Source organism: Cydia fagiglandana, chromosome 2 (assembly GCF_963556715.1).
Source record: "Cydia fagiglandana chromosome 2, ilCydFagi1.1, whole genome shotgun sequence".
NCBI classification, from domain to species: domain Eukaryota; kingdom Metazoa; phylum Arthropoda; class Insecta; order Lepidoptera; family Tortricidae; genus Cydia; species Cydia fagiglandana.
In genome coordinates this window covers 21277057-21414833 of record NC_085933.1, presented here as the reverse complement: position 1 = coordinate 21414833, position 137777 = coordinate 21277057, and the positions used below count along the sequence as shown (strand labels likewise).

Genomic DNA, 137777 nt, shown 5'->3' with positions numbered 1-137777 from the left:
AAGGTGTTTCCGTATTATTTTTGGTTCTGGTCTGATGATGGAATCCATGAGGAATTGAGGGAACTCCTCAGTTTTTAAAGGCACGTGTAAAGTGATTTCGGTGTTGTCTATAGTAAGTAACTCGAGCATTTGCTTCCGAAAACCGCCAATTTGATGTAGTGCAAGTGTAGCCTTACCACGAGTTTGACATTAACATATTCGCTAAGTTAGCGACGCTAACGTCTTCGTAACTTACTTTTTATGCATCTCGCTCGCACTAATATGCCAGTACGAGCGAGATGCAAAGAAAGTAAGTTACACACACGCTAGCGAATAAATCAATGTCAAACTCTTGGTAAGCTGGTAAGGCTACTGATCGGGGGTTAGGGTTAGGGGTTAAGGGGTCGGGTAATGGTGGTTGAAGGGGTGCTGGTTCAGGGCCGAGGGGTACATGGATCAGGGGTTGATACGCTATGAGGTTGAGTGATCGGGGGGGTTGAGGGACTGGGTCAGTGGCGGGGCGGAGGATGGATTTAGTGTAGTGACAGGAATTATAATTTCCCAGACGGACTCGAGAAAATTCCAGATTACATATTTATTAAAGTAGATACACGAATTTAGTGTTAATCATGATGTTGTTTTTCATTCACGCGTCGCGTTATTAACAATGCTTAAAACTAAAAATGGAAAAATAAAAACTTTTTACAAAAAAACGAAAACCGACTTCAAAAAGGATGAAATAAAATATTATCCTTTTTAAGTCTATGCGTTACCAACTGATATGTTTGAAGTCGGTGCCAAGCCAAGTAGTAAAGAATACCCGTCAAAAATAATCAACTTTATGACTATAAATCCCATTAGAACTGTACCATTAGAACTATTATAAATGTGTAAGTAATTCTGTCTGCCTCTCTGTCGCCTTTTCATGGCTAAACAACTGAACCGCTTTAGGTGAAATTTGGCAAGAACGTAAATTCCTTGAATTATTTATATTTTGAAATGTAGTCCTCTGAATAAGGGACGGGAAATAACTTCAGTCCCAATCCCACGCTTGCGTGCCGACAAACATGGTACGGACTGTGCCAAGAAGGTTTGATCGTGTGTTCTGAGGTGTGTTCTTAGGTACAGTCGACGTCAAAGATATGTATTATACACTTTTGCACCTTACTCCTTTGTAATAAGACGAAAAGTGTAAACATATTTTTAACGTCGACTGTACCTACAGAAAGTACGTTCCGTTCATTGTAAGGCAATCCAACGTACATCCTTATCGAATCGCACCAAAATTATGGTATGCTTCAAAAGTTGGCTTGGCACCGACTTCAAACATATCAGTTGGTAACGCATAGACTTAAAAAGGATAATATTTTATTTCATCCTTTTTGAAGTCGGTTTTCGTTTTTTTGTAAAAAGTTTTTATATTGTAAGTAATCGATTTTAAATTTTAACTCGTTTCTTATATTATATTCTTTGAAATTTATGTAGGTACTTATAAAACACAGTCAATATCTTCTGATATTTAAGAATTAGGCAGCAGAGCGAGAGAGAGACTGAGATTTTCAAGATAAAAGATAAGATAAAATTATTGTTTGTCTCTACTTTTTCCCGTTAGATCCTTTTTCGGCGTAACACTGGGGACAGTCACAGGACTCAGAAAGTGCGGACCTAATAATTTCTACATTTTGTTCGCACCGCACTGTCTTACATATTAGATTACTGCCATCTACACCTTAGTTTATTGGCGAACCGGCCTAAACCTAACTCTGATAAGGGTTTTCTCAGGGGTGTTGGGGAAAATAGTGCAAATAGCAAAAAAATGCACAAATAAAGTTTGTATGAACGATTTTATAAGTACATACACATGCAATATGCATGAAGCGATCACACAAAAAAATATTTCGCATTTTTATTTTTTATTGATATCACTATGGAAAAAGGATTTAAAAAGTCAAGTAGTCACGATTCAATAGGTACATAAATGGAATTCACACAAATTCCGCTCCAGTCGGACGTCAGTTAAAAATGTTGCGTATAATTAGATCGTATGTACAGCCAACTGCAAATTTTGATTAAATAAATACATTCATAAAGTGGCTATGCAATTTTGAAGCTAGACTAAGATACCTCTAGTATGTAACAATATTATGAGGTCGTTGTGACAAGTAACGACGCTCTCGTATTTTGCTAATCGAAACGCTTTATAAATCCGGACGCATAAATATAAAACAATAAAATCAATAATGGCGCAAAGTATTTAAAGTACACAGGTGCTTATCTTGAAACTTATGTGCGAAACAAGCATGAGAGCAAAAATCTCAAACAACGAAACAATTTTGAAACAAAAGCTGTAAAAGTTAAAAAAAGGAGTATACTAAATAGCGAACAACGAAAATGCTTGACCGAACAAACGGGATCTGTGAAAGCAGGGTGGGTTACTACTGTGGGCGAATGTGCTGTCTTATGATAAAATATGTCCTTCAAAGAAAAAATCAATGTAGGTACAGTTCAAGTGTTTATTCTCCAAAATTGAGTCTATCAATGTAATTGCTAGGTTTTTTTTAGTGTGGCATGCTTCTTATCTTTTATGCTCCCTACGGAAACAATTTCTGTTATAATCTAAATATTTAGTCAAGCAAAAACTATCACGTTAAAGCTGAAAGATGTCCTCAGCTGGACACAGGACTAAAAACATCAAGGGTGCAGAAATTATAACCATTCTAACAGCATTTGCGCTTATACTCAGTGCCCATACACAGAAGGGTGGGCGTACAAAAAGGCCGAGTACACACGAGCACTGTTTTTGTCTCGGCCGTCAGCCGCGTGACAAGGGTAGGATAAGCTGTGTGCGCACGCCTTAAATTATTCCCTGTTTTTGTGAAACGTGCAATTTCAAACGTGAATGAAGATTGTTGGGTACTTTGAGTTTAGGGCGATGAACTTTTGTCATATTTTGATTTTTGTCACTAGCATTACGATTTGTATTTAATAAAAATATTGCAATAGGTACGTTTATTTTTTAATAATTCATTCTTTGAGAGAGCGGCGATAACGGTTTCATTTTGTTAAACCATTAGAGTTACACTGAGAGAAAAGTACAACAAAAATACACTTAGAATTACAAAAATAAACTTAATCCGGGGACAAGGAGAGTTAACTAATAGGAACAAATTGACTTTTGCAATTTCTATTAGTTCTTGCAATTTCTATTAAGTATCTGTTTGTTGAAATTATATTTGGGATTACTGAGCTGTTTGTAGAAATAAATAAACTTTACAGAAATAGTGAAACATCCATAATTATTACTAAAACTTCGTTTTTTCCCCCAGTACAGAACTGTTTTTTAATTCCTGGTGATGATTTTTCTCTCAGTGTAGACCAAGATAAGTCTGCAAAGTTTTTGATAGCACACGCAGTGCAAGTGTTATTATAGCAGCAGCGTCTGGAAGATTTAGATGCTAACCGTCATATCCGCAAGACGCGACCTAAGCTCTCCTACACATACATCCGCAACTCGACTGGACAACTCCATTGCGCATCGTGTGACCGCATCTTCAAGACAAAGTTTAGTTTTGCGAGCCACATTAGGGCATTTCATAATCCGGATAAGAATTGTTGATGGAGTCGCCATTGCCGGATACGGCAAGGAAGAAAGATGAGATGGCATGATGATTTATTCGTTATATTTCATAGAAGTTTGACGTTTAAAATCGGCGGTCGGCTTGTGGTACGAGTATTTTGGCGGTTCTGGCCAAATCTTAAACCTACGCATCCAGGCAACGCAATTTTATTGTGGAATATCTACTGTGTAGCCTACGGGATGTATTTTTCAGGTTTTACGAATACCTATCAATGATAACATAATTTTTTACGGTTTGACGGCTCTCGATATCAACAAACGGACGTTCTCTTGTCTTGTCCTTAGGTACAACATACCAATTAAGTATCTAATATTTAAGTTATCTTTATTCTTGATATATATTTTGATCACATCGTGAAACTCAGCCTGTAGGTATGTATTTGAAGGCCAAGGAGCGGCGGTTGCCACAATCTCACGGTCAATCTCGGCGTTGCCGGTCTATCCCACGTGCCGCATTTACTGCTGGATATAATCATTGGGCAAGCCACTTATGTGAAGTATTTAATTACTTACATGCTAAGTAGACGGTAAGTTGCGAAATGTAATGGTAAGTAACTAAACCACCTTGTACGATTACGAAGCAGCAGGAGCGGCCGTTGCTTCAAACTTATGGTAAATCTCGGTCTCGCCCGCGTGCCGCATTTACTGCTGGAAAATCACTGGGGACGCCACTCACGTGGAGTATTTAATTACCTACTGTAATAGGCGGAGCGCCGGGGTGGAAAGGGGCGATTCAGTAAACACAGTATATCGGTTGACAGATGTAATACCTTCCAGCTTCTACACTCTAAAATCCCCCCAATACTTACTATTCTATCATTATATATAATTATTCTACGTGACCGAAGAGGAAATCCCTTATCGAGTGGAGGCGCAAGATCTACATTTAATGTGCTGATCACTCAATATGCACAGACGTGCCAATATGAGTGTCTGCCTATCACACCTCCCCTGAAAAGGTAGGGGGTTCCCTCCCCTGAAAAGAACACTCTTGGTGATACAACTTTACTCTACCTACTTACTAAATAATCTATATTATTTTTAAATTTGAACCTATAATGTCCTTATTTTATATGGTCCTAAATATACGTCATTTAATTTATAGTAACATTCATTCTTAATTAATACTAAATCACCTATCTTAAAATTAACAATGTTTGACTTATAATGTAGTATTTTGTATGTTACCTACATACTTTGATTTAAAAAACTATTTCCAACACAAACATTGCATTTCACAATTAATATTTCACATTTCAAAGTTATAATATACTTGTCTTACATCCTGCAGAATACAGATTTTTATTGGTAAAAATACAAGTACATTTTACAAGTCAGAATAAAATACAAATTATACAAGTGATAAAACAATTATAGTTCAATATAAAATAACAATAACAAACAATCATAATTTTCGTTTCACAGTGTTGGGCTGCTTTATCCAAGTCCAAGTAATCTAAAAAACTGGTCAAGTGCGAGTCGGACTCGCGTTTCAAGGGTTCCGTACATCACACAATTTTCAAAAAAAATTTTTGTACGTGTAACGTGACGTGAGTGAAACCCGAATGAGTCAATCAAGTTTTCAACACATGTAACATGAAGTTTTCTGGCGTGGTGGCTTATATCTCTGCAAATATGCAAAGTAGCTTCTAGATAGGAAATTAAATGCCGAACAATAGTACAAGTGTCTAAATGCGAAGACTGAAGACCGAGCTCCGCGTAGGGCTGAAACTCGGAGCGTCCAATGGGTCGCGCTTAGCAATGTACAAATTGCAGAACATTCCCAAAAAGCGGAAACCTTCTCGAGAATGTTCTCAGAACATTCCTGCAACATGGAAATTATTGTTTAAACAAGAGAATATACTTGAAATAAAGTTGAAATAGGTATAACTTAAAACTAAATGTTATTATGCATATATTATTGTCTATTACAGTTAGCTATTTTGTTGATGTGATAAATTTACCAATAAGTTGCTTAAATTCTCACTGTATAACAGAGAACATTTCGACTTTCGACAATTTTTTCCAAAATTATTTTTTTGTTTCATTAAAATCTAGAGGCCTCTATCTCCCGCCATGCCAAATCTCAGCGCGCTCGGACCAAATTGAAAAAATTAAAAAAAAGTCGGCCATTTTGTTTTTGTTTTTTTTTTTTTTATTATGAATGGGCTTACTCATGGCCACAGACTAGCCGAGGCGTAGACGTGGCCTACGATGGAGCGAGCTTGCCCAGAAGGTGCCTGTTCACTCTTGATTTGAAGGTTGCCGGGTTATAAGAACACGGAAATATAGACGCCGGCAGGGAATTCCATTCCTTGGCAGTTCGCATAAGGAAAGTAGAAGCAAAGCGCTTCGTGCGAATTGGTGAAATATCTACCATGTAAGGATGGAAACCGGCCGTGCGTCTAAAAGTCCGATGGTAGAATGGGGACGGTGGTATAAGCTCGTGTAGCTCTTGGGCACACTCCCCGAAGTGCAGCCTGTAGAATACCGACAGGCTGGCGACTTTCCGCCGATGGGCCAAAGACTGAAGCTTAGCCGTTAGCTTCTTGTCGCCAATCATCCTCCTGGCTCTGCGCTCCACTGAGTCCAAAGCGGCGAGTTGGTATTTAGCTGAGCCATCCCACAGGTGGCTGCAATACTTCATACACGACCGGACTTGAGCTTTGTAAAGTGTTAGAAGCTGTCCAGGTGTGAAGTATCGCTTCACCTTATTTAGGACGCCCAGCTTTCTGGCCGCAGTTTGAGCTTTAGACTCAATGAAGCTGCCGAAGCTGAGGACTGAACTCAGCTCCATGCCGAGGAGTTCCAGACTGTCGGCAATAGGTACAGATGCACCCCGGAAAGAAGGAGTCAGGTCGAATGGACTCCGTTTTGCGGAAAATAGACACGTCTGCGTTTTGGAGGCATTGAACGCGACCAGATTGTCATCACCCCACTGGGAAACGAGACTAAGGGTCAAGTTCATTCGCTCAACCATGGCCTCTCTCTGTGAACGTATATCCTCCCTGCTGTCCCCTGCACTAGCCAAATATCTTTCAACAACCGTACTGTCATCTGCATAACCTACAATGCTGGGTTGCAGCATGTCGTTAATGTGGAGCAGGAAAAGGGTTGCGGAGAGAACAGACCCCTGAGGAACACCAGCGTCAATGGCCATGAGGTCCGAAGAGCAGCCATCAATAACTACTCTGATCGACCGTTCACTCAAGAAATCAGATAGCCAGCTACAAAAGTCAGCAGGGATGCCGTATGCAGGAAGCTTGCTAAGGAGACTTGCGTGCCAAACCCTGTCAAAGGCCTTCGAGATGTCCAGTGAAACAGCAAGCGCTTCACCGTTCCTCTCGATGGCCTCGCCGCAGCAGTGCGTGACATACGCTAAAAGATCCCCAGTAGACCGACCTCGGCGAAAGCCATACTGACGGTCACTGAGCAGATCATTTGCTTCGAGGTATGCCAGCAGCTTGCCGTTAAGTACCCTTTCCATGACTTTACAGAGCATGGAGGTAATGGCGATTGGTCGGTAATTGCAGGGATCAGCACGACTACCCTTCTTGGGTACTGGCTGCACGTTTGCAAGCTTCCAGGATATCGGCACCGTTCTTGTTTGGAGAGAGAGGCGGTACAGGCGTGTCAGTACAGGAGACAACTCAGGCGCACACTGCTTTAGTACACGTGCAGGTATACCGTCTGGTCCATTGAACTTATTCACGTCAAGATTCTGCAGAGCTCGGCGTACCTCTTTTTGATGTATAGCAATTCTCTGCATAGAGGAACTGCATTGAGGTAGCGTAGGTGGAAGTTTTGAGCCTGCATCTAGACGTGAATTGCTCGCAAACAGAGAAGCAAACAAGTTAGCTTTCTCTGTCGCGGAGTGGGCCAGTGTCCCATCAGGTTTCTGCAGAGGTGGCAATGTGGGTCGGCAGAAGTTGGATTCGACCGCTTTCGACAGGGACCAGAACCGCTTGCTACCAGGAGGGTAGGAGGCGAGTTTGGCCCCTATTCGACTGACGTGGTCGAATCGAGCCTTTTGAAGCACCCGTTTGCAGGACTTGGCAGCTGAGTTAAAGGCTTTTTTCCTCGCGCGAACCCTCTGTGCTCCAGTTTTGGTATCGCGGGCTAATACCCAAGCCTGGTATGCAGACTGCTTAAGGGCCTCGGCTCTAGCACAGTCCGAATTGTACCATGCTCGGGTCTTGTGATCGAGCGATAGGTCGGAGAACGGAATGAAATATTCCATTCCCTGCCGAATCACATCAGCAACAGCCTCAGCAGAACAAGAGGGGTCACCCGAAGAAAAACAGACCTGCTGCCAGGGGAAAGACGCAAAGAAATGCCGCATCTCATCCCAGTCCGCTGACTCGTATCGCCATACTCTCCTCGTGCCCCTAGGGCAGAGATCAGGAGGAGAGTGGATCGACACGGATTTCACTAGACAGTGATCGGACGATCCTAGCGGAGCTGAGACCGAAACCGAGTGCCTGTCTGGATCAGTTGTCAGCAGAAGGTCAAGGCAATTGGGTGTATGGTCAGTAACATCCGGTATCCGCGTCGCAACATTTACCAGCTGGGTAAGGTTTAGGGATACAGCAAATTTGCGCGCTTCCCTCCCAGCGTGGCATGTATTCTTGAACGGGAACAGCCACTCCTCGTGGTGGGCGTTAAAGTCCCCAAGAAATACGAGTTGAGCCGCAGGGTACCGCTGTTGGGCTTTATCTGCCATCTCAGTAAGGTGGTCAAAGAGCCTAGTTGTCTCCTGGTTTCCGCTGTGCGATCGGTAGACACAGGCATACAGAGTTTTCTCTGAGCCCGAGTCAACCATAATCCACAAAATGGAAAACCCGGCAGCCTCAAAGCAACGGAGACGCTTGCAGCAAATGTCATCGCGGACGTACACACAGACCCCAGCACGTGCTCTGAACTTATGTTCCAGTGAGTAGCCTGGGTAGTTGAGGTACGACGCGTCCGCTGGGGTTTTGATTTGCGTCTCCGTCAAAAAGAATAGGTGCGGTTTTTCGGTTTCAAGATGGTGGTGGACCGGATCGATATTTGAGTGCAACCCTCTGATGTTGGTGAGGTGCACTTTCAATGGGAGGAAGTGCAGCCGGTGTTTAACCCTATTCTTTTTCCTTTTCGACTTCATGTTTGTGGAGTGTGGGATGGGTGAAAAAAATGCCTGTCGAGGTGTTGTGTTTACCAATTGGATCACTTGAGCTAATCCGGACAATGAGGAGCTCACTTGGAGACTGCGGGGACGCCCGAGCCCCCCTGAAATAACCCACCGGGTCCTCCCGTCCAGTCGCCATCTGGCACGGTGGAGCTATTCCAGGATTTTTCGCTAGGTGGCGGGGCAGCCTCTCGTACGTGGCTGTCGTACAATTGGGCCCCCAACTTCCTGCGGTCGGCCACCGGCAAGACCGTGCCTCGGATCCCGCTACCCTCCAGCGTGAGCCGCTCGGCCCGACGTCACTCAAGAATCCAAAAACCGGCATTATGCAACACAACTGACAGCCAATCATCCCCCAAAGGCACTGTTTTTTTAATGCAGTTTATTTTGTCTTGGGGCCCTCTATGACATTTGGTCGAGCACCCCCCACCTATCACGCACTGTTTAAAAGTTGCCATACAAAATAAAAGTGGCCAGTTTTCCCGCAATTGTAGCATATTTCCAAAAAAGAATTTTTATAGGTATCTAGGGGACCCCGAGATTCCGTGACCAAAATTTCAGCGCGCTAGGACAAAATTAAAAAAGTTTAAAAAAAAGTCGGCCATATTGAAAAAAAATGGCGGCGTCAAAATCTGCCAGGGTCCCTCTATGACATTTGGTCGAGCACCCCCCACCTAAGCCTGACCGTTTGGCCGGGCCGTCATACATTTTTTTGACCGGAAGCGGATGACCAAAAGTCGGAATTTTCTGGGGGTAAGGACTACACCTAAACTATCGTGAATATTCATGGTATAAACTACGATAAATAAATAAATTCTCGTTCTCGAGAACATTCTCAGAAGTTACCGAGAATTTCTCATGTGGAAAGTTTCGCAACTTTGGAAAGTTCTCCTGCGTGCATTGCGCTTCCTACAACTTCCGCAAGTGTTTTAAAAGCGAAGGCCCAAGAGAGATAATGCCTACAGGCTGGCCAAAAAATAAGTACATTCCCGTAACCAGGGAGGTATTGGGATTATACCTACCTACTGAGCAACATTTACTATGGGACCCGAAATCGCGAAAAGAAATGTATTCCCCCATATAAAACGGACCAGTCAAAACGTATGAAACAGCTAAATTTTTCTTTGCGAGTTCGGGGTTGCACGTCGGCAACGGAAATACACTTAGTTTATTTTTTAGCCACCATGTATAGTGCTTTTTAAAACACGTGACAATACCTAGTAACCTAATCAATCAGTACTACAAGTAACATTGCGGCTGTGTGCCAGATACAGCTTAGTCGCATTTTTTATCTTAAGTCCGACTCACGCTTGAAACTAAAGGCACGTCTCTTCGGGACGCTTCGGGTCTTCGGCCTTATGCGGATTTCGGCCTAGGGCCTTCTCAATAGCTGTCTAGAACTCTAATACATCACGTTTCACTTAAGTCTTAAACCATTGGGGCTGTGTCCCTAAAAAGCCTAAACCGCATTTTTGTTCTTAAATCCGACTCACGCTTGACTCTAGATTTCTAATAGGTTTTCCTGTCATCTTTAGGAAAAGGACTATTTTGTGTATTTTTTTCAGAGTTTTAGACTTAGTAGTTTCGGAGATAGAGGGGGGGGGAATGGTCATTTTTTGTCTATTTTCTTGAATAACTTCTAGAAATTTTATCGTAAATTTATAAAAAAAATATATTTGAAATTCTCACAATGAGCTCTTTCGTTTGATATGTAACAAGACATAGTTTGCAAAACTTTGATTTTTAATTTTATGGTTTACCCCCCAAAAGTAGCCCCTATGTTTAAAATTCATTTGTTGACGTTACATATCCGTCTTTGGGTCACGGACTTACATATGTGTACCAAATTTCAACTAAATTGGTCCAGTAGTTTCGGAGCAAATTGGCTGTGACAGACGGACGGACAGACAGACGCACGAGTGATCCTATAAGGGTTCCGTTTTTTCCTTTTGAGGTACGGAACCCTAAAAATGCTTCGCAAAAGATGTTGTAGCTGTGATAGGTAGCTATAATTATAGAAATATTATCTCGCATTTGTCTACTGCTAACTTCTGTTTATGAGAATCTATACATCGTTTTGTATAATGTAGTTTTTCCCATAATACTCGTACTTCTAGATACCGTCAATCCGTTTAGTACTACCAGCATGTCCACTAGTTAGTAACAATAATAATCCTTTAGTGTAACTTCAATCATTTCCCGATCGGTAATTGTCGTTAACAACGAAATAATTCATACATAACCTAGGTAATTAATTCATCTTGTCCCGGGCGAAGGACCTTACTTAGTTCACCTCGTAACATACTTTTCATTTGAGCTCATTTTTAATACATAACAACTCTACTATATTCAACCTTTTCCACAATGAGCCATAACCCTAATGTCTGCATTGGGATCTTCCCATACATAATCAAGTCTCGTAACGATACGTCTAAACGTGCCTTCGTTCATGGAGAATCATGATTCAAATAACTTGTAGAGTTCACACCAACAACAGTATCAGTATCATTTTTACCGGTTCGCTATTACGCATCTTCCATCAATCTCGTCATTATTTACTCGCGCAAATTATTAATTCTGTATCTTCCTGTGTCCTATTTATGATATCTACTACTCTAGGCTGGCCAAGCTTTAAAGACGTAGTACCAGAGTGTCGTGTCCAGTTTATTTGTTTAAGTATAATCCGTCAGAATCCTAAACTAGCAACTCTTAACTCATATCTGATAAATTCCTTATTTGAACAAGTTACCACTACGTGATTACTAGTATTATAAGACCACATATTTACATAATCTTCGTTAGACACGAAAAAAAACAAATTAATTACGTTTGTCATCTAAGTCACGTGCTGAATAACATTGACATTACACTATCCATCTTACCTACAGCAACTGTTTGATTTCTGCCTACTCGCGAAAATACACCCGTCCTCGACCTTGCTGACTCGCACTAATCGTACCGCGATTATAGTTTGAGTGTGCAAAAATAAATTCGTTACAATCATTTTTAGAATGCATAGAAAGAGACGTCTTTAATAAAAATCGGTAATTATCCGACCATACTATTACCTACCCTGAATCTCCAAGAGTAAATACTCAAATCTTTCTACCGTTTTAAATGCGACTTTTTAAAATCCACAGCTGCAACTTCTTTACAACAATCTTAAACTAATAAATTCACTTATCTCCTGTCATTAACTTATTCCAACTTTTAAAACACGTATTATTTCTAATAAATCCATAAAGTTAACTAAGTAGAAAAAATAATTCACACAGATAAAAAAAATACAAAACACGCAAAATACCCTTAAAAATGTCCACCTTGCTCGACGCGACGCTCCCAGCACCCGGCAGCAATGCGTAACCAGACGCGCAGCCGACGATATACATCTCGGACCTCCGTCAAATCCAAACCCGCCGAAGCCAATGGAGCGATGTTGATACCAGCCACGGTCACTATTACGACCACGTTCTTCGGTTTCTGACCACCCATTTTGGGGTCTCTATTGTTTCCCAAATAGTTTTAAGTCATAATGTATTGTTTGTCCGAATTTTCGTTAGTCATAATAGATTTTTCTCAAAAACGCGTAACTTTTCAGGATTGCCATAAAACAAACCTAACGTAACCTAACCCATCTATAAAATAACCTTACAAAAATCCTGAAAAGTTAACGGTTTCAGTTTTATGACTAACGATAATATGACAAACAATACATTATGACTTAAAACTTTATGGGAAACAAAGGGACCCCCCCATTTTGGTACTGTTGATTACCAATTAACAAGACAAATCACTGGGTAAGTTCGACGCCGCCGCCTCGTCCTCAAAGTCCTCTTCACTGTCGTCGTCCATGATGATCTTATACTCGCAGTATCCTCACGCAGAGTCCTCACGTGTCACGGTCGCCATGTAATAGGCGGAGCGCCGGGGTGGAAAGGGGCGATTCAGTAAACACAGTATATCGGTTGACAGATGTACGAGTAATACCTTCCAGCTTCTACACTCTAAAATCCCCCCAATACTTACTATTCTATCATTATATATAATTATTCTACGTGACCGAAGAGGAAATCCCTTATCGAGTGGAGGCGCAAGATCTACATTTAATGTGCTGATCACTCAATATGCACAGACGTGCCAATATGAGTGTCTGCCTATCACACTACTTATTACATGCTGCGTGGCGAACCTTTTTTTACGTAAGATACCTAGATTGTAAGTCGCGTTCCTGACAATATTTTTAGGGTTCCGTACCTCAAAAGGAAAGAAACGGAACCCTTATATTTAGGATCACTCGTGCGTCTATCTGTCTGTCTGTCCAACTATTCCCCCCTTTATCTCTGAAACTACTGGGTCTAAAGTTTTGAAAAAAAAACACAATATAGTAGTTTACCTATAGATGACAGGAAAACCTATTAGAAATGTGCAGTCAAGCGTGAGTTGGACTTAATGTACGGAACCCTTGGAACACGAGTCCGAGTCGCACTTGACCGGTTTTTTTACGTAAGATAGATTGTAATTCGCGTTCCTGACTTGAAAGGGTGTGGACTGCTGCAGCATTGACCCCTGCATTGAAGCCTCCACTCACCCTACTGTCTCTAGTCGAAGTTCAAGGTCGCCCTAACAAACCCTAAAGCAATTACGTAACTGCGCTGAGCCAAAGGCAATTAAATCATGTACGTGGTTTTTAATTATAATGTCAAGCCTTAAGACTGCATCGAGCAAAATCAGCGAAAAAGGCAGTCACCGTTTAGTGGCTAGCGTCCACATCTCTTGATAATTTTTTTTATAATAAATATCATTATTATCCCAAAGAGTGTGTTTACAACGAATCACCCTTGAAAATTTGAAATCTTTTACAATATAATAAATACACTCATGCAAAGTTGTACCTAAAACGAGATGAACGAGTGTCAGCGTTTAGTAAAATTTGTATAAAAATTTCGATGCTCAAGCTATAAAATCGAGTGATTTCGAAAGCCAGATAACTGGACTACAACGAATCAGGCTTTTCCTATTTTTCCTCTTAAAGACAACAGAGAAACTCAATCGTAAACGTAAACTTTCGTAAAATTTCCATACATCCGCCATATCTGTCAAATTCTCCTTTGAATCAGATGCCCGCTGTGGGCCGTCCGGAGCGGACGCGTACTTAAAATCTCCCATTTTGACAGTTCATTTATGACATAAATTCATGTCCGTATACGAATGATGATACCAGTGAAAAACTGTGTTCAAAATAAATAGGGTAAATGAATAATGTCACACGGAGATCAAGAGTCATTAAAATTTTGATTTGTTTTTATTCATAAGTCATAATACTTTAAAAATATAACAAATTATATAAAAAATATACGAACACAACCAAATCAGTGTAATTAGTTTCTTCCTAATTCACTAAAAATGAAAAAAGTTTGAAGATTTGTTTTATCTTATTGGAATAAATTTTCATTGTGCTGGCATTCATATTACGTCATTTTAAAAACATATATGACATAATGTCAATATACTAGATAGACAATTTATCAACAAATTTCTTCACATTTTAACGTAAACAATATAAATTATTAAAATTTTATTTATGAAGACGAAGCAATGTTGTTCACATAATATCAGCAATAAAATTCTTAGTTTCAACCAGTTTTGTTGCTATTCTGAGAGCTATCACGTGCTTTGAAAGTTAATTCAATGATATATCATAAAGAAATTGAAATCAAGACTCGACCTGGAGTCTCAGCGAGTTTTTGTGGCTATATTATCAGTTGAAAGAACGATATTTAAAGCCAATACCGCAGTGGTCTGGTTTACGAGTACCTATATTGGTTCCATGTGACGATTTTTATATAAATGTATCTATCAAATTAACGTGCTTTTATTTCATTGATATTCGGTGCAAAACGATAACTCAGTAACGAAAAATAATTACTTATCAGAAATGCCTTAGGGTTTTTTTCAGTGAACGTTTATTTATAGGTATTTATGAGGTCTTATGTCTTATCAGTGTGGCTTTGGCCTTTGGACATTTTTGTAATGCTTTGTAATAAGGTTGGTGAGGTATCTATATCCCTAATTGTAGTAACCTTTTTTTGAATGAATTACAATTTAATTATTTAAATAAAAAAGTGGTCTACAAACATACATATCCGCTCGGTCCGCTAAAATAATTTAAGTGCCCTACATAATAGGTATATTTAAGATTAACAATCAGTAAACATCATTAATTACGCTCAAATGCTTGTTTCAAAGGTATAAAAGTACAATTTGCTAAGTAAACTGTCAATCTACATTAATTATAATAGATAGACTCCTAGAAGTCAGCTTACTGAAGATTATGAACAACATATATTATAAGTACTTTCTAAATAAAATACAATTTGTTTTTCCATGACTCATGTAGGCCGTATTTTACTATAGACCATTTTAAATTGAAGATGAAATTAATTCATGATAAAAGCTAATAAGGCCCGGTAATATTTTCTATTATTCTTGAACTTATGTTCAAGTCAGTGTTCAACTGTCAGTGCAAGTAACAAGGCCCGGTTCCGAACCAACATGGTATGGTTTTTTTATAAAACGTGTATTTTTCAAAAGCGCCGGAATATTTTTATAACTATTTTGGTATATATGAAGAAACATTGATTTGGTAATAATATCCTGATTATTAATATAACTATTTCAGTTAAAATAAAGGTGGGCCTTATATGCTTCACTTAAATTTTTACTTTACTTTACTTTACTTTACTTCATACAAATAAACTGATTTTTGCACAATAAATGATAATGATATGTAATTTTAGGACAATTTTGGCCTTTACAATCACAGTGTGGTGATTTGTACTAAATAAAAAATTGCAAAATCTAGGCCTAGCAACAAGCTCTTATGAATCGTAATTAATCTTAATCTAACTATCAGAACAATTTATTGATGTTAATATTATTCCATAATAAAATTGGATTATTATACATATCAAATTTAACACTAAGAATTTCACAGAAGGATCGTCAAACATTAAAAAGATTGTATAAAAAATACTAGTCTATAATTTCTAGAATAAAATCTAAATGTCAAAAAAATAAAAATAGGCACTCATATATTTTTTCTGAATATTAATTAGTAGCGCGTGGCGGTGATGATTTCTATTCAAATTGAATTATGGCCAAAGTCAAACATTTAAAAAAAAAAACTGAATCTGGCATTTGAAAAGTGTGAATACAATGTTTTAATATTTTACAGATAAATTACAGGTGATAATTTTGTAGATGTGGAAGGTAGAGTTGTGCTAGGCGTGGTAAGCGGGTGCAGATGCAGGAGCAAATAATAGGCACCAAGCGTTCGTTTTCGCACACCGATTTATTGTCCGTTACGACACACAATACACACATCTATCTATCTTTATACAAACAGAAGGAGAAAGAGCGAAAGCCAAATAATAATTACAAAACACAAATTTAACGGGAAAAAGCAACTTAGTATGACAGCCTCGATAACAACGTTCGTATCTAGCTCTCTGCGCCTGCGGGAAGCGGGCACAATACATCGCTGTCAGCGCTGCAGCCGAGGGCGGATCGTTAGACCGTCAAACACGGCGCGCAGCGCTTACAGCTGCTCTAGGATTACTTACACAGAACAGAGCTCATACATGTGAAAATTATCTAATAATAAAATCGGTCGCTCTGTCCGCGGGTAATTTAATATATTTGGGATTTACAATAAACTATACATTCATCCCTACAATTTTACAAATGAAATGGGTTTCTGCCACCATTGCCACCCTATTATAAAGCAGTAGGCTTTTTTACTAATAAGGGATGCCCACCAAATACGCTCATAAGAACGATTTATTCTATAGATATAGGCTATGAATTATCTAATGATATACAGGGTGTAATCGTTAAGTGTAGCCGGGCTATAAATCCGTAAATATAACAGATATCAGAAAATTTCAAATTGATATCGAAAGTGCGTTATCCAATGAGTAAAATTACATTAATATATTTTTTTAATAAAAGCAGAAATATCCCAAACATTAACTTCAAACCCACCCATACATTTAGTACGACGACTCACCCCTCAAAGAACGTTGGTGTTGTAAGAGATAAATCTGCTTGAGATTCATTATTTGCGATAATAAACTGTAATAAAATAATAAAACTACCGTTTATGAAATAATAAATCTAACATTTATTTTTTAATCACGCCGCAAAGTTAATTTAGAAATATTTAAGGGGGCCCGTCAATGTATCGCACAAGAAGGGCGTCATTTCGAGAAACTACTGTAAACAAAAAATGTACTTCCTTAAAAAATAAGTGTTAGATATATTATTCCATAAACGGTAGTTTTATTATTTTATTACAGTTTATTATCGCAAATAACGAATCTCAAGCAGTTTTGTCTCTTACAACACCGACGTTCTTTGAGGGTTGAGTCGTCGTACTAAATGTATGGGAGGGTTTGATTGGAAGTTAATGTTTGGGATATTTCTGCATTTATTTAAAAAAAGTTATTAATGTAATTTTACTCATTAGGTAACGCACTTTCGATATCAATTTGAAGTTTTCTGATATCTGTTATATTTACGGAATTGTAGCCTGGCCACACTTAACAATTACACCCTGTATAAGTTAATTCAGGACGCGTCATGGACCAGAACCCATACTATCCGGGACACAGTTCTTTAATATTATGTAGGACTAAAAAGGCCCTCTGTCGGTGCGGGTGACAAGGCCCAGTCCCGGGCCTTATTGAACGTATGAGATGAATTAGTAAATTTAAATATTTTAATATAGGTAGTTATGAGTTATTTGATTTCCCGATAAGTTTTAAGTAAGCATCACTTACTGACTTACAAAAGTATAAGTGTAGTACCTGAATTTTATTAGATGTTTTTAAAGCCTTATTATCAACAGAGCTTTAAAAATTAAGTTATAAGTGAAATATAATAAGCGTCTATAGTTGTAAAAAATGTTACAAGACCTATAACTAATGGAGGGATAATTTTAGATAGAGTCCACTTTTTTCGAGTAGGTAAAGTAGACGATTTCTTATATCTTTAATAATAAAACTCCTAGGTTTAATTTGGTCTATGTCTACAAACCGCATACCTACCATCGCACACCACCACACTGTTAACTGACAGTCCATAAACCTTATTACAAAAGGCATAAGGTCTACCGATGGACAGTTAAGAGCGTCGCCGTTTTGTACCTATCTTAATACAAAAGTCAACAACGAAAATAATTAATTACCTAATACGTCACATACCTATGACATGACATGAACAAACAAGGAAAGCTATATATAAAAAGTGTTTTTTCTCTGTCTTCTCACAAAGGAAAGCTTTGACAGTTTAAATTCCTCAAAGAAGGTCAGTAGTTAACACTAAACTCGAAACAGCACCTTTAAAAAAACATTAGGGGTCACTGACCTGTCCCAGTAAATTGAGGTAGTGTGCGTGAGCTGCGTTTGTGTGTGAAATGGGGTAATTTGACAGAATCTGAAAATTTACCCTCCTCGACGCCCTTTCTGCGAAAATGCACTAAAGATTATAATTGATCCATTTCGAAGAATTCTCATTTATTTTATATTTTATATACCTACAAAAAGAGGCATCCAGCCCGTAGCGTGCTAGGCACATTTGCCAGGGTACCTATCGACCCTAGTTTGTAAATTTATATAATATTACTTTTTATATTTGTTATATAAATAAATAAGCCAACATAAAGGTACAGAGAAATATGTTGTAATTGTGGAAGGATTGAAAGGTATGGTAAAACTAGTGCCTACGCCAATTCTAGAGATTAGTTGTAGAAGCGGACCCCAGGCTCCCATGAGCCGCCAATTGCCGGGACAACGCGAGAAAGAATGAGTAGGGATGTTGATGGTTAACAAATACGTACGTTAACAAACGACATGTTCGTTTAGCAAGCGACAGCAAGTTTAGCAAAATGTTTTAAATAAATTTACTAGTCATAATACCTACTATAATGTAATATATTGTTAACGAAATGATATTATTTTTCCAAAAAAAAGACACAAAATTGTTTGTGACAGTATAAAACACACCAAAACAGATTTAAGCTTTTTAGTAGCAAAGCTCCATCGCCGCTCTGAAAATACCTATCTACATACATATATGTACATGTATTATGTACAACCAACGGGATTAAATGCTCGGTAAAATAGTAAAATGTCCCAAGGGCAGCAAATGTTTGGTTTGATTTGTTGTTTCACCGCATTCATGCATGTGTTTTTGCAAGCAAAATCAGCAATTAGGCTCCCTTTTTGTTGACTAGCTTTTGCCCACAACTTCGCGTGTAATTATTAATTTGGGTTCCAGTTCCACTCCTACTCCCAATCCCATTATTTTTCCTACACATTTCCACCCCCTGGAGGGGGTTTAGGCATAAAAAGTATCTCATGTCCTTCCCCAGGACTCAAGCTGATGAACCGATTTAGCTGAAATGTGGTAGGTATAGAGATGAAAGGAAGACGAATGAAGAAGGTCCTGATTATGATAGGAGAAAAGCGATGCTTAATAATAAATGCTATAAGAAATAGGAGAGGTATGATGGTATGGTAGGACACATTATACGACATGACATATTTTTCGTAAACATGCTGGAAGGCAATATTGAGAAGAAGGGAAACCTAGAATTACTTAAAAAATATTGCGTCGTATGAGGAAATTAAAAGACTAGCACAAAAAAGAAATGATTGGTGATTACTCCACCGACAAGAGCAAAGCTCTTAAGTTATGATGATGATGATGATGAGAGACATGCCCACCAAATTTCAGCTAAATCGGTTAAGCAGTTGAAGAGGTAACAGATAGACAGACACACTTTCACAGTTATAATATTTTTCCAGGGATTTTGGCGAACAGAAAAGACAAAATTTTGTTATTCGGCGTCTCTCATTTTTGCCACAGGCCATGTCGAGCTCGAACATCGCTTTCAGTTTATAACGTTCTTTGGACATAACCAATAAGTGTGATCTGCGATTTCGCGTAGTTGTTATAAATCTGGAGGTCAGTTATTTTGGTTTGGTCAAGAACGCGACGCTCTTGGCATGAAAATATTGGAACTGGGCAAAGGCCATCAGCTATCATAGATAGCAGAGATATTTCTTAGAAAATACGGCTTCGGGGACCAGATCTCGCTTGATTTATACTGGGCCTAGTGTATCCGGTGGAAAAAGCTATATTACTTATATACTTTCAATAAAGTTCTATACAGGAGGTAGAGTATGAATTAAATTTTTCATTTATATTTTTGGTGGCCTTTTTTAAGATGGTAACGCAATGGAAGATAAACCGTCTTTTCGTGAAGATGTCAGGTGCCCCTATGCCGAAGTGTCGAAAACTCGTCAAAATAGATAGGTACCTACAAAAATAACATAGCAAATTCCAAATAAAAATAATGCCGTGTACCTACAATAAAAAAAAATGTATACGCATCCTTACCAACACGCGAATACCTAATAGCTGCCGTCCTCACTTTATAAGGCATAAAATTCTAACGTTGGCATACATATACAGGGTGATTTCGGGGTCGTGTGGCAAGAGAACAAGACATCATACAGAATTCAAAGATGACCACAATGATGTTGTTAATTATTGTTTATCATCAATAATCATGATTATTTTTCAAACGACAAGTAGAAGAAAACATTTTTGCATACAATTTGGTCACCCTATTCAATGTGACGTCTTGTCGTTTTCCAAACAGCGTATGTCAAAAGTCATAGGGTGACCATGATTACTTAATATAAGATAAATTTTACTTGAAAAATAAGAAAAATAAAACTAGATCTATTTTAATCAAGTACTACCATATGATAATATGGATCACTTACAGAGTCAGAAAAAGTGAATTTGGATCACGACCCAGAAATCGCCCTGTATATCATGGAAGCGGCGATGTTTGTCAGAAATAACGCAAACTTATTCCCCTTACAAAAATCCCCTTAAATAGACGGAACATAATTCAGTACCATTTACCAATTTCAAAATTAGAGAAAATTAGAGAGAAACGGCCCTTATTGTAGATGCGTTATCATAGCAAACAAGCTACCCCAACAACTTTTACTGGAAACAAACGACAAAGTATTTAAAAGTAATCTAAATAAACTACTTCAAGATAAATGTTATTATACCATTGAAGAATATTTAAATGATGACACTTTGCCAAATTGGTATCAATAGGACATCCAAAGACACCCATTTAATTTATTTTTATTATATTTCTTTAATTTTATTATTGACTATTATTGAGCTTTTAAATGATGAATTCTACAATTATAAAATAAGTAATGCCGCATAAATCCTATTTAATTAAGATTTTCTATTATTTATTATAATGAATTTTGCAATGTATTCTCAAATTATGTTATGACAATTTTAGTATTATTTGTAAATAGTCACCATTTGTATTTAGTATTAAGATTATTGCCATGCTCTAACAGGGTACCATGTACCGACTTTATAATGTTTTAATACCATCCTATGTACAAATGAACATGAACGCAATAAAGATATGAATTATGTACTCGCATGGCATTTTTTTCTCACTTAAAGAACTCACAGTTAGGTAGTTAGCTAGTTAGGTACATTAAAATGTAATATCATATTATGTATCTTTCTTCTATCAAAGTCTAGAGAGAGTGTTTAATGGAATACCTCTCAAAACCCTCAAAAAGACAGAACATCTGATTATGGCTAAAACAGCCGATTGCAGATACTTACAAAAAAATAAAAATATTATGTATAAATTGCAAATTTATTAAATGTACCTACTCGCATTTAAGTCGAGTCTGAATCATTGCGAGATGGAAGGATTTCCGTGAACTGCGGACGGATTACAGCCACCAAGTCTGAATAGACCACGCTTGTTTTGTCATTCGTATGAAAATCAAGCGATTCACTAAGAAAGTACCAAAGTAGCGAAATAGAAAACCGTAATCATAAATAAATGCTATAGGACAAATTACAAATTAAATACATAAATAATACATACATAACTCGAGAGCAAATATCTGTAGTAAACACACAAACAAATGTCTTAAAAAATACACAGTCAAGTAGGCTAATAGGAGGCCATTAATTTTGTTAGGCACAAACTTAACTTTGTTATTAAACATATTTAGGTATCGTACATTAATATTAACTATGTATCTAACGTATATTTACATACAATATATCACAACCCTTAACATAATATAACGCTCGTCTATACCATTGAAGGTACGATCCTGAAACTTCAAACACATTCTTAAAATGTTACTGTGGCATTCCACCTGTCCAATTTTTTGGTCCCATGTGTATTTGCATCTCACATTTTGCATAATGAGAGAGTGAGGAATACCACCCTAAGACAGAATCTTTTGGATCTTTTGGATATGAAGTTTTATCGACTACTATGCGAGCCTAGTAATTATATATCCGTGGTAGATGCATGTGAAGTGGTTAAGCTGACGTACTCAACGTATGAAGCAATTTCCTATGGGAGCACAGATTCACTTGTTTCGCGAATTGGCTTACCGTATGTACTGTACCTACTGTATTGTATACCGTATGTACTGTCTGGTATACCGGGTGGAACGCAACGTGAGAATTATTTAAAACAAGTCGGTAATATGGCGCGGTATAGGAGTGCTCTTTTGATTTGCATTTATATTAGGGTAGGTAGACCGAGGTAATCGGATGAAACTAAAAAAAAATCTGTTTATGGTTTTAAAAATGCATGCATGGGACTGGGATTATTACCCTGCAACATACGGTTAGAGAGACAAACGGTGCATGATCTGCAAGCCAAATTGTATATCTCTCGGTTGGCGTGTTTTTACTGATATAAGTAAATCCCGCCATTCACGCCACGACACGCCATTTTTCCGTGGCGTCGAAATCACTATCTACTAAATAATCAATTGTAATAGTTTTACGATTACGTAGGAATGTACCTAGATTTCCACGATAGAAAACCGAAGGTACCAATAACGCCTCATCATGAAGACGTGATTAAATTTCAACCTATGCCACATTTGCCCGTCTGCCACCTACCACGTTTCTGCGGCTACATGTGGGATAAGATTTAATTACGTCGAGCTGGCACGACACACCCTGGAATAACATATTGCTACTATTTCCAAATTAAACCTTATTTAAGAGGGATGAAGGTCAAATTTTGAACACATAAAATTTCTAGCTAGTCATATGATTTTGCGAAAGTTAGACACAGATGTACCACCAAGCCCTGTGAGGATTCTATCATATTTTCCTTCGACTGACGAATATTCGAGAAAATGTAACTTGTTTTCATGAAGGAAAAAATTATGATTGGAATCTGACACTAAAATACTTGAGAATCAAGCCAAGGGGGATTTCTTGGACATTGTTCTGAATTTCTCTAGAGATACTTCGTGATATTTTAAGAGTGGCCCTTGTTAGACGGTGGCTCTTATTTGACGCAGGTACCTCATACAATCTCTATAAGTACTTAGTAACCAAAGGTTGTCTGGAAGAGATCGCATTTTCGTCTTCCTTCAATTCAGTTTTTAGGCTTCCGTATTTTTTCTTTATGCTGCACAATAAATAATAAGAAATATAGAAATAGAAATATTCATTTGCTTATTAGTGCATACAAACTTAATACCTAGAAACAAAATAATACCATACCTAAAACATAATTATAGTAGTGGACCCTATGATGGACGTGGAACCAGTAATGGGACAAAAAAACATAATTCCTCTAAAATAAGTATCTAAAAGTAGTTTATAAACACTGGCTGTATATTATCATAAATAAGAGTCCTAGAGCTGTTTCAATTTGAAGTTTTATTAAATTTGGTTGTTTTTTAAGAAATTGGCGTCAACCTAAAAGTTGTCGTGTCACTGAAAAAAAATACCACTACGAATTCTTAACAACTTCGCTAAGAAAGGTGAGTTAATTTATCAAATTTTAATTAATTAATACTTGATGAAAACTAGAATGTGTTTTGTTAATTGCATTTACCATGAGATAAGGTATACAACACACTATGTTGTGACTCCACAGATGTAAAAAAATTGTGGTATTTGGCCCAATCCCATTATAGGAGCTGTAAAACTGCGTACCTCCTATGATGGGACAAATGACAGAATGATGCTTGCTATGCTATAATTTCATGTTTAAACAATACAGAAATAAAATGTAATTAAGAAATATGTCAATCAGGAGGTATTCTCGGACTTCGGATAAATTAATATCGTTTTTCCAAACTTTTATTTAACTTGCCCTGTTAGTTAGTGTGGGTCCAATCTTGGTAGCTGAAATTGAGCCACTTTTCGATTTCCGATTCAGTTGAAATTTTGTGTAAGTACGTAATTAAGTATGCAAATCGGATGATAATGCAATATTATGATAACATGGACCTGATCTGATGATGGAGACAGGAGGTGGCCATGGGAACTTTATCGCATTAAACCCTAACTAATTGTGTTAGGGTATATTAGAATTGTCTCGATGGATCTAATACAATAATAATTGGCTGTGGAAAGAAAAATACATTCAGCGATAAAAGCTTATACCAAAAAATGTTTTATTTTGCCGTAATTTATTCCCCATTTCAATATTTTATACTGATAGAGCAATGTCCATTATAGGGGGCCCATTACTGGATCCATGTCCATTACCGGGGGCCCATTACTGGAACTTTGGTGTCCATGACTGGAGAAAAAAAGCATAGTTTTAATTTGTTAAATATGTGGAAACTAATTGCAGTATCTTTGATACAACACGCCTAAAACATGAAAGACGGATAGGACTTTCATCTTTTAACACGCTAAGCGGTAGACCATTTACATGTAAAAGGGAAATATCATAAATACTCCAAATTTCCTCTTAAATGTCCCATGACTGGTGCTGTTACTATATATAACTTACCTACAAAACTTAAAAACGAAATCTAAAAATAAATAAAACTAATCAAAAAATAAATTTATTTATTTATTTGCTTATATACTTAGTTGTAGTTAGTATAATATTTACTTAGCCACCACTGGTTTTGACGACCAGTGTGGCCTAGTGGGTAGTGACCCTGCCTGTGAAGCCGATGGTCCTGGGTTCGAATCCCAGTAAGTGCATTTATTTGTGTGATTACACAGATATTTGTTCCTGAGTCATGGTTGTTTTCTATGTATTTAAGTACATATTTATATATTATATATATCGTTGTCTGAGTACCCACAATACCAGTCTTCTTGAGACTTAGTCAATCTGTGTAACAATGTCCTATAATATTTATTTATTTAATACAGCGCTTATAATCGCTCTCGCTTACGAATTAGGTAGTAGGTAGGTATTACGAGCCGTGTTCAGGATGTTATTGCAAATACAATGAAGGTACCTTACATATCAGTTACGTATTTAGTTTCCATTGTATTATACTCGTAAGCTAAGAATATTTCACATTATGTTATAGATATGTTGGCCTCAGAATACTGTAGAATGCTCGGTCTTTCGAAGCTTGAAATATTCGATCTCCGGACACCGACACCAGTCCCAAGCTATTCACAAACCTTACCGATTCAATCGCTTTAGTCACACCAGTGTAAATTTAATTTTCAGTTACGCACTTTCTACTTTCCTTATGCGCACTGCCAAGGAATGGAATTCCTTGCCGGCGTCTGTATTTCCGTGTTCTTATAACCCGGCAACCTTCAAATCAAGAGTGAACAGGCACCTTCTGGGCGAGCGAGCTCCATCGTAGGCCACGTCTACGCCTCGGCTAGTCTGTGGCCATGAGTAAGCCCATTCATAATTAAAAAAAAAAACACATAGTTGTTATACCTAGTACCAGTATCATAGAAATTAGAACAAGTTGCATAGAAAGCATCGAGTAATATAATTTAAGAAAGAGTGGTAACTCCATACATCAGTTTTCTTATCAAAACACGAGTTATTTCGTAGTCGACATCTAGCGTCAAATAGCGGAATTTATCAATAGGTACTGCTGGTTGACAATAGATGTCGCGGCGAACGAAAACTCTAATGCTCAACAATTTTCAGCTAATATTATAATCGGTTTAATTGGAAGTCTATTTTAAACTCCTTCTGCTTATAATATTAGTTATAAATTGTTTTAGTAGTACAATTTTCGTCAGTAGCGACACTTATGTCATCTGGTGTCATTTCCACTACTTGACGTTAGATGTCGACTACGGAATAACTCCCGTTTTGGTAAAAAAACTAAACTAAACTAAGTAAGGTAAGTTACGTTCACGCTATAGACCTCGCCTGCGCGGTACGGGGGCGACGGGGTAGTCGGGGTAGGACGACTAAGGGCGGCGGGGAACGTGCGGGCGGCAAGGGTACGGCGCCCGCACGTTCCCCGTGACGTGACAAACAAGTGACAACGCAACAAGCAACGTGACAAGTGTTTATGTCAGTGATAAACTGGTGGTAGTTAGATAGGTTTCGAGATTTCATTTAAGTACCGATACGTGATGCGATCGGTGTTGAAGCGATAGGAATATGGCCCAAGGTAAGAATAAGAATTTATTGAAGCTGCATTATACTCGTATTACGTACGATCTCAAATTTTCGACAACAATGCATTGTGTTAATTTAATAGTTAATACTCGTATAAGACAGGTACCTTTTTAAATGCTCTTTGTTCAACAGTTGTTACATAAATATAATACTTAGGTACATCATTTTATTGTGAACCATTTCCCTGCAAACTTCTCCTCTCTCACAGATAACCTTCTTGTAAACAGAGCAAAAATAGAAAATCGAAATTATCTGCATCTCTATCGCTCGAATAAGCAAGAGCAATAGAGAGAGCTTATAACGTCGATTTGAATTTTTCGCGGTAGACCGTCAGTACTGTCAAGGTGTGAAGGCTTCTAACTCTTTTTCTCACGATTGTTGCTAGAGTAGGCGCATTTGCCCCGGACCTTACGTAAAATTGAACTTGCCTCATAGGCACATGGGTATAGGTAATTAAATATGTACTATAATAGCTAAACAGGACCTATTTTTTTATTTTAAAGATTTTTTTATGTTTAAGAATATGCAGCTTATTTTTTTGCACGTAAGTTAGTTATTAATTCTTAATTTTATAAATTCTTTGCAAAATTAAGTATAATGTCTGTGATTGTCAATCAATAAAATTATTGAACGCGAGTGTGATGATCTTTCCTTCTGAGAATATGAATGTATTATATTTGATTTAATAATCAAATGCTACGATAAAAATTAAGCGTAAACTGCCCTCCGCAGTGGCCGGAAATCTCGTTCGATAGGCGTTACTTTATTTCTCCGAAACGGCTTTATCCAATCAGACAGTAAAACACTGGAATGGCTTCATCTGTCTTCTCGTATAGTTCTTTCCAGTGCTGATTCCACAAGTCCACCCTAGTAGCCTCGATAGCAACACCTCTTATTGATACATCGACGCTTGGGAACCAAGGCAACTGTTCCAGTATGTTTACAAGCGAGCGATGTATCACATTTTGTATCAATTCCCAAGACTTATAGAGCAAGCCTCGTTTCTCCTACTAAATTATTCGTAATATTGCCTATCTAGTGACCGCAATTCTCCGGGCTACTTTTTATTTGGCCATCGGTGAATTGTGGAACAATTATGGTGACTTAGTAACGACATCTGTGTTTAAGTTCCGTCAATTTGTTCAATATGACCTATACTCTGACTATAAATTGACAAAAAGCATTTTGGATTAAAAAACCCGTTAAATTAGTATAATATAATTATGGCTTTTGTTTTTAAACATGGGTGGCATCAATACAAGAAAAGTAAAATGCTTATTAATTTTTTTATTTCTAATTTCTAGGGTTCCTTATCCAAAGGGTAAAACGGTACCCTATTACTAAGACCCGCTGTCCGACGTTCGTCTACTCTGTTCTTTCGTTCTCCGTTCTATTCACAGACGATGTATTTCTGTTGCCGCTTTAATAACAAATACTAAAAACAGAATATAATAAATATTTAAGTGGGGTGTTCCCATACAAAAATAGTGATTTCTTGCCGTTTTTAGGGTTCCGTACCTCAAAAGGAAAAAACGGAACCCTTATAGGATCACTCGTGCGTCTGTCTGTCCGTCCGTCTGTCACAGCCAATTTGCTCCGAAACTACTGGACCAATTAAGTTGAAATTTGGTACATATATGTAAGTCTGTGACCCAAAGACGAATATGTAACGTCAACAAATGAATTTTAAACATAAGGGCTACTTTTGGGGGGTAAAAGATAAAATTTAAAAACAAAGTTTTGCAAACTATGTCGTGTTACATATCAAACGAAAGAGCTCATTGTAAGAATCTCAAATATATTTTTTTTATAAATTTACGATAAAAAAATTAGAAGTTATTCAAGAAATAAGATAAAAAATGACCATTCCCCCCCTCTATCTCCGAAACTACAGGGTCTAAAATTCTGAAAAAATTACTCATAATAGTCCTTTATCTAACGATGACAGGAAAACCTGTTAGAAATCTACAGTCAAGCGTGAGTCGGATTTAAGAACAAAAATGCGGTTTAGGTTTTTTAGGGACACAGCCGCAATGGTTTAAGTGAAACGTGATGTAGGCAGCTATTTGCGAAGGCCCTAGGCCGATATCCGCATAAGGCCGAAGGCCCGAAGCGTCCCGAAGAGGCGTGCCATTCCGACTCACGCTTGAAGCTAACTTCAAGCATGAGTCGGAATGACGACAAAAAATGCGACTATAGTTAGACCGTAAAAAGTCTGCAGCGATTTTGATAGCCCACGCAGTGCAAGTGTCATATTAAACGTCAAACGAAATTATGACGTATTAATAACACTTACACTGCGTGGGCTATCATATCCGCTGCAGACTTTTATTGGTGTGACTATAGGCTGTATCTGGCACAAAGCCGCATTGGTACAAGTGTAGTACTGATTGATTAGGTTACTATTGTTACGTCTTTTAAAAAGCACTAAACAGGGTGGCCAAAAATTAACTAAGTGTATTCCCGTTGCCAACGTGCAACCCCGAAATTGCGAGGAAAAATTTGGCTGTTTCATACATTTTGGCTGGTCCGTTTTCTACGGGAGGATACATTTTTTTTCGCGATTTCGGGGTTGGGGTCCCATAGTAAAAGTTGTAAAGCTCAGTATAATCCGAAAACCTCCCCGGCTACGGGAATGCACTTATTTTTTGGCCACCCTGTAGGTATTATCTCTCTTCGGCCTTTTAAAACACTTGCGGAAGTTGTAGGAAGCGTGACTCGTCGGACGCTCCGAGCTATCAGCCCTAGGCGGAGCTCGGTCTTCAGTCTTCGCATTTGGACACCTTGTACTACTTGTTCGGCATTTAATCTTCCTATCTAAGCTACTTTGCATAGTTGCAGAGATAATATAAGCCACCACGCCAGAAAACTTCATGTTACATCTGGTTTTTGATTGACCCATTCGGGTTTTTCAAGACGTTTCACTCACGTCACGTTTGATGTACAAAAAAAAATTGTTGAAAATTGTGTGATGTACGGAACCCTTGAAACGCGAGTCCGAACTCGCACTTGACCAGTTTTTTTGCGTAATTTTACAGTCAGCAGCAGAAGTTGCTAAGCGGGCGAGGTGTTCAAAATGATCTTGACGCGACATTATTGTTAAGCTTATAAGAGAGCGTGTCAAGGTAATTTTGAACACCTCGCCCGCTTAGCAACTTCTGCTGCTGACTGTACGGAACCCTTCGTGCGCGAGCACAGAATAAATAATAGTACTAGGTACAGAAGACTCACTCTCTAACAAAACGCGTCTGCCATGATCAGCACAGATATGGCCGCTAGGTGGCGCCAGCGCTACGCGCGGCTTATGGCAAACCCCAAAATTGGGGTCGAACGGATGGACTTTTTGCTACCTGTAGCAAAGCGACGAAATCGCGGAGTGAGCCACGCCTGGCGCGAGTCCGATTCGCACATGGCCGATTTTATTTATTATTTGGTGGCACATTCTTGTAATTGGATTATAAAAGGAAATTGTATAATAACTACATACTATGAGACGTAAACCAAGAAACGAGAATCTCTATTTCATCAATGGAGCCTGGAAAGTTAATCCTTGCGTTTGTGGCCACACGCCGTATCGAAGTTGGCTCGCTAAGTAATGAGAGCCCCAAACACCGAGATAGTTCCTATACATGTGCGTGCGGTCATGAGAATTTACCGAATAGGGATGTTGACTGTATTTAAAATCAATTATTTCACACCATGCACGAAATAAAGCTTTAGAAATATATAAGGAATGGACGCCTCGTGTCGGGCCCGGCCCGGTCTAGCACGAGTCATCCTTAATCTAGCATGATGTGCTCTGCGATGACTGCGATTCAACATAGTAAGCAGTGACTCGATCAGACGTAACATAAGACCAGAGATTAGTGGAACACTTCATTTCCTTCTCGAAAGAGTTAAATTAAACTTACCAAAGTGATACTGTAATAAAACGAATACACCTAACTTTTTAAGCAATATGTATCATTTATTTTAATCTAATTACATCTTGTTCTGACATATCCTTAGGGCCGACATTATCCTGGTTTCCGTAGGCATCATTACTGTTTCTAATACTAATTAACTTTTAATTTAACTAATGTAACACTGCCACAGAACAAAAACCAAATTAGAATAATTAACAAGAGAGTTTCAGGTCTCCTTGTAAACTTCTGCGGGCACGCGGCGCGGCGATGCCTTGTGGGACTCTAGTCTGATTGGTACACATGACATGTTGGGAATTCTGTACTTACTTATAATTTAAGTTTACTATACAGTTTGTTTCAGTTGCTTGTAGAAATAAAATGAAATGAATCGTACGTAATTAATTACAGTACATTCAAGTCTCAATTCATAAACTAACGGTCGAGTAATACTCTTTCTCGTTAATACGAGGTAAGATTATGAGTAGGTATTACTTGTGTGTAGGTATTGTGTGTTGTTTATCACTTGTGTGTATTGTGACAAGTAAATAGTTCACCATAAATTGTTACTCAGGCATTCACTGGACACGTACATAAATTACTAGCTTAATAAAATGTTAACTGAAAAAATACAATACCTATCGTATTGCGTGAATAATGGCTAAAAGATAGAATAAACTTAGGGAATACCGTAAATTTCAACAGATACGAGTATGATACGGCAGTTTGAATTTAATGTAGACCGCCATTACATCAAGATGCCGAAATTATTGACCCGGCATCGAGGGGCCAATCTTTTAAGTACTTTACCTACTCTATTAAAGTACCGTGAAACTTGTACTAATAGTAGTCATGTAAATATATTTTTTCATCGAGAATTTTTATAAGTTTGTATTACGCTTAAATGTTACCTTTACAAACGAACAAAACAAAAAAACAGCTTTTGGAGGCAAAAACTTTAGGTTTTATAAGCCAACCGATAGGTTGGTTTGTGTTTGCGTACGAAGAGTCATTAGTTTCCAATAATTTGTCTTTGATCCACTGTACCTGTCCGTGCCACTGTACAACACATGACCCTATTTATTTTTGTTTTGTCAAACGTGCTTCACTTCCCGAGGGCAAATTTCAGTATAATCGAAAAAACAACGTAACGAAACAACTTGACCACTTTAATAAACAAAACAGCCTATAAAAAGAACAAAAATAAAAGAAGGGAAAATTGAAATGTGGAATTGTTAAAGTGTATTTACCACAAATTCACAAAGCATTATAAATGAAATGGCCTACGTTTGTGAGCGTCTTTTTAATTAAAGCTTTGAAAAAAAAAAGATCTTTTTTTAGAAGTGTTCTGTGTATTAGCTTTGTTCTAATAATGAAATAGACATTGATAAAGACTTTGTAGGCATTATATTATAATGTCAGTAAACATTTGGGCTGAGGTTACCCGGGCTGCCTTCCTAAGCTAAAAAGCGCTATTTGCATTAAGTTTTCAATGAAAATACGGCCTTTTAGCTTAGGAGAGCAGCGGGGTAACCGTAATTAAGAATAGGCAGCGGCCTGGCCCACCCCATATAACCATTCCAGTCGCAGAATCATCAAAGTGGTAACTAAATGTCAGATGTGTCGTAACAGAGTCCACACAATGTGTCTAGAATTGTTTCGAAACAAAGTGTCGTCGCCGTGTGTACACTTTTCCGTAACAAGGTGTCGACACATTTGTGTGCACTTTGCGTGCGGTTTGCGACTAAATCTGACAGCAAATTTGTGACAGCAAATGTCAGTATAAAATACCTCTTGAAAACCAAGGTTTGTCAAACTACTATTATAGTGTCTCGTGTGCTCGTAAGTAATTCTAGTAAGTCATCATGGGCGATGCAAATGATAATAATCGACCAAAACCATATAAACACCCAACACGCGTCAACCTTTTACAGAAAAGTTTTTAAAGAAATGCAATAAGCTACTTAGGTCAGCCAACGAATGCTCCAAAACGTTGTAGAGGGAAATGCTCGGAACACAATTTTTGACTCTGTAACTTGGTTTGGACAAGTTAGGAGGTGAACATATCAAAAGTCCCCGGCCGTAGCCCTTGAGTGGGGGGAAGAGAGGGGGCTTTGAAGGTCCCATTTTCCGATTATATCTCGGAAACTATGCATCTTAGCGACATGGCCACTTATACAAAATGAAAGTTAATTTAATTTGTTACAAGTTTATTCAGTCAATTTTTTCGATATGTTGAATAGTTTTTGAGATATCCGCTCTTGAAAGTTTATTTAGGGCTCTCAATATTATCTTGATATATCTACATCAGTGAAGGTGCTAGGCCGTGTATGGTATCGTTTTCGTATAAATCTGGGTTGCTGAATCCATTTAAGGTATCACATTGACACCATTCCACAAAATTAAAAAAATCTTTTTAGGGTTCCGTACCTCAAAAGCAAAAAACGGAATCCTTATAGGATCACTCGTGCGTCTGTATGTCTGTCCGTCTGAATACACAAAATAGTTCTTTACCTATAGATGACAGGAAAACCTATTAGAAATGTGCAGTCAAGCGCGCGTCGGACTTAATGTACGGAACCCTTAATACGCGAGTCCGACTCGCACTTGGCCGGTTTTTTTTAAACTCCTCTTGACGCTTAACTGCTGAACCGATTTCGTTGAAATTTGGTATAGAAATAGTTTGCGTCCCGGAACAGGACATAGGATAGATCTTATAACCAAGCAACCTTTTGAAGGTGTGAAAAGTGGCGTGGAAATTTGTACGGGAAATCAATAACCGCTGAACCGATTTATATTAAATTTGGGATGGTCTACATCTTTGATTTAGTTAAAAATGATAAAAAAAACATGACTTCAAACCTAAACTTAAACAGTAAGTATTAACTTCAAGAAGTCAATTCTGAATTCCCCCCTACACCTCATTTCACACCTTTAAAGGATGATTTTTGAGATAACTTATTATGTCCTGTCTCGGGACTCAAAATATATGTGTACTAAATTTAAATTAAAACTGTTCAGCAGTTTAAGCGTGAAGAGGAGTTTAAAAGAAAGTAAGTTTATATGTTTTTACTTTGGAATGGTGTCAATGTGATACCATAACTAAATTTGGTACTGCGCATTTATACGAAAACGATACCAAACATGGCCTCGTAGCTTTACTGTTGTAGAAGTCAAAATAAAATTGAGAGCCCTAAATTCTTATTACTTGACCAAACTTGTGTAGAAGGAAAAGGAAAAATAAAAGTCTTCGGCAGGAATATAAACACAAATATAATATTTTTTTTTGCGTTACTATTTCAATCATCAAATATAAACATACCTTGATTATATTATTCTAGTGAGATCCTCATAGATAAACAAAAACATTTACTTAAAAAATTACAAGGTCGAAATGTCACGGAACTTGTGAGAGTAATATGTGAAAAACAAAAACTTTTATGACAAAAAAATCTGGACACAATTTAAGAAGCATCCAATTACGTCGAGGAATCATCTGTATTTTTGCTTGTTTCATTACCTCCTCGCTTCTTTTTTTGTCCTTTGTATTCTGTAGCAATTTGTTAGATCTGAAAATAAAGATAACTTGCGTCGTCACGGATGTCGATTTATAGGTTTTAGGGAGTGCAGAATTCGAAAACTATGATCATTTTATATTCCAAGATGGCGGCTACGTATTTTGTCATAAAAGTCGACATGGATATCGTTTTATAGGTTTTAGGGAGTGCAGAATTCGAAAATGATGACCATTTTGGATTCCAAGATGTCTGCCGTGCACTTTGTCATATAAGCCGTCATAGATGTTGATTTTAAACGACACCCATGACGACTTATATGACATAGTGCATGGCCACCATTTTGGATTCCAAAATGGTCATCATTTTCAAAATTGGAGCCCCCCAAAACCTATAAAACGACATCCATGACGACTTTTATGACATAGTGCATGGCCGCCATTCGGGATTCCAAAATGGTCATCATTTTCGAAAGCGGGGCCCCCTAAAACCTATAAAACGACATCCATGACGACTTTTATGACATAGTGCATGGCCGCCATCTTGGAATCCAAAATGGTCATCGTTTTCGAAATCTGCGCCCCCCAAAACCTATAAAACGACACCCATGACGACTTTTATGACATAGTGCATGGCCACCATTTCGGAATCCAAAATGGTCATCATTTTCTAAATCTGCGCCCCCCAAAACCTATAAAACGACACCCATGACGACTTTTATGACATAGTGCATGGCCGCCATTTTGGATTTCAAAATGGTCATCATTTTCTAAATCGGGGCCCCCTAAAACCTATAAAACGACATCCATGACGACTTTTATGACATAGTGCATGGCCGCCATCTTGGAATCCAAAATGGTCATCATTTTTGAAATCTGAGCCTCCTAAAACCTATAAAACGACACCCATGACGACTTTTATGGCATAGTGCATGGCCGCCATTTTGGACTCCAAAATGGTCATCATTTTCAAAATTGGGGCCCCCTAAAACGTATAAAACGACATCCATGACGACTTTTATGACACAGTGCATGGCGGCCATTTTGGATTCCTAAATGGTCATCATTTTCGAAATCGGCACTCCCTAAAAGCTATAAATCGACACCCATCTCGACTTTTATGACAAAGTGTTTGGCTACCATCTGCATGCAAGACATTTCTATTATTTTTACGTACATAAATGGCCCCCTGTCAACTTCCAACCGAGATTTAATCGATAATTTATTCGATTAATGTTCAGATTAATTCAATTTCAATCTATGTTAGGTCGACTAAACTAATCGTGATTAAAATTTGAGGATTAACTTTTTTATTCCATTAATTAGTCGAATAAACAGTTAATCTATTAAGTCCCATCTCTGACCACGGCATTTTTACACTTTGAGAATATCTGAAAACAAATGAACACAAGGAGCCATTTTGCAAATCCAATAACTTTGTTATTACTTTTGACAGCGCGTGTCATGTGTCTACACAGAGTCGACACAAAGTCGAAACATTTGCGACTACTTTGTGACTGCAATATTTCTCAGCCTTAAACCATATTTATACATCATAATTAACAAGTTTCGTAGTATGTAAAGCGTTATTTCTGTTATTTAAGTATAGTATACGCATCGAAGTACTAAAAATGCATCAAATAATATATTTATGAACACAGGCACTGAGAAGTAAACAATTTCATTTCCGGCTAAACTAAAACAATTTGGTGGCGCGTTGATTATATTACACTTAGTTTATCAAATCACTCGAGCAGTTTAATTCCCCATAATAATTTAAGTCCTACTGTAATATAAATGCAAACAATATATAATTACGTCTTGTAATCCGTTTTAGAGATGGCGTATTAATGTCACTTATTTTTATTTAACTATTTTTCCATCTGACAGTTTCCATTTGACAGGAACAAAATGAACGAATGAACGAATGATTTTGGCATAAAGTAGTCGCAAACTAGTAACAATGTGTGCACACGGCGACCACACTTTATGTCACTTTGTGTCATGTGTCGACCCTTCCCCATTTCTGGTAACTGTGTCGACACGGCGACGACTCTGCGACTGGAATTGTGACCGAAACAGACGGTGTCGACACAAGATGTGTCTACACCGCGTCGTAACGGCGACTGGAAATGGTTGTATGGGACGCTTCTAGAGCCTAAAAGGGGTTTTTCGTAGCTGTAATCGAACACCGGAAAACGGGTCAAAATTAACTTGTAACATTGATTTATTACACCCGGGCGGGTAAATCTAAACAACAGCTGCTATGGCCGGTATGAAGGCTCACTTTAAGTCCGGTGCCGTAAGTTAAAAAGACGTAAATATTCAATTCTTTGTTAGGGAAATAAAAACCTCAATATAATAAAAAAAATGACACTGGTCATATGGTCACAACCGACACAGGTACCTACTACAAGTCGTTGCTAAAACTAGGTATATATGCCATATCCTATACCATTCTGACCATATTGAAGTGTTTTTCTCTAGTAAAAAGTTAATGAATTTTTAAACAAGATATAAGTACTAAATACATATATTTTATAGATGTTAGGGACTATGACAAAACATACAGGAGGCCTTAGAACGACTTTAATATTCTGTTTCAAAGTTTTGTCTCAAATGTGTGTTCCGTGACGTGGGCGCTCTCTGTCCATTTCGTATAAAATTCTCTTTTGACTTGAGCTTAAAGTTGTTTCAATAAGTTTTATTTTTAAAGATCACTGTCGAAAAAATCCATTACGGTTTACTTTTAAATTGCACTAAATACTGCTAAAAGTGATAATGATAATAAATCAGAATCTCGGTTTTCGACTACTCTTTCTGTTAAAAAATTATCTGTCTAAAAAAAACTATTGTTTCTCGATTGACGATGGGTGTGTAGTGTTTGTCCAGCAATTAAGCTCGTTCTACACGGCTTTACAATCATAACATTTGCCATGTTGTTAGATTAGTCTCAGTCTTTGTCAATATCTCCCAAGCGATAAGTAATTTTGATTTATTACCTTAACTTCAATAGGCTAGATGACTTATTTTCATTTTTGGCATCTATCGATGACTGTGACTTATCTGCTATAGTAAGTAGGTAGGTAAATCTACGTGTGAATGCCCACGAAGGTCAGAGCCTATATATAATTCATCCAGTTTGCCACCGCTGGCGTAAAGGATTCCCTGACGTTCACCCGACGTAGCTGGAGAGACCCTTTTGATCTTTAGATATTATTTTAATTCTGTGATGAACGCCTTTCATTGCAGACGAAAAAGAGTCTTGGTTGCATCCTGGGAGGCAATTCGACTACCAAAGGTCAGAGATGGGCATTATTCGAATAATTTATTATCGGAATATTCATTCCAATAAACAATAAATGATTCATTCGCGAAATTTATTCAAATAAGAATAATCATTCGACATTTTTATTCGTCATTCGCGATAAATTTTGTTATTCTTATTCGCCATTCAAATAAATTTTGCCCATCTCTGCCAAAGGTGACAGATGACGAGGCTACTAATTATTCTGCTGCCTACAAAATCTAATGTGTAATAAAACTGATAAATAGCAAGTTTTTAGTCACACTTTTTAACATTTGACACTTGATATCGTCACTTATCACATGCATAGGTACTTTTACTTATATAATCGCAATTACGTATGAATAGGTAAATTACATAGTTAAGTACCGCAAAAATAATAGAGATATATCGTAGCAGTAGTAAAACATTTTATTAGTATTGCGCAAACATAAATACATGACAAATTATCGTATCGTATTTATACGGTTAGTGTTAAATGCAACTGCGAGCTATTTACACGCTTTAATAGCTTATGTGAATGCATTTTATACGTAACTGCTATTTAACGACGATGTACATACTTACAGCGAGAATTTTAATATAACCGCAAATGACACGAGCCGTAGGTTTCAATGCTATGAAACGATATTAAAATATTTTTTTAAATATCGTTATATCGCAAAATCAACAGAATGAAATATATTTCAGGCAAATTTGTGTTTATTTTTGCTTGAATATGTCCATTCGGTAAAAATATATACCAGAAGGGCTAAGATGGCCGGCTCTTTATCATATGTCACCATACCTGCTGTCACGTTCTAACAAGTATGTAAGGGCGAAAGTGACGCATGATATGACTAGTGATAAAAACGCGACCAGCATGATACCGCTGCCGATCATGCATGCATGGCCTTGTTATCGTGTACAGTCTTTTACAAACAATAGGTAATTATTATGCAATGAAAACTCCGGCCCAATAAAGACAATGTCACAACATGAAATTGCTTTCGCATATAAAATGTTTATTTTTACGCACGTCTTCTGTCTTCAATTTTATTCTCCAAAAGACATGTAAATGGAAATCATAATCGGCCAGCTTTATTTTACGGCACATAAGTTAAACACCCGCATTACGCTTCTCCACTTCATCTTTCCAAGTCACGCCATTTTATTATTTAACGCATGTACAGTAAAATATTCCTTATGTGTGTGATAATAAGGCGGTATATGCTGCAAGTAATGTTGGCGCAGAAGAACGTGGAATGTTGGTTGTGCTTTAAAAAACCGCTTTCATTTGTCACAGGCAGATGCAGTCGAATCTTTCTTGGGGCCAGGAAGTGTTTGCTGGATATTTTATTCTATTTATTTACTAGATTTTCTTTTGGTGTAACATACTTATACAGAAAATAAGTGTTTAAATCTAGCAATATACACTTCCGATTAGATGTTTCTATAACTATAAGAACGCGCATTATGTGAAATATGTTCTTTTTCACTTGTCCTTTGTTTATTTTTAATTGACTTAAACAAACCTAAGTGATCATTGTAACTGACGTAAAAGTAGGCCCTTTTTTGCCCATAGTATATCCCATAAGCAGAAGTAGGTATATGCAAAATAAACATACAAAAAGTTTATTCATTAATACGAACCGAAAATCTTAGCGCAAATGAAGGAAAACCTCACTCTAGCAAGTTAGCATATTAGGTACCGGTAAAATTTTCTATTAGGTATCATATATGTACGTACTTCTTATTATCTAGACTTATAGCTTAACATAACGCATCACTCTAAACGCTGATTGAATACAGCGATGCTGTTTATCACTGAAATTAAAAAAAATATTTTTTCACCACACCAGCTCGGAAAGGCTTACTTTGCACTTCAATAACTGATAGCAAAGTTGCATTTTATTCACATGTGAGGCAAAGTAATCAAATGTTGTTTTCTTATGTTGGCTGGTAGAATTGACTTTTATTTTGGACAATAAATTAATAACATTGATTTGGATTTGATTTTGTTTGATATTTTACATTTAATATTTGCTTCGGGTTGGTGTGGTGAGAAATTTTGTGTTTCACCCGGGGGCAAATTTTGTTTAACCCTCGTGCTTTGAAACCCTCGCAACGCTCAAGATTCCATTTTTAGATTCAATTTTGGGATCTTTCGCTTGCTCGGGTATCAATATTAGCACGAGCGGATAAACAACTACTTTGCCCCCTTGTAAAACAAATAACTATTACACCATCATCACGCACCATCATGATACCTAGTGACATCTTGATGTTATGATAAAACAGGTAGCCATTGCACAAACAAATAATCACGCCAATTTAAACCCCTGCTAACCCCCGACGGGTGGCAATGGGCAATAGAATATAGTTCCAAAAGGGGATTCCCGAGAGTCTACCGCGAAATACGTTCGACGTGTTGCCTCTCTGTTGCACTTGTAAATTCATACGTAAGTGTGACAGGGAGGCAACACGTCGAACGTGGTTCGCGGTAGGCCCTCTGTTGTACTCATCGGAAACCGCTTCTTGCGTGGCCTCCCCACAAAAGTCAGGTGATTGAGCGGTGTCCTTTGACATGGACGGAGGAAAAATTGCCGGGTTTTTTTGTGATGAATCAAGGTGAGCGTTAGCGGGAGCTAAATTATGATTTGTGTAACCTGTCTACTGGTCGGGTTATGGGGATGGACGAAGATAATGGGGATGTCACTGTGATATATTTTGCTTGTATTCTTATGGAGTAAAATCGTCCATAACCATAAAGGTTATGCTTGGTACAGGAAATGAATAATATATGTATAGTGAAAAGAAATATATTTTGACGATTGTATTACCTACAAGTGTGCTTTTTAAGGTCCATTTAAAGCTCTCTATAGGTAACAACGCTCCATTACTACCTTTTTCCTGATAACAATTTTATAGTGGTCTTAAAAAGGATCAAAATTGCTGTAATAGTTTTAATAACCTGACTAGTGGCTACGTAGCTGATGGTCCATTCAGTTTGAGGTAAAACAACAGATACGGCAGCGACCGCAGTGCTGCATTCGAATAACCCATCGTAAACTTTATACGAGTAGGTAGATACTTACTTACCCCCTTATTCATAAACGCGCCACAAACCTTGATTAGCTAATAATCGTTTCTCTTTAGGTATCTGTCATTTCGACTTATGTATTTGTAAGAAAGGGATAAAACATAATTTAACGAAATCAGGCTCTTAATGTTTTAGGAATAAGGGGGTTATTCTTTGCCGCTGCATCAGTTTAATAAATCAAAATATAAAACAATAAAATTGTCAGCACATAATTTGAATATACCTAATATTAGGAGCAGATGAGGTGCCAACAATTTTGGACAGTGCATATTGTAAAGATATACCTTTTCGTAATTGGATACTTTCAAAAGGGTTTTCCTGTTTCTACGTATATAAGTACGTATATAAGACGAAATACAATGTGCGATTGCTACATTGTTTGAGGACTTCGAGGACTTATACGAGTATGACGAAACACAGGATCTCAATTGATTTGTGTTTTATGTTTTATGTTTCTTTTTTTATTTAGCATGTAGGTAAATAGTTTATAGATTATTTCATACTGTTAGATACTTACCAAATTAATTTCCATTGATATTTTGTTGTTAACATATTCCAAGTAATGCTTACGGAACACATAATAATATGACAATGAAATAATATTGTTTTAGATTTGCGACATAAAATACCGGAAAATGTGACAGAAGGTGAGGTGACTAGGTACAATATAATATAACAGCCACATAACAGCCAAATAAAATGGCTATTATTAAAGTGACAAGTTATCTTCTGTTATTTTCTTGAGTCAAATTGAGCCCCTGGGTGTTCCTCATATAGGTCTTCATTAGGCCTTCGGTTCGCAAGAAGTATGACGCAACGTGCAACGGTTGTACAAATCTTTTTTTGCGGCGTAGTTCTGGCGGTATTTGGCATTCTTTTTCCAGTTTCCAGCAAACGGATAATGTGTTTATCCATCGATCCGTGAGTGAGCGGAATCCATCCGACAACTGAAATGACAAATGGATATAGAAATCACACAATAAGGAAATGGACCGATTGCGCCTCTTTTTATCTCCTTTCTGTGGTATTAAGTTGCTATGTAAATCCGTGGATATTAATGTTCACAGCGAAGCTTGTGGAAGGAGTATCGTTTACACATACACATGTTCGATGTTGTGTTGAGGGAAAAATATGGAAAAATAAGTAAGACAACTTACTTAACGGACGTAAATGAGAGGAAAAGGCACATACATTTTAAATGTTGTTTGAATCAGAATCGTCTCATTTATTCGTGATAAACTATGTATAAAATACACAAGTTTGGGTAGAATTAAAAATGACACACGCTAGTATGGTCCGATACTTCATGTTCCCAATAGAAAGTATCACGTGACCATCGATCATTCGTCATAGATAATGAGGTGTCGGACGCCTCGGGCCGGACCCGAGATACCCGTAAAACTTTCATGTTTTCAATAGAAAGTATCACGTGACCATCGATCACTCGTCATAGAAAATGAGGTGTCGGACGCCTCGGGCCGGACCCGAGATACCCGTAAAACTTAACTACACAGTAGTCAAAAGCTTAGGGAATTTTTGAGGACAACCTACGACGGGACGTTTTGGGTACCTACCTACACTTTGTTTTATTGCGTCCATCATTAGAAATCTGGCTTTCAAATGTGGGATTTGAGGAGTGTATTTTCAAAAGGGCTTGGTTTTGAATGATTTTCGTACTAAAAGTGACAGACAGTACCCTTTATCAAATGACTGGAAATGTCATTAAAATAAAATGCTACAGTAAATTCGTCAAATGTGTAAACAGCTTGTATTCTTCCTTTCTTAGGCCAATATAGGTACATGCTGGCTGATGAATGGTGAAACATGTAAAAAAAAATATTCGATTACCGAACCAAATTCAGAGCTATAAAAATTAGCGATGCTTTTACGTGAAACATGTTTATGACAGCTTTCATTCTGATGTTATTCTTTCATGCATAATGGAATACGAATTATTCGTGATTGATCGACTCAGACGCGGCGTGTGTCCCTAAATGTATTCATACTTCTTCTTATTTATTGTGACTAAAAGAGTGTTTTTGAGACTAAAATTAGCATTTTTGCGACTTTGACATATGATTTTACTTATAATAAACACTTTCTTGTAGCGCGTCGAATGTGTTTTTTCAAGGTAATGTAATAATAGCAAATATAGTGTATACCTACAAAAAAAGAAGCAGCAATGTTCAAGTCGTACAGGAAACTCAAGTAGGTGTCGTGGCGCCTATGTATTGTATTGAAAGTTTTCTTGTATAAAAATAGGTACAACGAATGTGTCTTTACGATTCACGTCTCTCAATAACCCGTCAAAAATGACGTTATTAACAATATCAATAAACGTTCGCCAAATTGCGTTTTGCCTCCTTTAAAGAGAGCTGTCTAGCTAGCTTCATCTCACCCTGTAACATCCTGTATAATGTGTATCATGGCTGCAATTACCATTATGAGGATTACCTCTAGGCTATTAAGCCTAGGTACCTAAATGCTAAACTTGCACTGGCCGGCGAAATTCCCGGTATTCTAAAAAAGTGCCCTTATTTTAGCCAATACATACACGAGATCTATCGTGATAAATTTTATGAGTTTAATTTTAACATCACTATGTATTTATTACATTAAAACACGAATCTCGCATCTTGCATACGTAATACGCATGATGTGTGTGAAATGTGATATGTATCGTCAAAAATAATATGTTTTCCTATCACTGCCAGTCGATCTTGATAACATTATTATCGGGAGAATGAATAGGAAATGAGAAATGCTCGTAGCCTTTTCATATTCAATAATATGCTTAGGACCAATGAGAACGGCTTTGAATTTGTTCGTTATCTCAAGCTGTTCTGTAATCGGCAAAGCAAAGCAATTATAACTTGATTAAACTTTTTGAATGTATGATCTTTGATTTGATGAATCTGTTAATTTAATTTTTGTTCTAACACGTCTGAAATTGTAGAAGAGTTGTAATAGGAAATTCAAGAATACACAGTTAGCACGGGGGGTGTTGTTAGTGCTGTGAGAAAGTGGTCCAGGTAAAATAATATATGTGTGGACTAAATCGGTTACATATGGTTTACACCACCGGTCGGTGGTTAACACTTACTAAGCGCTTCCATGGCTTGAAAAATAATCATCATTATTGCATTATAGTATGACAGTAGACTTCAGGTTACCGCGCGTCTGTTCATTGATGAACTCTAATTTAAATGATATTTTAATTTTTAAATTAAAATTTATTTATTTAGTCTTCCTTAAAGATCAGATTATGGTTAACATTTTCATAATAACTGGTAATGCTGGAAGTAGCAGGAGGACAATTTCGACTGCGGGGAAATTTCAACTAATCGAAATATCTTCCATGTTTTGCATTGTTTTTATTATTGCCACATAGTCGAAAATGTCGAAATTGCCCCCCTTGCACTATGCTCATAATAAATTATATATATATATTCTGGCGAATAATTGTATTTAATTTATTATTGTTATTTAATAATTTTGAATGAAATTTTGATTGTCAGTGTTATTTTTCGTAATTATTCATAATGTAAAAAAACTGACAATCACAATATAAATTCCTAAAAATTTACCATGTGTAATTTTAAGTGACATTGTATATTGTGAGATAAATAAATCATATCATATCATATCATATACATATAATTATACTAATTCCATTGGCAAAGGCGCTCTTATATACGTGCACACTTTTTAAAAATCTTGGTATTTTTTACAACAAAGCATTCTCGAAGTCATACCTGCCAACCGTTGTTATAAAAACGCTGCTTGTCAAAAACAGCAATTGTCATACCTTCTTCAAATGTCTTCGTTACGTTAAGTGGTCTTGTTAGCAGATAACAGCATTTTAGTAACTTGAGAAAGGGTAACATTTGGAATAGGTCAATTTTAAATGTATACTATGGTATATTTACTTAATAAATTAATAATTAGCTACATATATATGTATATAGGTATATATTTTCCTCGACCGTTATTCCCATCTACTTGGGGTCGGCCCTCCTTGTCCTTCTTCTCGACTGTACACGATTCTGTACAGTAATTAGCTACACCGGGTTAGCAAGCTGAAGTGGCAATGCGCAGGCCACATTGCGCGCAAAGAAGATGGCCGATGGGGACGAAAAGTGCTCGAGTGGAGACCACGGACTAGCAAGCGCAGCGTAGGACCACCCACAAGACGGACAGACGACCTTGTTAAGGCCGCCAGAAGACGCTGGATGCGGGTCGCTTCCAACCGGTACGAATGGAGGTCCAAGGGGAAGGCCTATGTTCAGCAGTGGACGTCTTATGGCTGAGATGATGATGATGATGATGAATTTATAAAATAGAAAGAAATAAATCGATTCTACTTCGCGTGAAGTTGAAACGTTTCTAATAAACCTGCTCTATTCTATCTATTGTACCCCAGAAACATCGAAAAACCAAAAATAAATATGGCGCGTGCAGCGCTGGTAAAAGCGGCCCAATACTCTTATAAAAATCGCGCCCTGTGATGTCAGAGGACATACAGGCTGCGCTATCAGTTTGTATGGAAGAAGAGAATTGAAGGGTTTCCAAAGGTCGCAGGTTTAAGCCCTGCCGGACGCGGTGATTTTTTTCATTATTATTTTAATGTAAAAATATAGAGATTCTTATAAAAGTGTTAAATATACTTATGAGCAGTAAAAGAATATGCTTAAATATAACGTTTTTAAAATATTTTAAATATTTAAACACAACGAAAGATGATTACGGAGTTCACATTTTTGAATCGATTAAATTTGGCATAGTTAAACGTGTTTAATTAACAAACATAACAAAATATTTTTCATGCATGTTTAATGTGTCATTAACATTATATGGAACTTGCTTACTATGTAAACAAACCGCCATATTGAAATTGTCTCTGAATGATGAATATAGGTACTAGTGAATTTTGTTTACATACGAGTACCTAGTCAGCAAGTTCCATTTAATGACACTTTACGATCTCTAATAATGCTGACACGAGTATACAAACATATTAAAATTACATTATATTACAATTATATTTTGTTAAAATGGAAATAGCCTCCAAGCCTTAGAAAACATTATTTACCTACGGCGTAGTACGGCGAAGTACTACGAGTACGGACGTATATTAACATAAAATGAATCCTATCACTAAAGTTAGAACATTTAAATTGAACGATTGACGGTATTAAAATGTAAATTATGCTTCATCGGTTATCAGCTACACGCGCATACATATTTTAACCGTTTCATTAATTCCCCTGATAGCCTAAGCAAATTAGAAAAATCCGCGGAAATAATTCGTGTAGTTTTGAAAATTGGTACAGGTATACCTTGTGGTGTCCAGATAAACATACTAAAAGTCCTCGAGGGTAGGGGGTGTGCTGGGGGTGTAGAAGGGGGTTGAAGTTACTTTTTTTCATATTTTTGCTCATATCTCGAATATCTGTACGAATAGCATTATAATTACTTAAGACAAAAGTTTAAACATAAAATTTACTACAAATTTGGTTATGTTTATTTTTACTCTGCGATCAATACTTTAGGAGCTACAGGCTGTTAAAGTTAAATAAGAGATAAAAAATAGACGGTTTAAAAAAACGTCGTATTTTCATACAGTACCGGTCAAAAGTTTAAGTTCACTCTGTAAATTCGGTTAAATGAAGCTATAACACAATGTACTAATAAAAGTATTTAATAATCTTTTATTACATAATAAATTAAAGGTAATTCTCTAATTTAAAACCACAATTAAATAAAAAAGATCAGTTTTTGCCAACTTTAGACTCTTCAAAATATCCGCCTTTTGCTTTCAATGCTGCCATACACACTTTCGGCATTCGCGTAATTAGTTTTTGCAGTGTTGATGTCGAAATTTTATTCCAACAAATGTATAGGTATTCCCAAAGCTGTTCTTTATTAGTTGGCTGCATTTTTCTCACACTCCTGTCCAATTCATCCCATAACAACTCAATCGGATTGAGTTCGGGCGATTGAGGAGGCCAATCCATATATTTTAATTCTTTTTGGTTCTCTTTGGATGAAATGTAGTTTTTGCACAACTTCGACGTATGCTTGGGATCGTTGTCTTGTTGGAAAACAAAACCTCTGCCTACAATCCGTTTTCCAGATGGAAAAGCGTGACGTTGCAAAATGTTATGATACATTTTCTTATCCATTATGCCATTGACTCTCACGAGATCACCAACTTTATCACCCGCAAAGCATCCCCAGACCATAACTGATCCTCCACCGTGCTTCACTGTTGGCATCACGCATTGCTTTATCATTCGTTCGCCTACTTGTCGTCGAACATATTGACGACGTCTCCCTCCAAAAATTTCAAACTTCGATTCGTCAGAAAATAAAACTTTAGACCACTGTTCAGACGTCCAGTTTTTGTGTTTCTGGGCCCATTTCAACCTCTTAACTTTATTCTGACTACGTAACAAGGGTTTTTTGGCAGCAATACGACCTTTTAGACCATAGTTTCGCAGACGCCGTTGCACTGTCGAAACCGATACTCGCTGTTCTCGGGTGGCGTTGAGTTCTTCGCAAATTTCTGGAGCAGTTAGAGTACGTTGGCGTTTGCTCTGCACGCAAATAAATTGGTCTTCGCTTTTAGACGTGACTTTTGGCCTACCTGATCGAGATCGACTGCAATTAAGACCGGTTTTTTGTTTTCGTTTCAAAGTACTCACGACAGCGGTTTGAGAAACCTTCATTTTTTCAGCGATTTTCCGCGTCGTGTAGCCCTCATTTGACAGAGTTACAATAACAGCACGAGTTTCGACACTAAAATCGGCTTTGCGACCCATTTTAAATGATTTCTAACTTCACGAAATCTCATAGGAAATACGGAACAAAAATATTAAATGGATCAAATTTTCCGAATAACATAAAACGATTCCTCCAAGAGGTATTTTTATTGTTATTTGGTAGTCGTGGAAACAATTAAACGTTTGAAATTCAAAACATATTCTATATTTGAGCATAATTACATATGATAACCTTATTTCGCAGAGTGAACTTAAACTTTTGACCGGTACTGTAATTGTTCATCATAAATAAAAATTTTAATTGAGAATAAGCAAGATAAATGACCTGCTGATAAAATATAAAAAAAACCGGCCAAGAGCATGTCGGGTCATGCTCAGTGTAGGGTTCCGTAGTTACCCGTCCGTCAAAATAGACTATTTGCAAAAACTCAAAAACTGCTTAATCGATTAGGTTCGCTATATTTTTCTCTGAAAGTCTTTACTAAGTTTTACTTTCACGATTTTTTTCATATTTTTTGGACCCATGGTTCAAATGTTAGGGGAACTAAAGTGGAAAACACAACTTTTTTTCTTTCAGATCGATTATTTCCGAAAATATTAAGCAGATCAAAAAATGGTACTCAAAGACCCGTATTCGTTTTAAAAGACCTATCCAACGACACCCCATACTATAGGGTGGAAGTGAAAAAAAATTTCATCCCCACTTTAATGTGGGGCAACCACCATAATTTTTTTTTTCTAGTTTTCATGTTTAAATTTGACACGAATATATAAATCAGTTACGCTGACAAAGTTGTAAAATATAAATTAGAAAAAATATTTTTTTAGGGTGGCTGCCGTACATTAAAAAGGGGATGAAATTTTTTTTCGCTTCCACCCTATAGTGTGGGGTGTCGTTGGATAGGTCTTTTAAAACGAATACGGGTCTTCGAGAACCATTTTTTGATCTGCTTAATATTTTCGAAAATAATCGATCTGAAAGAAAAAAAGTTGTGTTTTCCACTTTAGTTCCCCTAACATTTGAACCATGGGTCCAAAAAATATGAAAAAAATCGTGAAAGTAAAACTTAGTAAAGACTTTCAGAGAAAAATATAGCGAACCTAATCGATGAAGCAGTTTTTGAGTTTTTGCAAATAGTCTATTTTGACGGACGGGTAACTACGGAACCCTACACTGAGCATGACCCGACATGCTCTTGGCCGGTTTTTTTTATATTTTATCAGCAGGTCATTTATCTTGCTTATTCTCAATTAAAATTTTTATTTATGATGAACAATTATGAAAATACGACGTTTTTTAAACCGTCTATTTTTTATCTCTCATTTAATTTTAACAGCCTGTAGCTCCTAAAGTATTGATCGCAGAGTAAAAATAAACATAACCAAATTTGTAGTAAATTTTATGTTAAAACTTTTGTCCGAAGTAATTATAATGCAATTCGTACACATTTTCGAGATATGAGCAAAAATATGAAAAAAGGTACCTTCAACCCCCCTCTACACCCCCAGCACACCCCCTACCCTCGAGGACTTTTAGTATGTTTATCTAGACACCACAAGGTATGCCTGTACCAATTTTCAAAACTACACGAATTATTTCCGCAGCTTGCCTAAATTCGGCTTAATTTGACGTGGCTATGATATTTTCTATAAATAATCACCGTATAGCTTTGATGGAAGGGCCGTGACGTTTGAGCCTTAAAGTTAGCTAATTAAACTTTGGCCAAGCGGCCTCCCGAGGGACCAACCTTCAGCTCCGGCCATAGGAGATGGTCGTCTGTAAAGATCCAACTTAAATTTTCATACAAACCGTTTTAGTAATACATGGAGATACTACACGATTCGAACTTTAAGATAAGTCAATTGATAGACATATAAACGATATGGATTAAATGTTTTTGTTTGAAGAAACTTCACATTTGACACTGACATATCTAATCCATATTATCGTTTTTAGATCTATTATTTGACGTATCTTAAAGTTCGAATCAGGTCGATAGTTTGTAATAAATATTTTTATTTATGTTTTTACCAAGGCAAAAACCAACAAGTTTTGACTGAAATAAACTCAGTTAGAACTAGTTTCCACCAAAGCGTTTCGGAAAACTAGTTTTGACAAGTGAAAACGCGTTTTCACGGTAACGTTAAGGTAAGATGGGGTAAGACTAATATAGTTTATTTTGCTCGGAGCAAGGAAAAAAGTATGAGGATTCCATACAAGATAGTCTCCCACCCCACCTTACTTTATTTTATATAGTCCAAGGTGCAATCGAGGCACGTACATATGTATAAAATTGAGGGAGAGACAAATATTACTTATTCAATAAATACAATATAGTTATTTTACAGCAGCATTTCTCATAACTTTATATATTAATCTGAAGTCAGCCTAAATTTCCATATTTATTATTTGACCCAAATTTTGCACCATTAAGGTCAAAAGCCTAGCATCTATTGCTTAGGAAATGCCTTGTAAAGGTCGATTTTGTTCGTGCTCACACCTCCAACGTGCCCTATCGTTGGTCCAGGCTCGTTAAGGGCATGAAACACGCCTTAGGCATTTACTTGGGCCGTATTCAGAACCGAACATTCAATATCAATTCAATATGAAGATAAGATCATTCATTTGCTAGAATTATGTTCGTTACAGATATTACCTACATCGGATTTTTTTTTATTAGCCTGTAGGAGTGTCCCACTGCTGAGCAAAGGCCTCCCCTCTTTCCCACCATTTGGTCCTATCCGATGCACACCCCCGCCACTCTTTACAGAATGTGTCAAGGTCATATGATTTAATTTATTTTATATTTATTATCATATCATATCATCTATTCCATTGTAATCATGTTCATTGTACATTTGGTCTTACATTTGGCAAGTAGGTACATGATACCCTGCTAGGGTGTACAATATAGGATTTTAACTTATACCTAATTTTAATTTCAAGAAATATTAAATGTCAAAGAACTAAATAATAATAAAGTAACACTAATGCATGCATAAAAGATATTCACATAATCATTAATAATCATAAATCATAGTCATTCTAAAAAATAAAATTTAACAATAAAATATAAAAATTAAAATAAAATTATAAACTATCATTTTACATAATCAAATTTTCATCATTAAAAAGTCTTCCATTGAATAATAACATTTTTCTAATAACATTTCCTTTAACTGTTTCTTAAATAATTTATCGCTAATTTATTATATTATAGCTAGTTTGTTACTGCACGACACCTTGCACTTTGAGACTATGCGCTGAAACTTGGCACTGTTGATTGTTAGCTGGTCTTGAGCAGATATAGACCGGGAGCCGTCGAGAGCCACGTCTCATTTAGTGGGGGGGAGGGGGGAAGTTCGACGCCGCCGCGCTTCACTTGGAGCAAGATTTCTCTAAAACTATCCCTATTAGGGCATGTGATATGGGGCATTTCACGCCAAGCGGGCAGCGAAAAAAGTGTCAGGTCATAGAATTTGCTGAAATTTGGAATAATTATACTACTCGATATTTTAAAAATACACATTCGTTTATTTTTTTTTTATTTGGCACCGTTTCCGGTTTGGAAGCATTTAAAAAATGGACGAAATTTGAGGAGAGCATTTTACAAAAGCTGATGCAGCTATTATTTAATAAACTGAAAAATAAGTTTAATATTGGTTTGTATACAATTTTAATTGCTTTATCTTGCAGTTATAACAATTTTGATATTTTTTAATTTTTTCATACAAAAAACCGGAAATGAAAATTTCAAGTCGAATTTATACAAATACAAATACAAATACAAATTTATTTATTTGTCCAACATAGGTTATAGAGGGTGTTACAGTTCAGTCAGTTTCACTATGTGGCGCCTTACGGCATACAAATGTTGAGAGCATGCATGTCAAAATATAATGTTATTTACCAATCCTTATCATCTAAAAAATCTTTTATTGAGTAGTAACTCTTTCGAATCAGTAACAGTTTCAAGGCTTTTTTAAACTGATTGAGCTCTAGTAATTGTATGTCTTGTGGTATTTTATTAAATATTCTTGGGGCCATTCCAACCACATTTTTTTGGAATAGCATCGTTTTGGGTATGACAGAATGTAGTATTTTACCCCGTAATCGTGAGCTTCTAAAGTTTAAAAATAAATGGGAGTTACATTTCACGAAAACACACATTTCAAATATATATAGGCTAGGAAGAGTTAGGATCTTAAGATTTTGAAAATAAGGCTTACATGATTCTTCAAAGCTAATACCACACAAGGATCTTACGGGTCAATTTTTGAAGAGGGTGTTTTTTCGACATTTGTATGGCAATTTTTAATGTTTGAAAAATCTTATTTATAATCATCGTTTTAGGAAGGGTTCTTAACAACAAAAAATATACTGTAGGAGGCACCTCTGTACTTTTTATAGTTAGCAAGATATGGACGTTTAAAGATCGACATTTGTATGACACTATTTAGCCATTTGTAAGGCGCTTTGGACATGTATAAGGCATTTTTTCGACATTATATGGCAGTATCAACATGTATATGCCACTATTTATTATTTTGTTGCATTTATAAGACCCTGACGACATTTGTAAAACACCTTCTCGACATCTGTATGGCACTATGTCGACATTTGTATGCCACAATCGACATTTATACGGTCAAAATAGCCGTATAAATGTCGCCATACAAATGTCGCGACATGTCGCCCATAATATTTTTTTGCGATATTTCCTACACAATACAACCGATTCACTTATTTATTTTACTATATATTTTAACACTATATTTGCAACTATTATTATAAAATAAACATTTTTATTCCAACTATGTACCAACGTATTAAGCGCCCATACAAATGTCATTGTAGTCGTACCAAAATATATAGAAAGAGATTCTTACCTGTTTTTAAATAAATTTAACTGTTTCCGGGTCTACATTTGATGTCAATCGATGCCCAACTAACCGCACTATTGCGTTGTAAATTTAATCTAACCGTTATTCAATAGACAAAGAAGATTATAGGAGGTATATTTAAGTCATAACAAAATAGGTGCCGCGCGGGACAGCGATAAAAAGGCTTCCCTTGTTTTATTAAATAACGCATTAATTTATTAATATGATTAAATCAATTCCCTAGAAAATGCTCTTTATAGAAATACAAAGTTGTTTATAGTTCGTTGCCTACATCCAAAGTTATGATTTTTTTTATTGCGCGATGCCGCCACTGGGACACGCGAAAAAACGGCAAATTTCGCCGTTTTTGGAACTTCAAATGCGATTTTGTCAGGAACTAATAATATTTTAGGTACAGTTGTGCATGATTTTTAAAGCTTATAATACACTGAATGAAAATATATACATACCCAGTCTTTTAGTCCTATGGACTTCGAGTTTTAGCCGTGGGACAGCAAAAAATGCCTATTTGAAAATTGACCCTTACACACTTTTTCTGAGCTAGAAATGCCATTTCTCGGTCTGTAGAGTTGCCCCAAAATATTATGCCGTATCTTAGAGTAGATGTTACAAAGGCATGGTAAGCGGTAAGCACTGCAGATGGGTTCACCCTTTTTCTTAAATTATACAATGCATATGAATATTGGTTTAGTTTCTTACATATAGCGTCAATTTGATATTTCCACGTCAGCTTATCGTCTACATTCAATCCTAGAAATTTGGTCATGTCAGTTTCATCAATTCTTTGTCCCTTATAAGCTACATTAAGATTAGGTGTATAATTAGTCCGTTGTTTAAATGTCATAAGTTTTGTTTTGTCCAAATTAATTTTCAAGTTATTATTTGTTAGCCAATCTATAATTTCACTTAATGTTTGGTTTATGTCAGCCTCATAAGCATTCAAATTGTTTCCAGTGAATATAATGGTGCTGTCGTCAGCAAAAAGAACCATTGGATGATCAATAGCATTTGGCATATCATTGATGTAAATGAGGAACAACAGGGGACCTAGAACGCTCCCCTGTGGCACACCATAAGAAACTTCCTTATATAAAGTTCGGTATTTTTGAAAAATTTTATTTTTGCCTGAAAATGTAGCTTATAGTCCATCAAAAAGACATGGAAAGTTTGAGAATGGGATCTGCATTATTTTCGGAGATACATGAACCAAAGTGCAAACGTGCCGGTCTGAGCGTCGTACTGGCGATTCCTTAGTTACCCAGTCAAATAAAGGTTTTGACCCTGGAATGACAAATAATAAGCTGGAAACTCGTATAACTACACCTTCGTTTCGGCGGTCTATAAATTACGTTAAAAGTCACAGAAAACCTCGTGTTCGCGCGGGAGTTTATTCAAGGTCAAAGGTCACAAAAATTGCTTTATCTCGAATATCAAGGTTTCCATAGCTCTAATGATGTTTACATATAAATGAAGATTGTAGAGCATACAATTTGACACAAATCATGTTCAGGGCATTTTTCCCGATCCTCAACCGTTTTGTAGGAATTGTCGGATAATTCGGATATAGACGGCGCAAAACGCGTAGCGGTCAGCCATACGCTCCGTAATGCAAGTTCACCGTGAATTCCGGTTAATAATAACTTCTATGAAGTTATTTATTTCATAAGATGCTATTTACGGATCATACGCTGATTTTAGAACAAAAGTTGTCTCTCCTGTGGACAATAGTTAACAGCTTTTGTGCATTTATGCAATCATTTTATAAAAAAAATAGGCTAATATGTAAAAGAAGTACCCCTTCAAGGATTAATTAGAAAATTAGGGTTTGTTGCCTCTAATGTCCACAGAAAAGAGGTAAAGTTGAAGTACAAATAATACAAGTAAACATTTCCACATTATTTTATTTAACTGGCGATGGAAATATGTATCTTTTCGATCTGTCTTCAACATTTGCAAACGTTGACTATTTGTTGGTTTTACATTGAGTTAAAATTTGGCATATTTATGAAAAACCAATGACCATGCAATATTTTAATGACATTACTACATAGGTTAAAACAAAGTCGCTTCCCGATGTTTGTCCCTGTGTATTTTAAATAGGCAGAGTGATTCAAGAGGACGGTTTATGTATAATTTTGTTAACCCGTGCAAAGCGGGTCGTTTTTAATGTATAAGAATATATTATGACATCAGCGCATCATCATGGCCATAAAATATATTCGCAGAATTGTGCACATAACTGAAAAAAAAAGTACAGTCGGCGACAAAATCTTCATCAAAATCAAATCAAATCACACAAGCTGTTACCTATTGTCCACAGGAGAGACAACTTTTGTTCTAAAATCAGCGTATGATCCGTAAATAGCATCTTATGAAATAAATAACTTCATAGAAGTTATTATTAACCGGAATTCACGGTGAACTTGCATTACGGAGCGTATGGCTGACCGCTACGCGTTTTGCGCCGTCTATATCCGAATTATCCGACAATTCCTACAAAACGGTTGAGGATCGGGAAAAATGCCCTGAACATGATTTGTCTCAAATTGTATGCTCTACAATCTTCATTTATATGTAAACATCATTAGAGCTATGGAAACCTTGATATTCGTGATAAAGCAATTTTTGTGACCTTTGACCTTGAATAAACTCCGGCGCGAACACGAGGTTTTCTGTGACTGTTAACGTAATTTATAGACCGCCGAAACGAAGGTGTAGTTATACGAGTTTCCAGCTTATTATTTGTCATTCCAGGGTCAAAACCTTTATTTGACTGGGTAACTAAGGAATCGCCAGTACGACGCTCAGACCGGCACGTTTGCACTTTAGTTCATGTATCTCCGAAACTAATGCAGATCCCATTCTCAAACTTTCCATGTATTTTTGATGGACTATAAGCTACAATTTGAGGCAAAAATAATTTTTTTCAAAAATACCGAACTTTATATAAATTCGACTTGAAATTTTCATTTCCGGTTTTTTGTATGAATAAATTAAAAAATATCAAAAATGTTATAACTGCAAGATAAAGCAATTAAAATTGTATACAAACCAATATTAAACTTATTTTTCAGTTTATTAAATAATAGCTGCATCAGCTTTTGTAAAATGCTCTCCTCAAATTTCGTCCATTTTTTAAATGCTTCCAAACCGGAAACGGTGCCAAATAAAAAAATAAATAAACGAATGCGTATTTTTAGAATATCGAGTAGTATAATTATTCCAAATTTCAGCAAATTCTATGATCTGACACTTTTTTCGCTGCCCGCTTGGCGTGAAATGCCCCATATACACCGTGAAATTTTAGTGGTTGTTTTCCCGCAACGAAATGATTCTGCTATCGATATACAGTCGATGTGTAATCTTTTTTTTAAATAATGTTAAGAAATGCCAGATTTATAAATGTGTCGAACGAAACTCGAAAGTGACCTAACACCAGTAGTAGCACTGCAGTAGTACCTACCTAATTCTTTTGAGTGAATGAAACAAAATAACCTAAAAAGTAGTTCCATTTATTTTTCCTTCACACATTTTACGTGCAGTTAGTTTGCAGATCCTTAAAAGTAAACATAACAAGTTAAGATTAAGCTTTTAATGATCAAAAACTTAAACAAACACTTAAACTTCCCGATACCGCAATAATTGTTCGAACTGCAATCCGCCACGTTCAATACACAATCACCTCTGCCCTGTGCATGTCCTGGCGTTTGAAACTGCCCGTGGTCAAGCAGCCGCTGTGTTGCGGCGACAATTGTTCGTCCGTGTGGAACTTGGGGGTTTAAAATCCCCCGAAGACGCAGCGACTGTAAATGGTCCGATCCGCGTAAAGTCGCCGAGCGGCGTGGGAGTCGTAGTTAGCCCTAGCGTACAGCTGCACCATCGCGACGTACTCTAAATTAGAATATTCGTAATATCGATCCATTTTACTAGAAATAGCAGTGATGACATTGACAGGATCTGTTATCACATTACTCATGACATTAGTTTAATAAGCAAAGAGGATGTAATTATTCGATTTACCAAAGTTGACACAACGTAATGGCAATCATCAAACTAATAAAAAGGTTTTATTTCAACTGTTAATCGTGAAGGAACAGTCTAAGTAAATTTGAATTTCAGTTTCAGTACAGATATTTCAGTTGTCAAACAGTAAAGCACTCTATACACAGTTTAAAAAAGTAACATGTGCTTGTTTATTTGTTTATCTGTTTGACAATATCGGGAACTGTCGTCGACTTGCAGTTTTAGTGCGTTACTATTGTTTTTCGCTTGTTCGAGTTTAGGTTTTTTTTTGTAATTTTTTTTGTTGGAAAACTGTTTATTTAAAAGTTTGTCTATCATAATTCGAAAGTACTACCGATAGCAAATCGCCCTGCCGCGGGAAAACAACCACTAAAATTTCACGGTGTATATCATTTTCGTTTACGAGTTATTTACGAAAAACTAAAAAAAATAAACGATTGTAGAACAAATTATAAGTAACTTTCCCACATTCATAGTATTTTGTATTGAGATCACTCTGACCCACGCTTAATATTATTTTTTATCTCCCATTTATCAAAAGTTTTGTATAATAAACTATATATTTTCTTAAACGTAATAAGTGTAGCTTTACAACTGTATTTATTGTTTTCAGATTCCTACTACACTTTTAAAAAAATTGGTAATTATGAAAAAGTCACAAATACGTTTTTTAGTCTTTTCTACTTTACGCTTATTTTTTGTTAGAAAGTGCATTGTTCTAGTTCCAAAACTAGATTTCTCATCCTTAATTTATTCGAAAATGATATATCACATGTCCTAATAGGTATAGTTTTAGAGAAATGTTGCTCCAAGTGAAGCGCGGCGGCGTCTAACTTCCCCCCTCCCCCCACTAAATGAGACGTGGTTCTCGATGTCTACCGGTCTGTATCTGCTCAAGACCAGCTAACAATCAACTGTGCCAAGTTTCAGCGTATAGTCTCAAAGTGCAAGGTCCCCATACAACGTTGTGCACTGTCAAACTAGCTATTAATATATTTATATAGTCCAGCACCGTTTGATCGCGGACAAATAATTACAGAATAATTAACAATTACAATGTAAAATAATTACGACTCGTGAAATAATGATCATTAATTAATGATAACTAATTAACGGCTATGGTAAATAGGGATATTGACAGTAGGTATTTAAGATTTTTTTCTGTCCCATGTACATGGTGTCCAAAATAATAATAAAGTTAGAGAGCTAACGTTGTAATGAAATTAAAAATAAATAAATTCATGTTTATATAATGAATTCCATTCGTAAAGTGGCCATGCACTTTTGCAGTTCGCTCTACATTACCTATTTGATTAATATATCAAACACTTACACGAAACACTTAAAATAAGTGATACATCTACATAAAATAATTTTATCTACATATTTTATTTCATACTACTTCATTAACTGAAATTATAATTATTTTAATTAATAAGTCAATTTATAATAAATGGATTTGTATAAAAAGTATGAGCGTCTAGGAGATACAATGAAATCTGCTCTTGCAAATTAGTTCGTCACTAAATTGCTTAAATAACCTGCGAGCTTGGCACCAGACTTCGAAATATTGTCATAGTCCTAGCACGACGACGACAAATTATTAAAATTTCTTGGCCTAAAAGGCACTTTCTATTTAATTTGCAAATTCTTGCGTTCCGTTTATAGTACAGATAACATAATTAATAGGGCCTTATTGGAGAGAATAAAAAAAAAAACCATAATAAGAGCAAGCCCGGCCGAATTTCACCTTCCCACACAAGCGGAGTTTCCTTCTCATTTTAAAGGATGACTCACGTTATGGCTCCTCTTTACGTTGGGCCAACGCCAACGCCAACGAGGGACGCATTTATACGTTAGAGGGAGCAAGTGATATTGCTATCTCATTCTACCGCATGGCTGCATCCCTCGATGGCGTTGGCGTTGGCCCAACGTGAAGAGGAGCCATTAGACCGGATCGGAGCCGAGCCGGAGTTTCCGGTGTTTCGTTTTCTATTGAAAGTACCACGTGATCACTGATCAGCCATTATACAAAATGACATGTCGGACGCCTCGCATTCTCTAATAGACTTATAAAAGAAATATTTGTCTATGTGTTAAACACTAACCCCTTATTCATAAATGCGCTACAAACCTCAATTACTTAGGTAATAATTGTTTGTCCTTATCTGTCATTTTGACTTATGAATTTGTAAAAAAGGGATAAAACATAATTTAACTAAATGAGGCCCGTAAAATTTTATGAATAAGGGGGTTAGACTGTAGCAGACACCTTTGTACGCAAACTGTAGATAATGCCACCGACTGTACACTTGTACATGCTGGCGGGGATCAAACTTGCTCGATCCCGATTTACATTTTATTAATCTAAGAATGGCGGCGGGCGTTACTCTCAGAAAAACAATGTTGGGCCGGAAAAGTCCACTTTCTTATAAATGAAACTTTGCACGGTAAATTCTGAATTAAAAGTAATTCCGTTATTACTCTGCTGGAAAGTGTAATCTGATCCTAAGTGGTTTTTGATGAAATTTGCCGTTGAAAGAATATTGAACTTCAATTTATTTAGTCACCTTGAAGAAAAGAGGCCTCTTGACGGTTAGGTCGTTTTTGATTGCTCGTTTATGTAAAAATGCTGTGACGGTAGGTACTTTGATACCTATTCTGATATTTGGTAAAAGTAAACAATTAAGTATTTAACCATGCGTCCAACAAACCCTATTATGAAAAAAAAAAAGAAAATATAAAAGTAAGTACTGCAATGAAAAGCAACGGATACATTATAGGTAGGTAACAAATTTTGTAACCTATACTCACATTTAATGTTCGAAAACATATAACTTCGAGGTGTTTAGGGAATGTAGCACTTTTATAGCAATTGGGCTTTAATACTTAGTGCACCTTTGTTAAACATAGTTTGGTGCAATTTTTTAAATGTATTTCGCTGATAAAAATACTCATTGGCAACATTCGGCTATTGTTCGAAATACTGACAAATCAAGTTGAAGTATCGGAACAACCGTGGAACAACCGATAAATTTCTAGTTTATGGTAAAAGTTGCAGTTATGCAGCATGTATGTAGGTGATTCCATGATTGTGTGATACGTACTACAGTACGGATATGATGGTCGTATTTGTCTACGTGACAGCGTGATAAAAGGGTGTCCGTCTCTTTCTATCCCGCAGAGTTAAAAAGTGACAGTTGTTTTATCACGTGGATAAATGTGGATAAAGCGATCCGTAATAGGCTTGCAGGTTACTAAGCTAGTCATTGGCCTTTACGTCTATTGCAGACGATTTATGGTGTAACATACATTACACCGCCTGGGACGGAATTAAGGAAACGCAGGGATGCCCAGCACCTGCATTACCCTCTCGGCTTCACTGTCTTATGCCACAGGAAAGGCGAGCCAATACGTGTTACTAAGCTAGGCAAGATAATAAATATACCAATTCTGTAAAACAACCGTTTTCTAAACATTTCTGCCATCATTTACCAGACTACGACCAAAGAGAATTTAGACTGGCGGGATATTGTAAAAGTAAATTATGTAGTACATACATTTACTGCCATCTTTCGACACAAATTATTAAAACTTTTAGAACGCCATTTGACTTTGATCCTTGTTTTATTGACTACATAATTGACTTTGACAATATCCCTCCTCTATTTTAAATTCTCTTGCTACGACTAAACGTGTGTCCATCGGCGTCAGGCGGCGCCACCGTCGTGCATGCCTGTGATATTCGAAAGCTCATTTAAAACTGTTTATCGTATTCTCGTGAAACAATTTCCATGTTAAAACTCATTTTCCAATTTTACTAATGGTTGCTTTGCGTGGTGGAGTAGAACAACTGTAAACACCTATTTGTCCTCGAATGTACCTTCACCTAAACGTGTCATGAAAGTTTCAACTAATCCCTGAAAGCAGCTCAAGAAGTTGGCTATAAATCAACAATTCAAGCGATGAACGAGCTGAGAGTCTTAATTATGAACGTTATTACTTTAAGACTCTCATCAAGCAGTTGTTTACTAATTCCATGCACCGCTAACTTGTGCAAAGAAATTAGTTGCGAGGTGAGAGCTAACTTTTAATTTATTCACTTGCCAATTTGAATAGCAAACTAGTGGAACGAACGGTGTTTAGAACAAGGACTGGGTGGTTTTTGAGACTCGTACTTTCAAGTATTTCTTATAGAAAATAGTAACCAGGATTTTTTCTTCCATTAAAGCTAAATATAAGCTTATATATGTTATATGTAAGTATCCAACTTCAGAGAAATTCTCACTTGTTCCATGTTTGGTGAAAAATTAAATCATTTCACGGTTCTTACTAGTACTAGTGTACTAATTAATATTCAAGACATAAAACAGTCTTGAATATTAATTAGGTATATGTAGTTTATTAAGATAAAAAAATTAGTTCTCCCAAAATTTGGCTTTCAGCGTTTTTAACATAACATTAACAACGGTTAATAAACTCATTCAATTAAATATTACCCTATTTAACACTTTCAATCGCAAAAAGACGCAATTTTAAACCTATTTAACTTTTATAAGTACCTAATATAGGTACTAAGTATTAATAAGTACTCAAGTATTTTTTACTTCGTATACTTATAATACTAGGTCTTTAATACTCGTAGGTCAGCCTTAACGGATTAAGGATCCAATGTGGGTCACCTTTCATCCCGTAAGACTGTACCTACTACCTACTGTCTGTATAACAATACGGACAGATTACGATAAGAGATTTCCGGTTTTTGGGCTTATTGTATCAAGAAAACTTAATATTAGGGTTCCGTACCCAATGGGTAAAACGGGACCCTATTACTAAGACTTCGCTGTCCGTCCGTCCGTCTGTCTGTCACCAGGCTGTATCTCACGAACCGTGATAGCTAGACAGTTGAAATTTTCACAGATGATGTATTTCTGTTGTCGCTATAACAACAAATACTAAAAACAGAATAAAATTAAGATTTAAATGGGGCTCCCATACAACAAACGTGATTTTTGACCAAAGTTAAGCAACGTCGGGAGTGGTCAGTACTTGGATGGGTGACTGTTTTTTTTTTTTGCTTTTTTTTTTGTTTTTTTTTGCATTATGGTACGGAACCCTTCGTGCGCGAGTCCGACTCGCACTTGCCCGGTTTTGATTTTTTTTTATACCACATCTGTGGCAAACAAGCATACGGCCCGCCTGATGGTAAGCAGTCACCGTACCCTATGGATGCCTGCAACTCCAGAGGTGTTACATGCGCGTTGCCGACCTTTTAAAAATCTTAATATGATTGAATTAGTAGTATTTAATGTTTTGTTTTGGATAATTTGTTATTTATGGTCCCGCAAATGCCTTTGATATTATACTAGAGGCCATCGTCCTAACTAGTTGTCCCCGTAGACCAGTTCAGTTAGCTCCCTTGGGTACACATGAAATGCATTGATTATGAGTATGAGTTATCGTGAGTAGGTACGAGCGAGTAGTTACGGCAGCCTGCTCGGCCTGCCACTCAGGTAATCCTGACGTTCAGATGTCAACTGCAGCTAATGGTGACGTTCGGATGACAAATGCAGTTGCATTACTGGTACCGCAATAGTACAGTCATCGTCGCAGATATATCGGAGTGGCCAAGGTACACTGAGAGAAAAATCATCACCAGGAATTAAAAAACAGTTCTGTACTGGGTGAATAAATGAAGTTTTAGTAATAATTATGGACGTTTCACTATTTCTGTAAAGTTTATGTATTTCTACAAACAGCTCTGTAATCCCAAATATAATTTCAACAAACAGATAATAGAAATTGCAAGAACTAATAGAAATTGCAAAAGTCAATTTGTTCTTTAGTTAACTCTCCTTGTCCCCGGATTAAGTTTATTTTTGTAATTCTAAGTGTATTTTTGTTGTACTTTTCTCTCAGTGTATTGACAATATCTGAACAAGTACTCTAACGCCTTCACAATAGAGGCGTGCTTAGATATTTGTGAGCACCTTGGCTGCTCCGATATATGATATGTATATCTGATGGCGACTATACCTGTATAATGTAGCTGCTGTGCCTTTCGCAACGTCACCTTAAATTGACATTCCATTGCCAACTGCAGCTGCAATACTGTTCATTTTACTATGGAAACGCGTCGCTGTCATTGTCAATTTTCATAGTAAAATAAACAGTATTGCAGCTGCAGTTGGAAATGGAATGTCACTCTTAAATTCACGACTACGCGATGCGACGAAATATACTTTCTGCTATATTCTGTAAAGACCACCCAGGCCGCGTAGCCAAGATGCCGATCGCTTACGCTCCGTAGCGATCGAAACGCAACTGTCACTGTCGCACTAATATGGAAGAGTGATAGAGAGACATAATGGTTTTCGTTGTCGAAGCGATAGCGATTGTAACCTTGGCTAGGCCGGCTGAGTCTTTAATTTCTTACAAAAACCTTAGTTGTGGCTAAACAAAATCCTCGCCAGAATAATCTCGGCCGTAACTAAATATTTTAACAAAACACAGCGCTAAACATTTTTAATTAACGTCCAAGATACCCATTAAGTATATGAGTGGTACAAAGGAACGCACCGGGCGAATTAATTATCAAGAATACCGTCTCAAGTTTAATTATAAGAGAATTTTAATTTTGCCAAGCGGAGCTGAGACAGTAATGGAGACATGAACATGATGTCCTGTGGATCTGCTGACATTACTCCGTAAACTACGTGTAGGTATCTGTAAGAGTGAGATTCCATTTCCAACTGCAGCTGCAATACTGTTCATTTTACTATGGAAATTGACAGTGACAGCGACGCGTTTCCATAGTAAAATGAACAGTATTGCAGCTGCAGTTGGAAATGGAATGTCACTTTAAGAGTGACATTCCATTTCCAACTGCAGCTGCAATACTGTTCATTTTACTATGGAAATTGACAGTGACAGCGACGCGTATCCATAGTAAAATGAACAGTATTGCAGCTGCAGTTGGAAATGGAATGTCACTTTAAGAGTAGATATTTACCCTTACTTGGAGTAGTGCAGAACTCTATGGTTCTACTGATATGTTTTATCCATAGACGAATGGTAGACCCTTTAAGTATACATCTCGAAGGATAATTTGATAAACTATATAATCTTATAGTTCTGACACTTAGAGACATTTAAACCTCTAAATGTAAATTTTTTTTTTGTGTTTTTGTATTTGTATTTTTTATAATATTATTAGTTTTTTTTATGTAAGTAATTACACAATAAGAGACCATATACATCTCTAAGTAATTTTAATACGTTAGTTTTAATTGGTAGTGGCAGTTAGTTATATTTTATAAAACTGTTGATGTATTGTTATTATTTTTGCTTGTATTTAAAAATTCAATGTTGACGTGTAAAAGTGCCCTTGTGGCCTATTTGCTGGATAAATGTTGAAGTTTAGGTTAAAGTATTATTTTCAGGTACAGTCAAGGAATTTAAATTCCGACCCATTTCGTACTTTGTCACAGTGACAATCAATATGAAAGCCGCTAGAGACCTCATACGGTTGTCACTGTGACAAAGTACGAAATGGGTCGGAATTTAAATTCCTTGACTGTACCTAAGTAAGTGTATCTTTGTTTCTACGTAAATAATGAGTACATCAGCAACTGGTAAAGTTGACGAAATATAAAGTGAGCCGATCTTGTTCAAACTTGTTCCAGAAATCGGCACACTTTATGGGCCCGATTCGGATTTTGAATTTGACATCTATTAGATATCTTGTAGACATCACCAAGATATGATAACGATATGCTTAAGATCTAACCTGACAAATTTGACATTTGCGCGATTCTGGAGATACTCTTGAAAGATTTCCACAGGATATGACTTAGAGATCCAATTCACATCTAATCTAAATGCGCTGCAAAAGAGAACTAGTTGATATCTAAACTATAACGTATCTAGAATGGATCTAGTACGTGTCGTCTCTTGTGAATATCTTGAAGTTCGAATACGGCAGTATATTTCGTCAAGCTTACCTACCTATCTGAACTTATAAGGAAGCTATTTGAAACATAATCTGCGTAAGGCTTAATTAGCTAAGATGCAATTAATCTTCACTTATTATTTCCATTTGAATTAATAAAAATAAAACCTAAACTACAATAAATAAAAACCGGGCAAGTGCGAGTTGGACTCGCGCACGAAGGGTTCCGTACCATAATGCAAAAACAAAAACAAAAAAAAGCAAAAAAAAAACGGTCACCCATCCAAGTACTGACCCCTCCCGACGTTGCTTAACTTTGGTCAAAAATCACGTTTGTTGTATGGGAGCCCCATTTAAATCATTATTTTATTCTGTTTTTAGTATTTGTTGTTATAGCGGCAACAGAAATACATCATCTGTGAAAATTTCAACTGTCTAGCTATCACGGTTCGTGAGATACAGCCTGGTGACAGACGGACGGACGGACGGACGGACGGACGGACGGACAGCGAAGTCTTAGTAATAGGGTCCCGTTTTACCCTTTGGGTACGGAACCCTAAAAATCACCCCTTCGGCAAGGTACCGTAGGGCTGGCAGCTTCCTCGCACAACGCATAAGCATTGCAATTCAGCGAGGTAATGCTGCCAGCGTCTACGGTATCTTGCCGAGGGGCGATTTTTTATTGTAGTTTAGGTTTTATTTTTATTAATTTAGTATAATTTTAGTTTATAAGTTTTTATACAACATTTATATTGCTAACTTTAGCATTCAAATTTATTTCAAGTAAGAAGTGACTTACTTCCTCCGCTCTGTCCTTTTAAAAGGATTAAACGACTCTTTAGACGTGAATGCGAACTTTCTAACTGGAAGCAAAATATATTTAGTAGGTGCTGAAATTACGAGTCTTAATAGCCGGGGTAAGGCCTTTCTAAGCCTTTAGACGTGCTTTGATTTTATACCAGTCATATCGTAATTGAGTTCCTATGTAAATGGCATAGTTAATAAGGCTTTTTGGACAATTTAGTAACGTGTAAGAGTCTTTCATAAGTAGGTGTCGTGAGAGAATTTAGGAGTTAATTGTTTTGAGTAATATTCTTGATGGCTGTTGTTCTCATCGCTGTGTGTGAACTTTTAGCGAATCAGTTTGAACATGATCTTGATATCCCAAAATACGAATAGAAATGAAAAGATTAGCATTAGCACTAAATGAAACTCGCGCAATGAGTATTCCGTAATTTTTAGTAAATGTTGTTACAGCGGCAACATAAATACATCTTTATATAAATCTTGTAATTTGTGACGCCAAAATTGGTCAGTAGGTTCAGGTAACGAGCACATAAATATAGGTTAAAGAATAACTTTAATTTAAACTAAACTAATGAAAGAAGTCAATAAGACTCAGTTGTTTACTGGGAACTTTTTAATAATGTTTTTCGTACAATAATGTAGAGTGACGCGGCTTTGTTGGTTCCGAGAGCCGACCTGTAGTCTGAGATCCGGAGGTGGAATGATCAATGTTCAATGTGTGACATTTTTTTTATTTTATTTATTTATTTAAACTTTATTGCACATAAAATTTTAAGTACAAATGGCGGACTTAATGCCATAAGGCATTCTCTACCAGTCAACCACTGGGCCAAAAAGAGACGGTTGTTAGGTGCAGGTTTTATAATAGAAAAGTTAAAGCGATAACTACTACTACTATTTACAAAATAAACACTAATTAACATACGATGAAATAATAAACTTACACATATACTTTGTATGATACACTTACATAAATATCTACATATATACATACATTATACATGTACCTACTCTGAAACATTACTTATATTTCGCAGATAAATGCTTACGCAGCATGCGTTTGAAAGTCAGTTTACTCTGGGCTTTCCGGATGTTGAGAGGAAGGTTATTCCACAGGCGTATCGCTTGAACAGTGAAAGAGTTGGTCAGAAAACCGGAACGATGAGGGGGAATAAGAAGCTTAAGGCTGCGGGAGGTACGGAGAACACAACCTGGGCGAGAAGTAACAAATTTAAATTTGGATCTGAGATATTCAGGTGTAGCAGGGTCAAAAAGAAGAGAATAAAGAGTACTTAACAGTCTCAGAGATCTACGCTCACGAATGGGAAGCCAATCAAGTTTCTTACGATAAGCTGATATGTGATCGTACTTCCGAAGTACATACCGAAGTTCCGAAGAAGTATGTTCCGAAGTCATATTACATGTTTTTGGAAATATGTTGTCATTTCCCGAGTAAAGTTAATAAGGTTGCTATGTAAGCTCCATAACGATAAAGAAAAGTTAAAGGGAAATTAAGGAGGAAAAGGAGGGAGGTTGTACATAAGTCATTACTATAATCTATAAAAATATCAACGGGTAAACTGTGTCGTAGCAGTTTTGATATGTTAATATGTTTTTTTTTCTAAACAATGAACAGCTTATTCCATTTTATTGCATAACCTAATAAGACATGTCTGAATAAGTTGTACACATAAAGTCGGAATCATTGAACCTAAAATAAAATATGTGGCAGAGGCAATTTACGTTTCATTGCTCGCTTGTTTTTCAGATGAGTAGCGAAATATTCGACAACCGTCGGCTGAAAACAGGCCGCCCTCGTACTATGACTCGCCGTATAATTTGTCGGTACAAAATGTCCTTTCCCCTCGGTTAGACTTTGCTTTAGGATTTTTGGGAACAAGCGTTGAATTACATCACCAATTAGGTTGGGTATGACAAAGCATGAGATAAGTTGGAATTTCTGAACCGCCAGTTAGCTGTGATTATAGAATTAATCCAGATCAACAATACAATACATAACAAATTCTTTTTATTGCACAACCTCAGAATAAGTCTAGATTTTTCGTAGGCATGCCGTAGCTGAGTAGCCCTTCTTTTCCTTCATAAGTTTAAAGAAAATAGCCCAAGAGCCTGAAAATCAGACAAGCCGATGGGAATCGAGTTCTATGGACGCTTCGCCACTGATGGAAACACAAATAATACATTAAAACACAGGCGGCCTGATCGCCAACCATATCGAATGACATTCTGTTATATAGATTTAAAACATTTTGTAAAAATTGCTCATGACAATTAGGGATCAGTAATATCACGTACAGATCCAAGCCCCTAATTATATATATATTTTTAAAAACTGTTCGGTACTTTTGTATATGTACGCACAAATACTACGTATTTTCTTTTATTATTTTTAAATCGGTTAATACCTAATCGACTAGCATATTCCAAAACGGGATAAGCCTGCAATGGAACACTTTTCTGAAAGCGCGCAACACTAGAAGCTCGAGTGTTGCCATATTACATTCCTAACGATCTACAAATCGAAAGGCCGTCGCTAACGGCTCGCTCCGAAAGCTTGAGCCATATAAAACCAAAATCAAAGCTCAAGTGTTCAGCACAAATAGAAGAAGTCTATCGACGCCAGCCTATGAGGTTGCTACATTCATCATCGAAGGACAGGGGCCCCTGGAGCTGTCTCCTCGGCATCCACCAGGTTAGTCCCAAATTCTGGTTTATGCTAGACTAGAACCCAACATTTACTCAACAAAAACCTTATTAGGTAGGTACTTACTAACTTACTTATAGTTCAGGGGTGTGTGGCAGTGGCATTCAATTGATTATTTAGGAGCAGTTTGTTTGTAGCGCTGCCGTCATACTTTTATTGCAATATTTTTTTTGGACTTCTTAAAATTAGTTTTTAGTCAGTTAGTTTTTTTTTAGTATAAGTGTATGGAGTATGGACCAAGGTCTGAAATAAATATTTTTTTTAACTTCATCTAAGTTACTTAGTACCTACGGTCACGTGCTACACTTGTAGTCTGTAATGACTTCCCTTCTTTATCAGTTCATATTATGTTGTTCTGAGCTACTCTTTGAGTATGATCAGTATTTCTGAAGTCGTCACATATCAGATTTTGAACTTCATTTCACAAGCCACTTTAATTTACACTTGTACAGTGCGAGTCCATAAAATTTTATACCCTATGTGACCTAAAATAGTCAACCTTAGCCATAATGCGGAGGCATAGCGGCATAAGCCATAAAAAGCATTTTATGTGATGCCTGAGTACCATAAAAAGAAGGGTTACATGCTCCTGATATGGCGTGTTCAAGCGACTTCGAACAATAGTCTTTTTGTCTAGCGTCACTTACTTATAATTTTATTGTTGAACATAAAACGAGATATGAAGTAAATAACAATGACGGTGTTCATATTCTGACATTTAAAAATATTTAATTTTTTATGATATAAATAAAAACTACAAGTAGGCACTTATATTATAATATACCGAAACAGATGTCATGTACCTAATAAATAAAAAGTGACCAAGCCAGAAATGGAACCGACGATCGATATTATAATATAAATAAAATTTTATTTGCTGTAAGTAGGTATTATAAAAATGTAATGACGTGCCTTGGACAAGAACGATATGTAGATACTTAGTGAGTAATAGCGCGACTTTCTATTTCATATTCCTGCTTCGCGAAGTAGGTACGCTATATACAAAATCGCTTTCAGAAGGTAAAAATCCCATAGCGTATACAGGGTCTTCATAAAGATCGTGCGTTCGTTAAAACGGCTCCCGGGGAAGCTATCCTAACTTGCTATACTTGTTGTGTTGTTAAACGTTGTTGTTGTTGTTGTGTGTTTTGTGTGTGTGTGTGTGTGTGTGTGTGTGTGTGTGTGTGTGTGTGTGTGTGTGTTGTTGTGTGTGTTAAACGTTGTTGTTGTTACGTTGTTGTTATAGGTAGTTATAGTATAATGCCAATACCCTAGAATCTATCAACTTCTATAAATAATAACATATCTCGACGTCAGGTGTGGTCTGTTTACATTCATCGTCGTAAATAAAAATAAATTCATTTGTCCCGCGAACATCAATCCTCGATTAATCAATATCAAACACCCCAATAAAATATTACCCATTTTCAATGGAATGATTTATACTATTGTTTCAGAGTTAACGAACCGAAATATCAAGGAAATATATATAAAATATATAAATCCCAGAGGATGAGCTTTCGAAATCATTTATCAGAACGTGAGGGTTTAAGACAGTCATTTGTAAGACTTTGGGTGGGGAGGGGGAGACGCAAAAATATTTACATAGTTATTTTAATATTGCAAGTTTTATTAGGTAGCTACAAATATAGGTACTTACCTAGGTCCCCGCCTACAAACGTGACCAAATAATATATTTACACCATGATTAATATTATAGTGACGTTTTGAAATAACAAGTGGCAAACCTTGAGTTCTCATTTACTCCGTTACGAGAGAATATTATTCAGCAGCTAAATAAAGTTACAAATATAAAATGACTGAGATACTCAATAAGACTCCATAATTTTATTACTGCTTTTCAAAACTTGCCTTTACATTTTCATAACAAATTCAATTCAATCAAATTGTCACCAAAGTCTTATCCACAACATGCCTGTTCAATTGTATTTAACGTAGTTTAGAAATTGTGTCAAAACAATGTTTTTATTTGGATTTTGAATGAGTATTCTGGGGTTTCAGCGAAATTAAACGGTTCTGGTAGTACCTTTCATTATTATTGCTAAAAGGGTAACAGTGTTTTGGGAATTAATTGTAAAAGTTTGTTTTTGCTTCGTATTTTAAGCGCAGGATTTAATAGCGTTTATTCAGATTATTGTTTTAGGTCAAAGTTATGGTAAGCGCATTTTGCTGTACGCATATTAAATATTGTTATAAATTAAGATGACTTTAGAAACGGGCAGTGACCGGAAGTTTCGATAAACTAGCACCCAGCTGCTTTTAAATTTGCATTTTAACCTCTGGCAAGCGACTTTGTAGTAAAAGTAAGAAAAAAAAAAGAAAAAAAAAACAGCAAATTAAAAAAAAATGTAAGCTCGAAGGATCTTAGATGACATACTTATAGGATCTCTATCAGCGTGACCTTTAGTAGGTAAGATTATACCAGATTAAATATAGCTACAGGAACATAATATCGGTATTGGAAGGGTTGTCTTAGCCGCATATAATGTTTTGAAAAATGCTTAGGTACATGTCTAAAATTTCAAGTTTCAGTAATTTTTGTTAACAAATAAGTACAAAACGTTTTGTAACGGACTACTTCTAGTACTATACTCAATCATACGTTGGCTCTCTCTCTCGTAGGTACAAATACCTGAGATTAATTTCACGTATAGAGAATTAAACTACCTCTATGGAAACAGGACCCGAACTTTTGCACAAGTCTTAACATAAACTAGCAAGGAACAAGTACCTAATCCGGGAACAGTGAGTATTCGGGTCTTTGGAGTTGTTTTTAAGTTACACGTTTGTTTACACACGAACAACTTTGTGTATTATTTATAACTCTGTTTATAGGATCCTTTCCGGGAATGCACTAAAACAGTGTTAGGAAATTTCGAACTCACAAATACAATGTAGTGGCTCCTATTTAGCATATTGTTATAAAATATGTAGGACTGTAGTAGGTACAAGGAATATTTGTTCCGGTTTTCCAAAATTTCAATCTTAATGCGGCACCTGAAGATATCGATTTAGAATGTTGAAATTTCTCATGAAAACCTCTGATCTGAAAGTATAAATGATACGATACAGAAAAAAAAGAACGTTTTTTCGCTCCACACTATTGTTAATGTTGATATTAGCATTAATGAATATGAATTACAAATTTCAATTCTAATTTTAACAAGGCAAACTAATAGAACTGACTAGAACAAGATATTAATTTTGAATAGGTATAACAAATTTCATAACAATGAAAAAACAATGAATACTGCACTATCGGTTGCCAATAAATATGAATCACAAACTTGAGGCATTTCTAGAGTAACTACATTGATTCGAAACCTGAGTGAACAACTTTCCTCGATAGAAAAAAAACAAAAAACCTAAAAATACATATGAAAATTGCTTCAAACATGCATAATTTTATTTTTGATTGAACCCATCGATTACTGTTTTTTGTAGAAACTAACTAAAAAAAATAAAACATAAAAAACATTTATAAAAAAGATATCCGCGATCCCGGGCTCGCACAGCCGAGACTCTCGGCGCGTTTCGGGAAATGAATTAGAGATTAACTATAAACGATATAGTAAAGATATGTGACGTCCGACGGTTAAAGGTACCTTATGGCGGTTGGGGCTTACGCTATCATTAACGCCGCTCCAATATTATTCCGGCGCTATGCGACATAAGCGCCGGCCGCCATAAGGTAACTTTGTCTGTGGAACGTCACATATCTTCACTATTTCATATCTAGTGAATATCTAATTCATTTCCCGAATCGCGGCGCCAGCCGCGTAAGGTACCTTTTGCACTGGAACGTCACATGTCTTTAGGTACTATTTCATATCTAGTGAGTCTCTAATTCATTTCCCGAATCGAGCCGTCGCTCACGCCCAGTGAAAGTGGAAGAAGAATCTGAACTTACGCCTTTAACCTCTAGACTTAAAACAATAATGACAATAAGTAATAATGGATCATTACTGGCGGCACCCTAGGTTAGGTTTTTTATAATGTGTTTATATTTATTTTTTGTTGTTTTTATGTGTTTTTGTATTTTACTTTTATATTCATGTTATAAGTTATAAATGACCTAGCCTAAGAAGAAAAATAAATAAATACAATAATAATAATGTATATCTCCGAATAACTTTATGCGTGTAATTTAGTTCCAACTACAAGTATTCATTGAAATCGCAACAGTTAAAACTTTCGCAATACAAGTTTCAGTACATTATAACAAGAACTTCCCAAAATAAGCCTCTATAGTCTTAAATTAACATTTGATGGAGTTTCTCAAATTCATAACTTCTAACCGCTAAATAATGGGAAATTCGGTACACTTACGACTTCAAAGACAATTTATAGTATGGACTGCAACTACTGCAAGTAATTTATCAATATCGTATAAATACCGTGAATCAAAAGCAACCTTTCTCTGTTCAACATTAAGGTACAATATGAGATGGAAGATGGAGTTTAGTATCTAACTGAGCAGTTCATGTAAATACGCCCCCCGTCTTAGAAACTTGGTAATTGCGATGTGAGAGCGAGTAAACCCTTTGAACGCCTCGCCTGTCGTGTGCGGCGCGTCGTGGACCTTGTCGGGTGTGGACCTGCAGCCGCTGCGTCAGTTAACTTTAGCGCGTTAAGGGTTAACCCTTAGGCATTTCCATAATTGGCCTGATGACAAATTTTGAAATCCCTTTTAATATTGTCGGTACACTTGTATTGGTTCCGAAAAACACAATATTTCAGCTATACTCATAAGATTTAACATAAATAATTGCATTTTATTATAGCTAGTTTAAAACTCGCGCGAAAACGCCTCGCACGCAGCGGCGTAGCTACCTAGGGGCTAGGCGGGGCAGTGCCCCGGGGCCCTCAAGCTCAGGGGGCCCTCGAATCATTACCAGAAATCTCGATCGAACTGAACTTTTGGAAATTTCTCCCATTTTCAGAATAAATATGACAGGTTGCAACCCCACTTTAATCATGGCAACTCAGTTGAGAGAAATTCAAAAGTTATGCCTAGGGAATTCCCCTAAATTCTTTCTGTAGGTTGGCAGTGTTGTCAATTTGACGGATAGTGATATGTGCGTTTTATTATCCATCGATGTGCGTTTTATTGTGAATTCGAGTTAAGGCCATAACACACTATCGCACCGCACCAAGGTCATTGTGCGACGCACCGATAAGAGCGAGAAAGAGATATCGCTTTCTCGCTCTTACTTATGGGTGCGTCGCACAATGACCTTGGTGCGGTGCGATAGTCTGTTACCACTATTAAGATTTTTTTTTCGAGAACGGTTAAAAATTAATTCTGTATCAGGAGTAACCCCGGCTACACACGTAACGATAAATCGTAGCTTTAAAACTGTGCAGTCCGAACTGCGCAGTTTTATCAGCCGTGTGTATGACAAATCGTTGTCGATTATCGTAACGATTTGTCATACACACGGCAGATAAAACTGCGCAGTTCGGACTGCACAGTTTTATCGCTACGATTTATCGTTACGTATGTAGCCGGCATTAGTAAGCTAATGTCAATAAACTTTTTTGTACTGGTCAATATAGTGGTTCAATTTTATTTGATTTTACCACTCATATCTTGGAGGATATAAACGGAGACGCCATGTCTAAAATTTTCGGTACAAAATAGTCTGCCGGTTTTTGCGGGGGAGGGGCACATCAAATGTATAGGTACTACGTCATGTCAGATAAAAGTCAGTCCATACATATGGTTGACATGAGGTTGACCATTGGCCGCCTATTTTCGACAGAGGGGTACGCCTGTTAATGGCGGCTCCATTGTTAATTACTCCGAGACTCATATTGATGTCCGTTAAGTCAATAAATCGTGTCAAATCTATAGATTTCGGCTACAGCTCATTGTATTATTGTATAACGCGAAATATCGTGAAAAAATGTAAGTCAGTCAGTGGCTGCAGTTGGTACATTGATTCAGGTCCGCGGGCAGGAGATCGTTCATGGTCTTCACCGTTAAATGTGGTAACACTAACGGTGATAAATTTTTTTTCAGGGGATTCCCCAACGACACTTGTAGCGTATGATTGTGTTTCTCTTTCCTTTTATTTTACTTTTAACGTCGTCAGTGAACAGTGAGTACCTACCTACTCGAGCACAATCTAACATTGTATTGTTTAATTAAATTAGAAAACTAAAATTATGGATAAAAATAAGAAACCCAGTGGTGCATTTAAACGCAAACAACGCCAAGAAAGAGAAGATAGTAAACAAAAATTGCCCAAAATTGACAAGTTTTTTAGTCAGCCTTCTGCAAGTACATCTGGCCAAAATATTTCTATTGATAGTGACTCAAATAATGTGGTAACTGCAGTGTTGGTTGAGAAGCCTACTGAAGAAAATTCGACAATTATTGCAGTTGGAGATACCTCCGCCGCCGATCATGTGAACGTGGATGATGTTTGCATGACACACATAAGAGCGGAGGGTTTGGAGGAACCACAGACCTCTACATTTTTCGAAAATGTGTACGACAAATCTTCTTATGACTTGGGAAACTTCACGAACAAAATATTAAGTGATAACGAAAAACGTCAAATTCTTGATATGGGGCCTTTACAGCCTTCAGGACCTTTTCCAACAGACATCAACCAGAACAATAGGTGTTTTTCAAAATCGTACTACGTTTCATGTTCTAAATATGGGCCAGTTAATCGTTTTTGGTTGTGTTATTCCAAAATACTAGACGCTGCCTATTGTCAACCCTGCTGGTTATTTGCTTCACAAAGGAATAATGTTTGGTGTACGGGAATTCGAGATTGGAAGCATTTATCAGAAAGAATTAAACAACACAGTTGTTCGAGTGGCCATTCAGAAGCATGTGCTGTGTATGAATTTTGGAAAAAAAATGATACTAATACTATCGACAAGGAACTTGAAAATGAAATTCGCAAAGAAGCATCATTTTGGAGAATGGTTCTTCAAAGGTTATTCGATATCATACTTACCCTAGCAAAGGGTTCTTTGGCTTTGAGAGGACATCAAGAAGACTTAAGTCAGGAAGGATACCACGGAAATTTTCTATCCGTTGTAGAGCTTGTCGCCCGATATGATCACATTTTGCGGCAAGTATTGGATATGCCCAAAGGTAATAATAATTATTTCTAAGTTTTTTTATCGTTTTATTTTGTTTATAATAATTAACTGTTTATCAGGACTTTTTTGAAATTGTGTTTTTTTATGTTTTTAGGATCTACAAGATATCTGAGTGCAACAATTCAAAATGAAATGATTGAGACCTTGGGGACCAAACTCGAAACCCATCTACTAGAACAAATTAGAGCGTCACCGTTTTTTGCCATCATAATGGATACGACACAGGACGTATCGAAGGTAGATCAGCTAAGCATTGTTGTGAGGTATGCAGTAATAACCAGATCGGAAAATGGACAGCCAATTGATATAGAAGTAAAAGAAGTGTTTCTAGGCTTTTATGCAGCCATCAAACATGGCGCAGTAGATTTAGTCAACCAAGTGACAACATTATTTATCGACAAAAATATTGATTTAAAAAAATGTGTGGGGCAAGGCTATGATGGAGCCAGTGTGATGAGTGGTGTGTATAATGGTGTACAAAAACATATTAAGGATATCCAGCCTAACGCAGAGTACGTACATTGTGCCACTCATAATTTAAATTTGGTGATAAATGATGCCGTTAGCAGTTGTGTGGGAATACAGATTTTTTTCGCAACGTTGCAAGATTTGTATAACTTTTTCGGAAACAGCATCAAACGTTGGGATCTACTGTCAAAATTCACTGGTGAATCGGACACCACTCTAAAAAAACTAAATCCGACTAGATGGTCCAGTAGGGTCAATACGATATCTGCAATAAAACTTCGTTATTTTGATATTATCAAAGCATTATCAGAAATAGTTCTAAAGAGCCCTAATAAAGATGAGCGTAGTGAAGCAGAGAGTATTAAAACAAAAATGCTAAATTTCGAGTTCGTGTTGCTTTGCGAATTCATGCACAGTGTATTGAACGACATCAATTATGCATCCAAAACTTTACAAAAATGCGACATTAATTTGGGCGAGGCGAGTAAAGTTTTAGCAGAGACCAAAGCAAAGTTGCAAATTTATAGAAATGATTTCGAATTATTCAAGTGCAAAGCCAGTGAAACTGCAAGAAAATATGGTATTGATACCCATTTTCAAGAAAAAAGGCAAAGAAAAGTTAAAAAACATTTTGATGAATTAGCTGCTGATCACCGATTTCCAAACCGAGAAAAAATATTTGAAATTGAGATTTTCAATAATGTACTAGACACAGTAATATCTCAATTAGATACACGTTTTATTGGTATGAGTGCAGTCTGTCATATATTCGATTTTCTAACACCAACTATTTTATTACATGTTGATGAAGCAACTTTATTACAAAAGTGTGACGAATTCCAAAGAAAATATTCAGATATAATAGGCCCTAGTTTTTCACTTCAATTTATTAATATTTACCACCTAGTTTTACCTCAACTAACTCAAGCATGGACTGTTCACCAATTATGTAAGGAAATAATGAGCAAATATGGAGTGCTAGAATGCGACCTAACAGAAGTATTTACAGCAATGTTATTATTCTTTACAATTCCTGTCACTTCTGCAGCAGCTGAAAGGTCATTTAGCAAATTAAAAATAATAAAAAATTATTTAAGAAATAATATGGGCCAAACTCGACTCCGACATTTATCGCTAATAGCAATTGAAAACAAAACCGCATCAAGCCTGGATTTAAACGAAGTCATTGATACTTTTGCGAAAACTAAAGCTAGGAAAAAATTGTAAATATAATTGTTATTTAGTCAGTTGTTAGGCCCGACCATTATATAATAAACCCTTGAATCTTCTCTATTTCGTTTTATTATCCAAACCAAACCTACACCCAGTATTAATTGTAATTTATGTTGTTACTGTTTAATACTATTATTACCTGCCCTGCAGTGCACAAAAAAGAAAGCTCTTTTAGTGATGGGCCAAATCGAAAAATGTTCAAACCGAATAAGTCGATTCCGATTTAAACCCAAATCGGTTTGCAAACCGATTTGGCCAAGTCGATTTAACTTCTACTTTTTAAGTATCAGTAGTTCAAACCGGTCCGTAGTCTTTGAGTTGAGGAAATTGAATTGTCAATTTTACGCTTTGTTCGATCCGATCGACAGCAAAAATTTTGACTTAAAAGTTTTGTAATATTTTTTTAGTTTTGTAGTAATCACAATTTTATAATTTCTAAAGCTAAAACGGGAAAGCACTATACGAGCAAGCAGGAAAGAATCCGCGAATCGTTGAGTTAGAAAATCGACGCGGCGCAAAACTGCCAAACCGATCCAAGTATACCGCCAAATCAATCGCTTTAAAGCCCATGCGAAATTGAACCTTACAACATAAACAATAAGTTTCATTTTACGTTACCTGTAGATATCAAGTTTCGACTCAATAATGGCGGCAATGTGCATGGCAACATTTTTCTTCGTGGTTTGAAACCGATTTGCGTACATTTTAATCCTCAATATGTCAAATGAAAGTGACGCATCAACAAATATGAAAGGATGCGTTTAGAGCGGGTGAACGTATCTTAAGTCGATTTACGGAACACTCACGTCGATTTAGTCGACTTCAGAACTAAATCGGTTTGAACCGATTTGTGAAGTCGAATCGTAACATCGCTAAGCTCTTTTTTGTGCACTGCAGGGCAGGGCAGGGCAAGGCAGGGCAAGTAGCTTAGCATTTTTGAAGTATTTGTATATTTCATATTTTTATTTGATAAAACTTAATCAGTTTACATAGCAGTGGGGCCCCATTTTTTAATTTGCCCCAGGGCCCTTAGCTACCTAGCTACGCTACTGCTCACACGCCATTTGTGACGTCATAAATTATGGTGGTAGACATTGCTTACATACTTACAGTTACGAATTTCCCTTGAATCCGAATGATATTGTTAATTCAGCACCATATATTACGATTAGGGATATAAATACATAACAAAAATTGTTCACAATAAGTCATTTTATACAAAGACTCTCACACGGTTGCAATTTAAGATGAATTATTTAGATACATGTAAATTTTGAGTGAAAATCACCGAGCCCGGTTTTACTTTTTAATTTTTAACCACACGAAACATATGCTATTAAATACTGTTTCTGTATTAAATACCCCGTAAGGAAACTATTGTCAAATACTAATGTTTTGTTTTTTATGTGAATTTCATAATTTAAATATTATGTAATCTTAATACCATTCCAATTAGCTGACCAAGGGCGGGTTTAAATTCAGCAAGCTGTACCCGCACCTTTTTCATTACTTACACAATTTGTTGCACAATGTTTAGATTAATACTTACCTACTTACTCCTTATACCTAAGATGGACTAATTACCTACCTAACCCTTATACACTATACCTAAGAACTTATGTAAAAAGTAATGAAATAAACGCATTTGTATTTGTATTTGTATTTGTATTTTTAATTTTTTCTAGTTACGACAGCCAACATGGCAATGATAGTTCCATTCAGCCAAATAATTAAAAAAGTTATTTGGTGAAATGTCGTATTATTTAGCATTTTATTTATATAATAACAAACAAATATTTACTTTATATCGTGTTATAATATTTTTTGGACGTAATAAATGTTTAGTGGCGAAAAAATATTTTTTTTGAACCTCCAAACTCTTTGGCGAGTACGTAATGGATTACAGTCAATGAGGTTGTCTATGTTGCTCTAAGGCGGTTGTCACACTGGCGCCGCGTCTCGTTGCGAGACGCGGAGCAACGGACTCGCATGCGGGGACAACGCACCAACGTCCGAGTTTTCTCCGCATCTCCGTCCGGAGCTGCGATGCGCGACGTCCCGCGTTACTTCCGTCTCGCGTTCATTTCACATTCAAACGTTAAGGTGAAAACAGTTCCTATTTGTCGATAAAATGGAAACGGAACTTATTCAGGACGCTGCGGTGATACTTTCAGTTTGTTTTTTGTACATTGTACAATCGAGTCATAAAACGCAGAAGACACTGCGTGGGTACATCCCTATTTACAAACCAGACCTATAAATGGGTCTTTTGCTAGAGATTACCAAGATTTAAGGCAACACGAAGAAAAAAAAAATTAATTGCACCCGTTGACATACGGGTCCTCGTCATTTGATTATTTGCTAAGCAAAATATTCGTCGCATTTAATATTCCAAATTGCTTGGCGACTTTTAATTTCAAAAATAAACTTATCGACGTCGATATACTCGATATCCATTGCACCTACGTCCTTCTTGCACTAAAATCCGTACGGCACTGCGGAGCTCGGTGTGACATACCCTGCGGCACGCACCGCGTCTCCGTCCGAGCGCGCGAGTCGTCGTGCGTCTCGCTCCTCCGCGCGTCGACGCGGAGCCAGTGTGTCGTACCATGCGTTTTTTCTATACAAAATCAAGATTCTACATACAAACTTAAAAAACGCATCAACGGACGCCGCTGCGAGATGCGGAGCAGTGTGACGACCGCCTAAGAAATATGTCATGCATTGATGACGTCAACTCTTATGTCGCCTCTGATTGGTGTTTCAGTCAAAATGGCCGAGTGGAGAATTTCGCACTTTTATTTTATTGAATATATTAATAATCCTTCAGTTTATACTGATATTGGGCCATATTTTAGAATCATATTAACATATACGTTTCTTTGAAACCATTATTTCCATGATTCTTTGTTACTGTCATCAGGCCAATTATATTGTTTAGGAATTTTCTAGTAATGATCCATTATTTGTGTCAGACGAGGTAGGTATGTTCTTTTATGAGCTAAAGCCTTATAGCAATACTTAGTAAGAGAAAGGGTGAAGGAAGAGACTGGTTGCACTCTTGTGGGTGTCCGGTTTTCATGAGACAAAGGATGGTCACAAAATATTTAATAATACATAGGTATACCTACATAATAGGATGCTAAGGATTAGCTGGACAGAAAGGAAGACGAACGAAGAGGTCCTGACCTGAGCATGGCAGGAGAGAAGAGATGCCTGTTAGACACAGTAGCTAACAGAAGGGGCAAGATGGTTGGCCATCTGATACGGCACGACAGATTCTTTTTAAACATCCTGGAGGGCAAGATTGAGGGGAAAAGACGCAGAGGAAGGCCCAGGCTCACATATCTCAGCCAAATAAAAGAAAGAGTTTCTGTCGTGTCGTACGAGGGAGTTAAAAGGCTGGCCCAGCAAAAAGAAAAGTGGCGATTACTACACCGACAAGAGCATAGCTCTTAAATACTGATGATGATGATGACCTACATATAATTTACACGGGCTCACGGGACATAATTTGATGTATATTAACCATAGCTATGCCCCTACGTTTGAGTTTTTTTCGATTTTCTTATTATTGTAAAAAACCGGGCAAGTGCGAGTCGGACTCGCGCACGAAGGGTTCCGTACCATAATGCAAAATAAAAACAAAAAAAAAGCAAAAAAGAAAACGGTCACCCATCCAAGTACTGACTATTCCCGACGTTGCTTAACTTTGGTCAAAAATCACGTTTGTTGTATGGGAGCCCCATTTAAATCTTTATTTTATTCTGTTTTTAGTATTTGTTGTTATAGCGGCAACAGAAATACATCATCTGTGAAAATTTCAACTGTCTAGCTATCATGGTTCGTGAGATACAGCCTGGTGACAGACGGACGGACGGACGGACGGACGGACGGACAGCGAAGTCTTAGTAATAGGATCCCGTTTTACCCTTTGGGTACGGAACCCTAAAAATAGAAGCGAAAAACAGTTTTCATAAAAAAATTAAATGCTCCCGACTCGACTCTGACGGACCGGCGCATGGTTTCCGATTTTCCCTCACTGCCTTTTTTGGATGAAACCCCATAAGAACGTAAGTTAGACTTGTATAAAACCTACCTACTAGTCTAACCTACGGGGCTGTCCATAAATTACGTCATCGATTTTTGACGATTTTTGACCCCCCCCCCCCCTTAAATCATCCAAAAATCATGCTTCGAATGACCCCCCCCCTAATTTGAAATGACGTAATTTATGAATAGCCCCTACGTAGAATACCCACCTACACGTATATGAATGCTCAGCGAAATGTGAATATGCGAAAGCGTTTATTACTAAGATTTGTTTGCTCATCTAGAGATTAAACAGCACTAGATAAATAGTGTAACAACCGAATAATTATACAGTATTTGCTCTAATCTGTGGGTTTAGGAGTCGTTTGGCAAGGCATTTGCGTAAGCAGATTCGGAATATGTTTGTGGCAATTCGCGTAATATTTTGAAAGTATTAATTACGTCTCGTGATTGTCTTTGAACGCCAGAGGGAGAGAGAGAGAGAGAGAGAGAGAGAGAGAGAGAGAGAGAGAGAGAGAGACCCTTTACGCACTATACTGTTATTATATCAATACATATTAATAAAAAGATAGAGTCGGACGAAAAAAAGTCTGCAGCAAATTTGATAACCCACGCAGTGAAATTGTCATTTATACGTCATAATTTCATAGAAGTTTGACGTTTAAAATAACACTTTCACTGCGTGGGCTATCAAATCCACTGCAGACTATTCTTGGTCTGACTCTAGAGGCGGATTGTCAAACTAAATTATGAAGCCACTGTAAATTTACTGCCATCTTTCGACAGAACATAAAACTGTTAGAACGCCATTTGACTTTGATCCTTATTCTTTTACTGATACGTTGTGTGTGTGTGTGTGTGTGTGTGTGTGTGTGTGTGTGTGTGTGTGTGTGTGTGTGTGTGTGTGTGTGTGTGTGTGTGTGTGTGTCTGTCTGTCTGTCTCTCTCTCTCTCTCTCTCTGTGCGTGTGTGCGTGTGTGCGTGTGTGCATGTGTGCGTGATTAGACGCCATCTACTCGACTATAGGACAAAAGTTACGGTGCAAATTTTTGAGCGATGGTGCCATAACCTTCAACTTATGCTCGAGTAGATGGCGTTAATATTAATATTTAACAACTTAACACATATCAGTCAAATAATAAGGATCAAAGTCAAATGGCATTCAACCAGTGTTAATCTTATGTCGAAAGATAGGAGTAAATTAACTGAAGCTACATAATTTACCATGACAGTAACTGTCTACTTCAAATTCTCTTTGATATTAATAAACATTGTGATAGACATCTGTCTGTATATAAAATTTATAAAGTGCCTATATTTCAGTTCGGGAGTGCCGCGAGTGAACGATCGGACTCGGAGGAAAATTACGTTTGTTTTCGGTTTAAAAATATATGTCTTAAAATACTAATAATTTTATTTCCGACATCGCTGGTGTCATCATTGATTGATCTTTATTATTTGTAGGTATTATCGGGCCAAAAATATATAACAAAATTCCTAATGCCATTAATTTACAAAAAGCGATTCAATATTCAATGAAAAACTCAAATGTTTACTTCTAGACCAAGCATGTTATTCTGTTGATGACTCTATGAAATAAATTATTTAAATTTTACTATAATAACAATTATTGCACGATCATTATTATCATATTTAGAGATTAGTAAACTTTGACTGATGTATTATTTTTATCTAGAATTGTGTCGCTTAACTTCAAACTCGGGTAAATCCATTGGACCCTCTCAGCAAATATCTACCCTATTACGTTTTCTTAATACCAAAATCGCATAATCTGACAGATGGATTTACCCGAGTTTGAAGTTAAGCGACTCAATTGTAATAACTATCTTATTTCAAATGTACCTGTGTGACCTGTAAAATATTATTTACCAATAAAGTAACTGAACTGAATTGTAATATTCGCTTTAACAACTTACGTAACGTAAGACTAAAAAAAAACGTTTTAATGTACCTAAATAATAGGTTAGCCTTTTATCGTTCATATAATTATGTAACGGGTACTCGAGTTAAATCTACCTACGGACAAAATAAGTTTGAGTTTAACTCACAAATACTAAAAATACAATGATTGAGTAAAATGCGTAAAATCTAAGACAATTTCGTTCTTCGAATTTGACAGGTAAACGAGATGGCACTGTACAGCTCCGTACATTCTGTAACGTAACGGTACCTCTGACTGTCAAAAGTTGACGTTTGACAATTCAGTGACCGCAAATTATGGCGCAGTACAGCGCCATCTTGTTTGGTTGTCAAACTAAGGGGCACGTTTTTTTCTTAGACTGTAGGGGAGACCGAGGTGAGTTGTGACAGAGGAGAGTTGAGACATCGTCGATTTTTTGGAATCTATTAACTAGAAACTAGGTCGCAACAGTGTACGTTTTTAGCTCGTAACTTGAAATAACAAACGCGCGCTATTGCGACCTACTTCCTAGTTAATAGATTCCAAAAAATCGACGATGTCACAACTCTCCTCTGTCACAACTCACCTCGGTCTCCCTACCTCTCTATTGCAATCAATTTTCTTTGCAAATACGATTTTAAACGCACTTCCAATTCAACACTATATATGCTTTAAATCGTTCAAACCTTAGCACCTACGAGTGACGGGAATTGCCATTTGTAAAGTGTAATTAATTAAATTGAGATGTCGTAAAACGCCTGTGCGGTGCTTCTGTGTGATTTATGATTCCGACTAGGGATGTGAAATGTACCGCTATACGAGTACTGTACCAATTCTTCGCTTACCTATTGCTACATAATATGAAGCCTTTTCAAATGGACTGTGCTCGGTATTTATCTGTACTTGCGTCATGTAAAACAGTTTAAAAAACCTCGTTGCAGATTACGTATATTTTTCGTGTCCTTTTTAGTGTTCCGTACAAAACTTTGTTTACGGAACACTTATGGGATCACTTCGGTCTTGCAAATCAGTAATTTTATAGTTGTTTAAAGTAAGTCTACACTACCCGGCCCATAAAAACGTGTCGATTGATACTTGATACCTTATCTATCACAATAGGGTCAGCAATTTCAACGCTTTGGTCGGCAAATATACGAGTAGACTGCTAAATTGATAAAAACCCTTTTGGGTTTACAGCAGTCGAATAAAAACAGGTTATACGTAGGAGAAAGAATACGGCTACCATCAGTTTTGACATTGACATATTCGCTCACGTCTACGTAACTTACTTTTCTATGCATCTCGCTCGTACTCGCATATCAGTGCAAGCGAGATGTATAGAAAGTAAGTTACGTAGACGTGAGCGAATATATCAATGTCAAAACTGGTGGTAAACGCAAAGGTCGCAGCGCAGACCTTACCTAGAAAGTGGCCAGACTTAAGTGGCGTGTAACCGATGGCACAATAATTTTTGAGTAGCGACCACGTACCGTACCTGCTGAAAAATGGGCGATAATATGAACATCTCTAAAGTAGCTTGATAATCTGCGACCAGAGCTCCAGATAGACCGTGGAAAACCGTTAAGAGAGTTGTGGAAACTCCCTAGGCCTCCCCAAGATGCTGTTCGTTCATAATTCTAAATTCGCAACCCGTTATTTTGTGTTGCAGATCTTATTGTTCCTTAAAATTGTGCTTAGGTAATTGTGTTTACTTTATTTCAGCATTTATCAATATTTTTTGTATGTAGTTTTGGCCGCTAGCACCTACAATGCCTAGTTCAGCTTACTCGTAGGTCATTTTCGGGTGGTTATAATATTTATTGTTTAACCAACCAAATACAAAACAGTCTGGATCAGGCGCCGAACGACGTGACTTTACCCTACATTATTTGATCATCTAATGTTTTCATCCACCCTCAGTTGGCTTAAGGAGCTATTTAAGGGTAGATTTTATTTACTTTTATTTAAATGCCTAAAGATACCTACAGACTATAAGACAAGTAGCGGTGATAGTGTTTAAGATTCATCCTGTCTAGTCGGCCTCAATAAATAGTATATTACAAACCTCTGAACCAATTTATAAGTCGTCGTATAAATTAAATTAGGTACCCTCTTGAAATACAATATTACTTAGAAAGGACGTAAAATGGCGTAATAAGAAAACCTTTTCATAAAATTTACATTACGATGGCAATATTTTCGTCTGGTGACATATTTTATGTAAATATGTACTAAGACATTTTCTAGTACCTAGTTAAATATCAGGAACCTGTTTTAAAAATTCAATAGACATAGAGTTTCAATTTTTTTTTTCCTAGCCTACTTTGGTGTCCCACTGCTGGGCAAAGGCTTCCCCTCGTTTTCTCCACTCGACCCTATCATCGGTATTTTCCCACCATTTGGGGTAGAATGCGTCTAAGTTGTCCCGCCATCGCCACTGCTGTGCTGTAAACTCAAAGGAGTTTCTATTAATTATTTAAAAAAACGTTTAATGATTTTTATGGTTCTTTATAAAACTTCTTTTATCGCATAAAACCTGAAATTGTTCTAAAAGAGTTTTAAGCCCATTTAGGCTGTAAAAGTATTCTTACGCAGAACTCTGGGAAAATTATGAGTTAAATTCAACCGGCAGCTAATAACGTAATAAGGAAGTTGAGCAAGTAAGCTTTGTTCCTTAATTAATGCTTAAAATTAATAAAACTAAGTTCAAAGTTACGACCAGTCAATGAGCGCAGTTGGAAATAGTCGAGTCTTACAGATTAAGGAAAGTTTAGACTTGTCGTGTCAACGTAAATCATAATTTATGCACAGTGTTTTAATTACTTGAAATAGGTATTTAAAAGTCAACAATGTGAAAGCTGTTATTTTCGGCTTATAATTAAATCAGTCGTTATGTCAGAAAAACCCTTAAATTAATTTAATATAAACAAGTTGGGTTTGGGTAGGTTAAATATTTCAAACATTTGGGTAATATTACTCGAAACATTAATGATACACAATATAATATATCTGTCCGGTGTTTCGGTGTGTATAACATATATATAAAATTTGGAATATCTGTCTGTCCGGCTAAAACGTCTGCGTAACTTATTTTGTATACATGGCGCTATTTTGGAATATTTTCAAAATGGCGGAGGGATAGGGGTTCACAAGGTCTACGGCACACAGCGTCACTAGATTAACTTTAACGCCAAATTATAAATGTATTTCATTTGATACTCATCACGCCATCTTTTCAAATCACATCCTGCGAGAATAAATATAATTAAAGCAAAATATTGCTAATATAAGCAAGCACTGACAACTTTGCTTATAATGTCAACAACCTACTCAGTTCATAGCCGAACAGGGGGCTCAAGTTATATTAAAGAGAAACACGGAGGCCGGGTATTTAGTAATATCACCGGGTATATTACTTGCAATTAATAACGCTCTGTTCACATTAATACCTATTTATGCTGTTCGCAGTTGCGCGGAATGTGGAGGGTCAGACTTCCTTCTTGTGCCTTTGGGTTATATGCAGCGTGGCCAAATTATGTTTTTTATTGAAACCCTTTTAGTAAACATTTATGGGAAATGTTGAGTAAGCATCATAAATGAGGTTGGCAACTGTCAAAATTTTGCATAGATGGCTTCAAGCTATTAGCTTGCCCCTTTTTCTGTGACATTTGGCTTAAAGAACTGTAAAGGGCATAAAATTACATAAAAGAAAAATTGATTCAATTCTAGGGATTGACAGGGCAAGCTATGCTGGCGCCATCTGCTAAATGCTTTGACCAGCCAACCCCATTATTATTGCTTGTGCAAATTAAATGTCTGTTTAATTTAAATTTAACCTTCACACTTGAAAATAAGCAGGAGCTGTTACGAGCTCGCGTTTTCATGCTTAGTTTCGTTTAACTTCGTGTTAAAAACCAATGTCTTAGAATTTCAAGTAATGGTAATTCAAGATCTTGCGTTACAAAATCTTTGAAAATTGACTATTTTTCAGCGTATAGTTTTGAAACGACCTCATAATATATAATCACTAACTTTGTCGCCTGAAAGTACGGGATTCCTTTGCGTCAATCCTGATTTTTTTGCAGACTTGTTTATGATGTTGGCCTAATGAATAACCCAAGTTTGTGACATCGAGCGCCGAACGCAACTTTGTCAAAAATCGAAAAAACCTAGGTGATTGTAACTATTTATTTTCTATCAGCTAATTCAATCAGTCTCGCAACATTGGCCAAATTACATACTTAAAATAAAAATAAATACCTATGAAAACACATAATCGACAATCGTATTAAAAAAAAATTAAACATCGGGGCCATTACAATGTTATTGGCAGTGGCGGTACTTCCGTAGAATTCCCACAAGATTGCTTATTTTATGCCAATTTAGCACAATATTTAATAACCCCGGATGAAATAACATAAATTAGCTTCCGCTTGTCTTGATCAGGCAAATAGTCTAAAGGTTCATCCGTTTAAATATTTGCGTCTATGCAGGGCACACTCGGTATAAAATTTAAACTTCCGTCATCTCACCTGACACGCAACTCAGCCTCATGCCTGTATTCTCAGTAAATATTACGATTATAAATAAATGTTATGCTAAATGGACTTGTCGTGTTCCGCAGCGAAGCGCGTTGATTTATGAACCAACTGCGGCCAAATGAGCGCGTGTCTGTCGGGTTTACCAGCGTTTTTGTTTCTGGGTTGCTCTTGAATTCTCAACGTTTTTACGGTCAGCTAGCTGGGGATTGTTTTTCAGTTTTCCCGCGGAAGTTTTTCATGTATCCGGCGGAATATAAATCACTTGAATACCGGCTTTTTAATGTTTTAACTATTGCGATTGCAAGTGAGCTGCGCTTAACGGGTTCAAGTAGATATGATTAAATGCTCAACGTTTACCTACGCAGCAGAGAAAATTAATATTCAATTGAAATACGAAGTTATTAATTATTGGAAATTGATTAATGTGAATTAAATCGTATTTATAACCTGGCAATGGGCGCATGACGACCACGGTTTATACCACAACAGTTAAACCACAGCATAAGTGCGGTTTTGTGTGGAATACACAGCGTCAAATGGTTTAGCACTGCTGGTCATAGTTAAATTAATTGAACGATAAAAATATGATTTCTTTTTAAGTAAGCTTCTAACGATTGAAATCCTTTTAAAATACGTACCTAACTAAAATGGTTCATTAGTAATATCGAAGATCTTCGTTGACCTAACTATGCATCGTTGAAGAGAAGATTTAAACCTGAAACCTCGTACAGCAGTTGAGAGCAACGTTCGCTTGAGATTTTTGTTCTTCTGTCAACGAGAAAATCGAATTACTATTTTGTCGTAGGTTTTTAGGAAAAATAATCAAACAAGCTGCCAAAATCACTCCAAAAAGCGTCTAAATATTGTGTCATCATTTAAGAGCTGGGCTCTTCTCGGTGAAGCAATTTCTATTTATTCCTATCCTGTGCCATCTCTTCGACTAGGCATGGCTATATGGTAGGCATGTAAATGTAACCTTTTGTCTTCTTTCTCCGATAGTATTTTAATGAAATACTTATTGAAAATCAAAATTGTATCAATTATTAAAAAAAAAAACGTTTCATATAAACATGTTTTAATGTGACGAAGTGAGTGAAGATACCTTCAAAGTACTGTGTGTAAGTGTAGTGTGTGTAATGTCTTACACAAAGTCAAAGCAGTATTTAGCACTCCAGTTCAGTTTAATCTTGAAATTATCCGAATTAAATGTATACAGAACCCCTATGTAGTAATGTAATGCAAACCCGCTTCGCGGCTCATTCTACAGATACAAATTGCAAAATAAAGGGCTTGTTTAACGTAACGAACGTAAAGTAATGGGTGTTTTGGCTGGCATGAAAAATAACGCGGCCTGTAGGTTTTTACGGATGACGTCCTTAGGTGCCCTACTAACGATATTATAAATGGACATTTGACAGATTTAGGTTAAATTGAGAGAATTTAAGCAAAAAAGCAGTAGGCGTCCCGCGTCGATTCGAAGGCGTCCAGGCGTTACGAAGGGCTATTGTTTAACAGGCTATGTTAGCATATGGGTGGGTGGTTAGTATGTTTGTGTTCATATTACATGTATAATCTACCTTAATTAGCCTTAATCTACTGAAAAAAAAATTATAAATGAAGTTTCAATTCGTTTTTATTACACGACTGAACTACCAAAAGGGAGAGAGGAGGTACATAGGAGAAAGACAAAATAACAAAATGGTGGTGGTTTTGAAAATGTTTTAGGTAGTACAATATACTTTCGGTTAAAACTGTTTTCACCACACCAGCTGGTAAAGGCTCTATTGATTGTTCAAAAACCGATAGCAAAGTTACATTTTATTCACATCACGCAAAGTCGAATGCAAATTTTGAGTTATTTGCTGGTAGAATTTCCATTTTGGATTCTTTCGCTTGCTCGAGTATCAATATTAGCACCAGCGGCTAAACAAGAACTTTGCCCCCTTGTAAAACAAATACTTATTAAGTATTTAGGCTTATGTATTAGCATTATGAAACGAGCTTGACCTTTATTCTGAGAGCAGGAGCTCTCAGAATAAAGGTCACATTCGGGTGTCACCGTCAGCCACATTAGCGTCATATAAATGTTCACTTATTACAGTTATTACAACAGTGTGTTTACCTAACCCTCTTATAAATAATGCTCTTCGTTAGTTGTTGTTATGATATTAATAAATGTTAAAGGTAATTGTGTGTCCTGAGCGGCAGATAAGTTGTATAAGTAGGAACGCAGACGGTGAGAGACCGAGGTCTTACAATGTCGAACGTTCAAATTTCTAAGCAAACTAATTATTTTTCCGACAACAAATCTATTGCGTGGCTGAAAACGAGATCTTACGCTGGAGAATAAACAAATATAATCACTTATTTACCTCAATAAGCCTAGGTAAACAAGCTGGGTAATTTTGTGAGCAAACTTCTAAGGCGACCCTTACTTTACAGGTGTACCTAACCCATATAACTTTTACTTATTTTGAGAACCTTAAGTATAATTAATAACAATGTTAAGAAAGGATTATTTATATTTGGCTTTCTAGCTAAGTATACGTCCAATGGGTATTTGGTTGTGAGTATTTTTGTTAGTTTAATTTTTCCTTATTTTATTTTAGATATATTTAGGGTTGTTAGTTTTAATTTAGTATTATTTATAGATGTATTTAGTTCATAAGCTATTTATTTGTTTTTCTACTGTCTTTTTCCTATGAAATAAATTTAAGTTTATAGTTGTTAAACCATGACTACATAGGTAGGTACACTATATAGAATTTAGAACATTTAGGTAGGTATATTATTTATGGCATTAGTTAAATCAAAAGTTTGACGGGAAATATACAAGTCAACATGCAAACAACAATTAAATACTTTTACTTATGCAAGTACAAAAATTAAAAAAGTTAAAATTACCATCACCGCGTCCATAAACTTACCATGTTACTAATATCAGAAAGTGACGCTTGCTGTAAGGTATCATTATCATTAAGCGTGATCGTCTATACGTCTGGAGTATCTTTCTATTTCTAAAGTCAGTAAACCAAAGGGCCAATGAGTAAATATACCTATAAATAACTACCTATCTCTCGCGGCAATGTCAACAGATTCGTCCGAGTCCTCAGATCCGACCAATCCGGATAAATCTAGACAGATGACGTCCTATACCAACACATATTTCACGCCACGGTTTTGGTGTTACACAAATGTAGTTACGTCACGTCACTCGCCTTTAAGCGCTTTTGCATAAAGTGTGTTACTCTTGTCATAGCTCTTGTACAAAAACCAGACATTTCCAGCTGGAATGGAACATTTTCGATATCACACAAATAAAAATAATTATCGCTGATGCGCGCTTTTCTTTGGGCTCTTTTCCGTGAGGTGATCTTTTATAAATGATCACCTCACGGAAAATAAGAAAATTGGTTTCGTGATCTTTATTTCCTCAAAATGATAACAATAATTTACTCACATGAGGAAAAAACATAGTGTGATTCTATTACTAAGAACAAATTAAACTAGAGAGTTCAATATTGTTTTGCCATATTCCATAAAGTGGATACATACCTAACAATAATTAATTAATGAAACAGCAATAATGGGGTGGGATTCTAAATAAGTTATCACATATTCGTAGTTTACACGCGGAAGTAAATTTGAAGAGATCACTAGTATCGCTACTTAAATGCCAGCGGTGCGACGTAGTAGTAATCGTTAGCAATTTCGAATTCACCAAAACTTACATAATCAATAAGTTGTTTTTGAAGTGAAAACTTCTTTAGCGGCGCTGAGCACTTTTTGAGGTGGGGAAAAAATTATAAACTCGATACAGCGTAACGCGTAACGTAACGCTGACGTTGACTCACGGACAATGTTATTCACCAAAGAACTTTAGTCATAACGTATCATAATCAGGTCAATTATTTAAAACTGTTTAAAACTTTTTATTAAGCAATAAATCTCAATGTTCCAAATTTGTACGGGCTGAAATACGAGGATCTCACAGTTACATTCTAACTTTATATCACTCAAATATAATTCAAAAACCCGGACCCGGGTATGTCCTTAAACTACGTCCAAGACCACCGGTGGACGGGCAGCAGCGTCCCTCAAATTCGGTGTACTCAACTGCGATCGCCAACCCGCCTGCCAAGCGTGGCGATTATGGCATTCATCCCCCAAAAAAGGGGGAGGCCTATGTTCAGCAGTGGACGTCTTATGGCTGAGATGATGATGATAATTCAAAAAAGCTACATCTTGATGAAATCGCTAATAAAAGTGAACTCTAGTACTGGTGAATAAAACTCAAAATACCATGACCAAATATATACAGATGAGAGGTCTGCAAGGTAAATTTACAATTTCTATTTGAATTTTAAACAATTAACGCTACAAATTTTAGCTCACTGGCCAGCAATTTTCAGAACTAAAGTTTTTCAATAGAAAGGAGGATGGGTCAATTATACATAGTGCTGCAGACATTTTGGACTAGTCATTGAGTTTTCACTTCTGTCGGCACTCCCGGAGTGCAACCCGTTGTTTTTTTTTCTCGAAAAAGCTTTTGTGCAAAGATGGGAATGTTGGAATGTTGTGTTAGTCAACGGTACTGGCCACGTAAATCTCGCAACATAGATAAAATCAGAGGATGAACTTTTTTTGCATAGGTATCGAAAAAAAATGGCTTGGTTATTACAAACGGTTGCAGTCATAGTTTCTGTTATCTGTCACATGATATACAGGCCGATATGATAAACAGATGGATATAAAGATTATCGAACGGACAGCGGAGGTTTAGTAAGATAATATAAATCGTTGTGCCAAACTCTCCTCACGTATTGTTTACCACTCTGGGGAGCTGCTGGTAAGACAACCATGATAACAATAGAACGTGCACAGAGAGCGGTGCTAAAAGTGGCAACTTCTAAGCCCTTTAGATTCCCTACTACTCAATTATACGCTGAGTGTAGTGTCCTCACAGTTAGACAACTATACGTTCTTCGCGCTATTCTTCGCCGACATCGTCACCTCCCTCTCTGTGCCAAAGTATTAAGCAAGCGAAGTAAGCAAACCTCTTGTCCGGTGGTTCCCCAGCGGACAGTATTTGCTAACCACCAATACATATCAATGAGTGCCCGTCTTTATAATAAAATTAATAAACAATTAAATATTTATCCTCTAAACTCCTATAGATGCAAAACAAAACTTAGTGCCTTTTTACAAACACTAACATATCAGGAAACTGAAAATCTCTTATCGTGCTTGAAATAACCCATAAATAAGAATTGCTCTCCACCTTAAAAATATCATGCTACTTATAATTAAAAACCGCATTACCTAAACTCTCTCTCTGAGAAACACTCTCTCTAACTTCACACCTCCCCATACACACTTCATACACACCTACACACACCATACACACACGAACCTGCGCATGCACTGACTTACTCACAATTACAGACATACACTTATCTTGTATTAGTTGGCTTATTTTCTCTCTTTTTTTTTTGTTCGTATGTTACTGTTTTTTTTTAACATTTGCTTAGTTAGCATATTGAGAGCTCACACATAGAAGAGGAGGAATCACTGACTCCCGAGTCACAGGCTTGGACCTAGTTCGGGAGGCAGAGGCTCAACCCCACTACCTAAATGTGTTACAAACCTGACACCTGTTTTATAATGTTAATACATTTAATAATGTAAAAAAGTAATGTTTAAGGTTTACAGCAATAAAGATTTTATTTATTTATTTATTTATTAATATCCCTTTACCACTCTCTAGGTACGAGACCTTAAGGACAATCAATAATAGAAACATGGTTTTTGGAAGGTGCAGTTACTTTTCTGTCTTTATATAATCTGCAGTTACGGGGGGTAAGGTAAGATTTTCATTGTCGCCGACATTAACGTAATGCAAGCACATTACTCGACGAGGCTCGGCCATTTTTCTCACTAGAACCTCAAACAAGCTTTAAAAAAACTGAAGGGTTCCGCGTAAACGTTATTTACACAAAATATATAATTTCTACTACCTAATAGGCATCGTAAGTTTAATATGTTACCTATTAGATAGGTTGTTAGGAGGAGAAGCGGGTTTATAATGGATGACAGAGTGTTAGAATTACGGCTGTGGGTTTATAGCGGTAGAATATATTTAATTACACAAACGGGTCTACCGCGATATAATTTCATTGTTTTTACCTTTAATTCCGACGTTTCAGCTGAGTTGCACCAGCTGTGGTCACGGAAAGACCAATAAATAAATATGTGTAAAAAACGCGAGAGTTTAAAGTGTTATATAGCGGGAGAATGATACAATTTTCACTGTAGATAATATAATAACAGTATTACTCAAGTACAAATCTTCGTAGCTCATTCAAACATTACAAACTATCTTGTTCTGTCTTATTAGGTAGTATAAGTTAGCGCTAAATCCCTTGGGAACCAAAGCTAAACTACATACATAGTATTAGTGAACCTATTAACGAAGTTACACCTCGTACTTATACATAGTTGACTTACTTAATAACTGTAGGTATATTTCAATAGATCCCTCGAGTACTGAAATTATATTTGTGTAAGAGTATTTGTATTTTGTATTGTACTCGAATTGTATATTTTTTGGAAATAAACCTTTAAACGAAGCGTATCTTAATTATCGTTTACTACCTAGTTATTTATTGAAAAATTATGATTTTACTGTTTGACATTACTATATTTTTACTGGCTGTCAGTTTTTGATTTTTTGAGTTCATTTGTTTAATTTCATTACATTTTCATACATAAGCGTGTGCATAACGATGAAGTGAGGTAATTTGACACAAAACAGGATTTTGTATAATAAATATATGGAATTTTGGTTTTACTCCCTGGCATTAATAAGGGGGAGGCCTATGTTCAGCAGTGGACGTCTTACGGCTGAGATGATGATGATGATGATGATGATTAATATTAACATTAAACTAATAATTGTGACGTTCCACGGTAAAAGGTGCCTTATGGCGGCTGGCGCTTACGTCGCATAGCGCTGCAATAATATTGGAGCGGCGTCAATAATAGCATAAGCGCCAACCGCCATAAGGTACCTTTACCCGTGGGACGTCACAATTAAAGCCTACTTAACATTAAGCTAAGCTAAAATAATAAGACGTCAAGAGATACTATCAAATTCAGCGGGTCAATACTTATATTAATATTTATTGGAATATATTGACTAAGATAATTATTGATACCCATTTAGAAAAAAATATAAAAACTAGACCAGACTTTTATGTTGTACATCATGTTTTCGGTATCACGGAACTCTAAAAAGAAATTAATATGAACTCAAGTTTAAGGTGGCGTTGAAATATCTCCTTGAATTTAACAATGTATTTTTTGTTGTTATTTCTCAAAATGATTGAGAGTCTTGAGTGACTTCTTCCGCCTTTCGTTATCTTTGCTCCTTGCTTGCTGAAGCAGTAGTTTCATTTATTTCTCAACTTTATGTTCCTCAATATAAACAATCGTACCTAGCTAAAGCGGCATAGGTACTGATGTCAAAATACAATTTTTTTTTAAACCGGTGTGACCTTTTATTAGAAGTTATTCTAGATAATAAAATAAAAGATTGGAGACACAAGACTGTTATAATGACAAATTGATATAATATTTAATATTCTTAAATACTTAATAACGTTTGCACCAGCAAAAGTCACGAAAAAGTCACGAATAGACCACTATTCGTGACTTTTTGAGATATTGGGGAAATATAAAATATCTACTTCCCCCCCCCCTTTTTTGTTTATAATTTTTGATATTTTTTGAATACACGCTTCGAATACATTTTTAGGCATCATGACAAATCTAATGAGGTATCACACGTATTTTTAGGAGTAGTATGTCTATTTTTCACCGTTTTCAGTTTCTCGAACAGACTAATAGATACTGAAGCCCATTTGTTATATGTATATATTAACCTAATATTTATTGATACAACTAGGTAAGAATTCTTATCTTCTTACTTCATTCTTAGACATTTTCCCAATAATTTAATGCAACGTCTACCCAAGACCTTTACTTACCTACATAAAACAGTCTAACTTATTAGAGAGAATGAAAACATTTGCGTCGCCATAATTTTAGGGACTACGAGGTTTTAAAATGGGAAGCAGCGTGGATAGTCCGAGCTCCCAGATAAGGTCTAATATCCTCATTTGCTAAAACGTTGCAATTGGATGTTGAAATAAATAAGCCTAATTATACCTGGTAACAATTATGTTTTTAATCAGATTTATAGGTATATTCACATATGAGTCTCCAAAAGTCAGCTACGTAATTTTCAAAATTATATAATGACAAGCCTTTTTGTGCACAATATGTTGTGCATATTTTAAAATACATAAACATAAACCTTGTGTTCCAAAGCGGTACTCGTAAAAACATTAAAATAACAACTTTTATGAACTTACAAAGATAGTACTTAATTTAATATGGCGGATTGAAAAAATTGGTAATACTAAAAATAAGGTAACTTTATTTTTTTAATGGCAATTAAATAAGAAGTAGCCATTAATAATATGTTGTTGTGTTACTTGTTGTTTTCTTTTATTTTTTGTCACGAATAAACGCTCTCTATTCTCTATTCTATTCTATTTAAGAAAATAAAATATTTACATTCTAATTAAGTATATTAAATTCATTGAAAAGCAAATGAATAAACAAACTGTTCGTTTTCATGTGGTAGCCTGCACTACAACAACCTAAGGTATCCTAAGTCTGATGAGGCACAAATTTCAAGTCGACATGGATTATTAGATTTTACATTGAGAAGTACAATTTAAAGGAATTTGGCCTTTTTGTTAAAGGTTAACAGGGACTTCGGGTTGTTTGTGAACATGTTGCTTTTGAGTTTACGTTTATTTAAGTGGGCGTTTTGTGGGCATAAGTAATTGGACGCGCTGTGTCACCGATTTTTTGCAGGGAAATGTTTTGCTTAACAATTTACTTCCTTCAATGCTTATTATGTAATTTCTTAATGAGGACGAGTTTCAAAATAATTGTACATAGAAATAAATATTATACATTTCTTATAAATAATTTTTATTTTCTTAATCATCGTGTCATCAATATATGAATACGACAAAGGCTATTATTGTCTCAAGTTGTCTCCAGATGAGTGTGAAAATGATTAAAATTATAAAAACAAGCTTACCTGTACTTTGGGTACTCTGTTTTAGATAGTACTAAACGGCGAAAATGTATAAATACAACATATAACCTTAGGTACCTACTATAGTTAGTTAGAAATACGGGAAAGCCCAACCAGAGCCCTTAAATATCAGATAAAAACAAAATAAAAATTAGAACAATTTAATAAGGACCAAATCGGATAAAAAGAAACCAGCCAAGTGCATGCTTAATTTAGTATTCAGTTCAAAAATACAAATGGTGTTATAAGTTAGAAGTATTATTTACACATAGAATTCTAAACCGTTAGTTTAAAGATGAATCATACTAAAAAGATTTTTAATAGATTATGAAATATCTTTATTTAAGTGGTTTCATATATTAATAATCAGGTTTATCTCTAAATTGGACTTTATGTCTTTAAACATATAGTCGTCCTAAACCATTTTGAAAGCCCCTCTTCAATTGTGCGCACGGCGTTTGGAGAAGTTATCCCAGCTATGCCAAGGTTGCTCCGATTACAACATCCCACGGGTCCTCTTAATCCAACTTGACGCTATATTGGGGCACAGGGGAAATAAATTTAGATCCAACTACCTAATTTACTTAGCAAAGTTGCGTGTCATGCAGAACGTTGAAAAGTAAAACTAAATAGGATACGCGAATCACGATTAGGGAATGCAAATCGGTTATTTTCGGTTATTTTTTGTATGGAAATAATCGGTTATTAACGGAAACCGCGGTTATTTCCATACAAAAAATAACCGATTTGCATTCCCTAATCACGATACAACACTTATGATACTTAAAAGAAGGTACTAGACTTCAAGTACAAATTTATTCAGGACAATTCGCCCTCAGGTCTGTTAAATTTTGTTGCTTGTAGGTAATGTAATAACTTTACTACTTTACTTTTAAGAGCGCTACCTAGAGCTACCTAGGTAGTCTAGGTACCTACTAGTAATATAGATAATACAGTGTTTTGACACTTAAAATTAATTCAAATTTAAATTCCCAGAAATACAGAATTACGTAGTGCATTCTTTTAATTGCACATGACCGTGTGCAAAATTTAATTTTAATAGGCTATTTATTTTCCAATTTTTTTTCTAAAGCGCTTCAGAAAAATTATAACGCACTCGTTTATCTGTTTATGCTGCAAACTATTAAACCGCTAGCTGCCTCGCTACCGTATGTTTATCTTTTATGATATTATATGATATTAAATATAACATGGCTGTTCCCACTCGAGTCTAGCGCTTGAGAAAAATGCCCCAACGTGAAAACATCAACATTTCCAAAGTTATTTTCCTTCCTCCATAGCCTCCATGTCAACACTTTATTCACCCGCCGAATTCTCACGCTGATGTTTGACTAGGTCAAACTTTGTCCAAGTTCAAAAGAGCTCACATATCTTATATCACGCCTGCACTTAAGCCTTTTCCCGAAACACGGAAGTGTTATTAAAGTGATAAATCTGAAAGGACCCCATGTATACGTGGAGTATTTGGAAATCTTGACCTACTTTTTAGTTTGGTCAATCTATTTGATTTATAAATCACAGGAGAGCTTTTTATTGGTTGAATTTTATAGGAGAAAGTAAAACAGTAATCTTCTTAATCCAGAGCAGTGGAAACGTAAAATGCTAAAAGGTATAGATGACCTGTCTACTTTATCGATTTTTAGTTCTTAGGTTTAGTAAATAATACACAGATGGGTTATAAAGTTTAGTGTGAACATATTATTTTAAGTTCAGTGGGTAATCATAATTTTACACCTCTATTTATCTGAACGGCACTTATCGCAAATACCTAGTACAGCAGGTGTTTTGTATACCTTTAGTACTTTCGGGTTTCAACTTTTATATATATTTCATAACTTTCGCAACATATTCTAACGATCCTGGGTCAAACACGTTAGAAGTTACACGTAGGAAGAGGTCACTTCTTTAGACAGTATTTTAAAAGTTATCGACTCTTGTATGTACCAGTTTGTATACCGGGAGTGGCCTGTAATATGAGCAAAAAATTAAACTGTGGGCTGTACTCCTCATACTGAATAACATTTGTTCAGCGACTTTTAAAAATAACTTGTGGTTTGATTTATAATACACTTTAAAGTTTATTCCAAAACGCAATGTATTGCGAATTTTGTTATGTTTAAGGCGTGACAAGCAACGTCAATCAAAATGATATGGCGTAGCGATGGCGTCCATTGAAAATAATATTTATTTTGTATGAAAAATAGGGAGTCTAAATACTTCATAATTTTCTAAAGTTGTTGAACAAAAGTGTCACCGTTTGAGTAGTCCAATCTATGTTTTCATTATTTGCTCATGTTACAGGCCACACCCGGTATATCCCGTTTTTCTTAATTGAGTCGAGATAAGAGTCAGTACTCTGAAGAAATGTATCCCACATGTGCAGCATAAAAATTAACTTTAATTACCATACATCGTTATCGCGGGAGCAAATATAAATTTATTAAAGAAGTGGTAAAACAGACTGCCCGTTTAGTAAAAACAGACCTTTCTGCCTACACATTATAAGCCTCCAAGAAGTTCATCATACATAGCACGAAGTTTTTGTTGCATAATGTTCATAAATCTTGCTTTACACTCTGTTAGTAAATAATGACCCGGAATCGACATATCAAATAAATATTCATGATTTATTTTGTACAACATTATTTAATTTTTGTTGATCTTAAGTGATTTTCGTAATATACGACATAAATTTTCTCTATGTTTTCTACTCTTAATCTGCGGCGTCGTGCAGTAAATATCCATTTTAATTGGCTAAATGATCTTTCGACTGCTACTGTTGTAATGGGTGCGTTTTTAAAACGACGGAAGTAATCAAATGTAGAACGATATATCGTTGAATCTAGTACTATCTCCTTCTCCGATATCAGTTCACACATTTTTTTCATAACTTCATATCCGGCATTTTTCTGCAAAACCACTTTGAACTTTTTTAAAATCTGTTTTCCATCTTTATTCAAAATTAATTTGGATATATGTTTGTATGTATTTTGTACTATGGTCAAACTTTCACTAAGAGATAGATTTTGGCACTGCAGTTTATTTATAGCATCTGGTATTACTTGCAGATACTTTGCTATGAAATTTACATCTTTTCGAACTTTTGCACTGAGTAAAGATTTTTTTGCTTTGACGATGCACTGTGCGTCTGAATTACGAAATGTGTCTATAACGCTTTTTATTTCATCAAAATACTTGTTGTAGTAAGTGGTAGCCTCGATCCATGTTCCCCAGCGAATAATTGTTGGGTTTGGAGGCAAAGGAATTCCATTAAACATTTCTCTTAATGCTTTTACTCTTTTCGGAGATTTGCGAAATACTTTCTTTACATTTGAAATTAATAGGTTAACTTCTGGAAAAAGAACACGAACTTGATCGGCAACTCTGTTAAGAGCATGGGCTAAACATGTAACATGGACAATGTTCGGAAAAAGTGTTTTCAAATTTCTGCCAGCTTTCAACATATACCCCACACCATCAGTCAATAACAACAACACCTTGTCATGCTTATTGTGACCAGGGCCCCACAAATCATCCAGGGCATTTTTTACAGTATTAGTTATACTGATATTGTTCGTTTCATTTAAACATTTGCTTGACAGCACGTGTGGAGTTCCAACATCATCTTCAAGCATAGCACCTACTATAACGTTAGCGATTTGACGACCTATAGCATCTGTGGTTTCATCAACACTTACATATATATACGCGTCTTTTAATTCGTCTCTAATTATATCCATCTCTTTGTCGTATAATTCATTCACGCAAGTCTGCCTCAGCAAACATTCTGAAGGGACCTGAACAGTTTTTTCAAATTTTCCAGATACACAATCTTCAATGAAATTTTTAAATACAGGGTTCTCTATTTGAGACCACGGTATGTTACAGCTTACTAGAAATTTTGTCAGTTCCAACCTAAAATCTTTTTTGAGAGAAGTGTGTCTTTCAGAGTTAAAATGACGTTTCACGGAAGATTTAGTTTTACAAAAACTAATATTGCACTTCGAGCAAAATAGATTTGTATCGCGAGCCTCTAGCTCAGGATAATCCTGTATAAACAACCCCACAAATTCATCACATGTTATTTTCCTTCGAGGCATTTTAAAGGCAACTTCTATTTGATTATGTTGTTACAAATAAAGATCAGTCAAGATTGACAAATGTCTAAATTGACTGATAAGGTTGCGTACCTAATAGGTAATCTTTTTAAGTACCAATCAAGTCAAGTATGGAGGTAAGATAGCATTGATATTCAATAAAATAATTATACATTTTAAGGTCGTAGGTATAAACGTTTCTCTGTACGAATGTCATTTCTGTTTTTGACTGTTTTTTATAATCTTTCAGTATTGTCAAATCGTATTTGCTCCCGCGATAACGATGTATGTTAATTACCCTTAGCTTAAGTACTACAAAAACTATAAAATGTGTATGACCCTCCTACTCTTTTACACAATATGAACCACTTAATATTAAGACTCATATCGTGAAGGTATTAATTTATTTATTAGTAACAGTGTGCTACCTACGTGTTTTTCATTAACGCAAGTGGCAACAAAGTATTTATAGCTATCTAGGCAACGAAGTGTCGAATTGAAAGCAACATAAATTATTAATGAAGGCTTTCTTTTTAAAAGAAAGGCATTATAGACGGCGGCTGTAAACCAGACTAAATAAATTAATTTAATCAGGTTTTCTCCACTTAATCAAATAAAGTTGGCAGTCTTTGTTTAATTGAGTACTTCACTGACAATAACTAATAACTGCCATAATTTATCATTATGAGGTCCTGGAGCAAATGTCCATTCGTATTCATTTGAGGGGAAACATTTATTTGTGTTTGCTTCGCAAAGTAGGAACAATAGAGAATCCTGTTAAAAATGGCGGTCTTTAATCAATGAAAACCGATATTTTTGATATAACATACAAGTACCATTTTATAGAAAGAACAATTGAAATAAATAGATAGTCCAGATAGAATACTCTTTCTTGGCATATCTACAAGATAAAGAAGAAGAAAAGATAAAAGATACAGCTTAAAGAAAACAATTATTGATTAATGATAGAGGCAGAAAAAGCGATCTCTTCCGGACAATCTTGGGGAAGCGGAAACAAAGCATTTAATCAAAAAAAGTAGCCATAAAAATATTTGACATTTTAAATATTACGTTATTCAAATACTTGCCAAAATGGTATTAATTATCACACAATTTTCTAATATAAACGTTTTCATAATTATTATATGTATCACGTGACTTTTAATGTTTACAATTGTATAACAAAAAAACGATCATTTGTGTGGTCTGCGAAACGTTAATAATATATGTAGGTAAATTAAGCGCTTTGAAACTAATATCTACATTAAGATTTAATTACACTAACGTACATATCTACTACGCAACGTATACTCGTACCTATTACAATTTCGCAAATGCCAACTCCAAACAACCGAATTTATAAAACATTGTTTCAGAAGGGGAGAGAAATGGTATTTATCATAATATTACTTATCATTACCGCAAATTTTAAAACAAAGAAGAGACATCAATCACTGTCCTCCAAAAAGGAAACGTATGTAGATTTTGCCGCTTTCTAAATATTGGTTGTGCGGGAAATGGGCTGACTGGCATTCATTATAAATTTTGATTCGTATTTGCATTTGATATTTTGCCTTTGAATTTATTGTGTTCCGACAAAACTGCGTTGTAATCTTCGTAATCACTCGCGTGCGAATTATGTTTATTAGATTAACTAATTACGTTTTTAATGTTATTTCACTACACAATCATTACAATAGATACCAGCGGAAAAAAGTGGTGAAAAAATTTAGCATGGTAGGTCACTTTAAAACATGAGTAAATATAAACAAATGAAATTTATCGTAGGCTCTCTCGCCACCTTCAATCAGCTAAAATCAATCGTTATTCACTTTGTAATGAGAAGAAATCCCGATGAATAATAATTGCACAAATATGTAGTTTCTCATTATCACAAGGTTTCACTATAAGTTCGAGTTGGTACTAGAATGATTTGAGAATTCCTAAATAAATAAGATTTTGTTTCAGGTTCTTTAAGACTTAAATTATCTTTATTCCATGCCAAGCAGACTTTTCATAAATTCTGCAAGCAACGGCGCGAGCTGGGTGGTGCAGACAAGCCAATTAAGTTTTAATTCCTCGCGAAACATTGTTTGAGAACTAAAGTAATCCGTACAAGTTCTGAGAATGTGTTTATCAATTTCAATTAGAAAGATTAAACATAGTTATTTCATTTCTAAAGAAAAATAGAATACACCCTGTATTCTACTTTTCTTTCTTTCATAACTCACCCCATCATTTCATTTTCATTGAAGTAAAGTATTATATAGATAAAGGAAGGAAGGCCCAATATGCTTTGGGCCTATTTTTTTTTCGTGTTAGGAATGAGTAACATAGGAGACGCCGGTCATGTCAACTCAAAACGGGTTCAGGACATTCGGAGTATTTCGGAAGTCTACCTAGTAATTCAGGCAGCGTCAGGGCGAATAGTGAAGATGATGAAATTAACCTTTGTTATAATGTTTGGGACATGTCCCTTCCTGTACCGTTTTTATAAACAGGATAATTGAAAGGTCTATATTAAAAATCACCTGAAAAATGCATCAGCCAATTTCATAACGAGGAATGAAACAGTTTTCATTATAAACAGAACTCGGATTCCTACTGTTTTAGTCAATGACTTTAATAAAGCATGCTTCATGCGTATTCTGCCTTATAACTGTTGAATATCGCCTTAAATGAAATTCGCGGGAATTTACGCTATGAGAGCTTTGAAATAAGGTAGTTTTTTCTTGGCGGATTTAATTTTTTGGAGAACAAAAGACAAAGTTAATTTCCTCTCTTGCAAACGAACCAAGCTTAATGAAAGGTGAACATTTTTGTTTTCAATTTCTTTTCTCGAAATTAACAATAGTGCTAATGGTTTTCGCGTGTTTAACGAAAGTTGAATTTTTAAATAATTTACGGATTCTTAAGAGTGTAATTTTTAGCCTTTGAACATAATTTTAGTTAATTCTCAATCGTATTTAATTTATGGATACAACGAAATAAAATTATAAGTAAGGGGGTTGCAGCTTTGGCAAGTTTGGGAGTTTCATACCTGTTTAAGTTTAAGTTCTAAGTCAGTAGGACTAGGATTGCTTGTTTTGATAATCTGTCATCACGCCTGTTACGTTCTAAGAAGTATGTAAGTGCAAAAGTGCTGCATGATATGACACGTGATAAAAATGCGACCATGGTACCGCTGCAGGTTTGTTGTCATTGTCAACTAAATCAACCACGTAGACCATACCAAATTTCATTTGTCTACTAATTGAACGGAATGAAGACGTCCACCATCAGAAGATTGTTTTCTGCCTGGTGCTCGCATGGCATGGACATTCTAAATCTATTTCTGAAAATGCTTGTAGTTTGAGTTGGTAATCAAAAGACGAATAGCTTCTGAACTGTTACCACAACGGTTCTTATACAAACATGATCAAACAAATCTTAGGAAACCTGTGAAGTATAATTGTGTCCCGAGAAGTTTCTGGTGTCATTTATTTTCTGTTCTCGCAACAAATACCGCCAAAAGCGTGCACAATGGAATAAAAATAAATAGCGACACAATAGATAGATGGAACCGAAACGTATGCAAACTACCTCTTACCCATCTAATACCGATAGTACACACACTTACAGATTTCGTAAGCTATCCTTTTTACACACACCCGCAAAGAAGAAACAGCCTAGTCTACTTAACTATTCGTGAAAAGTTGAGAGTACGAAAAGGTTACGTGGAAATAAATACAGATTCTCTGGATCAATAAACCTGTAACTTACGACCCGATTGGGGCACAGGAATTTGCACTAAACGGATATAAGTTTCAGTAACGTGTTTGAAATTTATTCGCATGCATTTATGAGCTGCGTTCTGTGGTAGACAAAGAGAAATACGCTGTAAATTTGTAGTTATGGCGAAACTATCTCAAAGGAATTTAGGCTTGTTATGGTAACATTCCATTTCTAACCGCTGCTGCACTACCGGTACTGAACGCGTCGCTGTCATTGTCAATTTCCATAGTAAAATTGACAGTAGTGCAGCTGTCGTTGGAAATGGAATGTTACCCTTATGCGATTACAGGTTATTGTACTGATATTTAATAATATAATAGACATTATAGTAAAATTATATAAGTTCGAGCTCATGTATTTTGATGATATCTTATTAACATCACCTTATTATTAAATGTATAATTGCCGTCAAATATGGTGTATGACGTTGACTCCATCAAGTAGCCTTTGAAAATTTCCATACAATGTGAGGTCACAATTGTATGTTTTTATGACGGAAAATAATTATTTACATTCTATTTTTTAACTATCACCTGGTAAATGAAAAGCGATGTATGTTACATTGTTATTGTGAGCAGCATAAGCGACATAAGCGTGCCTTTAGGTATTATGTCCGCCATTTGTAATTTTTTTGTATTTTGTGCAATAAAGTTTAAATAAATAATTAATTATAATCGTCTGTTTAGCACCTATTAGTTTATGTAACATTTTGAAAATAAGCTGGCCTCGGGAAGTAGGCTCGAAAAGGATGAGTTCTGCTAAGTATGCTCACTGAGCCGTGATAATGCAGGATTTTCAATTTACGTGAATAATCGAGATTTCCGTTCGATTTATTAGAATGAATTTATTTTGTGAAAGGATTAATGCTTACGAGGGTTCCGTGAACTAGTAAAGCTGCGCGGAGTACAAAGATGAATTTCTAAAATTCCTGCAAACTCATATAATTTGAGTATTAAAGCCAATTCGAGCTGATTTTAATTAATACCCCGGCTACCCCCTACCCCGGCTTATGTATTGTTGACCTTTTTGACTGTATGAAATTATTTTACAACATAATTTTGTTGTTTATTTTTTATAATGGCAAATTACAGTTGGCCAATTTCGTCTGTTGGAAATTCTACATTTTGTGTGTTCGAAATCTACTACGTGGGATAGAAAGTGACGGACACCGTTTTATCACATAGACAAGAACGACCATCATATCCGTAATACATGGCTTCTTCTTCAACATGGTATTATGACAGCCGTTTTAGATTATTTCAAATCACAGTCATGTCATTTCAAAACAAGTTGACAGTGCCTCCAGAAATCCTCCAGAAAATAGCAATTTGTCATAATATTTTGAGACGATAGTTTTATAATGATGTGATCATCATGATCATCATCATCATCTCAGCCATAAGACGTCCACTGCTGAACATAGGCCTCCCCCTTTTTTGGGGGGGGTCAGTGCCATAACCGCCACGCTTGGCAGGCGGGTTGGCGATCGCAGTCGAGTACACCGAATTTGAGGGACGCTGCTGCCCGTCCACCGGTGATCTTGGACGTGGTTTAAGGACATACCCGGGTCCTGGACGTAGTTTAAGGACATACCCGGGTCCGGAATGATGTGATAATCACTCGATATGACTAAAACGTCTCCTCAAGTAAAGTATGTAATTGCTTGGTGAATGAGACCGCAAACTAGCACACGGTTGCGTTTATGTTACACAAAATATCCTAATAAGTATGTGCTAGAAAGGCAGATTCTTGTTTAATAGAAACGTGATAAGAAATAGAAGAAATAAATATTTAAATAAATGTTTAATAGAAACGTGACGAAACGTGACCACTTGATCATGCTACCGAAGTAGGTAAAGTTTTTAAAAATCAAAGGGAGTTTGAAAATCAGCCAACGGAACCCAAAACTAAAGCATCAAAAGCAATTCCTCAGAATTTGAAGCATCCACTAGCACCTTGGCGATTTTCCTCAGCTCGAGAGGGAAATTCCTCGACATTTCCCTTTAAAATTACTAGCGGAATTTGTTTGACTGCCTCCATTTTGTTTTATTCTATCGGGATTGCATTTAGATCGTCTGCGTCGAAATAGACAGGGTTTTTAACATATACCGGGTATGGTCATCACTAGCAAATTATATAGTACAGTCTGTATTGAGAAGTAGGTAATCTGTGACAATTAAGACATAATTAATTATTTAATTATGTTAAGCTATTAGAGAACTGTAGGTACCTAAAGTGTCATTCTATGGAACTTGCTAATTTAAACTATGTAAACAAACCGCCACACTGAAATCATGATTTAGTGACAGTTTTAATGTGGCGGTTTGTTTACATAGTTAGCAAGTTCTATAGAATGATACTTTATATAATTTTAACTCGTAGTCTCATCCGTTACTATATTGATGCTGGCCTCGGAGTAATTAACAATGGAGCCGCCATTAACAGGCGTTCCCCTCTGTCGAAAATAGGCGGCCAATGGTCAACCACATGTTAACCATATGTATGGACTGACGTTTATCTGACATGACGTACCTATACATTTGACGTGCCCCTCCCCCGCAAAAAACGGCAGACTATTTTGTACCGAAAATTTTAGACATGGCGTCTCCGTTGGTTATATCCTCTAAGATGCTGGCTGTACCCACAGGTGGATATTATTCGATGTCACTCAAAATGATAGATGTCATTCGTTTAGTTCATTCCGTTCACGTCTGTTATGGGGGATCGATGATTACCATTACAAATCCAAACATCATTAAGAAGACCACTTCTTAATGATGTTTGGATTTGTAATGATGATATCTAGGATTGTCAATTAATGAGTAGACTAGGGGTCTAGGGTCTCCAGTATGGGTTTTTCAAAAAAGAAGTGTACAGGTTTTTAAATGGTCGGCAATGCGCATGTAACACCTCTGGAGTCGAAGGCGTCCATAGGCTATCGTGACTGCTTACCATCAGGCGGACCGTAAGCTTATTTGCCACCGACGTTGTATTAAAAAAAATTTAGTGGGAGATCGGCACTTTTCGTGCGTACCTCAAAAGTTTAATGGGCCATAATTACCTATGTACAGTACAACGTTGTACGATACACGTGCGAATAGGTAATTTTATTCGCAACTCGTGTCGACTTCACAACTTCCTTCGGTCGTGTTTCTGTTGAACGTACAGTCAGTGTCATATAGTAGGTGGCATCCAAAATGTTCAAATAGTTCGGTACACCATACATATTGCTTGTATGGCGATGGTGTACCAAACTATTTGAATACTTTGGATGCTACCTACTATACAACGTTGACTGTACATATTAAAATGTACGTTCGAACTCGCCTCTTAAGTCTAATAATGATGCAAAATGAAACCATTTGGAAATTGGTATTAAGTGCTTCTTCTCACAATTCTGCCGGAAACATATCGTGTTACGGCCCGCTCCGGCGGACTTGGTTCATTAGAGCCGATTTATCACTCGCCCTTCATTCGACCTTCGGGAACGGGTTGCTTTCCACTACATTTTAGCATCGATATTATAAAGCTATTAACAAATATGGCAAATTATGCTTAAAATTACAAACGCTTTTTGGTAATGACGCACGTCGAGTCTTGCACATTGGTGCGGCGTCAGATCTCGAAATTCCTCACTCGGTCTTGAAGTTTGATGCATGGTGCACTCCATGGCTCTCTGTGCCACTTGGATTTTATGCACAGCCTCCTTAGTGAGTGTCCATGTCTCGGCACCGTAGGCCATGGTGGGCATCAGGACACATTGTGCATTGGTTAAAGAGGCGACTTTTCAAGCATTGTGGAATGTTAACGGGTTTGAGGATGTCCGCTAGTTAATTAAATGCTGCCCAATCAAGCTGGATTCTAAATCAAACACTAAGTTTTTGCTGGATGAATCTATTTGTCAAACAAAGACCATAAGTTGGGGAATCGGTAGGAAAACAATAGTAATAGGTATACTGATTTATACATAAATTGGTTTATTAGAAAATACATTTCCCCTAACGAGGGCACTTGACGGTCGATGCAGTCTAAGATGAAGAGAGCTAGCAGCTAAATAATTTACCTATACCTACTAGCTAAGCTTTCTAAAACGTAGGTATTGTCAACGACACAAACATTAGTGAGCTCTATCTCGTGTGATCTCGTTCAGTCGCCACTACATTAAGCGTTAAGTGGACACTCAACCTAAAAGCTCTAAATGAGGAGGGATCACGTTAAAGTGGTTTACGAATAATTAACACTGTTCCTCTCAGCGTCGGAGTTTGGATACCATTTCGACGACCATAACGACTTAGGATCAAAAATGGATGACTGGACGTCTTAAACCAAAATATGTAAGGTAAGTAAACTAAGTACCTAGTAGTTTATTTCTGTCAGATGATAGCTAGTGAAAGCAAATAAAAGAAAAATATACCTACACGAAACACGAAAACTAAACTTTTATTTGAGTCGCTTAACTTCAAACTGGCAGATGACAGATGCAGATTATGCGATTTTGGTTGTAACGTAGATACGTTACGTAACCTAGGTTACATTTATAAAATTAAATTAGATTGTAAAATAACTTATGTGGCATTAAAATATAAATACTTTAATAATAAACACTTGTCTTAAATACACTAAAATAATATCACTTTAATATTATTTACACAAAACTGTTCCCTCTAATTGCGACTTACTGTACTTCGTGCAACACTCTTTTGTTCGAAGTAAACCGGCTAGCGGCGTCCCCGTCCCGCGGACCCTCTCTCCGCGCGGGCCCGCGCGCCAGTCGATCAGGGGAGGACAGATCTAGCTTCCGTCGCCGGCGCACGCTCGCTTGCCTTCGCGCAGCGACGTCTGTCGTGCCCGGCGAGAATGAATTTGTACGATTATATTTATTCATTCCGTTCCTGCACTCATTTAGTGCAAATGGAATCATTTTTTAGTGTTTAAAATCCCCTTTGGGGGGCCTAGTTACGGCTAAGACCGTAGCCGTGAAGACCAGCCGGCAGTTCCTGAGCGGCCCAGCTGACGTCCCTCAGCTCGTCCGTCTCCGTCTCCAAACCCGCAGTGGCTCCGGCAGCTTCAGGGGAGTACTTGCGTGGTGGAACTGTCCTCGGAGCAAAATCAGTACCGGCCTAGAACCCTACCCTACGACCTATTCGTGTGCTTGCGGCGGAGAATAAATTAGTTACTTTTCTTAACTCTTTGTTTAATTTCCTCTCCGCCTACCCGTAGCACTGGCGCCTCACCGTGGTTTTTTTAAATAGGGTCTGATTTTGCTCTGAGTGGGTATCTGTGGTTTGTGTGTTTGTGTGGTGTTTTGGTTTTTTTATTTTTTGTGAAACGTTTTTTTCCTCTTTTTATTTTTTGGTTGCCAGCAGCTACAGTGTACGGAGTAGTATTGTTGTAAGTTTATTTGCAATCTCTTTGTATCGTACGCACTGTATAGTCAGCCGCATTTGTTGTATTAATTATTTTTTTTTGTTACTTCTTTGGCATTTTTTTGATTGTAACCATTATCAGTCTTCTTTTCATTAGTACAGTCGGCCATATTAAAGAGTGTTTTTTTAATTTTAACTAAATTGTTACTTTGTTTTTTTGTACATTTACGCTCCGTACGCATTAGTTGCATTTAAACGTTTTTTTTTGGATTTTTATTTTTGTGTTGTTTTTTCTCTTCTTTCTGCTTCTTACATTTTTTTGTGCTTTTAAGAAAAACAACCAAAAACGTTCGTAAATTTTTTTTAATTACTGTTGTAACAGACGGAGTATTTTGTTGTTTTTTTGAATTAGTTCAACATTTACCCAATTTTTCTTGACGTATTAAAAACCAATGGCTTTGACAATTAAATTCTTGTCACTTCCAAATACTGTACGCACAGTGCAAAAATTGCGTAATCAATTGCGAAGTGTGGTTTTCTTTTCCTTCCGAAGATATTCATTTAATTAAAAAAAAATAGTGCGTGATACCTCCTATTTAGCAAGGTACTTGTAGGGTTTCTAGTTCGTGTAACGAGACAACTCATTATTATATTGTAATTGTGCGTTACTAATTAAATTCTTGAACGTATTTTCGAGTAATTACTAATGTTTTATGCAAGCGTGAAGTATGAATGAAGATTTATGGAAGCGTATTAACAAGTGCTTAGTTCTGCGGATTTTATTTCATTTAGATGACATAAAATCCTTGACCACGCGCCGGGGTATTGTAACGTAGATACGTTACGTAACCTAGGTTACATTTATAAAATTAAATTAGATTGTAAAATAACTTATGTGGCATTAAAATATAAATACTTTAATAATAAACATTTGTCTTAAATACACTAAAATAATATCACTTTAATATTATTTACACAAAACTGTTCCCTCTAATTGCGACTTACTGTACTTCGTGCAACACTCTTTTGTTCGAAGTAAACCGGCTAGCGGCGTCCCCGTCCCGCGGACCCTCTCTCCGCGCGGGCCCGCGCGCCAGTCGATCAGGGGAGGACAGATCTAGCTTCCGTCGCCGGCGCACGCTCGCTTGCCTTCGCGCAGCGACGTCTGTCGTGCCCGGCGAGAATGAATTTGTACGATTATATTTATTCATTCCGTTCCTGCACTCATTTAGTGCAAATGGAATCATTTTTTAGTGTTTAAAATCCCCTTTGGGGGGCCTAGTTACGGCTAAGACCGTAGCCGTGAAGACCAGCCGGCAGTTCCTGAGCGGCCCAGCTGACGTCCCTCAGCTCGTCCGTCTCCGTCTCCAAACCCGCAGTGGCTCCGGCAGCTTCAGGGGAGTACTTGCGTGGTGGAACTGTCCTCGGAGCAAAATCAGTACCGGCCTAGAACCCTACCCTACGACCTATTCGTGTGCTTGCGGCGGAGAATAAATTAGTTACTTTTCTTAACTCTTTGTTTAATTTCCTCTCCGCCTACCCGTAGCATGGTACTGAGAAAAGGTAATAGGGTGGATGTAGTGTATGTACAAGTTTAGACGGAGAAGTACTGGTCTCAAACATCATGTCATACACACATCACAGAGGTCCTATACCCTCGGAGTAATTAACAACGGAGACGCCATGTCTAAAATTTTCGGTACAAAATAGTCTGCCGTTTTTTGCGGGGGAGGGGCACATCAAATGTATAGGTACGTCATGTCAGATAAACGTCAGTCCATACATATGGTTGACATGTGGTTGACCATTGGCCGCCTATTTTCGACAGAGGGGAACGCCTGTTAATGGCGGCTCCATTGTTAATTACTCCGAGCCTATACCTGTCTCGGGCATGCATAGCGCGCATAACGATATTCAGTCTGTGGTGACAGCTCGGGTGGAGCAAGTCTCGGAAGAGGGAAGTTAACTTAAGAGTGGGCGCGGCTGTATATGTTAGCGAGCCAGGATGTAAGGAACACTCAAAAAGCATATTACTTATACAGTGGATTTTTGCCGAGAGGGTCGAATGGTTTGAAGTTTGAAGTTAAGCGACACATTTACTTTGCAACGTTTTTCGACAGTTTGCTATGGATGCTTGTTATCTTTCAAACATGGTGTACTTGTAAAATATTGTCGGTATTACAGTATTTTACGATAAATATCATGGACTCAGGAGTAGGAATAAATTGTAAATAATAAAATTTACCTCAAAAATCAATTCACACATATAACACAACCTGTAACGATCAATAATTTTATTCAAAACTACACGTTAATTCATGATTTTTTTTAAACAAAGAGCTTTTTAAGCAGCTGAAAATTATGCGCGGTGGATGCACACAAAAACAATATTGTACTTACACCCACAGATACATTGTCTGTGTGTACACGTCAATAAAAGAAAACAATACAAAAGAAAACAATACAAAAGAAAACTGGAAGACAAGCAGATGTAAACAACAGACGATCTTATCGCTAAGACGCGATCTCTTCCGAACAACCGTGGGCTTGCGAAGATTTGTACATCTGATTGTAACACTTAAATTATAATTAACGTTTTAACCAAAACTAGAACGAGGGTTTTGTCATCTTAAGCCCTCGGCAGTCCTCCGAGCAGTTTGCGGTTTAAAGACACGGAGTACAAAGGATTTGGCAGGGCTTCCCTTATTAACCCTTTCCTAATAAATTCTGTGTCGGGCAAAAAACGTTTGCTCGTCGACGGTACCTTTAAGATTTGTTTAGGATTGTGATTTTGGTTATATCTGGAAAAGGAGAGGTGAATACTAGTTTAAAATGTTATAAGATGTATAGTTTGTAGCTAAGTATAGGTACTAATATTACTAATACAAATGAACTAGGCGTTAGTACATTAAAAAGGCATTCAGTCTAGATAAGCTAAGCACCAAGCCTAAGGGCCGATGCAGATAGACTGCAACCCTGCTGCAATTTGTATAGGAACTGCACGCCATCTGCAACGTCGGCGTGCGGTTCCAAGCTGCTGTCGGGTTGCAGTCCATCTGTACCGGCTTTTAGGCTTAATACCAATATACAAGTTGATTTCTTAATAACCTGGCTATGTATTTTTGATTTGTTAATTAAGGAAACTATAGGTCTATTTACTGCTGCTCAATCTATTGACTAATGTTAATGAATGATTGTTCGTTTCTCATAAATAAAAGAAAAATAACCTGCAATATTTCACGATGTGAATATATAAGTCATACTAAGCAACTTTTACTACCGGGCCAACCCCGAAAGCACGAAAAAAATTGGCTGTTTCATACATTTGGCTGGTCTGATGTTGTTATAAATATTCTATAGAAGAGTAATTTTTTTTTCGAGGTTGGTCCTATTGTAAATTTGCTCACACACATCGTAACAATAACAACACACGACATCACATACACATCGTTAAATACGAGTATTACAGGTCAATAACAAACGTATACAGGGTGTCCCAGAAATCGACGTCAAGCCGTAAACGGATGATAGACCAAGTCATAACAGTTATCATAAAAATACAAAAAAAAAATCCAACTCATGTTCTTTAAAAATTATGGTCACTTTAATAATTCACTAAAAAATCCACACCCTGTAGTGGTTCTTTAACTCTTTTTACTACAAATTCCATAATTTATTCGATTTTTTTTATTATTATGTAATCTTGAATAATGCTTCTGTAGATTTTTGCCTAAAATTTAAAGCCAACTGCTATTACTTGGAATAAAATTACACTTTTTCAAAACCAAATTATTTAAATTTACTGTTTCGCCCAATTTTAACTGACTGTACTGAAAAAAAAATGTACTACGCTAGTTTGGCAAGTAACGTTAAAAACTGGCGCGTTTAATAAGGATTCCAAAATGGTATAACACTTGCTAGATTAATTTTTAAATAATTGGTCAATTTTTTTTTTGTAAATAATCCCAGTTTTTTAGCAAAATGTCCATACTTCCTTAAAATGACTTTAGCTTACCTAAAGCTTTGCTCAACGCCGTTTCTTTGTTTGATAGAGACGGGAAGAGTCATTTCGGAGTGTGAGCGAGATAAGAAATCAAATTTCCACGTAATTTAAGAGAAAGGTTATGATATTGATTCAATCTTTTTACTTTAATTTAGGACCAGTTTTCTCATTAGAAAAAAATTAAATAAAAAACAAATTATCAGATTTCATTTTTTTTTACAATAAATGTTCAAACTGCCTTCCTTCAGCGGCAATGCACGCACGACATCTTCTTAAAAAAGATCGGGTTATTTTCCGGGCAAATCTTCCCCTATTTACAAATTCAACCGCCTCCGTTATTCTTTCCCGCAGCTCAGCTAAATTCTCAATTGTTTTTGAGTACACTTTCTCTTTAACCGCTCCCCAGTAAAAAAAATCTAGGGGATTTAAATCAGGCGAACGGGGTGGCCACAAGAGTGTCCCAGCGCGCCCTGTCCACCTGAGCAAGGGTATTCTTCATCAAGATGTTCTCTTACTAAAATTTAAATCCCCTAGATTTTTTTTACTGGGGAGCGGTTAAAGAGATAGTGTACTCAAAAACAATCGAGAATTTAGCTGAGCTGCGGGAAAGAATAACGGAGGCGGTTGAATTTGTAAATAGGGGAAGATTTGCCCGGAAAATAACCCGATCTTTTTAAAGAAGATGTCGTGCGTGCATTGCCGCTGAAGGAAGAGGCAGTTTGAACATTTATTGTAAAAAAAAAAGAAATCTGATAATTTGTTTTTTATTTAATTTTTTTCTAATGAGAAAACTGGTCCTAAATTAAAGTAAAAAGATTGAGTCAATATCATAACCTTGCTCTTAAATTACGTGGAAATTTGATTTCTTATCTCGCTCACACTCCAAAATGACTCTTCCCGTCTCTATCAAACAAAGAAACGGCGTTGAGCAAAGCTTTAGGTAAGCTAAAGTCATTTTAAGGAAGTATGGACATTTTGCTAAAAAACTGGGATTATTTACAAAAAAAAAATTGACCAATTATTTAAAAAGTAATCTAGCAAGTGTTATACCATTTTGGAATCCTTATTAAACGCGCCAGTTTTTAACGTTACTTGCCAAACTAGCGTAGTACATTTTTTTTTCAGTACAGTCAGTTAAAGTTGGGCGAAACAGTAAATTTAAATAATTTGGTTTTGGAAAAGTGTAATTTTCTTCCAAGTAATAGCAGTTGGCTTTAAATTTTAGGCAAAAATCTACAGAAGCATTATTCAAGATTACATAATAATAAAAAAAATCGAATAAATTATGGAATTTGTAGTAAAAAGAGTTAAAGAACCACTACAGGGTGTGGATTTTTAGTGAATTATTAAAGTGACCATAATTTTTAAAGAACATGAGTTGGATTTTTTCTTGTATTTTTATGATAACTGTTATGACTTGGTCTATCATCCGTTTACGGCTTGACGTCGATTTCTGGGACACCCTGTATACTTATCGAAATACTACAAAGTATTAAGGTGTTAGGTATTATTAGGAGTTCTTGACTATAATCAAGCAATACATTTTATATGAATCTGAAAACCGTCGCGCTCTCACACAAAAGCTGTGTTTAAACCAAATAAGACACGTAATTAGACTACTCGTTATTAAATAGTACATTATTGTCGAGGCTCGGAAGTAGCTACTTGCAGGCTGAGGATTCGTTTTAAACGGACGACCTTGGGAGTCCGTTTAATTGAATCCGAAGCCAGCAAGTAGCCTTCCAGCCGAGTCATATATAGTGCTTTTCTCAAAAATGGTGCAAGAAATATAAATATCATAGAAATATGTTACAAAAGCAACGTTCTTACATACATATATTTTGACAGAAAAAAGCCCTTGCCGCCATTTTATTTTTTTTAATAAAAAAATAGAAGTGTATTTTTCTGCCATAAATACGCCAACCTATTTGAGACATCTAAATAGTCGCGGTACTAATCATCTGTTTGGCTGTTTAATGGGCCTGTGCCTTCATTTGATATGGTTATTTCAACTTTTAAAAAGTTTGGAACTCGACAAATAATGGAATTTGTATGCAACATTGCAGTCCCAAAATCGAGACTGCAATGTTTTTAACTTTTTAATTTTTGACTGACCATAAACTACGCGCTTCGCGACCTATTTTTTAGACGGCAAAGTCGACTTTGCCGTCCATTTTTGAGAAAAAGGGTTTTAACTAGTACCTAATTTAACTGAAAATTACAGGCTTATACTTTAACTGAATATTACAAATTTACTTTAACTGCATGTGTCGGTACTCGGTACGTGTTATCAGTTGAGTAACTATGTGTATTTTATGAGTAATGTTTTTTTCTCAAAAATGGACGGCAAAGCCGACTTTGCCATTTAAAAAATAGGTCGCGAAGCGCGGAGTTTATGGTCAGTCAAAAATTAAAAAGTTAAAAACATTGCAGTCTCGATTTTGGGACTGCAATGTTGCATACAAATTCCATTATTTGTCGAGTTCCAAACTTTTTAAAAGTTGAAATGGCCATATCAAATGGAGGCACAGGCCCATTAAAAAGCCAAACAGATGACTAGTACCGCGACTATTTAGCAGTCTCAAATAGGTTGGCGTATTTTCGGCAGAAAAATACACTTCTATTTTTTTATTTAAAAAAATAAAAAGGCTGCAAGGGCTTTGTTCTGTGAAAATATATACGTAAGAATGTTGCTTTTGTAAAATATTTCTATGATATTTATATTTCTTGCACCATTTTTGAGAAAAGCACTATATATGACTCGGCTGGAAGGCTACTTGCTGGCTTCGGATTCAATTAAACGGACTCCCAAGGTCGTCCGTTTAAAACGAATCCTCAGCCTGCAAGTAGCTACTTCCGAGCCTCGACAATAATGTACTATTTTAACATTAGAAAAAAGGTTAACAATCTTGACGAGTCTTTTTTATGAAAAACAATTTTTAAAAATAAGTCACGGCAAATAAGTAACAATTATGAATCATTACACGATTATTTACATTCTTCTGCTTTCATAAGTAATAGTTACTGATTTTTAAAAAGCGTTTTTCAATTAAAAGACCCGTCCAGATTGCTTACCCTCTTCCTACTGCTAAAAAACCAACTGTAATGGATGATTTCTATGCTCTTAATTCTAGCGAATAGCTGTAGTGTTTTGTGACGGACACTATATTTTCGTAACACTTACCATGTCGTGGGACACAAAGGCTGCTTGTTAGGGCAGATTACAGCCCCCGGCGCGAAACTGAGCTCGCAGCACACGCGACCAAATTTAAAACATCACTCATCTTGGGCCTACTTTTTTTGGTGTGAGGAACTCCTTTCGGTTCTTTTAGAGGAACAGACTTTTATTTCGCTTTTTTCTATACTGGCAATATAAAACGAGGAATATTAAATTTGTAGGTGCCTATTATATGATTGTAAATCAGTTAATGAAAAGTGACTGATGTGTTTCACACATTTCCTCTGAATACTTGGGAAACTAAATTATTTTACTAATTATACTCATAATAAACCAATTTTAAACAAGCAGATACGTCTGTGAGCGATATTCAAATTTTATATTAAAGGAAAAAATGGAAAAACGGATTGTGGTGGTTGCGGATTCAAGTGCCGGAAGAGTAATATTTACGATTTTTCCCTTTAATATAAAATTTATACTCTGGTTTACACTACTATGTACTTGTAAATTATAAATTGAAATAAGAAAAAAAATACCCCTAATGTGTCTTTTTTTTAGTAGGTAATGTAATATGACATCTACCTATTTCAGTTTAAAAACAACATGATGTCTGAATAAATAAAAATAATGCTCCGAATTGGCACAGTTGTTGTGAGCACCGACGATAAGAGAGTTTTACTTTTACCAATATAACGGAGATTTTCCTCTAACTTGGTATTCTAGCCACAAGAGGGTAGTTTAAAATTATACCTAATGGCGTCCAGTGGGTGGAATGAGTACTGGGCAGCCGGCCAGTGCTCTGTGGCTGCTGAACCTAACCAATTTTCCACGTTTCTTCTTGGAAATTCCTATTTCCTGTCTAAGTAGTATAATAAAACCGCGTGGCTGGAATCTAGAATTACTTTAGAAAAAGGGATGCTTGTGATTTTAGTTCTCTTTTGTTTTTAGTTCTCATTCTCAGTCATCCACAATAAATGCAAATGCACAATATGAAAACGTTTGAGACTAATCTACAAAAACGTTCCTTGTTTTTTGAAAACGTCTTCTGTGTTAGAAACTTCATAGTCGTATGGGCGTATAGTAGTAGGCAACATAGAAATGGTAAATTTGGTCAGAGGGTTAAAAATTACGTGGCTCAAAAATAATACTCTGGATTTAAGAGGGCGCTAACGCAAAATCGTACGTAATTTTTACGCGTTTTAGTGAAGGGAAAATGCCACGAAAAATCACAAGGAAACTAGACTATATTTGCAAGAATTTAGATGGAATTTGGTATGAAGATATACCGATTTAAGGACGATTCACGTTAGACCGGGCAGTGTCTGGGCTGGAGCTTCCATAGAAACCATGCGCCGGAAGCTCCGGGTCAGACACGGCCCGGTCTAACGTCAAGTCATCCTTTAGATGGAATTGGGGATGGAAGTATGAGTTTACTTAGAGTACCAATCATCATCATCATTTTATGCAGAATAAATTACGCGCAGAAGAAATATAATAACAAACATCCACATATAAATATAGCCCCTTATGCATAAAACTTTACGGGCCTGATTGAGTTAAATTTTGTTTTATCCCTTTCTTACAAAGACAAAAGTCAAAATGACAGATAAAGACAAACGATTATTAGCTAATAGCGCGTTTATTAATAAGGGGGATATACTATAATTTGCAGATTAACGAACATGTTACTACTTTCCTCTGGTCTCTATTGGTAGAATGAACGCATTTTGCATCTGTTACGCATACTCGTAAACTTTAATTTACGTTACGCCTGCTAATCTTAAACGATCTAAAACGTTACAGCTTGTAATATTCTCTGCTAATGTGCCTTTTCATATTGCCAATAATATCTTTGTTAAGAAAAGGCTGTCACACAACTTGCTTCACCACATAGAATAATTAAAATAAAGTTATATATTTTTTTGTCATATTTTATTAGAATTTTCATCGATTTGCTAGACGTAAAGGACTTTGAAAAAACTCTGGAATTGGGGCTTCATAAAGTATGCACATTGCACAAGTAATGATCTGTTAAATCAAAGCCAATCTGTTAAATTAATAGCAAGATGGGCGACACCAATTTTATTATTACCTACATTGGTTGCTTGTATAAAAAAACATGTGTAAAAAAGTCGCAATTATAGGCAAGTACCTACAGATGTGACATAATTGTTTTCTTCGCATTTTCTCGGAAACGACGTTCATTCGGTCTCGGTTCTAAAAGTATTGGGGTTGACTGAAGTAGCATGTCAAAATTGACAAATATTAACGTTTCCGAGAAAATACGAAAAAAAAGGCACTCCATCATTGTTGAATTAGGAGCCAGGAGTATTTGTGCGTCTCTTGTTTTGTATGACGAGTCGCTTCCAAGAACCCCTTTCCAAAGATTTTATGTCGACACGTGACTCTAAACGCTTCATAAGCCTAACGTTATTACCCCAGTTTATTTTGAAAGTTGCTGAATTAAATTAAATTTGTCGTTAAAAGTTTTATCCTTTCCGCTCTCGAGGCGCACGTTTACGCACAATTACTTCGAAGAGAGGGATGAAAGCTTTTGAGTTAGATTGGATTTGTTTTGACTCAGGAAAAAACACAATCCCAATAAATCGATAGCATTTTAAGTCTGTGTATCCTGACAACAAAGAAAATCCTCATAATACAGTCTAAAATAGATATAAAATCGATCATGAAATATTTTAGCTTCTGGATATTTTAAGTACTTACCATGAAATCAAAATAGAGTCACACCACGCTAACTTTTCATACCAAGTGCTACGTCAAGTATGGAAGTAATAGGGATAAGTACATATTATATGCATACCCCGGCCGGCGAGAGCAAAAATGCGTTGACAGCTTAATAGTGCGAGGACACACACTTTGGTCGATGTCGATAAAAACAACACGATGTACTGGACCACCGTTATGATATGCAGAAGTATTAATTATTGTTGTAAACAAAATTAAAACCAAGTGCTTGTATTTATTCAGTAGTTTATGTAATTTTCGTAATATACAATTAGCATTTTTTCTAAATTTTCTGATTTTAAACTCCTTCGCCTTGCCGATAAAATCCATTTCATCCAACTAAAGGACCGTTCTAAATCTACTGTAGTAATCGGAGCAAAACGAAATAATTCATAGTGATTATGAATTTGTTCTGTATTAGGTAGTTCCACTTCTCTGCCAGATATCAATTTATTTAAATTGTTTAAAGTTAAAATGCCAACGTTCTTCTTCAACACATTCTGATACTTATTGTGAATAACTTTATAATAATAATAATTTTATGTTGATAGAAAATTGTTTTAGGGTTATTCTTAGAAACGCGTGGAGGTATCAAGTTGAAATAAATAACAAATACTAATGCTCAGTTTAAAAAAAAAATGTGCTTAATTAAAAGTCGACTATTCTATCGACATCCATATGTCGATAGAATAGTCGATATTTAATTAAGCACTAGGAGCAGACGCATTTTTGCTCTCGCCGGCCGGGGTATGATTATATGTATTTTCAAGTCTCTGTAGTACTTACTTCAAGTCTGTTTTCAAATAGAAACAAATTTTACGCACTGGTTTTTTTTATGAGTAGTACTGCTGTCATCAGCAAAGTTAATGTATTATGCAATTAAAATGAATTAAATTTAACTTTAACTAAATAGCTTTTGAAAATATGAATGACTATAAATAATATATATGAATAAATTTTGCAAAATTTATATTGCATTAAGTTACATTTAAACATGATCAAACAAATGCGCACATAAATTCCAGTTTTCTAAATTTCATTTCGGAACCAACCACCGTATGACCAAGTAGGTATATCTACTTCGGTACCTCCTCCACTGGTATTTTCACAAAATTTACGGTATCCCGCGATGTGTATTCGTTTCCATGCTTTTGTGCGGCGGTGGACGTGAAAAGTGTACCCGGTTACTCGTTTTTATTAAATTTTGCGCCTTTTCACACCTTGGCTCGGTTGAGTGCAGCTCACTATCCTTTTGATGTTCAGTGACGTTGTCGCGTGCATTCCATTTTTGCATTCATGATTTAGACATCCTATCGCTTTTATTCAAATGATAATGATCTGACATAATTTATACTAGCGACCTGCCCCGGCTTCGCATGAGTTAACAAATTATATACATACCTTCATCAGGAATCACTCTATCGATAGGTGAAAGCCGCATGAAAATCCGTTTAGTAGTTATTGAGTTTATCGCGAACATACAAACACACAGACAGACGCGGCGGGGGACTTTGTTTTATAAGATGAACTGAAATGTTATTCTTTATGATAGGTATAGTATTTTGATTTGTTTATTTACTTAACCAAAATTTTCATATACCTACTGATTGTTTTCATTGTGTAATGTCTTATTTTTACTACGGCCTCCACTGTAGTACAATATTCGAAATTAAATAATGCCTAGGTACTCCCGTTCGGTTAAGTCGAGAAGTGGTAGACGTCTTCAAGCCATAAACCTCCGCGATGCGTCAGTTGTTCTGTTATTTCACGGCATTACATAGCTCTCACGGAAAATGTTACATTGTTCCGTCTTACGGCTCGATTCGGAAAATGAATTAGATTTCTACTAGACTTCAACAAGTTACGATATGGATAATTTAAAGATAATTGTAAGATAGATATGTCAAATTTGACGTTTCCGCGATTCTGGAGGTCCTCTTGAACGATTTCGACAAGTTATGACTTAGATATCCAAGTCACATCTAGTCGACATCTACTGTAGATCTAGTTGATCTCTAAATCGTCTCTAGATCTTGTGATCATCTCGAAATCCGAATAGGCCTGTTAAATGAGAGTAATTCTATATCTCGTAAAGAACGCCGTATTACGTATGTACGACATGAGGGATGTAGAGTTCGAATGTTTAATCAAAGACGGCTGAGAAGATCGACTATTTGATATATTTTTGTGCGGTTACGCGAGTGTTTTGTTTATGGGTGGGGCATGTTTATTTTGAGTTGAATTAAATTGTTTTCGTGTATGTTATTACTCCTAGGTAAGAGTCGTTGACTTTTATGTTTTTCCGACATTGGATTTTCATATGAATAATACACATAGCCTATCACCTAGTTATCTACCCAAAATTAATAAAATTCTGACCATTACTAGTGTCAAAATCACTGATAATTCCTATTATCTACGTACAGGGTAACTATTGTAGTGGTAACAAGTACCTGCTAAGTCAGTTTTATATACAGGTAGTATTCTTAAATTTTATCTATATGCATTAAAAAGTGTTTCAGTAATTCTATAATGCACGTTGTCACCAAAAAAAATAACTACGGTGGTTCTACGCACACTTGTAACCGTCAAGTTAGTTGTTTTAATTTTAATGTATAGAATATCAAATTAGAACAATCAGCATAGGTATTAACCGCACACTCCTGCAAACAAACCGACGCGCAAACTGCTGTCTTCAGTAATAAATTACCTACTTAATGCTTGTCTTCAGACCAAACTAGACTAAAACTATTTTTATTTCGGTTTCAAAGTATCTGGCATGTCTCACGTAGATATACGATTCCTGTTCGACTTTAAAAAATAAACTTATCACCCCGGTCCCATTTCCCAGAAACGAGATATTTCTCTGAAAGCGGCAAAGGAAGAGCTGTAACATTTCTAGGAAGCAGTTAATAAAAAGCGCAAATCTAGTGTCAGTGCGCCATGTTTGTACACGGATAATTCACTGTAATATCCGCCAGTCATCCGAGCTCTCAAGTGTCTAGTCTCCTATAATAGGTTCAGCGACACGTGCCCAAATTAAACTGACCTGCGGTGTCTTCTCACGTATTATGTCATTCGTTCCATACCGGTACAAGCATGATTCAATCTCCGGTTCCACTTATACTGGTCGATGCATGCATTTCTGGCTTCGAACGAAATCATTTCGAATGGCTCTCAAAGGAATTTGAACCCTTGCTCAAGAGGGTAAAGATGAAATTGACTTCTGTAATATGTTCTTGCAGTATGTCGACCGCATTCCGTAGAAATGGATCTCAATTTTACGCGAGAGGTGCACTGGTAGTGTTAACAGAGACGTATAAGTGAAACTAGAAAGGAATTTCATAAAGTATTTAACATATTATGTTACTTGGCCATTGATAGTTATTATCAACGTAGGTACGTCTCTTGTCTTCGAAAGTATCATGTCTGTACAGTATAATAGATTTTTAAATCATGTAAAGGTACTAGCAGAAAAACATTTTTTTAATAATATGCCCATTAATATTGAATAGGCATCAAGGGGCTCAGTGATTACTGATTAACAGTCCGCCGGACGGTATCGGCCTGTGAGTTGTTCGGAACTGTCAAAATTTTGTTGTAACTGACAGGCCGATACCGTCCGGCGGACTGTTAATCAGTGGGCCCCTTTAATGGCACATTAACTAGGTCACGTCACTTCATAATTATTTTTATGGACACTTTATGGATATTATTTTACATAGATCTAACCTAGATGTTCATATAGAGCTCTGAGGCCATGACAGAAAGCAGCAAAATAATAAAATTCACTTCTTGAGATTCAAATTAAGTACTTAACAAAAAAATGCTTAAACTACAAGAAGTATAAAGGAATTTATATTGGTTATTAACAAACTATTGATGCGTTTTTGTTATATTAGCGAAACAATAAACAACCTCCATTTCATGCGCCTCTTTCTATAACGAAAACAACACACACTCAAATCTCATACCCACTGTTGCCGCATAAACAAATGAAAATAAACATTCAGCGCCGACATTTAAAACCATCGCGCACAATAAACATGAAACTCGTGGCAGAGGGTCATCAGTTACCTTAGTAACACTCGGCGTTAGTGGCCTAACTGCTCGTCATTTATTCCCTTCGTCCGGGAGAGAAATGACGGGATCCACGGTAGGCGGTGAAAAGCGGCGATTTAGAAAAATAACTCAAACGGTATTACCCGAAACTCTGTCTGTGATAAATTAATGGGCCGAAGGGCTATTCAGATTTTGGACATATGATACCAATATCACAATCGATATGTTGGCAAAAAAAAAGGTTGTCTGTAAAGTCGGTTTACGGACGATAATTTTGCGTGATAACGTCATAAGAAAACGTGGTTGTAACGTTACCATGGAGATCTGTCCACAACGTGACACTTTTTCGTCGATTTATAAGATGTGCGAGAATTTAATCCAGGCGATTCAATAAATATATTATTTTAACTTTTGTTGTATTTATTAAACACACTAACTTATGAATACATCGAAGTATATGGTAAAAAAAAACTTACGTGACTATTATTGTTAATTAAGTCACGCGTGCGTTTATGAACTTGCGCCATTTAGGATTCAAGTGGTTCAAGCTAATTAGTTTATGGCTTCACTGTTAAAGTACGTGTTTTTATATTGTCTAATATTAATGAAATAAAATTGTTGTAAGAAGAAGAAAAATCTTTTAACATTCATTATTTTTGTATTTTCAATGCATTTTGATTCTTTTACCGCACAGCACTTCTAACCTCCGTTCTTTTCAAAATGCGACATCCGGCCCGATTCCAACTTTAAGATACGTCAGTTAATAGATCTAGAAAAGATATGGATTAGATATGTCAGTGTCAAACAAGTGTCAAAATTGACGTTTCTTCAAACAAATACGTCACTTTTGACACTTGTTTGACACTGACATATCTAATCCATATCGTTTCAATATCTAGTATTTGACGTATCTCATTGTTCGAATACAGCGGATAATTTATGTTCAGCGCGTATCCTAAACGGCTTCGTGGATTTTAGTGTAGCGTACTCTCATCCGATGCGCGCTCTTAGACCAGTATAGGTACCCTAATACGAATTCTCGTTTTAATTATGAAACTCCAGGTTGCGTTTGTTTTTTTCTAACAATTTTATAAAATGCTTGCCTTTTTTAAACAATCTATTACAAAATAATTATTAATTTACTTATCAAACCGTATTTCCGCGTACCCGTCTACTGAATAAATGATTTGATTCTTCTCATTATTCTTTTTTGCATTATTGTGACAACCGTTGTCGTTTTCATAAAATGTCACCCTGCAGACTTCAAGTATTCTAAAAAAGGGTTTCCTGAAAATGATAAATGACTCCCACAACAAATTTGCTTTGAAAGGAGGAGACAAAGGTTTTTGCACAATCAAAATGTATAAATGTGACGTTTTTCAAGCATGTTTCAAATTGATTACGTATATTTTCTTAGGTATATCTTGTGTTCAAAATTGTCTTTAAATATGACCGCTACATCACAAAATCTCAACTAGTGTACCTAAAGGATGACTCACGTTAGAACGGCCTGGGCCCAGGCCGAGGCATCCGACACTTCGTTTCCTATAGAAAGCATCATTTGTATCCATTATCTGACGACCGGTCTGGCCTCGTGGGTAGTGACCCTACCTATGAAGCGGATGGTATGGGGCCGAATCCCGTTAAGTGCATTTATTTGAGTGATGAGCTCAGATCTTTGATGCAGAGTAATGGTTTTCTGTGTCTTAAGTATTTGTATATTATGTATATCATTGTCTGAGTACCTACAACACAAGCCTTCTTGAGCTTACTGTGGGGCTTATTCTATTTGTGTAAGGAGGATTCGCCGTCCTCGTAACGTCGGAGGTAAATTTGAAACTTAATTTTAAGATTAAGTCCCGTCGTTGTGAATAATAATGAGTAAAAATCGTGAAAGTCCTTAAATTTATTTATCACATTTCACTCGATAGAAAACGAAGTGTTGGAAGCCTCAGGATGGACCCGGACCGTTAGAGCGTGAGGCATCCTATAATCGATATATTTTGACCACAGACAAAACATCCTCCAGACTTAGCATAGTCGCGCTACCCCCTCTGTCACGCATACGGTATCTTACTCGATGTTCGAGTCGAAAGTGTCTTTGTGTGACGTCCGTGTCTTTGAACGGACCAATCACGGCACGGGACTTCGCTCACGTCGTCCCCCCGCATGTTTGACATCATCGGTTGCATGAAATAATTTAATTACACAAACGGGTCTACCGCGATATAATTTCATTGTTTACACCTTTAATTCCGACGTTTCAGCTGAGTTGCACCAGCTGTGGTCACGGAAAGACTGACGTCCCAACAAATGTCAACGGAGATATTAATAAAACACCACTAAACTACCCGAAATTAGTTAAAATAAATTAGTTTATGAAATAATTGCTCTAAACTCGGTCTAGAGGATTCCTACTCTATGATTTTGACCGAGATCAAGTATATTTAGGTGTAACTATTACGCATATAAGCATTTTCCTAATTTTTGGGGCCCAGTGTAATCTCGTACATTAAAAGGTTAAAAGTATTTTCCCAAGTGAAATTCTCGTTGTCTTTAAGATAAATGGTGTACTAAAACTAAGCAAAATTGCATATATTCATTACTGACGGAGGTCTATTTGTCAGTGTCGTTTTAACATATTTTTACAAGTTTCCGATTGTATGTGAAGCAATGCTAAGCACTGGTGGCCTAGCGGTGAGAGCGCGCGACTTGCAATCTGGAGGTCGCGGGTTCAAACCCCGGCTCGTACCAATGAGTTTTTCGGAACTTACGTACGAAATATCATTTGATATTTACCAGTCGCTTTTCGGTGAAGGAAAACATCGTGAGGAAACCGGACTAATCCCAATAAGGCCTAGTTTACCCTCTGGGTTGGAAGGTCAGATGGCAGTCGCTTTCGTAAAAGCTAGTGCCTACGTCAAATCATGGGATTAGTTGTCAAGCGGACCCCAGGCTCTCATGAGCCGTGGCGAAATGCCGGGATAACGCGAGGAAGAAGAAGAAGATGTGAAGCAATGCTGGTTGTGGCAATGTTGCGCTGGTGACTTCTATTGAGTCACCAGCGCAACTAGCTAGAGTTATATTTTCGGCAGACGGATTTTGTATTTATCGTCGAATCAAGTGATGAATGGCTATGAAATCAAATTCGGATGCGATGCAACGATAAATCTAACATTATTTTTAGAGTTCAACTGACAGGTTTATTTTTTCGGTATGAAATATTTATTCGGTATTGTCTTTAAAAATATGACCAGCATGCACACTGGTCTAAAATTTAAAAACATAAAATGAAAAAAATAGAATGAAGAAATTGATGAAATAGCAAACTGCACGTTTGTACAAATTAAAGTATTACTTTAATTTGTGTTTAAATAAATACAGGTCTAGCCGAGATACGGTACGGTACAGTTCAGGCGAAAGCTGCAGTGGATGGGTTTGCGCACGAAAGTGCCAGTCAGGCAACCAACAGAGGAACGAATAGCGTCGTGTTGTGGAGCTTGTCATTTAGCGTTAACATGAGACCACGACCACTCTGTCAAGAGTGAAACGGGAAGAAGAAGTCGAGCTACCTACCTATGCCCGGGCAGATTCGTGTTTACAGGTTTCTATAAAATCGATTTACTACTTCATATTATCGTGATAAACCCCTGTACGTAACTCGGTAGTTCTGGTTCATTTAATTCGAAATTTTCGGTCGAAAGATCCAGTTGAATTAATAAAAACCGGCCGAGGCATTCCCCTTTTAAAGTTTGAGATCTTGGAAAATAGAAAATTGTAGCTAGGTATCGTAGGCGTAGCGTAGGCGTAGGCGTAGCGTAGCGCGCCCCACTAGAAATATTAGCGACAAATTTTAATAAAATTAACTGTCTGCTCCCAAATCCTCCCTCGTTGAAATTGGTAAACATAAAATGTAAAAATATTGTTTGAAATAGTTAATTTTGTTTCACGATTTTAAATACGTTATTAAGGTTTAATGGACGTTCTTAAATTATACAAGTCTATTATTAGCAGCAAGTTGTAGGAAGTTTGACGCCCAGAAGCCTTTGTAAAAATAATTGAAATAAGGTAAAATTGCTAATTGATTTAAGATTAACTTAAGGGATTCATTAAAATTAAGCTGTTTTAAACGAAAACCAAGTGTCCATAAGGTTTTGCCTACCTACATAATATGTAAGGTTCCGATTACAGAGCAGGCATAGGTATAGCCTCTTTAGGCCCAATGTGCATTACAATGTACACTTCTGTTACAATCTAATTTAAACCTTTCAAAAACTACATAAGGTAGCGTTTCGTTTGTTTCATTGTTTTCTAAAACAAACGACAGTCACCCTAATCTCATATACAACAAGGTTCAAATTGAAATAGGTAAACATTGTATGGTGGGCGAGGTTAGACATACTTACGTTCCATCCATTTTCGTTCATTTAAAAGTCGATATGTCACAAAGTCACATCGTTAACGGACATATATACCCAAATACCGAGAAAGGTAAATAAACTTGCAAAGGAGATGCTTACCGTTTTAGCAGCCATGATTATTTTTTCTAGAGTCGCGACTTATGCGGTCGGTCTGGCGTTCAGTGCTCCCCTGAGGGAGAAAGTTATTATTATTGTCGAGTAAAGCTAGCAAATCTCGTTTTAATCAAAAATTCATGAACCGTTTTTGTTTTATGTCTCCTCTAATGCAAACATTGTCTTGGAGTCTTTACATAGGTGAATATACTTACGTAATTGTATTTTTATAATATTTTGCAGTCTGATGAACGTGACGTGTGAGCGGACCTGGTAAAGGTCGTGGGAGTCCGCTGGATGCGGGTGGCGGAAGACCGGTCATTGTGGCACTCTTTGGGGGAAGGCCTATGTTCAGCAGTGGACGTCTTCTGGCTGATATGATGATGACGAAAGAACGTGATGAGGTATTAAGTAGCCAATAACAGAACAAGTCATTTGAAGCAATTGAATAACGTGATGCAGGACAAGAGCTGTGGTCTTAAAGGCTTTGCAATTACTTGATTTCCAGTTAGATCTCAATTATTTCGTTAGCGAAACCATGAAAGAACTTGGCATTATTTCATAATCCCACTAAGCACATAATTTTCACCACACCTAACTATGCGATGAAAATATTAACCTTAAAACATTACAAAACAAATCCAAACTAACGCTTTTCAATATGAATCATTTGAAATCATTATTTAAATTCCAGTTCCACCAGCTAACATGAGGAAATACCTCAAAATATAAGTTTCTCATCAGTTTTTGAAGAATAAAGGAAGCCTTTACATGAAATCTCCTTTTATCGAATTGCAAGTACGTATTTATATCATACAAGCGAAATTATAAGCTATTTATAGCTATTTATACCTTAGTAATATTTTTTAATTAATTGTATCTACAAAATCGAAACAACGACCGAAATAATTAGATGAATCAACAGAGCGACTAGGAACAAAGCATCGTAGAGGTACATTACTGGAACAATAAGTGTAATAGCTAACATAGAGGTAGGAGCCAACATAGTTTTAAATGAAATTATTTTAATTTTCCAATCGTTGTCCGTTGTCCCGTCTTTTTGACTCTGCTTATTAGACTTGAATAACTTAGAAGTTCAAAAGTGGCATAGGCATTAGTTTTTATGAAAGCGACTTACTTTACTTATTGCACCATTTGTAACACACACGGGTCAATTCGAGTTTTAGTTCTGATTCCGATACTGTCAGTGTCAAAAGTGACGTTTTTGGTTGAACAAATGTCACTTTCGACACTGACAGATCACTATAATTTCGGAATCAGATAGCGCAACAAATGGTAACATTCCATTTCTGACCGCAGCTGCACTACTAGTACTGAACGCGTCGGTGTTATTGTCAATTTCCATAGTATAATGAACAGTAGTGCAGCTGTCGTTGGAAATGGACTGTCACCTTAAAGCTCGAATTTGCCCGCTATTTAATACAAAAAACGTAGTCTCGAGCTCGTTTTTGCTTACGGATGTCGTGCCCATTTTCGCCGCCGTAGAGGTAAGATACCAGTATTATGCTGCTAGTCCCCCTATCGGCGCTGCTATCTCTCGCAGCTGTCGACAAACAAGTCAGCCGCGTTTATCTGAATGTTGACCCCACGTGCGCTAGACTCGCTGGCGACGTGCCGGCGACAGTACACAGAACACAAGGTGTTTTTTCAACACCCTTAACCCTTAGCACTTTTACTTAAGACTGACCCGGTTATCAAGAAAAAATGTAGGTCAGTCGGAATAAGGCAGCCAATCCTTTATTTTTCGATCTCGCCGGGGTTTACTTACTTCCATAGTAAAAGTTGCTCATTATGACTATAAATTAATCTCCTATACTTAAAATAATTTACGATTACGTATTGGACCTTGGCAAGAGTGTCAACAGCCGTTATTAAAGCATTATTCTGATTCAAGGATGACTCACTCTAGGTCGGTCCGGGCCTGGGGCGGGGCGCTCGACACTTCTTTCCATGGCAGGTGACATTGATCACGTAACGATTTCTATAGAAAATAATGGGCCAAGAGCATGTCGGGCCATGCTCAGTGTAGGGTTTTGTAGTTACCATTGTGTCAAAATAGGCCAAACGGGGGCTATTAGTAGGATCATAAGACCTTTGCAGCGCTTTGTACATTACGTCTTTTTACTAAGAAAAGAAGATTTTTTGCAATAACTCACAAACAAGTAGACCGATCATGTGCGCTATAGTTTTCATTTAAAATATTTATTAAGCTCTTGTTTCACAATTTTTTTTCATATTTTTTGGACCCGTGGTTCAAAAGTTAGAGGGGGGGGGGCACACATTTTTTTTTCTTTCGGAGCGCATATCTCCGGAAATATTAACAATATTAAAAAATGGTTTCAAAAGACCCATATTTGTTTTGAAAGACCTATCCAACGATACCCCACACTATCGGGAAATAGCAAAAAAATAACTTTTTGTATGGGAGGTACCCTAAAAAAACTTTTTTTGTAAGTTTTATTTTACCGTTCTGTCACAATGCATGATTTATGTATCCATGCCAAATTGCAGCTTTCTAGCACTAATGATCACGGAGCAAAGCCTCGGACAGACAGACAGACAGACCTGGCGAAACTATAAGGGTTTCTAGGTGACTACGAATCCCTAAAAAATTTAACTAACGTCCCAGCCCGGACTTGGACCGTTGTAGCAGTTGTTGCAGACCGTTGTGAGTCATCCTTATCCTGGGAGCCTTTGACTCAAAACTATCTAAAACATTTCACTGAGGAATTTTTTGTGTACATAAAACTAATGTACTTGTTGAGTGATACAACAGCCAGCAGAACTGTTAGGATCATACATAACTAGAGCAAGAAAGGTTAAATATTAAACAACTTAGCTTACATGTGTAGTGTGCAAATAAAATCTGTATACTGCCCGCCAACAGGAGCTCTGGCACACAAATGGATGATTTTGGTTGGTTTGCTTGCCCTAAGCTGTATTGTTGAGAGGCCTTTAGGTAGAATAATCTCAGTTTGATGGCGTTGTTCAAATAAATGTTTTATCACAAGGTTAGGTACATACTTACAGCTTTCTGTAAACCGTCAGATTATAGTAGCCCTAGTGTAATGTCATTCGACAGCGTGACGTGACGAATGCGTCAGCGTTAAAGTGACATTCCATTTCCAACTGCAGCTGCAATACTGTTCATTTTCTATGGAAATTGACAATGATAGCGACGCGTTTCCATAGTAAAATGAACAGTACTGCAGCTGCAGTTGGAAATGGAATGTCACTCTTAAGTGTCATTTTGTTTGGGATTTTGAGTTTCCAAATCGTCCCGCTTGGCGCGCTGTTCAAAATCCCATACAAAAATAGACGCTCGTCACGCTATCGAATGAAATTGACATTAGGGGTTGTGGTGATATTTCCCCTTACTTATAACTATTTTTAAAATATTACCAAATAGGCAATAAAGTATTTTGAAGATGAAACGTCATATCGTAAACAATTATTTAAACTCACCTTGGTGGAACCGTTCTCTAAGCACCATACTGGGCTGGCTGAGATGTAGGATCAGTATCGCCGTTATACGCGTCACCAGCATGTGTATCCGAGGCACACGCCACCGTTTTAAGTCCACCGCCAGGTGGCTTGGGTTCGACGACGGTGCCGCCCTTCCACACGTCGATTGAAACCACTTTTCTACCCTACCCACATATGTATTACCTAACCCTTTGCCTATGTACTTATGATTGTTTTAATGTAGTAAATTTTTGGACTAGATTTTTTTTTTAACTCACCTTGGTGTGTTTACCAAGCCAAGGGCTGGGTTGCACTACGTTTCAACCGACTATCTTATGTTATGCGTACAGTGTGTATCTTCTTCTGCATCTCAACGTTGCTCCGGCCTAGCGCCAGGGTCCGCTTTCCTGCTCAATCTTCTCCACTTTGCCCGGTCTTCGACATCCTCAGGTGTGCGATTGTTTCTCTTCCATGTCCGCTGTCACGACGTCCAGCCAGCGCTTTTTAGGTCTATCGCGGCTGCGTGTATGTATAAAAATTAATGTACTGTGTAGAATATGTATAGAAAAAATAATTTTGTAAGCCAACCAAAATATACTTAGCAGTAAATCTAAAATTTAACTTTTGTTCATAAAATAATGTATCATGGACGGTATCATGTTGTGTTTCCGGCTTTGACTGTGGCAACGGGGAAGTTGCTTTGAGAAGACAAAGTTGAAACAGTTCCCGGTATGCAACCACACAGACGTAGTTAAATACTGGTAACTTTGGAAACTCATTAGTGCTGACTCTGATTTTGAATCTTACGGGTATATTATTATTACATATACAGAAATAAATCAATTTAAATTAATAAACATTCACATATTCCTTTGAATGAAACTTTCAAACTTTGTTGTTCAAACAACACTCATATTTTGGGACGTTATCTATTTATGTAGCTTGCGAAAGGAGCGCCAATGTGGTTAAACGCCTTGAAAACATATATACAGGGCATCCCAAGACTATGGGACATCAAGGGAAAGTACCTTAAATATCGTAGATGGTCTTCCTTTTATTTCTGACACTATGTTATTTAGCAAAAAATAATCCTTATGATGAAGCCTTTCGATCGGTATGATAAAACTACAGGTTGATGGCTTTGCTCGTGTAGCGGGTTCGATTCCCGGTTCAACCATGTAATTATTTAAAAATCTATGAATGCAGTTTAATTTTTTATTTTTATTAAAAAAATGTCTTCTTTCAGCTAAATATCCTATCTACGATATTTAAGGTAGGTACTTTCCCTTGATGTCTCATAGTCTTGGGACACCCTGTATATTTATATATAAAAGTATGTAAGTTATAAAAATAACGAATGAAAAAATGTTCCCTGCTTAATTTCCTAAACAGTTTCTTCCTAAGTAAAAATCGCACTGGGTAATTAATTATCGCTGTATAGCCACCGACTGCGTGAACGTGATTAAATCAATTTAGCGAGACACGTAAAATCAAACAAAAAATGTATATCAATGTATGTATGTAAAGTGTCATTGTATGGAACTTGCGGAGAGGACCCAGTCCCACGCGATGGTCAGACCAGAGTGCCCACCACGAACCACGTTCGACGTCTTGCCTCCTTGTCACACTTACGTACGAATTTACAAGTGCGACATAGAGGCAAGACCTCGAGCGTGGTTTGCGGTAGCCCCTCAGGTCTCCAAAGAACTGCAGATGCCAAAGTCACAGGCTCTCCATCAAGCTGAAGACCGCAATAAATGGAGAAGCCTATTGCAACGTTTACGTCGAAGCCACGATCCTCAGCAGTGAGGGAACGACTTAAGGAGGAGGATGGAACTTGCTAACTATGTAAACAAACCGCCATATTGAAATTGTCTCTGAATGATGAATTTACTAGTGATTTTACATAGTGATGTTTACATAGCAAGTTCCATTGAATGACACTTTATGTGTGAGTATAAAGGATGACTCACGTTAGACCGGGCCGTGTCCGGGCCGGAGCTTGCGGCGTATCGTTTTCTACGGAAAGCATTACGTGATCGCCTGTCATGTCATAGAAAAGTAAGCGCCGGAAGCTCCGGTCCGGACACGGCCCGGTCTAACGTGACTCATGCTTTAAGTAAGTACCTAATAAAACAACACTACTTTGCTAATAACTATTAATATCTATTTACTTGGTTACTTGGACTAGCAAATAAGTAAACTTAAACATTGTAACAGTAGTAGCTTAATTCCGGCCTCTCGCCATCACAAATGGTGGCAAATTTAATTCACTTCCAACTAAAACTTTGACGTGGGTAAACTGTAAACGTTGCCAGAGAGCCGTTGTTTAGTTAGTGGACTGTTCAAAATATCTGCTGTTAATTTTTGGCTTGTGGAATTTATTTTGTGAAACACAATGATTGTCCACAATAGACCGCATGCATTTAAAATAAATTATTTTACACTATGCACGAAATAAAGCACCAGAAGATTAATGGAGAAACGTAGACAGCAGTTATTTTTAGACACAATTTATATTTTAAAACCCTAACGCTACGTCTTACGTAGGCGAACAACGCGCGAACGCGGCGCGGCGCGGCGCGGCGAAAGCGGCCGCCGCCGCGCCGCGCCGCGCCGCCTGACATTCGCGTGCAAATCGCGCCGCACCGCGTTCGCAACGAGATCGCTTACGTAGGACACTTCTATGGGCATCAAAGGATTGATTTCGCCGCGCCGCGCCGCGCCGCGTTCGCGCGTTGTTCGCCTACGTAAGACGTAGCGTTATAAAACTATAAAGTGTAGGTAATTTGATTGTGACGTCACATGCTAGTGTTTCATATAATTAAATTCCATAGTAGTAAACTCATTTTGACAGTTCGAAAAAAGAAACTGATTTGACTAGTAGTCAAATACCATAATATAGTTGTCTCTTGTGTGTCCTACTAGTTAATATCATTAAGAGGAAAAGGGACGGCCGCTTCACTATTCACACGTTGTCCCCATTTTCCTCTCTGGATATTGACATTTACATTTACAATTTTTACGCAATTTAATGCATAGGCAATAACGATAGCTATGTTTTTTTAGATTTTTTATTATTATGAGATTTATGAGTTTTTAATAAGGTTTTTCTTCTCGTCGACTGTAATTCTTAAATTAATATTTCGTATAACAAACTGTAATTGGGTACTTTTAAAGTATGGTTTACCAACTCAACTATAATATTCATTTCGATACGGTTTAGTCAACTATAATGAAATTGACGAATCACAGCTCGCCGCGATCAAGAGGACGAAACAAAACCATAGCTCAAATTAAGTAGTTTTTATTTTATAGTAAACGATTATTGCTTCATAAGTCAGAAACTCGCCCACCCAACAACATATACATTATATAGCAACATCCATAGACTACGAAAACAGCGTTGCTTGTTAGTCTCCATAGGCCATAGGCTACGGTGGCCAAAATCGAGAAAAAAATGTCTAAAAATTGAATTTAGCAAGGAGCAAGTACCAGGGCCTCATAAGTTACGAGAAGATGTCGTTGACCAACCTACTTTTCGTATGTTTAACTATATATTATTCTACTAGTTTAAAGTATTATTTTTGTTGACTCATAGAAAAAGTATTGTATACAATAGAATAGTGATAAATCAAGTTTTTCAATCTCGTACCTTACTTAGGCAACTCAGCAAGCTTCGTTGCCTAGACACTGTACTCGACTGAAAGTCTCTCTATTATATCAAGATTGTATAAAATACTATTGTAACATACCTATTACGTGCATACAAACATTGCAAGTAAAATAAAAGCTTGTAAAAATCGTCATTTATACACGTTTTTTTCCTGTTTATATTATTAAGTTAAAGCATTTTGTTAAATCAGCTTCCCTAATGACTGGCATTTCGCAAGCCTCGTTAATTTTTCAACCCCTAGCTTGTTTTTAAGGTCTAAAAGCGCTATGTCTAATTAAGAATTTAATTAATTAAGTTTTTTTACCAGCATCGTTCTATTTGCAGGTTAATTGATGTGTACGGAGCAAATAAAAAAAACTAATAAGAAAATATTCAAGTTTTGGAAAGTTAACATGCGTTAGTCATTTGTTTTGAGTTTACTTTGGCACACCGATAGATTAGGTACAATTTTGATTCATTATATTTAATACTTTTGCAAAAAAATACCACCTAAGGCCCATTTGCACTATTCCACTAACCCGGGATTAACCGGTTAAACCTGGCGTTACCATGGTTACCAGTACAATTTGACACTTAGTTAAGGGTTTAACCGCTTAATCCCGGGTTAGTGGAATGGTGCAAGTGGGCCTTAGGCAATTAAATAAGAGTGGAAATCTTTTCTTACATAATTATAGGTACTTATTTTTTTAACGGTATTAAGTAAAAAAGCAATAATATTTTATATTTGTGTTGGTTATGGAGTAATCAAAACTATTTTCACGTCATTAGGATATTTTGGGTTGCCGTTATGGCATGGGTGCGGTAATGTCGGTTTCCTATGACCCAGTTTATTTCCAAGTTATTAGAAAGTTTATATTATAATAGATACCCATTTGTAGTGTGCTGGTACGTGCAGTATATTTATTGTATTGATGTATCTGTATCACAAAGTGATGTATCTGAATAACTCAAAGCCAGGTAGGGTAAAAACCTTGGACCAAAAAAACATTAAAAATTAAAAATCCAGAAGTTAGGAACTGCCAAAAATATGTTCGCAATTTTTTTACTCTTAACTGTTATAATAATTTAAAAATCAGGATAAATTAAACGTAGGGGCATGATTAAAGTCAATATACAATACGGACGTGTTAGTCGTATTTTTCCACGTGACAGAGTGATAATGACAGTGGGCCCGATTCGGATTATGAAATAGACATCTATTAGACATCTTTTAGACATCACCAAGACACGATAACGATATGTTACGAAGATCTAACCTGTCAAATTTGACATTTGCGCGATTCTGGAGATACTCTTGAACGATTTCTACAGGATATGACTAAGAGATCTAATAGATATCTTACTCTATCTAACGTAAAAGTGACATTGGTTGCCCGAATTGCGCTGCAAAAGAGAACTAGTTGATATCTAAACTATAACGTATCTAGAATGGATCTAGTGCGTGTCGTCTCTTGTGAATATCTTGAAGTTCGAATACGGCAGAGTGTCTGTCTCTTTCATTTGCGTGGTGTTATAAAGTGATACTTATTTTATCATGTGAATAAAGCCATCAAAAATTAAAGAAAAGTTTGGCGTTGAGTCGATAAAGTCCCCATAGCTACTAGGAGGTGGTATTTAAAACGCGGAAAATCAAATTAGTTGAAAAAAGTGAGTTTTTAGGTATTATTTTAGCATAAGTAGCTCTACTATGAGTTCCGTGAATGACAGTGAGAAGTGAAGATAGTGAGAAAGTTAAGGAAAATGTATGGAGTAATTGTACAGTGCCTCTACCGGTCACGTAAAGAACTAAAAATTTCAATTTGTACCATGAGTTACAAACGTTTTTACGCGAGTTTTCCATAGTTGCCTAACTTCACACTTAAAACGCTCTCTTTCTAATTATATAATGAATACTGAGCCAGAATTATTCTGCGTAAATACTTTACGCGAGTAAACGTGACAGATGTTATGGAAAAATACGTGCGTTTCCAACGTGACATTTCTGTCAACTTGTAAACACAACAAATACGCAGATTTTTCACGAATATTAATGCAATTTTCAACGTAATATGTATAAATTTATAACAGTATGTGAACTTCAAGCAAAACTTTAAGGGATAAATCAATTAATAGTTCGATAAAAGGCTGATTTAGTACAAAGGTAATGAGTTATACTTGACATCATATTTTCCTATTTCTACTGCTACATTTGCGAAAATCACATTGCTTACGAGCAGTTTTTGGTTTTAGGCAAGAAGCTGATTGAAAACAACATTTCCCTGAAAACCCGGATTGCATCATGTATGCATGCGTATGCATGTAGAAGTTACATATGTATTAAGAATTAAGGCTCAATACAAGGAGCGGTACATAGACATGTTGCTGTTTTTGTTGCTGGGTGCACATAACACATAGTAAGAATATTTACACAAGAATTGCTATGTATTTTATTAAGCATTATTATCTTAAATAAAATAAAACATACAAATGTTCTGTGAGTTTATTTATTTTTCTTTACTAAGTAAGTATTATTTTATTTTCCGTTGTTCAAATTATTGTGTTTGGTAGGTACTCGTTTTTCATGTCAACTTGGTAACAGGAAATATAAAGCTTTCTTCAAAAACTTTTGCTGGTGGTTCAGAATCTGAAAATTTAAAACACATTTATTGCCAAAAACCCGCTGCGTGGGTTCATTTTGTATTGGAAATGGGGCGCTTGGCACTGAAATATACTCGAGATCATATAGGTACTATAAAATTAAGATCGCTATTAAGGTCATACGTAGGGTCTGTGCGGAAAGAGAAGAGTCGTAGGTATAATGTATGGGCTCCCCTAAATTTCACGACTCTTCTCTTTCCGCACACTCTATTAGATAATGTTACTTAGCAGTAGGCGGTGCGGACTGAAGCGGACCATTATAATACATACCTATTTTAATATTTTAAGATTTCTTCTCATGTGTGTACTATTTTCATCAAACGTAATAAATATGTAGCCAAAAGTAGCCTGTATAATCGCGCCGTATACTT

General features: G+C 36.5%; 1 protein-coding gene across 1 annotated transcript; it reads left to right on the top strand.

Moving 5' to 3' along the window:
• The first annotated feature begins 73362 nt into the window (after window positions 1-73362).
• On the top strand, window positions 73363-128314 carry LOC134672970 (zinc finger MYM-type protein 1-like). Its single transcript, XM_063530929.1, has 3 exons — window positions 73363-74449; window positions 74552-74969; window positions 128302-128314. The coding sequence occupies exons 1-3, from the start codon at window positions 73504-73506 to the stop codon at window positions 128312-128314; spliced, it is 1377 nt and encodes a 458-aa protein (XP_063386999.1). The 5' UTR covers window positions 73363-73503.
• Window positions 128315-137777: the final 9463 nt, after the last annotated feature.

Bases quoted from the DNA above. Each gene is read 5' to 3' on its own strand.
- LOC134672970 (XM_063530929.1), top strand. From the start codon at position 73,504: ATGGATAAAAATAAGAAACCCAGTGGTGCATTTAAACGCAAACAACGC. The intron at 74,450-74,551 runs GTAATAATAATT...TTATGTTTTTAG, and splicing joins AGTATTGGATATGCCCAAAG to GATCTACAAGATATCTGAGT.